Source organism: Equus quagga, chromosome 11 (assembly GCF_021613505.1).
Source record: "Equus quagga isolate Etosha38 chromosome 11, UCLA_HA_Equagga_1.0, whole genome shotgun sequence".
Taxonomy (NCBI): Eukaryota; Metazoa; Chordata; class Mammalia; order Perissodactyla; family Equidae; genus Equus; species Equus quagga.
In genome coordinates this window covers 57,427,427-57,570,775 of record NC_060277.1, presented here as the reverse complement: position 1 = coordinate 57,570,775, position 143,349 = coordinate 57,427,427, and the positions used below count along the sequence as shown (strand labels likewise).

At 48.9% G+C, this 143,349-nt stretch overlaps 3 protein-coding genes across 11 annotated transcripts in view; 1 reads left to right on the top strand and 2 right to left on the bottom strand.

Annotated features, from left to right (window-relative positions):
* The window catches only part of FAM83G (family with sequence similarity 83 member G), a 29,655-nt gene extending 1,731 nt beyond the window's left edge, over positions 1–27,924 (top strand). The window contains exons 3-7 of one of the 2 annotated variants that reach the window (XM_046674830.1): positions 13,027–13,194; positions 21,043–21,167; positions 21,828–23,070; positions 23,292–23,370; positions 27,409–27,597. In XM_046674830.1, the coding sequence (XP_046530786.1) occupies positions 13,027–13,194; positions 21,043–21,167; positions 21,828–23,070; positions 23,292–23,370; positions 27,409–27,458 (1,665 nt within the window). In that variant the 3' untranslated portion in view covers positions 27,459–27,597. Of the gene's footprint in view, positions 1–13,026; positions 13,195–21,042; positions 21,168–21,827; positions 23,071–23,291; positions 23,371–27,408 lie in introns of both variants that reach the window. The other variant, XM_046674829.1, reaches the window with a different exon arrangement.
* SLC5A10 (solute carrier family 5 member 10) overlaps positions 1–56,380 on the bottom strand; it is a 74,127-nt gene extending 17,747 nt beyond the window's left edge. Inside the window, exons 1-9 of one of the 2 annotated variants that reach the window (XM_046674831.1) lie at positions 56,185–56,377; positions 38,701–38,772; positions 38,326–38,430; positions 37,882–37,941; positions 37,068–37,172; positions 30,002–30,107; positions 29,627–29,707; positions 27,965–28,170; positions 23,661–23,796 (exon numbers count right to left, since the gene is read on the bottom strand). In XM_046674831.1, coding sequence (XP_046530787.1) covers positions 23,661–23,796; positions 27,965–28,170; positions 29,627–29,707; positions 30,002–30,107; positions 37,068–37,172; positions 37,882–37,941; positions 38,326–38,430; positions 38,701–38,772; positions 56,185–56,298 — 985 coding nt within the window. In that variant the 5' untranslated portion in view covers positions 56,299–56,377. Of the gene's footprint in view, positions 1–23,660; positions 23,797–27,964; positions 28,171–29,626; positions 29,708–30,001; positions 30,108–37,067; positions 37,173–37,881; positions 37,942–38,325; positions 38,431–38,700; positions 38,773–56,184 lie in introns of both variants that reach the window. The other variant, XM_046674832.1, reaches the window with a different exon arrangement.
* A 22,081-nt stretch (positions 56,381–78,461) lies between these two features.
* PRPSAP2 (phosphoribosyl pyrophosphate synthetase associated protein 2) lies at positions 78,462–130,089 on the bottom strand. 7 transcript variants are annotated; one of them, XM_046676112.1, is made up of 12 exons: positions 130,068–130,089; positions 121,159–121,253; positions 120,762–120,912; positions 119,748–119,800; positions 117,536–117,602; positions 113,435–113,607; positions 110,891–111,006; positions 101,460–101,515; positions 93,359–93,507; positions 86,049–86,119; positions 82,501–82,647; positions 78,462–79,147 (listed from the first exon to the last, which is right to left on the bottom strand). In XM_046676112.1, the coding sequence occupies exons 3-12, from the start codon at positions 120,878–120,880 to the stop codon at positions 78,989–78,991; spliced, it is 1,110 nt and encodes a 369-aa protein (XP_046532068.1). In that variant the 5' UTR covers positions 120,881–120,912; positions 121,159–121,253; positions 130,068–130,089; the 3' UTR covers positions 78,462–78,988. The 7 variants fall into 7 exon arrangements, with proteins under 7 accessions (XP_046532068.1, XP_046532063.1, XP_046532069.1 ...); XM_046676107.1 differs by lacking the exon at positions 130,068–130,089 and adding an exon at positions 125,961–126,083; XM_046676113.1 differs by lacking the exon at positions 130,068–130,089 and adding an exon at positions 125,961–126,083 and having other exon boundaries at positions 113,435–113,505.
* Positions 130,090–143,349: the final 13,260 nt, after the last annotated feature.

Below are 143,349 nucleotides of genomic sequence, written 5' to 3'. Positions count from 1 at the left end.
TTCTTCGTGAGCTTTGCAATGGCAGGACCTTTCCAGGCTGGGGGATGCGGGGGTGGGGATGGCGCGGCCCTCAGGGGCGGAAGCAGAGTGATTCCAGCTGAGAGTTGTCCGCCTGGGTTGAATTCCGCCACTGTAAGGGACCTCAAGCGTTGTCTGGACCTCCCCTTCCCGACCCCTGCCGAGCTGTGCAGTGTCCCCCACGTGGGTGACCATTCTCCGCTGACACACTGACACACATTCTGAGGAGGGGTGCTCGCCACTTGCAGAGACAGCCGAGGCCTTCGCTGGACAGCTGTGACCGCGAGCTGGTGCTTCTTCCTGCAGAGCAAAAGTGCCTTTTCACGGTTTCGGAGCGCGTCCTGATGTGACTGATAAAGCTTGCCCAGTCAGCTGCATTGAGAAGGATTCTGAGGCCCAGTCTGGGCTCCGCAGAGAGCAGTGTGTGATTAGCAATGTCTGTCCTGGCCTTGGGTCGCCGGGCGAGGTATTTCTAGAGGAGTCTGATCCCCTCACTGTTCCAGGCCCAGAACCGGGCAGCAAATTGCACAAGACCCAAACACTGGTTCTGGGGACCATCCTGGCTGACAGACAGGGCCTGGGGGAGCTCTGGGGCAAAGAAACAGAAGTGGGTCAGGAGCTGATGACGTGGCCCCGGCTTAAGTTTGCAGGAAGGTGGAGTCCCGTCCCCCGAGGGGGCGGCGAGTTAGATGGCCTGTGTCAGGGAGCCCGGCTTGGCCCGATCCCATGCAGCTCTGGGGCTTCGGGTCTCTGGTCTGTAAAGCGGAGGTGGGGAGCATAAATCCGCTTCTTTGGCTGTTGTGAAGATGGAGTCGGGTGACAGCCATGAGAAAGAGGTGGAGGAAGAGGCCGTCATAGTTTTCAGGCTGAATAACCCACCCCACGCCTGCCCCGGAGTAGGAAGGGGCTGTGGACAGAGGTGCCTGACTTCAGGGCGTGAACCCAGTTCCCTGGGAGGGCCTGTTGGGATCCCATTACCCAGCCTCCACTCCCTTTTTAAAAATGGGGAAACTGAGGCCCTGCTGGGGGGCTTGACCCACTGTGTCAGGGTTCCCCCTCCTCCGTGCCTCTCCCCCGCCAGGAGTAGCAGGGAGGCAGGCACCAGGGCCCAGCGTGGCCTGGGGAGAGCTACAGAGCCTCCTCTCCCCAGACAGAAAGACGGGCGGCCTGGCCCGGTGATGGGGCCAGAGAGGGGTACCAGGGGCCAGGCTGGACCCCAGGTCATCCTCCTCACGTCTCCATGGCTAGGACTGAGACCCAACCACCCCATCAATCCCATGGGGCCCCATAACTTCATTTGCTCCCCACAAAAGCCCCACAAGGTCACAGCATCCTCTCTTAAGGGGACATAGCCAGGAAGAAGTCTATCTCAGGTTTGATCCCCGTCTGTGTGGCACCCATTGGTTCCTTCCTGCAGCCCCCCAACAGGCAGGCATTGCCCCCTGCTTTCCTCCCTCTCACTGCCCATGTCGCACAGCGAGAGCCTCCGTCGCAGGCCTGACAGGACAGGTGAGGTCTCAGGCGGTGGAGGCCTTGCCTCCCATCTTACAACGGGGCACTGAGGCATGGGAGGGACAGGGGCTTGTTCGTACCCCACAGCACTGGCAAGCCAAGCCCCTGCTGTCCAGCCTGCGTTCCTGCCATGTCCACCCCAGACCTGTGTCCAAAACAGTGTGCGTGTGGCCGGCTGTGATAACAGTGGCTCCTGTTGACAGTTGCATCATGACATGTCGGTCGCCGGCAGAGTGCTTTAATGACGGTGGTCCCGTAAGACGGGTACCACACAGCCTAGGTGTGGAGTAGCCTACACCACTAGGTTGGTGTAAGTGTGCTCCATGATGTTCGCACAGCGACAGAATCACCTAACAACGCACTTCTCACAACGGGTCCCTGCTGTGAAGCGACGCCTGACTTACTGAGTGCGAGGCGCTTTATAATCTCAGGTGGTATTATCTGCCCCATTTTTTGGATGTAGAAACTGAGGCCTGACTGGTTAGTCCCTGCCAAGGTCACCTAGCTAGTTCTTGGGTGGAGGGGTGGGGACCAGGCCCCTGTTGTCCTCAGACTCTAGGACGGGTCCTCTACCCCTCCTGCCCTGGCCTTGGCAGGACACAGTGACAGGCAGGGCAGGGAGGCACAGCTCATCGGAGCAACCTGCAGTCCTGCCTCTTCCCAGGCTCGCAGGGGCCGGCTGTGACGCTGACAGATGCTGACAGGGCGCCTCGCCTGGCCCGCCCACCTGCCCGCCCTCCTGGAGCGCTTCTTACCTTATCTCTGCCCATGACTCACCCCTTTTCCTTCGGCCTTGCATCCTCCTCTCATCCTCTCGGTACCAAAGCAGAGAGAATGCCCACCCCTGCCCCGGGATGGGGGTCCTGTGGTTTGGCTGCCTGGCCCAAACGCCGGCCCCTTTCCTACCGGGGCACCTGGGCTGGGGCTGCTGGCGCTGAGTCAGGGCGGCCCAGCCCGCCACCTCCTCATCCTGGCTTGTCATCAGCGCGGCAGGTAGACCCTGGGGCAGGGAAATGACACAGCACACACTCAGCCCGCCCCAGCTCTGCCGCCAGGGAGTGGCTGTGTTCCCGTCAAGGCTGCCACCGGATACCCCCTTGCCCTGAAGACTAGAATGGAACTAATGGGCCACAGTACCAGAAGCCAAGAGTGCTGGGGTCAGGCCCTTGCTCCACCTCCACCGCTGTGTGACCCAGCAGAAGCCCAGCTCCTCTCTGAGCCCCGGTCATCCCGTCTGTAAAATGGGTACAGGCACTGAAGACTGTTAAGGGTCCCTTCAGCTCTGCCACCCTGCTGCCCTGTGATTCTAGACTCCTCCGGGACAAGAGACTGGTCCAACTCCACTGGCTGTGTGGCCCTGAGCAAGCAGCTGGTGCTCTCTGAGCTGTCTTCTGGCCCCATGGGCTCCAGCTCTCTGAGCTGGAAGGTCATCTGCCTGCCCCTCGCCCAGCCCCTGGGAGCCAGTGATTTATCTGGGGAGAAACCTGCTGTGGGGTTCCAACTGCATACCAGAGGCTGGGCCTGTAGCATCACGCCTAGGAGGGCCGAGCCCCGGCCTTGCTTGGCTGCAGCCTCTGAGGGAGGGGTGAGGCTGGGCTGGGGAGGGACTGCCTCAGCTGTCTACCTCAGGGGCTCCCGCCGTGCTGATGACAGGCCAGGAAAGAGGATAGATGTTCTAGCAAGATGTTCTTCCAGGAGACGCCCACGCCCCCGCCCCCCAAACACGCACATGACATGGGGCAGGGTCCCTTCCCTGCCCCGATAGCCTGGGAGGCCTGGGGTACGGGGGCGAATCATTACAGGTGAGGAAACTGAGGGAGCGGGAGGGAGAACCAGTGGCGAATGCTGGGCTAGAACCCAGCTCTCATGCCGTCCAGGCCAGGGCTTGGAACAGAGACCCAAGTTAGATATCTTGCCTGGGGCCACACAGGAAGGGACTGGAAGCAGGTTTCATGATGCCCGATCAGCCCCACGTCTTTTCTCTCAGGCCCCCACCTTCACATGCTGTAGTCCTGGCTCACGGCGTGGCTCTGGGAGAATAAAAGCAGCTTAATGAGGCATTTATTGAATGCCAGCTGCACCCCAGGTGCTGAGCAGACACTTTACCCACACTGTCATCCTCCCAGCAGCTCCATAAAGAGGGTGTTGTCTCCACTGTGCAGAAGAGGACACTGAGGCTGGGTGGGGCTCAGAGAGGGCGAATAAGTTGCTAAAGGTCACAGAGCTGGTAACCGGAGGAGCTGAGCCCAGAACCCAGGTCTGCAGGCCCTGAGCCTCTTTCCCTGGGCAAGCGGCATCTTGGCTGTTCCCTGGGGAAGCCTGCCTCTCATGGGAGCTTCGAGCCTCCTGCGGGCCCCAGCTGGGCTCAGGACAATCAGAGCATTTTCACAAGGCTCCGTGTCCCCATGAGGGTCCCAAACACTGGGTCCTCCAATAGGAGGCAGAAGTCTGACCACACCAGGACTGCTGAGAGCAGGGCGATGGGGACCCAAGGCACCTGTGGGCCCCTGCAGCCAGGAGGCAGGGCTTTCCCCGTCCCTGAGCTAGGCGGTACCAGGACAGCCTCGACACCTGGAGAGGCTGCAGGAGTTGCCCAGTCGGCTGTCCCAGCTCGTGCACTGGCTCCTGGGAGATGGCTCCTGCCTGTGCCAGCAGTTCCCAGCCCGGCGCCCAGGGCCCTCACCTGCCAGGTGGGGAACCATCTGATAACATAATTCCAGGTGTTGGCTCCCATCTTCTCCTAAGGCTTCCCACCCAACAGCATTGTGTCTTAATTGAGTTTGGGGAGAGTCAGGAGCAGCTCTGCCAGGAAGGAGGGCTGGCACCTCTGGACCAGGTGCACACCCGGCTCCTGGCGCACTCAGACAGGCAGCCTCATACCCGGGGGCACTGCCCTCCCTCCCACGACCCTGCCAAGTAGGTCTCTCCTCATGCTCATGTCACAGATGAGGATACCAAGGCTCAGAGCAGGCCAGGGCCTGCTGAAGGTCACACCAGGGTCTGCAGCCTGTCTGGCCTAGACTGGGCTCCACAGAGCCACAGTTGCCCTGGTTCGGCTGGCTCACCGTGAAGCCAAGCATCCTCCCCCTGGGCCCGCAGAGGGGAGCTCAGAGGCCCCTGGCTCACCTGTCCAGCTCAGCGACCGCCTTGATGCGTGAACTTGGGCCTCAGTTTCTTCATCTGTAAGATGGGGTTTGGGCACTTGTCTCAAGGCAGAAATAGTCATGAGTGTCCACTGGCTGCCCCTCTGCACGGGCACTGCGCCCTGGGTCCTGGTAGGCCCTGGCCGGTGTGGGCTGCACCAGCCTCCTTCATGGGCTCCAAGTGATCCCCAGGCTCAGGGACCTTCCCAGATTAAATGCCACGTGGGGCCGGGGGAAGGTAGTCTTTGGTATCACGTGGACCCAGCCTGAGCCCTGGCTCTCCTGTGGTCTAGCCACGCCACTTGAAGACAGGCGCTTCCTCCTCAGCACCACGTGGTGCCAGCACTTGCCCCAAAGCCATGGCGAGATTTAAATGGGACAAGGGGACGGTGAAAGACTGGCACGGTGCTGGCACTCACTCCGTGCCAGTTCTCTCCCCTCCACCTTCGCCCTCACCCCTCTCCTGACAGCCTCTCTCTGGGATTGGTCTGGATTGAGAAGTGGTGAGCTCCCCAGCCTAGAGGAGTTCAAGCAAGGACTTGGTGGAATGCAGCAGAGAGGACGTGGGCATCAGGCAGCCCATGGGCCTCAGCCCTGCCCTCGCTTGCTGTGTGACCTTGGGCAAGTCCTTTCTTCCTGGAGTCTTTCTCCCAAGTCCCAAGTCTTCCTGGAGGATTTGGACGCTGGACGACTCCACCTCATCTGTCACTCTTGGACCCCAGAGAGGCTAACGTTTTAAAGGCGCTTAAATGTATGATTCCGAGCTTTTCCAGTTTGGGAGTCCTTGGCTCGTGCTGTCCACTGATGACTGTGGGGTGGTCTGGCTGGCTGGATCCTGCGCCTGTAGGCCCGGAAGCTTGGAGAACTGAGGTCCCTTGAGGCTGGCGGGGAGAGGGTGGGATTTGTCCTCTTGTCTCATCCACGGCACAGCCTGGGTCCTCTGACAGCGCTGCCCCGTGCTCTGCCGGCCCCTTGTCTTTGCAGCATTGCTGAGCTGTGCTGAGGAGGCCGATGTCTACTAGGAAAGGCTGGAGACTCAAGGCAGGGCCCACGCTGCCACTGGGCTGCGGCCTGCTCAGAGGGCTCCAGATGTGACCAGTATGCGCTCCTTGACACCATCCTGCTGTGCTTGGTGCTCAGGAGGCCTGAGCCTCCTTTAATTGGCCTTAATGAGGCTTCTGTCTTAATAGTCCAGAGGGAGGGGAAGGTGCTGTCAGAGCTGAGGAATGCTGGAGGGGGCAGCTCAGGTCATCCAATCCAACCCCCCATGTTGCAGAGAAGAGAAACTGAGGCTTTGAATGGGGAGTGCCCTGCCGTAGGCCACCTGGGGAAGGAGTGGCAGAGCCGGCGGGTCCTGGGGCATTTACCGTCTGGGCAGTGTGGATGGTCAGGGAGTGTTGCAGGGCCCAGGGCAGGCTCTAGGAGGCAGGGGGTGGGGTCACAGCTAGAATTTACACAGGACCCGCTGGGAAAGGAGCCGAGGAACAGGAGGCCTCTGCCACCAGCTGACTGTGTGGCCCTGGGACAGTGACTCCCTCTCTGGAAAATGGGGAGTGGTCATTGCTGCCCCTCCTTGGTCTCTGGAAAGGGGACACCCATACGAGTGTCAGCAAGCTGGTCCTGGCTGGGTCAGCATTTGTTACCATATACACAGACTCCCTCCCCATCTGCCCAGGAGGCAGGACCAGGCTGTTACCTGGGCGACAGGCCTTCCGAGCCAGAGGATGGGCAAACTGGTTTGGAGAGTGCCGGGAGTCAGGGGTGGTGCTGCCCACAGTGGGGCCAGGGGCTCCTAGCAGGCTTTCCCAATGCCCAGAGAACCTTCCAGGCCTTTCAGACTGTGTTTCATTAGTCCTGCCAGCACCAAAGGTGGGGAGGGGAGGAGGGCCATGTCAAGAACATGGGAAACTGAGGCACTGCAGCCAGGTCTGCCCCAGCCTTCCTGCTGGAGGAAGAGGTTGGGGCAGGAGAGCAGCTCTTCCTGTCTCTGTTCCTCACCCCCAGTGCGGGAGGGGGAGCCTGTGCCTCCACCATGGAGGCAGCTGCCATCCCTTGCAGCCCCAGTTTCTGCTGGGTGGCTGTAACTGTAGTGCCGGTCTGCTGGGGATGAATTCTCTCAGCATTTGTATGTCTGAAAAAGTCCTTATTTCGCCTTTGGTTTTGAAAGCTATTTTCACCGGGTATGGAATTCTAGGTTAACAGTTTTTCCATTTAGTACCTTAAAGATGTTGCTCCTGTGTCCTCTGGCTTCCACAGATTCTGAGGAGAAGTCTGCTTATCTTTGTTCCTCAGTGTGTAATGGTCTTTTTTCCTCTGGATGCTTTTAAGATTATCATTTTATCACTGATTTTAAGTATGTTGATTATGATGTGCCTTGGTGTAGTTTTCTTCCCATTTCTTCCGCTTGGAATTTATTGAACTTCTTGTACTTGGGGATGTGTAGTTTTCACCAAATGTGGAAATGTTATGGCCATTATTTTTTCAAACGTTTTTCTGTCTTCCCTTCCACTCTCCACTTCTGCACCTTCTGAGACTCCAAGTACACGTATGTTAGACCTTCAGAATTGACCCACAGTTCTGATGCTCTGACCCTGTTTTTTAGTCTCTTTGTCTCTCTCTGTTACTTTGGATCATTTCTATTGGTATGTCTTCCAGTTCACTAATCCTTTATTCTGTAGTGTCTAATTTGCCATTAATCCCGTCCAGTGTATTTTTCATCTTAAATGTTGAATTGATTTACCCCTTGAGGTTCAACTCGGTGTTTTTTTAAAAAAATATCTTCCATGTCTCTAAGCAGCTTTTTGAACATATAGAATAGTTATAACTACTTTCATGTCTTTATCTGCCAATTCTAACATCTGTATCCATTCTTGCGTCTGTTTTGCTGGTTTTTCTTTTTCTCATGTGGGTCATTATTTTCCTGTTTCTTTGTGTGTCTGGTAATTTTTGATTAGCCACCAGACACGGTGACTTTTGTGTTGTGGGGTGCTGGAGTTCTGTTTTGTTTTTTCCTTTAAATATTTCGGAGCTTTGTTGTGGGATGCAGTCAAGTTGCTTGGAAACTATTTAATGTTTTTGAGACTTGCTGTTAAGCTTTATTAGGCAGGACCAGAGCAGATTTGTCCAGGGCTGGAGTTGGCAAACTGTGGGCCAAGACTGTCCTGCTGCCTGCTTTTGTAAGTAGTGGAAGACAGATACCTACCTTTGTTTACGTGCTGTCTATGGCTGTTTTCATGCTATGACAGCAGAGTAGAGTAGTTGTGTCACAGACCATATGGCCTGCAAAGCCTGAAGTATTTACTCTCTGGCCCTCTACAGAAGTTTGCCAACCTCTGGTCCAGGGCTTATGTGCCCACTGTTTAGGCAATATCCTCCGGAGGACTCTCCTGCAGGCCCCGTGTGTTAGAGGGGTCTGCAGTCTGGCTGGGGGAATGGAAACGATCCAGTCCCCTGTGAGCACTGGCAGTTGTTCCAGCTGCTCCTTTCCAGCAGTTGCCCCTTGGCCTCGGCCTTTTCCTCTTGTGCACGTGCTGCTCGGTCACCAGCTGAAGGCTCAAGGGGACACCCTCTGCAGGTTCATTCTGTGCAGCTCTCTCCCCTCCACTGCTCCATCCTGCAAATTCTGGCTGCCATGCTCTGAGCGAACCTTGTCTCCTCGACTCGGGAGACTGCTGGACTGCACTGAGGTGCCCTCCCCATGTTGAGGCCTGGAGGTGGCTGGGGCAATCCTAGGGCTGACCTCGTTTGTTTCTCTTCTCTTAGGGATTACTGCACTGGCTGTGCTACCTGTTGGCCATGGTTTCATAGATTTTGCCTGGTTTTTTATTGCTAAAGTCGGAGGGTAAGTGCAGGCCTTATTGTTCCATTACGGCTGGAAGTGGAAGTTGAATCCAAGGTCTTGATGGTCATTGTCCCAATCTTTAGGACAGTCTGAAGCATTCCCTGTATTGTTCCTGTGAGCTTCTGCCTTCCACCAGCCTTCCGGCTGGCACGGAGGGAAGCAGGAGACGGGTGGCGATGATTCCCAGCCTGTCCGCCCCGGGGGTGCTACAGGTCTGCTGGATCAGGCCTTGGGTGGGTGCGATGCAAAGGCAGCAGCTGGCGTCTGCTAAGCATGGGCTCTCAGGTCCTGCGCTGGCTCTGCACCTGCATTCGTTCACTTCACCCTCTAACAGCCATGCAGGTGGCATTTTTGTCACCCCGTGAGGAAACCAAAGCACTTGTCTGACGTCAGGCAGCTTCCCGGGAGGATAGTCTGGAGCCTGTGCTGCCACCCTCTGTGGAGTGTCAGACCCAGAGATGCGAGAGTGTCCCCGTCTCCTGCACTTTCCAGGCGGTGAAAGTGAGGCCACGAGGGATTTGCCTGCTTGTGCACCATGTCTGGAGCGCTTTTGGGCTCCAGGGTAGGTGGGGTATGTCTGTCTGCCCGTAACTGCCTGAGTGATGGGGGGGCTCATGGTGGAGCATCGGGGGCCTGTGCCAGAGACCCATGTCCACCACCCCACTGGCCAGTCCCCTCCCCTCTCTGGGCCACAGTGTCTACATCTCTCATATGGGGTGTATGTCTGTCCACTCATCCCAAGGATATTTTGGGGATTCTGAAACCGGCAGGAGATTGGCAGGGGGGTGGGGTGGGTGGAGGGGGGAAGGCCAGAGACAGTCTTAGCTGCATGGAGAGAGGCAGGGGATTTGGGACACGGGTAGGAGGCAGGGTGGGGAGGACCTGCAGATCTGTGGGATTGGGGAGGGCATGGCGAGGGAAAGGAGGAGTGGGGAGCTGCTGGAGGAAGAGCACATCCTGGGGGCTTGCACATATGACATACCCCCCGAGAGACATGGGGAGGCATTTAGGTATGAGGCGCATTGAGGCCCCGTGCCGATACCAGTCCCTGCGTGTCCCCTTCCAGCCCGGCCTGACCCGCCTCTGCCTTTTGCCCTTGCTGGCCCCCTCCTGGCATGGCCATCCTCTCACCGCCTACTCCCGGGCGTCACGCAGCACCACCCTGCTGCTCCTTGGCGCCGGGAATCAGGATGGTTGCCGTGGGTATTCAGTCCCTCCTGGTTCTGGGCTGCATCTCAAGAGAAGGCTTTCCCCTCAGTAAGACGTGTGGGGACCGGCGGCCTCCCTCCTTCCCTCGGGAACTGGACTGGGGGGCTGGTGCTGCCAGCGATGCCAAGCCTGGAATATGGGACACGCACATGCCTGCCGTCCCCACCCTGGGAACCACTCACATGGACACGGCTGGTTCCTGTGGTCACGAGGAGCCAGCTTTAGACCCAGGCCACCTGCCTTTTGACCAGTGCCATCTCCTAACACACGGCGGGGTGGGAGCGGTCTCCCTGTTCCAGCCTCCTCTCCCTCTTTTCCACGGGTTTGGCCCAGGACCCGCGCGGGACCTGGCTGGGGCTGCTGCAGGCGGCCTCTGCTTCCTCCAGGCAGGGCCAGCAGCTCTGTGCTCAAGCCGCAGATGTGCGAGCTGGGTAGACCATAGGAGTGAGCCTGGCCGACACCCCCATTTGACAGATAGGGAAACCGAGGGTCGGGGAGTCTGTGGCTTGTCTCAGGTGGCCCTCATTCCCACCATCGCTCTGGGGCCAAGCCATTTGCTCTTGTTCTCAGTTGACAAAAGCACCCCGAGGCCACATTGGGCTTGGACGGGGGCTCTCCCCTTGATGAGCTCCCAGTGTCACTGGCGAGCTGGGCCACCCAAACAGATAATTAGGCAAGGGAGTGAGTCCCTCCATGCCTCAGTTTCCCTCTCTGTGAAATGGGAATAATAACCACTGCCTCACAGCATGTTTGTGAGGCCTGAACGAGGTGCTGTTGTCAGGGCTTGTCATAAAGCGGCACGCAGTGTGAGGGCCAGGACTGGCTCGCACTGTCTGAGCAGGATGTGCTCTGGGTGGGGCGTGTGCGAAATGGGAAGGGCATGCAGGACTCAAGGGCTGCCAAGAAACCTGTGTGGTTCTGACAGTGGACAAGTTGTGGGGGCCTCCCTGGGCAGTGCCAAGCCCTCCTCCCCACCCCCAGCCTCAGGTGGCACCTGTTGCAAGCCCTCCTTTGACCACCCCCAGCACCAAGCCCAATGCCTGGGGAGAGCCAGCACTCAGTCCCGGGACCCCATGGGGATCCACCATCTGGGGCAGGCCCCAACAGATTCCGCCCGACAGCAGACCGTCCCTGGATCAGGCGATGTGGAGATGGACGTACGTGGAGCGGGTGCTGCTGGGACACGCTCCCCAGCCCAGGCCCGGGGCAAGTCCTTGTCTGCCGTGGCGGGCAGGGCCTGGAACCAGACCGGACTGATCCAGTGGTGGGGGCCAGGGGGGCGGTGCTGCACTCTTTCTGCGGTGGCGCGTGCAGCTGTTTGCCTGCAGGAACGGCTTATCCAAGGGGATCCCAGGGCTGTGCGGTCCAGATGAGTAAGTCCTTGCCGCCAGCCCACCCACCTCAGGGTCTTGTAACCCTCGACTGGAGTGACACCCACAGCTGTTGTGAGCCCACCCGGAAGTGACACTGTGTCTCATCCGTCCTCTCAGCCACCCCTTAGCCAAGCAATCTCTGGCCTTTCTTTGAACATCTCCTGGGATGGGGAGCTCACTCCCTCTCAAGACCTCTGCCTAACTTTGGGTCAGAAAGCATTTCCTCTTCTGGTGCTGACCTCCTCCTCGTGGCTTCCCCCTGCTTGTCCCAGCCCCTCATAGACTGGACCTGCTCCCTCTGCCCTGCCTCACACATCCCTTCAGAGATTCAAAGACAGCGAGCTGTTGTGCCCCAGAGGGCAGAGAAGAGCCTGGGCATGAGCCATCAGGGAGCCCTGGCTGGTCCCACAGCTCTGCTGCACCCATTGTACCGATGAGCACGCTGGGCCCAGAGAACCTGGGTGTCTTGCTCGGGGTCACACAGAGATCGTGTCCATGGCAGGGCAGGCAGGGAAGAGCTCTCAGGGGTATGAGCTTTACTGCTGGATGCACAGCTGGCGTCAGCAGGGGCCTGAGGCCTGGGAGGAGCCCAGATGGGCCTGCAGGGGCCAGTGGGGTGAGCCTGCTGGAGTGTGCAGACACATCCCCAGCAGACCCCAGGCCACCTGCCAGGCTACCCTCATTATTGGGGTGAGAGTGAGTTCAGCTCCCTGGCTGGCCTGGGTCGGTTCTAGCCTGACTAGCCCCAGCCTGCTGTGTGGCCCAGAGCACATCCCCAGCCTCTCTGTGTCAGGCTCCTCCAGGAGGTTCTCAGACCCAGGGTGGAGTGGGGGCGCGTGCCTTGGAAGGTGGGAGGGGCTGGACATCTGTCTGGGTCAGGAGCATTGGGCCCAAGTCTCTCGTGCTCCCCACTGCTACCCAGTGGCGCAGGGAGGGGGATGGGAGAGATGAGGACCAGAGCCTGCCAGTCCCTGAGCCCCCCAGGCCCAAGCGCCCCCTGACCACCCCTGAAGCAGGCCAGCGTGTTCATGGCCCTGTCCTTTCCCTACGCCTCTGCCCTCCTTGTGCCTTGACTCAAGTCACTGCTCACACTGGGCTGGGGGTGGGGCAGTGCACCTTGACCTCTGGGACTCACCCTGAGCCACGTCCGGGAGGCTGGAGGTCGGCTGCTGTGGGGACAGATGTTGTCAGATGACAGGAAGTGCTCATGTGCTGGTTTGGGCTCTCTCCAAACCAGACGGAAGAGGTGACAGTGAGGGAGCCTGCCAAAGTCCACACCAGCCCAGGGACACAGGGGTGACCTCAGCAAGCAGTGTGCCAGCTGCTGGCCCTCCTCCCTAGCTGTTGACACATCTGCGTCATCTCGGCATCCTGGGGTAGTGGATGGAGGGCAGTGGCGTGGCCTGTCCTGACTCAAGAATGCAACCCCAGAATGGACTGAAACAGGACCCCTGGGCTGAGCCCTGACACCCGCACGGAGGGGACTGGCCCGCTCCTCATGACACTGACCCTTCCTGACTCTGCGACCTTTGAGAGCCTGCTCCTCCCGGGCTCCTCGGCAGCTCTCCCCTCCCTGCATTCCTCCCCTGCCAGGTGACTGGGCTTTGTGTTCCAGGGTCTTGTGTTATGGAAGCAGCGGGTGTGTTGAACGTGCTTCTCCTGTGCTCCCTGCTGCCCCAGAGTCCAGTCTGCACCACCAATCGAGGATCTTGTATCCCAAGTGTTGAATCCTAAGCCTAGAACTTTGGGGCCAGAGAGGCCCCAGCCCGTCACTTCCCTGTCCCAGTCCTGAGGCTGTGGGGAGCAGGGCTCGAGTGGGCACCCAGAGAGGGCGGCGGGCGAGGGAGGGCCATGCATCCTGCTGAGGCACCTGTCCCCACTGCCATCTGCCATGCTGCCTGACATCCCTGGTCTCTCTTTCCGCTCGCAGGTGATAGCTGTGGTCATGGACATGTTCACCGATGTGGACATCTTCAAAGACCTGCTGGATGCTGGCTTCAAGAGGAAAGTGGCAGTGTACATCATCGTGGATGAGAGTAATGTCAAGTACTTCCTGCACATGTGTGAGCGGGCCTGCATGCACCTGGGGCACCTCAAGGTGAGCCAGCAGGTCATGAATGGCTGACTGGTCACTCAGTCAGTCAACAAACACTTTGAGCACCTGCCTTCCAGGGATGGAGCCTGTGCTGGGCACACAGAATTCAATGATCCTAGAGCCTTCTGCCAGGTGGTCACCTGGCCTCTGCTTGAATGCCCTGAGGGACAGGACACTACCTGCCTCCAACAGTCAGAGATAAGATAACCTTGAGTAAGGTCCGGCTGACCAGGTGCTGGAGCAGGGCGCTACGTCACATGTTATTTCAAAGCCGCCTATGCCCGTTGGTTACCTGTCTTGGCTTGCACACCGTCAGTGACATGGTGCTCACCACCTGGGCTCCAGCAGCTCACCTCCAATCGGGAGACCTCTGACTCCCAGGAAGTCCTTTCTTGAGTTTAGGGCAAAATCTGTCTCTGTAGAATGTCTTCCCACCGGCTTTAGTATCTGGCTCGGACAGGGGAAGCTCCCCTGCGCTGAGATTAGAGAAGGCTTCCTTGAGGCCTGCAGAGTTGAAATGGATTTGAGGAGCAAGAGCAGAGTAGAGGGAGGGCCCAGGGAGCAGAGGTGGGCCGTCTGGTGGGCTGGCTCTCAGTACTGTTTTGCTGTGTGTCTTTGAGCATGTCGCCTCCCCTCTCTGGGCTCTAGGATCTCATTGGTCCAACAGAGGGGTGTGTGGGCTCTTCTGCTTGGACACCCTGGCATTCGGTGCCTTGCTTGGGGGTAGAGGGAGCCCTCTTTCCACCCAGCCATCACTTGGCACATACTGTGTGCATGTTTCCCAGAGAGTAGGGATCAGTATGCACAGTGCCAGCCGATCCTGCCACAGTGTCTGCCGGGTCCCAGGCCCGTCCTCGGCACCCCACCTGGCTGACTCATTTACTCCGCACTGCCGGATGGGACACGGCAGTTGTTCCCATTTTCAGATGAGGAGGTAGAGGCGCCCAGGTGTCACTCACCACTGGTACGTGAACGATAGGGGAGCGGGGGCTCAGAACCCCGGCTGGGCCCCACCCCCAACAGGTCAGAATTCCTTGGGCTTCGGGCCTGTGATCCGAACAGAATCCCGGGAGAAGGGCGACGCCAGCTGGGTAACCAGGGGCTGGGCCCTGTGCCTGTGGTCTGTCGGCATCTGTTGAGTGTGCCCCCCACACCAGTGGGTCCTTTCAAGTGGGCGTGAGCTCTCTGGGCGGCGAGTCTCTGACTGTTGGGACATTTTTATGTGGTGTCCCTGGTGAGTTGACCCCAAGCCCCACGCTCACCCTCTGCACTGCTCGCCTTGTAATTAGCACTGAGAATTGACTCCCTGGGGAGACAGCTCATGCCGAAAGGTCCAGGGTGTGGAAAAGGCATCTTTTGAAAAGTGACTGCAGAGGCCTCAGCCCTGTGGGCAGCAGATCAGACAACCTCAGGGCTCCCTGTGCAGCCTTTTCACAGGCTGGGGAAGAGACCCGACGGGCCTCCCCTGCCATGCCCTGCCACATGCCCAGTGGTGCTTCACACACGTCCCATCACTCAGCCCCTGCCATTCCCCCGGTGGACAGGTGACGAGGCAGGGAGTGGGACCCGGACCTGGGGCTGGCTGCTCTGGAGGCCTCGCCCCCTGTCCAGTGCCCTTGGCCTTTTCTCAGTAGGGAAGTCCCAGATGCGGGTCTCCGCAGTGTTCAGCACTCCCGGGGAGTGGGAGGTGGCTGGGTTGGCTGAGAATGTGGCCCAGAGGGCTCACTGCTCCCTGCGAGGTCAGCTCCTGCCCCTCGCCGCCCACCCATCCCACCCTCTGCTCCCAGTGCGACTGGGGGCCTCAGGACCTCCTGCAGCCCCAGAGCTTTGTGGGAGCCTGGAAAGCCCGAGCCAGAAGGGGCCTTGAGGCCATCTAGACTAGGCTCCCACAGGACAGATGGGGAAACTGAGGCCTGAGGGAGGCTGTGACTTGCCCAGATGCATTCCGCCAAGTCAGGGGCTGGACCTAAAAGCCAGTAATGAGAGGTTGGCACAGACAAGGAGGGCGCAGACCCTTGGTGCCCGGTTTCCCCGGCTGAGCCTGCACCTGCCAACAGGGCCAGCCTGGTGCACACACGGGCTTCTTGGCTGCTGCCTGGTGGGACTTGGGCACATGGCCCCACCTCTCTGGGCCTCCAGCGCCTCACGGCCATAATGATGCCTCATAGGCTGTGTGAGGATGAAATTAGAGGAGATGATGGTTGTAAAAGCACGCTGTGAGCTACGGGGAGTTACTCAGCTGCTGGCAATAACAAGAAATTATAGACCCCAAGCCCTGGGCAGGGGTGGGGGGGATGGGTGCGAGGCCTCCCCCACCCCTTGAGCTTGAAATGAGGCTATAGCCCAGGGTGTGGGAGGGGCAGCAATGGCCCACCTCCCTGCTCTGGGGAAGGTGGCAGGGACTTCAGGGTGACGTGCCCAGGAGCCAGACACCGTGGGAAGGCTGGGTGCTTTCAGGGGAAAGACTATGTTGACCCGGCCTCCTCATTCTCACCCCTGAGCCTGCCCTTTCCACAGCCTGGCGGGTGGCCAGAGGCTCCTGTGGGCCCAGCCCTGGCCAAGTGTCACCCTGTCGAGGGCCTGCCTGCACGGCCCACCTCCCTGCCCGCGGGCCAGCTGGGCCCGGACCTGTCTCCGGAGCACTTCCTTTGCCAGTAATCCCTGGGCCCGCCCTCATGCCCTCATGCCCTCAGCCGCTCGCCGTCCCTGCCCAGCTCTGCAGCCACCTGCCCTCAGATCCTCCAGGCCAGGATACAGGTTGCACCTGGTGGGGTCATACCATGGTGGTGACTATGGCGGTGGGATGTTGGCCACCAGTCTGGGGGAACACCAGGAGCCAGGCCTGAGCCCCAGGCCTGCTACCTGCATTGTCACCTTGGGCAGAGACACCAGATCTTTCTGACCCTCAGTCTTCTATCTGAAAATGGGCACATGATCGTTTATCTGGCGGGGCTGCTGTGAGGAGTGAAGGAGGCGTGGGGCAGGGCATTCAGTAAGGAGCTCCCTTGCTGGCCTGCTTGTGGTTGGAGATGGGCGTGGCCCTCCCATGAGACCCCAGCTCTGGTCTGAGTGCCAAGAGGCTTCCCTTCCCCCTCTGAGCCATGGTCTGGCTGGGGACCACCCTCACACCTCCCTCTCCAGGCAGCCCTCCCTGCCTCCTGAGCTTTGAGCTCTATTGCTTGAGAACCCACCCTCCTCCTGGTTTCTAGCTGAGGTGGGAGGACACGTGCCAGCACCTCCCACGGTGTAAGGTCCCCAAGTGCCCCTGCCTGCTGGCTCAGCTGGCCCCTGAGGGCCATCAGGTGGAGAATGTGGGACTGATGGCCCCATATGACAAAGGGGGAACAGGCCTTGAGAAGAGGACTCAGCCCTCTCACTCCACCCAAGCCCAGGGCCAGGCCACGAGTCCGAGCCACATTTGGGGGTGAGGCTGGGTGCCAAGGGATGGCCTGAGCCAGTGGGAGCTGGGCTGGGCCTCGAGGCTCATAGCGTAGGACAGGACGGGAGCTGTGAGATGCCTGGCTCATCTGAAAAGCCAGTCCGGCTTTCTGCAGCCCAACTGGAAAAACCAGCAGCCACTTGGGCGAAGGCTGGACCTACTTCTGATCAACAAAGAAGCGCCAGCCCGGGTCGCTGTGGGAGGGCGCGTGGTGAGGGCGCGTGGACTCGGCCTGCAGCTCAGGCTCCACACGGGACAGGCCAGCCCCCGCCCCTCTGGTGCCCATGGCTTCCTCCTGCCCATCCTGCCTGCCCTGCCCTGGCCTGGGTCGGTACGGGGTTCAGGGTGTGGGCGGTGCTTCTCAATAGAGGGGTCGCCGGCTTGGGACATGGGCAGGGTCTGGAGATGTTTGTAGTGGTCGCGCCTGGCGGCCGGTGGGTGGAGGCCAGGGTGTTGTTAAACGTTCTGTGAGGCACAGGACAGCCCCACCACAGAGACTCAACCCAGCCCAGAGTCTCCACAGTGCCGAGCTGAGTGACCCCGCCTAGGGGAAGAGCCAGGGGCCCCTCAGTCAAGGCCCTTAGCTGAGCTGGCTCAGCCCTGCCCCAGCCCCCGCCCCCAAAATGCTTCCCCTCCCAGCTTCACGACAGCCCCGGGGGGCCGGGGTGAGTGTTGGCTCCCCTCCCCAGCACAGAGAGTGGAACAGCCCCTTTAGAAGAGAGCAGAGACTGTCCAGGCACCCAGCACACGGGCACATGGGCTCTTGCCTCCCACCTGAGGGCTCTGTCCCCTTGGCCTGATCTCGCTGTCACCAGCAGGCCTGGTCAGGATGCATCTCTGGGTCTCCACTCTCTTGCTCTGGCCCAGAGGATGCCAGCAGGCCCCTGCAGAGGGTGGGGAGTGAAGGAGCTGCCACGGTGCGGCTGGAGGCTGTCCTCACCTGTCCTCAGTCCCAGGGGCTGGACCCCGCCCACCGGGAGACCGTGGGCAAGTTGCTCCCCTTCCTGAGCCCACCTGACCGTCACTATGGCTGACAGCCCTGGCCTTCCTGGGCCTGAGTGCATGCCATTCCAGATGTTTCCTGTTCCTCTGTGTTCAGGCCCTCCTGCTCCCCTGGAGGAAAGAGCCCCACTCACGTGGCGCCGCACGTGCTGTCATAGCTCCCTCTGTCGCCTGTGTTTGCAGAGCGCCCACTGAGTGCTGGTGTGCATCATGGCTTCACTCAGCCCTGGCAGCAGCCCTGAGGCAAGGGGGTGGGTCGACCCATTTCACAGATGAGAAAACCGAGGGGTGCGGAGGCCAAGTTGGCGTCCGTTTGGTGCCAGGCCTGGAGCTGGGTTTGGCTGGAGCTCAAGCATGCCTTGGACCCGCCCTGCTTCAGGGGGCCTGGGCTTGTCCCCTATGCTTCCCACCAGCCCAGGCCTGAGCACTGGGGGCCGTGTGAGCACAGGAGGCCCCAGGGGGAGTGCAGGGCGGGTGCTGTGGGTTTGCCCCAGCCCTAGTGCCCACCCTACCCTGCCCTATACACGCCAGGACACAAGCTGCCCTTGGAGAGGATGAGATGCTGCCCGGCCATCCTCCCATGATGCTCTCAGGGAGCCATCACCGCCTCCTCTTACATATGAGGAAACTGAGGATCTGTAGAGGCCAAGGACTTACCCAGGACACCCCAGTGGGCCAGCCTGGGTGTCCCCGCCCTACCTGCTGCGTGCTCTGCTGGGGGTGTCCAGGGCTCAGAGACAATGCGTCTTTGTGGGTCCTCCACCCCTGTTCCCCCGAGCCTGGCTCCTGAGACGTTACCTCATCCGGACTGGGCCCCATGGGGCGGGGCTCACCAGGAACAAGCAGGCAGGCCACGGGGGAAGGGGCACGCCGCTACAGCTCCACCTGCTGCTGAGCCCTAGGGCCCAAGGGCCTGAGATTTGAGGCCAGCGCCCTAGCGTGCAGACAGGGAGACTAAGGCCCAGAGAGGGCTAGCTTCGAGTCACACGGTGAGTCTGGCACAGCGGGGCCTGCCTCTCACACGGAGTGAGTCACTGAGATGAGGGCGGCGACTTCTGAGCCCATCATTGGGACAAAGTTTAGGATGTGTGGGGCAGATGCTGGCGAGGGGAGCTGAGGCTGGCGGCCATCCTTCCAGGCCACGAGAGGCTGTGGCCCCAGCATGTGGAGTGCTGGGCCAGGAGCCCACAGAAGCCACGGGGCTGGGCTGCGGTCAGGCACAGGTGACAAGGGAAGGCCTCACACCGCCTCCAGGATCTTTGTTCTGACTTCTGGTCCCGAGCATGCTCTGCGTTGGGTACAAAGTCACAAGCACTAATTGTCCTGGACCCGGGCCAGCTTCCCGCTGAGCTGGCTGTGTGCAGACAGGCAGCCTGGGGGCAGGGGTGGGCTGGCCCTGGGAGCAGAGGCTTATCTGCCTTCTGGGCTGGGCCAACAACAAAAGGATTGTTCACTCCATAGCCAGGTGGGCATCCTTGCGGACTCGCCCCTCAATGTCTGTGGACACTGTCCTGAGGCTACCCCGAGCAGAGAGGGGTCCAGGACCTTCACAGAAAGGAGGGATGCAGGTACTCCTGGGGGTAGTGGGCTGGAGTGCAGGGCAGGCCCCAGCTCCCTCAGACCCACACCCATCTCCCTGAGGTCCACTCCTCACCCACAGCAGCCCCTCTGTGTCCTCCACCTCTGGCTCCCCCTTCATTTCACACATCCTCCCACTGCCAGAACTCTTCTTCAGGTGTAGCTCCAACCACATCACTCCCTGCTCTAAATCCTCTCATGGCTCCCTACTGCCCCCAGGGCCAAGCCAGGCCTTTCAGCAGGTGTAGGGTCTTATGTCAGCATCCAGCTGGGCCCGCTTTGCAGGCTCTGTCACCCACCCGCCTCCTCCAAGTCCTTGCATTTCTTAGATGCACTGCCGCTCTCATTGCTGGGCCTCTGTATTCCCACATCTGGAATGCTGTGCCTGGAATGGTAACCCTCACCCCCTCTTCCTCATCTTTCACATGATATCCAAGAAGTCAGCCTGCCCTGGAGCCTGCCCCACCCTCCCACAGCCTCCCCCTCACCTCCAGTGTGGGATCCTTGGCACAGTCATCTCTGTGTTTGCAGCTGGGGGCCCTGGCGGGGGTCAATGAAGAAGTGGGCAGTTAATAAGCTGGGGCCAGTGAGTGGGCGGGGGGGCGTGGGGGGACAGGTGTGGAAGTCACAGAAGGTGTAACAGCCCAGTGCCAGAAGCTGTGTTAAAAATGTAATTCCCAGCCTGACCCCAGTTCTGAGCCGAATCTCTGGGGCCCCCAGAAGCCTCTGTTTCTAACACACCGCACTGGCAATGGTTGCACCAAATGAGCCCAGCCCGAGGTTCTACTTTGGGGTGCCCTCAGCTGTCCCTTCAACTCCTGGGTCTCAGCCGGGCTTGCCCTGCCCTTCCTGGGGTCTGCCATGCCCTACCACTGGCTTTTCACACCTGCCCCTCCCTCAGAGCAAGAGCCTCCTGCCATTGAGGGGAGCCTGCACCGGAGCCCTGCAGCACCAGGCCCACCGACACCCAGACTCCACGGCAGAGAGGGAGGACCCTCCATGGCCGGCGTCCAGAGAAAGGCAGGGGCGACCTGGCCTTGGACCCGCAGGGGTGGTGGGCCTGGCTCTGTCCGGGATGCCTGGGAGAACCCCCTTCTCTCTGGGTCTTAGCCCTCCCTCCTGTGATTTCTCAGGGCCTTCTGGCTTGCTCCTGAGCCAGGCAGTGCCAGCCCAGTAGGGAGTGGGATCTGACCGTTTACTGAACTGCTCCTGGGTACCAGGCAGTGGCTGGCCCGAGAGGAAGTAGGATGGTTTGCTGTGAGCCCTGCCCTCAGTGAGCAAAGCTTAGTGGGAACGATAAACCACCTGTGTGGAGAAGACCCTGGGAGAGGCCCAGCCGGTCACTCATCCTGGGAAGGCCACAGATTTGCCAGAGGGCAAGACCCAGGTCCCTCAGGGCAGCCCCCCATCCCCACCCCACTGCATAGCCCCCAGCCATCAGCGGGACCTTCCTAAAATGTGTCCACACAACCTTTCTGCTTGAGACCCTGCACCAGCCTCCTACCACCTGCAGCAGCCTTTCCCACCCCGGCCTGGCCAGCCGGCTCTTGTCTTGGTGGGGCTGCTCTGTGGACACCCTTCAGGCCACGCCCAGTCCATCCTGCACTGCGCCCTTTGTCACCAGCCCCTACTCTCCTCTCGTTTCATGTCCCACCGCTTCTAGCCTTGGCCCGGACCCTGTGGTCCCACGCACACCAGCCCTTTCTCCAGGCCTCGCCACCTTGTCCCCCATGAGAGCTCCCCCAAAGCCCTCCGTGAGCCCCGGGCAGAGGCTGGCGCCCCTGGTGTGGCCGGTGCCACTGTGTAATTCCGTCTCTCATCGCCCAACACAGAACCTCAGGGTGCGGAGCAGCGGGGGCACAGAGTTCTTCACGAGGTCGGCCACCAAGTTCAAGGGCGCGCTGGCCCAGAAGTTCATGTTCGTGGATGGAGACAGGGCCATCTGTGGTTCTTACAGGTGACTCTTCTGCTTTCTCGGGGCTGAGGGGAGAGGCGGCTCCGGTTCCCAGTGGGTTTCTGCCTGTAATCCTGCCTTATGACACCCTGGTTATTCCGGTTCATTGGTCCCAAAACTGCTGAGGCGTGAGCGAGGCTGGGGCACGCCCGCACGCCACCCGCCCGCCCCGGAAGCAGGCTGAGGACGGCTTTTGTCTGCCGACTGTTGCTCCAGCCTGGAGGTGGGATGTGGCCTAGGCCAAGCTGCATCTTCCCGAGCTCACAGGGCAGTCACTCTGGTCATTGGTCAGAGACATCAGTGATAGCACCAGCCACTGTATGCTGGACGACGCCAGGTGCCGGGCTGCCCTGGGCATTTTGCATGCAGCCGTAAGGGGTGCTGTGGCACCCAAGAGCAGCGCAGCACGGTCTGTTTTACATGGCTGAGAGTGGCTCCAGGTAACTGAGTTGCACGAGGTCTGACCCCAAGGCTGGTGCCCCGTCCTCTGGTCTGCTTGCTTCTCGATCCCGTCCCACTGCCCCACAAGCCACAGGCTGATGAACACCGGCCTGTGGGTGGACAGTGGCTTGCTCAGACGCCCACTGCAGGTGGTCTCAGGGCCCAGGGGAGGAGACAGGTCCCCACGTGCCTGACCTGGCTGCCCCTCCCCCTGTGTTGTAGCTTCACGTGGTCAGCCGCGAGGACGGACCGGAATGTGATCTCCGTGCTGTCCGGCCAGGTGGTAGAGATGTTCGACCGGCAGTTCCAGGAGCTGTACCTCATGTCGCACAGCGTCAGTCTCAAGGGCATCCCCATGGAGAAGGAGCCCGAGCCAGAGCCCATTGTGCTGCCCTCCGTGGTCCCGTTGGTGCCCTCAGGCACCGTGGCCAAGAAGCTTGTCAACCCCAAGTATGCGCTGGTCAAGGCCAAGAGTGCCGACGAGATTGCCAAGAGCTCCTCTGAGAAGCAAGATGTCAAGAGGCCTCCAGGGCCGCAGGGTGCAGCGCTGGCCGAGCGGCCGGGAGACCTCCCCGAGCCGCTCCTGCCCATCCACCCGGGGCTGCTCAACCTGGAGCGGGCCAACATGTTCGAGTACCTGCCCACGTGGGTGGAGCCGGACCCAGAGCCTGGCAGTGACATCCTGGGCTACATCAATATCATCGACCCCAATATCTGGAACCCCCAGCCCAGCCAGATGAACCGCATCAAGATCCGAGACACGTCCCAGGCCAGCGCCCAGTGGAGGCAGAGCCAGGACTGCAGCCCCGCCCCAGCGCCCAGGGCCCCTCAGGACGGGGTCCCAGCTGAGAATGGCCTCCCCCGGGGGGACCCTGAATCACGGCCCCCGGTGCCCAAGCCCCGGACAGTCCCTGTAGCAGACCTGCTTGCCCAGGACAGCAGTGGTGTCGGCTGGGCCCTGGAGACCCCTGCAGAGGGGGTGCCTCAGAATGGGGCAGACCACGGGCTGTCCAGGACGGCCGGCCCGGGCCATGCCCTGCTCCAGCGGCAGCTGTCCACGCCTCAGGATGACCCCGATGGCAGGGGGCCAGCCATCCCCAATGGGCTGGATGGGGAAGAGGAGGAAAATGACGACGACTATGTGACCCTCAGTGACCAGGACAGCCTCTCGGGCAGCTCTGGCCTTGGCTCTGGCCCCCGGCGGCTTTCGGTGGCCTCCTCTTCCGTGTCAGACGAGTATTTTGAGGTGAGGGAGCGCTTGGCCCCTCTCCAGAGGCACCATTCAGAGCAGGTGGCCAACGGGCCAGCCCAGTCCCCCCGCCGACAGCTGAGTGCCCCCCACATGACCCACGGGACCTTTGGTGGACCCCAGGCTGTCTCGTCCTGGGCCCAGGATCAGGAGCGAGAGGAGGTGGACACTCCGAGGAGGATGCAGGCCCCGCGCTCCGTGGACAAGAAAGCACAGGTGGGTCAGGGTCCCTGCACACTGGGGTCCCGGGACCGCTGCCGTCTGCTAGGCTGCTGCATGCCCGGCTCCCACAGCTTTCCTTGTTACAGATGGGGAAACTGATGACCGGGGCGGGGGTGGGGAAGGAAGCACCCAGGGTCACACATGTGGGCAGGTCGTTACCAATTCTGGGGACCTCAGCCCTAGTGTCCCTAAAGGTAACCTAAGCCAACTGCCAGGAGCTGAAAGGAAACGCACCAGAAACACCCAGAGGCTGCAGGTGCCTGGCGTTACAGGAAGTTGACGCTGCCCTTCCACGTGAGTGGTCCACTCCCTAGTTTGCAGATGAGAAAATGGTGGCTACACAGTGATGTTCCTTTACACCCCTAGGTCACACAGCACTAAGTGGTGTCTGGACGTTATGCCAAGCCTCCTCCATGTCGGTCCCTTTGATTGTGGCCCTGGGGACCACTCTCCTCCCTGCTCCCCCAGGCCAGGAGACGGCTCACATCCATCCTTTGCCACCCTTCTGGTGACCTTTGCAGGCCAAGGACCCAGAACCCTGGGTGTCCCGCAGCCCCAGCTCAGCCCCTGGCGCCTGGTCCTACCTGGGAACAGTGCACGGCTGATCATCCCCGGCATGATCATCAGGCCCATGGGCAGCATCTTGAGGTAGCTGGCCAGGATGGAGCCCGCCTTGGCGTGGTTCAGGTCCCGGGCAGACAGTGACCGCTGCACGATGACCTGGGGACACAAGAAATCAGTGAGTCCCAGCCCCCTCAGGGACCCCTGTGGCAGGATTTCTGCCTGATGGGCCTCAGGGCACGGCATGAGACAGACGCTGCCCTGCTAGCCTCAGACCCGCCCGAGACCACCACAGCTCAAGCCTGACAGTTCCACCCAGAGCAGAGCTCACTCCCATTGACCAAGCACCAGGGGCCAAGTTCCAGGGACTCAGTCTCCCCAACTGTCGAGTAGGCTACTCGTGTGGATCCTACCTGGCCTGCCACTCCGATTGTCAGGGCTGGAAGAGACCCTGGGTCGGATGTATCGGGGACTACCCACCCTCTGATCCCCTGTACTCTCCCGAGTGCAGCTGGTGTGCTTACACAATGCAGGTGTAGACACTGGCACCAGCTGTGTTTGTGTCACTGGCAGAGGTCAGGAGCTTTCCAACCTGGGGTTTTGGAAAGCTTGCAGGTCAGTAGTTGAGGGATGCTGGAAACTGCCTCAGGGCAGCTCCTCACGTAGCCTTAGGAGGATCCTAACTAAACCTCAGTTTCCAGATCTGCAGATTGGGGGGGGGGGGGTGGTAATTGGAACTGATGGCATCTGAGATCTGTCTCAACTCTGACATTATGATTCTACTTTAAAAAAAAATCTAACTTTTTAAAAATACTTTTACTGAGATATAATTCACATAGTTTTTAGCCACATGAAGTGTGCAGTTCGGTGGTTTCTAGAGTGTTCACAGAGTTGTGCAATCTATAACTTTTAAACGTAAATATTTTTCCTTATCTGTTCTGCAGTTTAGATCACCACCTGCAATTCAGAAGTAGAAATTACCTGTGGTTTTAACTTATTTTGCAAACATGCTGGTCTAACAGGTCGCTCCCAGCTTTTCCCCCAGCCACGGCTCTCGTGAAGCCTTGATTACAGGGCGCTGGCGCGGCAGCACTGGGTATGCGGGACAAGCTGATTGCAGCCCTGTTTCTCCACCGGCTTCCCATGACTTGGGACAAGTCCTTGCCTCACTTTGGGCCTCAGTTTCCCTGTCTGGACAGTGAGGGGTTAGACTCAGTCCTGGACAGACCGTTCTTCTCTGATGTCCTGTGATGGCAGGAGCCCGGGCAGCGCTCCTCAGAGGAGAGAGCAAGCGTTTCCCTAACCCTGCACATCATGCTCCATTATTCCCACCGTGCTCACAGTGGCCGGCTCGGGGAGGCAGGCGAGACAGCTGCTGTCGCCCCGTTCTACAGGTGCAGAAGCTGAGGTTCGGCGCCTCAGCAGAGCAAGTGGCGGGCAGCAAGGCCGGGACTTCCCCTGTGGGGTGAGCGGGCCCCTGCTTCCCCGCGCCTCTCACACAGGCCCAGCGTGGCCGTGCTGGAGGCCGGCACTCACTGCCATGCTCAGCCTCTAAGCCACAGCTTCACCCCCATGAACTGCTGTGTCGTTGTCTACAAAATGGGAGACTCCCACGGACCCGCAGGGTTGCTGCAAGGACTGAGTGAGGCCGCTCTGTAGACCACCAAGCTGTGCCTGGCTGGTCTCGAGTTCCCCAATTTTAGGCTTCCCTTTGGGTGCAACCTCAGGGCCAGCCATGGCTCGGTGCCAGCCCAGGAGCATTTGGATGCTGGCCCTACCCTTCAGAGAAGTCCTCAGCTGGCCCGGGTGTCCGTCTCCTCAGCTATGAGATGGGGACAGGAGCCTTCCCATGAGTGAAATGAGGTGTGGGTACCACCCAACACTCCTGGCCTGCATCAGGAGCCAGAAGCATTGTGGTCATTGTTATGATTGATGCAGCTGCTGCTGCCTAAAAGGAAGACCCTTCGTCTGAGCTGCAGCAGCAGCAGGCAACAGAAGGTCACTGCCGAGGTGGGCAGGCCCCAGGAGGTCCTTCCTGTTTGTGTGCCTCCCCATTCTATAGACAGGGAAACAGGTCAGGGAAGGGCATGGCAGATCCCAGGCCGGCACTCTCTGCCCTGTAGGCCTTCTATCTCTTGTCTTGTTGGTTTTGTTTGTTTCTGATACGAGAGTGTCACCGACGTATTATGGATGAGCTGGGAGATAGTGAAAAGTCTAACGAAGATGACGGAGAGCACCCGTGGTTCCAGCATGTGGAGCTGCCATCTGGCGCTGACCAGACTGGGTGTCCTGGAGGGCTACCCTGTCCAAGGGACTGAGTGGTCAGCCCTCCAGGCACCCTGCAGAGCCCCTGGGTGCTGGTGAGGGTCACAGCAGAACAGGACCTGGAGGACCAGGCAGGCAGGTGGCCCCAGCCCGCTGGTCCCTGCTTTGCGGGGCTTCTGGACCAAGGCCCTGCTGCCCCCTGGGCAGACCCAGCCTGAGCGGGAGGACAAGGCGGGGTAAGACTGAAGCCAGGCCGTGGCCTTCTGGTGCCAGTGGTACTCTGGACCCCCCTGGGGTCAGTGGTGTCCTTCTCCATCTCCGTGTGACCGACCCTGTCTTATCCAGGCAACAAGGCCTCCAGCCCTGACCTCGAGGCCAGGCCGTGTGCTGGTTCACTTGGCCTTCATGGGAAAATCTCCTGAATGATGTTCTCCCCAGAGACACCAGGGCCATGCCAGACCCGTGCTGAGTGGGGAGGAAACGAGGTGCCCTGGGGTGAAGGGGCCCAGGCTGGCCCAGCAGGCAGTCCAGGCACCGCCAGCACACCCTCCACAGCCCCTCGCCCACCCATCCCTCCCAGGGGAGCTGGGAAGACACCTGCTCTGGGTCCACGCGTTCCCTGAAGGCCCACACGTGAGGTGCAGCCCTCGTGGGAATCTTGGGCACCACGTGACAGATGGGGAAGTTGAGGCGCAACCTCCCAGGGTTTCTGAAGCCTCCCAGCCTGGATCGCTTCCCACTGTCCCAACCCAGGGAGGCTCTTTGGGGGAACACGCTGAGCATTCCCCTTGCGGGCAGGCAGCCCTGGTCCCAGGAGAAGTCACTCTGCCCTGGGCGCACATCCCAGTTCTGCCCACTGGGCCTCAGAGTTCCAGCCCGTGCACGGGTTGGCCGGGCCTACCGCAGAGGGAGACTGCCCTCATTCACCCCCAGGTCTGGCTGCCCCATTCCCGTGGTGAAGCCCTTGGGGGCACGGGTCCAGAGGGGAGGGCGTTGTCAGGCCTGTGGCCGCTGAGGTCTGCTGCTTCCCAGGCTGTTTCCCACCCTCGGTGCTGCCTGTAGCTGCCCGTGGCTTCTGGAGCAGGCGGGGCGGGGGCAGCAGCTGCTTCTGCCCAGAGAGGGGAATTGGCTATCTGAGGTCACCTGGTGGGTTCACAGCTCGGGCAGGACAGGACCGCACTCACCAGGACCCCGGACCGCATCAAGGCACTGCCTCCGACAATCCCATCCAGCCCCTTTACAGATGGAGGAGTCTGGGCAGGGGCATTGAGCAGCAGTGGAATTTGCCTTATCACAACCACGAAAGGCAGGATTATTCCCATGTGACACGTGGGGAGACTGAGACACCCAGTATTTGAAACAAACTTGGCCAGGACCACCAGCTGGTGAGTGGCAGGGCCAGGAGGAAAACCCAGAAGCTGCCGCTGCAGCCTGCCCGGCAAGGATCCCGAGGGAAGGGATGGAGTGGCTCCTGGGATCTCACTTACCCTGCTCTCTCTCTCCCAGGGCCCAAAGTTCCACTATTATGGAGTCCCTGCCTCGGGGACCAGAGATAAGGATGGCTTCCCACGGCTGTCAAGGACCACAGGACCTGCACGGTGCCGCCCCACTGCTGAAGGCGTCCAGAGCTCTACCAGGAAAGCAGGCCCAACCGTGGCAGGCCCCCATCACTGGCAGGCCAAGGGTGGCCCTGGGCCACGCACGCTGCCAGATCCTGGGAGCCCCCTGGCTGATGGCAGGGCCACCGAGGAGCATCCAAGTCCTTTTGGAATCCCATACTCCAAACTGTCCCAGTCGAAACACCTGAAGGCCAGGACGGGCGGCGGCCAGTGGGCCTCATCCGATTCCAAACGGAGGGCCCAGGCCCCCCGGGACCGCAAGGACCCCTAGCATGCTGTCCCCGGGCCTGGAGCCAGGCCGTCCATGGCCTTGGCCCCAGCCCAGACTCACCGTGCAGGTGTTCGAGGGGCCACGCCGAGGATTGGCAGAGGGGCCACCCCGACCCTCCAGAGCCAACCCCGGACGGCAGGAAGGTGGGGCAGGCAGTGATGCTGACACTCACCTGGTCGGTGCACCAGTACCAGGTGGCCATGATGGTCAGACCGAAGGTCATCCCAGTCCACGGGAGGTCCCCTGTGTAGGGGTCTCGGAACATGTGCATGGCATCTGCGCGCGGCAGGTGGCAAGTGGTGTTGGCGATGATCCTGGTTGGGACGGCCTGGGAATAGGCTGCCGCCAGCTGCTCATACCCGCCAATCTGGTCGAAAGCTGGAGGGGTTGGGGGACAGGGACTGGTTTGTTGCTGGTGGCCCTGACTCCCGGCTTCACTGCCCTCATCTCACAAGTAACTTCCTGTTGCATCAAACTTGACTTTTCCCCACTTTACCTTTCCCAATGTCTGGAAAGGCACGGAGGGTAGAGGGTTTTAAAAAAATAGGTGAGTTCAAATGACTATTTTATTTGTATTTAAAATAACACTATTAAATGAGCATTTTGCACGTGGGCACCCCAGTGTCCTGTTGGCCTCTGGATGTTCGTTGGCCTTGGGTACGGGGTTCTCTGCCAGGTTTCAGACTGTCGATTCAAGGAAGCAACAGTATTTTTTCTTGGCATTCCGGGCCTTTCCTGAGGAGTCTAAAGTGTTGAAGCCCTGACCGAGGGGCTCGGAAGGACGTGATTTTGGCGGAGCTGAGAATGGCTGGCAGTGATATGGCACTCAGGCAGAAACTGAGGTCCCAGGAGGGCCAAGGGCCCAGCCAAGGTCATACAGCCAGCCAGCTGGGGCTCGAGCCAGGGGTCCTTCCTCTTGAGCCCAGGCCATATCCGCCTCCTCACTATTCCTGTCTGCCTCAGGGTCAGGGTCCCGTGGGGCCAAGCTCCGGCCCGTCGGTGGCTTTTGCTGTGTCTGCGATCACTCCCGTCCTCTCCAGACTGGGCCTGGCTGCCTGGGTCCCTCTTCGGCAGTGGGTTCTGGGGACATGGGCCCCTGGTCTGAGAGGAGGCAGATACACAGAAGTCTGGACACAGGAAAACCCCTGTCTCAGCCCCAGGCCCACTCCCTGCCTTCGCCAAGCAGGAAGCCTGTTGCTCGGACACTGGGCCTGCAGCATCATTGCCCAGGCTAGGCCGGGGCGGGTGCTCGGAGCAGACAGACGCACACCGTACAAGGGTCAGAACTGCCCAGCCCCGGGAGCCTAGAGTCTGAGGCTGGAAGAGACTTTAAAGGCCCCTGTTTGCCCTCTGTGGGATGCTCCTGGCTCTGCTTGCATACCTCTGGGGACGGGGAGTTCACTTCCTTTCGGAGCAGCCCTCTGAGCTTCCTCGCCTCTCCCAGACCGGTATCAGCGATCTGTCTCAACTCCCTTCTCCCCCAGCAGTCATTGCAGCGCTTCCGGGCATCTTGTACATGATTTGAAACACCTGGAGCAGATGCCCGGGAGTCTTGCGGGCCCCTAATTGTGTGTCTGCACATCTGCCTTGGCCCCACCTCACGGTCAAGCCTGGAGCTGGGCCCTGTGTTCCCGAGGCAGCTCTGTGCCATACGCGGGCTGGCCCAGAGCTAGTGACCAACATGCAGCTGGGCCCTGGGAACAGGAGGAGAGCAGGCAGCCTCTGTCACCCTCATGGCTTGACCAGGGAACCCACCACATCCCCAGCAGTGATGCCTGGGTCCTGCAGGGCAGCAGCCGGATGGCACAGGGCTTGCTGCCGGGACAGCCCTCACCTTTGATGGTCAGGATGACAGCCCCCACCACCATGATGAGCGTTTGCAGGGCATCTGTGTAGATCACAGCAGCCAGGCCTCCTGCAGAGGAAACAAGGGAGCTGGAGGGGCCTGGCCTCGGGAGGAGGGACAGCTGTTCCACATACGTGTCCCCTGCCTTTCACAGGTGAGTGAGCTGTGGGACGAGGCAGCTGGGCCAGCAGAGCCGGGCTTCAAGTCCCCAGCTCTCTGACCTAAACCAACTGCTTCCCAGAGGTGGCCCTCTGCCTCCAGCTCCCGCCCCCGGGCTCCCACCAGCCTCGGATCCACCGATGCCCAGGTCAGTGGTCAGGCCCCTCTGCGGGAGCCCCATCCGAGCCCTGCGGGGCGCCGTACCTGCAATGGTGTACAGGGCGGTGATGACGAGCATGAGGATGGTGGAGAGGTAGAAGTTCCAGCCCAGGCAGATGTGCACGAAGAGAGCCCCCGCGTACAGGTCGATCTGGGGGGAAAGGCCGAGGTGACCGCAGGACCCACAGTGCGAGCCAGCCCCGACTCCACCATTCGCTCGCCCGCCGTGTGGCCTCAGTGCCCCACAGATGAGCAAAGGGAGACCCCTCGCTGCCGGGGCTGTCGTGGGGGTTGGAGGAGGTCCTAGCTGTGGACGAGCCACGTGCAGGGGATGTGCTGTTGTTAGGAAAGTGCTAAGTGGCTGGTGTCCCCAGGAGCAGCGTTGTTGCCTCTGGCCCTGCCCGGGGAGGCAAAGGCAGAGCGATGTCCCCTCAGTTCCCTCTTCCTTGACGAGGAGGCCACGAGGGCTCCTGGGGGCCCCGGATTAGTGGGCCTCAGAAAACGGGTCCGTATGCCTTGGCCTCCAGGCCCACGTCCAGCTGGGTGCGCCCCCTGTTCTCTGCGCCCTGTTAGGCAGGGGTCCCCCGGACAAGAGACCGGACTTGTGCCCGGGGTGGGCTGGGGGACAGAGGGCTGGTCTTGCTTATTGCTCCCCAGTGGGGTTGGAACTAAAGCCGGGACCATGTCTCAGGCTGACCCTGGGGCAGCACGTGGGGCAGGAGCTGCAGCCCGAGGCAAGCCTTACGACCTTCTCGCAGGAACGGGCCCACAGACCGCAATCACCTGCAGGGCAGGAGGGCAGCACCCCGTCCTGCAGGACCTCGGGGCTGGGCAGCGGGCTGCACCCCCTCCAGATTTCCAAACCTGCCGTTCTGTGCTGGCTCGGCAGAGGGGAGACAACCCGGAATACAGCCTCTGGGGCCGAGAGACTCCTGAGAAGGCTGGGCAAGGCTGTGGGGCAGCTGAGCTTGCCAGTGCGTGGACCAGTCCACACGAGGCTCAGGGGTGCCGGCCCCTTCCGGCTGCCCCTGCGGCTGGCCCAACTGGGAGCCAACCAGCACTGCCCAGAGCCAGGCTCCTGGAGCCCCTGCTCCCGCAGGCCCCAGGCCCACATGAAGCGGCATCTCCCTCAGAGCCCACGTCCCCTGCACCTCTCCCTGCAGGCTCCTCCTCTCCCCTCTCCTGGAGAGGAGGAGGGGCTCAGAACGGCCTCTCTCACTGGGCCCCTGGCTTTGGCAGCGTGTGGGGGAGTTTGTGTGTGCGCATGAGAGAATGAGTGTGTGCTGGGGGAGGGAGGGGTCTCCCCCCCAGGCCCAGCAGAGAAGCTCAGAGCCGATGAATGTCGAGGCAGGAAGGACTCTTCAAGCTCCTTGCCCCATGAGACCACAGGAGAAACTGAGGCACAGGGAGGGCAAGGGCTTTCGTAAGGTCAGGCCCAGGCAGATATCAGAGACGAGCTGTCAGGCAAGAGAAGGCCAGGAAGCAGCAGCACCCCCTCCACCTGGTCATCCTCCAGCCACTGCTCAGGACCCCTCCCTGGACCCCAGCCGCCCTTAGAGTGGAGGCCTGGTCTGGGCGCCCGACCTTCACAAGCACAGTTGACGCTGGTCACACCAGCTGCCGCCGGTCCGCACCCAGCACTTCGCGGCTCACCAGGTCCCTCAGTCTGGAACTTTCCACTCTCTGCATCTCATCTTTCAGAACTCAGTCTTCGCAGACGCCCTGCTCCCCTGACCCCTCTGCTCCTCAGGGACAGTTATGACCAGCCCTCCATGTCTGCAGTCCTGAATCTGCAGGTTCAACCAACTGTGCATCCACAGGCCTAGGATGGCTGTGTCTGTACTGAACATGTACAGACTTTTTTTTCTTGTCATGACTCTAAGCAATACAGCATAACAACTACACAGCATTTACGTTGTATTAGGTCTTGTAAGAAATCTACAGACGACGAAGTATACAGGAGGGTGAGCGTAGGTTACATGTATGCAAATACTGCGCCATTTTACTTAACGGACTCAGATTGTGTATCCGCAGGGGTCCTGGAACCCATCCCCCACGGATACTGAGGGACAACTGTATCCCTTCCTGCCGTGGCAGTAGGCCCTGAAGAGTGACGAGGTGTGTGACAGGCGGCAGGAACAGCACAAAGGGGCTGTGGTGGGACTTTGCTGTCTTCCCTCCAGGGCTCTACGCAGCGTTTGGTAAACATGCTGCTGCTGCTGGAGCCACAGCAACCACTGTGCGTTCGCCTGCAGGCTCCGAGGAGTCCCCAGAGGAGGCCCTCTAGACGTCCGCGGTCCCATCTGACCTCTCCTTTTGCAGACCTGGCTCTCTTTCCTGTGGGCCCAGGCAGGCTGCAGCCTGGTAGAAGCTAAGAGCCCTGAACCCAGAGCCACACGGAACTGGGTCAGTGTCCCTGGTCCACTGTGTCCCGGTCACCTGGCTTTGAGCAGGTCACTTCACCTCCTGAGCTTCAGTGGCCCTTATCTGTAAAATGGGGGAGCGGATGTGAAGAGGGGCAGGCACCTGTGCCCGCACGCAGGCAGGGGTGCCCAGCGCCCTCCATCACTGCTGGACCCTTCTGCAGACCCCTGCAGGCTGGGGAGGCTGGGGGAAGGGCAGGCAAGACCTCCAAGGGAGCCGACTCCCCTCTGTGGCTCCCTCCCTGGGCGGCCGGGGAGCAGATGCAGAATTGGATCTAACTCCCCGTGGGCACAGATGGGGAGGCCAAGCCGGAGGAACTTGCCCACAGTGGCAAAACTCTGGCAACAAGATCGAAACAACAACACCAGGGAGCTGAATCTCAAAGGAGGGGCTGCTCTCAAGGGCCTTGTGCCTCCTCCGGCCGCTGCTCCACCCTCACTCAGAAACCTGCCATGGCTCCCCGCTGCTGCAGGCCATTGCCCGGGGTCATCTGCTTTCTCCTGTGATCTGACTCCAAACTCATGTGCCACCAACTGCACTCACCACCTCCCGTCCCTTCTTCCCCAAGCATGATGCCCAGGCCGCACCCACACCACACCTTCTACCTGCAGCGGCTGCTCCCCCTCGTCTCGTGCCCAGACACCCAGCCACCCTCCGAGGCCTGCTCCCCCGGGAAGTGCTGGCTGGGGCTCGGTAAGCCGTGTGCCGCAAGCTGCCCAAGCACCTTCTTCCCAGCGTCTCCTGCGGCTCTGAGAGGTAGATGTGACGGCCCGCTCCACTCCGTGGAAGAGGGCGCGGCACGGAGAAGACCGCACGAAGCCCGTGGTCATGGCCATGAGGCAGGGCCCGAGGCCGCTGGGCCGACCCTGGGGACTGAGAGCTCCTGGTCTGGACAGAGGGGGCCCTCTCCTGCACCGTCTCCTCGGACGTGCAGGGACCTGAGCCCAGGCCACTGGGGGAGCGAGGCTGAGGGGGCGCGCGGGGCTGCCCGCTGAGCTGACTGGAGGCTGGGGCTCATCTGCAGGCCGCCCTCGGGGGGGCCCCTGCCCTGCCCCGCGCCGGCCACCCCCACACGGAATCCCTCCTCTCCCCGCTTCAGAGGGTTGCAGAGAAGCTGAGGTGGTTCTCACTGACATTTACCACAAGTTTACTGTGCATTTTCCCCAAAGTCATCCTGACATCCCCTGCCCCCAAAGCTTGCCCATCCCCATTGAGGCCTCCACCCTTGGAAGCCCCGACGCCAGCGCCCACTGGGCTGGTTGGGAGGAAGATCAGGACATCTCTGCGTTTCCCCCGACGCAGAACCAGATCCACCGCCCGCCCGGCCCCAGCCCTGCGCCACCAGCGCCCTCCCGCCCCTGGTCCTCGCCCGGCCATGGCTCCACAGGCTCCGGGCCCACCCGCTTCCTGTAGCTGCCGGCCTGGGATGCTGCTTCAAGGCCAGCATTTTCGTCCCAGGCCGCTCTCCCCAACTCCAGCCTGACGGCTCCCCTGCTCTCTCCCTTCTCGAGTTCAGCCCTGCCTTTGCTGCTTCTGTCACACTTTCACCATTTCATACAATTGTACTGGTCAGTTCATTTATCTCACTGTCTAGAACACAAGCTCCCTGAGAGCGAAAAGCGTGTTCACCATCCTGGGCTCACTCAACGCCTGGCGCACAGTAGGTGCTCAGTAAATAGGCACGTTCACCAATAACAGGGCTTGGCGCGCTAGCGCCCACAGAGCGGATCCAGTCGCGCCCAAGGGCATTGTCTTCCGCCCTCCAGCGGCGTAGGCAAATAGTTTGCACATAGTCCACAAAACCAGAAATATTTACTCTCTAGCCCTTCCCAGAAAAAATGAGCTGACTGACCCCTGGCATGTGTCTTCCACTCAGTCATGTGAGGTGTGCCGGGTGCATAGTGGCACTAGGATACATCAGTGAACAGAGGAGAAAATGAAGGAGACAGACGTAAATCATTCGGCCTGCCAGAAGACAGTATGTGTATGAAAAAGGGCGAGCAGGTAAGGACGCATGGACCTGCGGGGGCAGGGGTAGGCCTTGTTGAGGAGGAGGGATCTGAAAGGCTTGAGAGAGGAGGGGGATATGGATGGAATCCCCACGGAGATATCTAGGGTATTCTAGACAGAGGCCACAGCAAGTGCAAAGGCCCTGAGGCAGTATTGTGCCTGGCATGTTCACAGAAGTTCAAGGCCAGTGTGGCTGGAGTGACATGTGCAACAGAAGAGGGAGAGGTGAGGGCAGCAACATAGCAGGGGCCAAACCTTGGAGGGCCTTGTAGGCCACAGTTGGCCTTTACTCTAACTGGCCTGGGGTGTCATGCCAGATTTCTCTATTTTTCAGAGGTTAAATGACTGACCCAGGGCCACACAGTGATAGAGCTCAGTTCCCCCCAGCCCCGTCTGAGGATCAGGGTGGGGATCTCTGCACTCTGCCATCACATGTTGTCTCTGAGACCAGTGTCCCCGCCTGGGGGATGGCAGCAGACAGGCTGCAGCTGAGATGGCTTCCGGATGTGCAAACACATGGGGCATTCCCTGGGCTCAGCCCAGTGAGGTCACAGGCTCTGGGGGCCGGCTGGACACTTCAAACAGCCTTAGCCCAAAGCCATCAGCCAGGACAGCCCCATCCCTCCCAAGCCAAGCCCAGCAGAGGTGCTCCTCTCATTTCCCTCTGCTTCATCCGGACAGACCCGCTTGGCGCTGAAGCCCCAGGCTTGACGTCAGCTGCTCCCCATTTTATCGGTGGGTAAACTGAGTCATTCCCCACCACAAAGTGGAGTTTGAAGTGTCACTTCCTGGCTGTGTCAGTGCAGTGGGGCAGCGGTCGGGCCCCTGGGCTGGGGGACTGAGGCTGGTGTTCTAATGCTGATCTCTGCCTGATCCACCTTGACCTTGAGTGGGTGACGGCCTCTCTCTAGGTCTCAGCGGGCTCATCAGTGAATTGGGGCTGCAGGACAAGATGGTCTCTGAGGACCCTCCCACTTACCCCTCCGCCATTTCTGGAAGTCCCACCCAAGCCACCCACTGTAAGCTTGCTCTGAGAGTGAGACAGAAACTCTTTTGCGGAGATATCAAGAGGATGAGACTGGGGGTGAAAGAACCCCTGTGCCCACAGCTCGGCCTCGCCAGACCCCCACCTCGCCGCAGGCCCTCCCGGCCTGTCACCTCTGTCTCCTCCAGTCCATCCTCTGGGAGGCGCCAGAGGGACAAACGGACCTGACCGTGTCACTCCCCTGCTTAAAGGCCTGATGCCCTTTGGCTACTTTGACCCCTTACAATCAGAACCCCCAACCCCATCTCTGCCTGCAGCCCTCGAGGCGGGGGGTGGGGAACCGGCAGCCTGAGACCAGATGCAGCGCCAGATCTGTGTGCTGTGAACGCTGGAGCACGCTCTCCGGGTCGCCTCGGTCTCCATCGCTCCCGATTACCTCACTCCCAGCTCCTCCTCACAGTTTCCTACCTCGTCCCCGAAAGCGTCTGCCTTAGAGACCCCCAGAGTCTAGACTCCTGACTCGACCACCCCCCAGACACATCCTACAGTGCCCCATTCTCCTTGGCATTTGTCCCCCTGCCCCAGCTGTATCCCTTCCTCCATCAGAGCCCAGCTCAAAGGCCGCCCCCAGCAGGCTCGCCGCCGCCCCTCCCCGTGGACACACGGGCCCCTCCGCTCCTGCGGGACACGGCCCGGCTCTCACTTATTTCCGTGTCCCTGGCTTCCGGGCCGGCTGCTCCGCACCCAGGGCCGAGGGGCGGGTCAGCTGCAGGTCAGCCCCCGTCGGGGCCCAGAGAGGGCTCAGGGTGGACCAGGCCCCCGAGGAGCCGTCGCCTCCAAGGGCCTCGTTCCGGGGCGCCCTGCCCGCGGCCCGGCCCACCAGCGACCCTCAGCCCCTCGGCCGCGCTCCCCGCACATCAGCGGCTCGCCCGGGCTGTCCCCGTCCCGCGCCCAGCTGACGGGACCCGGAGGCGACTTCCCCGCCGAGGAGAGAGCGCTCCAGCCCCACGCCTACGCCCCGGCGCCCCGAGCAGGCGCGGGAACCACGGCGACGTCGCCGGAGGCCTGGGACAAGTTCTGTCCCTTCCCTGGGCCTCGGTTTCCCTATCCGTAAAATCAGGGCCCGGGAAAGCCAAGCCCCAGCGAGTGCCGACTGACAGCCGAGGTGTGCTTTCTCCTCCGGCCCTGCCCGCGGCCCGGGGCCAGGCCCAGGAGAAGGGGCCGGGGGCGCCCACCGGGAGGGCCGCCCGCGGTCGGCAGGTGCGGCCGCCTGGACTCGGCCGGGATGCTGCCGCCCCAGGCGGAAGCCTCGGCTCCGCGCAGCCTCGGAACCGGCCCGACGCGCGGGCTTTCGGCGCCCCCTGGTGGGCGGTCCCGGCTCCCCGGGAGGACGCCCAGGCCAAGCCCGGACCCCACCAAGCTCTCAGACTGAGAGTCCACCTGACGTGCCAGCATCTAGAGCCTGGGGCCTCCGCGTTGCCCCCAGCTGTGCAGGCTGCCGAGCCTACACTCCAGGGCCCCTGGACCAGCGTCACAGACTCACTGTGTGACCCTGGGCAAGTCATTGTCCCTCTCTGGGCCTCAGTTTCCCCTACTGTCAAATAGGGCAGAGATGGATGAGAGGATGTCAGGTCCGTTGGAGGGGCCCTCAGAGGCTATGCCGGGTGGAAGCTGGGGTGGGGAGCAGCTCACCGATATCTTGGTGAAGACGGACAGAAGCAGGGACAGAACTGACAGGTACATGCGTATCCGCTGGCCTCCGAAGCGCTTTTGAAGGTACTCAGGCATGGTGACGATCTGGGGAGGCACGGGGCGTGGGGTAAGCACTGCCCGAGACCACGCCCGGCGTTCAGGGCCAGGGGCTTCTCAGGGCAGGGCCCGGCCTCCCGACTGGCGCCGGGCCCTGAATTGCAGGCTAAGGGTTCTGACCATGTCCTCAGGGTGCTCGGCAGGGGAGTTGCAGCCTGACGTTGGCTCTCCAGGGCTGATAAGAGGAGCGGATTGGAGGGGCTGTGGCTGGGGACAGCGGGACAAGTCTGGAGGCTGTTGTGACACATCCACATGGGCTATGATGGGCTGGATGGGGAAGGTGGCAGTGAGGAGCAGAGTAGGGGGCACACTGAGAGAGATGCAGGAAATGGGATCCACTGGACTTAGTGACTGCCCAGCTGGGGCTAAAGGAGAGGGCAGAGTCGAGTGTTGCCCAGGCGCGCCATCCAGGTGTGTGCCTAGGTGTGCAGCCTGTTTGCCCGGGCAGGTGGAGCATCATCCCCAAGATGCAGCACGCAGGGCCAGTGGAAACCATCAGACAAGGCGCCCGGGCTGAGGTCCTGGGGACCTGCCTTGGTGGGTTGGTAAGAATGTTAGTTGAACTAATTACAAACCCAGCGCTGAGAGATCCCCAACTTGTGAGTGAAGCCAGGGGCTCCTGCCCATAACCACCACCAACTCACACCAGGGCCCAGACCCAGGAGAGGCTGTCCTGAGGTCCCAGGAGCAGACTCACCTCTGAGGAGATGTAGATAGGCACGAACACCCACGCCAGGGCCAGCAGCACGTACGTGGCCTGAGGGGTACAAAGGCAGGGTGAGGACAACAGGCACAGCTCCCACAAGACATGCTCCAGAGACGCAGTTGGACCAGTGGTCTGGAGGCCTGACCTGCATGACAACCTGGGGTGACTCCTTCCCCTCCCTGTGCCTCTGTAAACAGATGGCCTGGACCAAGGCCAAGAGCTCCCTTTCCACTGGCCTATCCAGTGTGCTGGCATTCGGAAGACCAGACGTCCCCAAGGACACCGCAACACAGAGCCCATCTGGACATTGGCTGACTCGAGCTGCTGGGAGGTGCCCTTGCGCCATTGGGGGTGGACTCCCACGGAGCCCCCCGTCCAAGGCCTTTCGAGGCTGCCACGCCCTCCGGCAGCCTGCATGCCCCTCCAGGAGCTCACATTCCATTCGAAGCCCGCCACAGCCAGGCCTCCAGCCGCGCCCGAGCCTGCAAGTCCGATGAAGAGGCCCGCACCCTCACTGCTGGCGAAGAGGGAGGCTCCGATCTGGAGGGGAGAGAGGGGAGGGAATCAGCTGCAGGCCCACCCAGACTGCAAAGCCTCTGCACTTTACACAACTTCCCACACCCCATCCCTACCTCCCAAGTTCGGGGACCCCCTGCCAGCCTCAGCCTAGGCTGCTCAAGCCGGCCTGGGCGGTGACCTTGGGGAGGAAGACACGCAAAGTGGCCGACCCAAGGGCTGTGGATGCTAGCTGATGTAGATGTCAGGTGTGGACGCCCCAAGCGGGGGTGGGAGGAGTCAGGGGCCACTCACCGGCCACCAAGTCATGTCCCGGCCCGCCAGGAAGTAGCCGCTCACTGTGTTCCTGCTGGCCCGACATGAGGACTGCAAGGACAGAGGCAGAAATTGGGACCCTTATGCATTGCTGCAGGGAATGTAAGATGGGGCCACTACTATGGAAAACAGCCTGGCAGTTCCTCAAAGAGTTAAACATGCAATTAGCCTATGACCCAGCAATTCCACTCCTAGGTGTATAACTAAGAGAACTAAAAACAGATACTCAAACAAAACTTGTACTTGAGTATTCATAGCTGCAGTGTTCACAACAGACAAAAGGTGGAAACAATCCAAATGTCCATCAACTAATAAATGGATAAACAAATTGTGGTCTATCCACTCAGTGGAATATTATTCAACCATGAAAACGAATGAAGTGCTGATGCACGCTACTACACAGTGATCCTGGAAAACATTCTGTTAAGCGAAAGAGGTCAGACGCAAAAGGCCACAGATGTTACGATTCCATTTATATGCATGTCCAGTACAGGTAAATGCATAGAGACAGAAAGTAGCTTAGTGGTGCCAGGGGCTGGGAAGGGGGGGCAGGGGAGAGTGACTGCTAACAGCGTGAAAATAAATAAAGGAAACCTCACTTAAAGAGAAAGGAGGAGAGTGACATCAGCATCATGGCAGAGTGGACTTGCCCAGGAATTTCTCCCCTCTAACATACAATGAAAAGAGGCATCCATCCTCCAACAGAGGACATCCTAACACAACATAAAAACGTAGGCAAGACACGTAGCCACATGACAGAGGGTGGAGAGGCTGGAGGTCTCCTCGGAGGAGCTGGAATGGAGTAGGAGAAATCTTCGCTCCCTCCCCTAAAGACTGTGATCTGCGACCGTGAAAGGATCTGTGAGGGAAGGAACAGGGCATGGGATGTTCGTTCATAGGAACATCAAGGACCACCAAGGCCTGTGCAGCCTAGAGGGAAGACCTCTACTGGGGCGAAAGCTTTCATGGGGGGGTGACATTGAGCCAACACCCCAGGAGAGCAAGATAGTGAGATCAGAGCGAGAAAGCCTGGAGTGCATGCAGGAGAAAGCACCTCTCCCCCCACCTGCCCTGCACCCACTCCACTGCCTGGGATCTTGGCTGAAGGCAGAGGGCTCAGAATACATGGCTCTTGACCCCCACCCAGTGGCGATAGGTGGTAACTGTAACTAAACAATAGCAGAATGCTTAAGATCCAACCCACCTCCTCTAGCAATATCAAACACTACATCAAATCTCCAGACCAGAGAGAAAACAAGTACCCAGAATTGAGTCCTGAGGAAATATGACAGAAATACGTAATCTAAACAACAATGAATTCAAAATAGCTATCATCAAAAAACTCAATGAGGTTAAACAGAATGTAGAGAAACAATTCAACGAGTTCAGGAGCTTCTTCACAAAAGAGATGGAAACTATAAATAAGAATCAGTCAGAAGTATTAGAGATGAAAGACACAATTGATGAGATAAAACAAAATACAGATTCCCTGAACGCCTGAGTGGACAGCATAGAGGAACATATCAGCACAATCAAAGACAGACATATTGAAATGCTCCAGATAGAGGAGGAGAGAGAACTAAGACTAAAAAGAAATGAAGAAAGTCTCTGAGAAATATCCATCTCAATTAAGAAATGCAACATAAGAATTATAGGTATTTGAGAAGGAGAATGGAGCAGAAAGCATGTTCAAAGAAATAATAGCAGAGAACTTCCCAAACCTAGGGAAAGAGAGGGAAGTCTGTGTGGAAGAGGCTTCCAGATATCCTAGATTTGTCAATGTAAAAAGACCTGCTGCAAGGCATATAGTAGTAAAACTGGCAAAAATGAATGACAAAGAAAGAATACTAAGGGCAGCAAGGCAGAGGAAAATAAGCTACAAAGGAACCCCTATCACACTTTCAGTGGATTTCTCTGCAGAAACCTTACAAGCTAGGAGAGAATGGAATGACATATTCAGATCTTCCAAACACAAACATTTTCAGCCAAGAATACTCTATCCAGCAAAAATATCCTTTAGCTATGAGGGAGAAATAAAAACTTTCCCAGACAAACAAAAACTAAGGGACTTTGTAGCCATGAGAACCCCACACAAAAGAAATCCTCAAGAAGGGCCTCATACCTGAAAAAAAAAAACCTGCAGACAGGGGTCACAAAGCACAGAGTAAGGAGATAAATAGGTAGACAGAATAGGAATAGGCTAGCAAATACTCAAGCATAGCATTAAGCTAAAGGGAAGGAAAACACCAAAAACAAAGACAATCCTGTCATTTTAGCCACAGACTCACAACACAAGATGGAATAAGATGTGAGAAAAACAATTTAGGAGGGGAGGAGGAAAGAGTCTGAATCGGTTTAGACTAAGCAAACAAGAGGCCATCAGAATATGGACTATCTTATACACGAGATTCTGAATAGAAACCTCAGGGTAACCACTAAACAAAAAAGCAGAACAGAGACACAAAGAATAAATAAGGAGAAAACAAAGAAACACATCATAAAAAAACTACATAATTCAATGGGTAGACCAAAACAAACAGGATGAGAAACAAAGGAAACGCAGGAAAACTGGAAAATGAGTGATAAAATGGCAGCATTAAGCCCTCATATGTCAATAATCACCCTAAATGTAAATGGAATGAATTCTCCAATAAAAAGACACAGAGTGGAGAGATGGATTAAAGAACAAGACCCAGCAGTATGCTGCCTCCAGGAAACACATCTCAGCTCCAATGACAAACACAGGCTCAGAGTGAAGGGGGGGAAGACGATACTCCAAGCTAATGGCAAACAAAAGAAAGCAGGTGTCGCAACACTTATATCAGACAAAGTAGACTTCAAGATGAGACAGGTAAAGAGAGACAAAGGGGGCAATATATAATGATCAAAGGGACACTCTAGCACGAAGACATAACACTTATAAATATCCATACCCTGAATACAGGAGCACCAAAGTTCATAAAGCAACTATTAACAAACCTAAAAGAAGATATTAATAATAATACAATAAAAGCAGGGGACCTCAACACCCCACTCACAGCAATGGACAGATCATCCAGACAGAAAATCAACAAGGAAACAGTGGAATTAAATGAAAAGCTAAACCAGTTGGACTTAATAGACATATATAGAACACTCCATCCAAAACCAGCAGAAAACACATTCTTCTCAAGTGCACATGGAACATTCTCTAGGATAGACCATATGTTGGGAAACAAGGCAAGCCTCTACAAATTTAAAAAAATTGAAATAATAACAAGCATCTTCTCCGATCATGATTCTATAAAGCTAGAAATTAATTACAAGAAAAAAGCTGAGAAAGGGACAAGGATGTGGAGATTAAACAACACACTACTGAACAAGCAATGGATCATTGAAGAAATTAAAGAAGAAATAAAAAAATACCTAGCGACAAATGAAAATGATAACATGCCATACCAACTCAGTATGGGATACAGCAAAAGCCGCATTAAGAGGGAAATTCATCGCAATTCAGGCACATCTTAACAGACAAGAAAAATCCCAAATCAGCAATCTTAAACTACACCTAACCGAATTAGAGAAAGAAGAACAAACAAAGCCCAAAGTCAGCAGAAGGAGAGAAATAATAAAATCAGAGCAGAAATAAATGCTATTGAAACAAAAAAGGCAGTAGAAAGGATCAATGAAACAAAGAGCTGGTTCCTTGAGAAGATAAATAAAATTGACAACCCCCTAGCCAGACTTACAAGGAAAAAAAAGAGATAGCTCAGATAAACAAAATCAGAAATGAAAAAGGAGAAATAACAGCAGACTCCACAGAAATACAACAGATTATATGAGAATACTATGAAAAACTATATGCCAACAAAATGGATAATTTAGAGGAAATGGATACATTCTTAGAGTCTTACAACCTCCCAAAGCTGAATCAAGAAGTAATACAGGGGCCGGCCCCGTGGCTGAGTGGGTAAGTTCATGCACTCTGCTTCGGTGGCCCAGGGTTTTGCTGGTTCAAATCCTGGGTGCGGACATAGCACTGCTCATCAGGCCATGCTGAGGCGGCATCCTACATGCCACAACTGGAGGGACCCACAACTAAAAATACACAACTCTGTACCAGGGGACTTTGGGGAGAAAAAGGAAAAATAAAATCTTAAAAAAAAGAAGAAGAAATAGATAATTTGAACAGACCAATCACAGGTAAAGAGATTGAAACAGTAATCAAAATCATCCCAAAGACTAAAATCCCAAGACCAGACAGCTTTCCTGGGGAATTCTACCAAACTTTCAGAGAGGATTTAATACCTATCCTTCTCAAGCTATTCCAAAAAATTAGGGAAGATGGAACACTTGCTAACACATTCTATGAGGCCAACATCACACTGATACCAAAGTCTGACAAGGACAACACAAAAAACGAAAACTATGGGCCAATATCGCTGATGAACATAGATGCAAAAATTCTCAGCAAAATATTGGCAACCTGAATACAGAAATATATCAAAAGGATCATACACCATGATCAAGTGAGATTCATACCAGGGACACAGGGATGGTTCAACATCCACAAATCAATCATCGTGATACAGCACACCAACAAATTGAGGAATAAAAACCACATGATCATCTCAATAGATGCAGAGAAAGCATTTGACAAGATCCAACAGCCATCTACGATAAAAACTCGTAACAAAATGGGCATAGAAGGCAATTACCTCAACATAATAAAGGCCATATATGACAAACCCACAGCCAACATCATACTCAATGGGCAAAAACTGAGCGCCATCCCTCTGAGAACAGGAACAACACAAGGATGCCCACTATCACCACTCTTATTCAACACGGTACTGGAGGTTTTGGCCAGAGCAATTAGGCAAGAGGAAGGAATAAAAGGAATCCAAATAGGTAGAGAAGAAATGAAACTCTTGCTGTTTGCAGACGACGTGATCTTATATATAGAAAACCCAAAACAATCCATCGGAAAACTATTAGAAATAATTAATAACTACAGTAAAGTTACAGGGTACAAAATCAACTTACAAAAATCAGTTGCTTTTCTATACTCTAATAACGAACTTACAGAAAGAGAACTCAAGAATACAATTCCATTACAATGGCAACTAAAAGAATAAAGTATCTAGGAATAAATCTAACCAAGAGGTGAAGGACTTATACAATGAAAACTATAAGACATTACTGAAAGTAACTGATAATGACATAAAGAGATGGAAAGAGATTCTATGCACATGGATTGGAAGAATAAACATAGTTAAAATGTCCATACTACCCAAAGCAATCTACAGATTCAATGCAATCCCAATCAGAAATCCAATGACGTTCTTCACAGAAATAGAGCAAAGAATCCTAAAATTCATATGAGGCAACCAAAGACCCTGAATTGCTAAAGCAATCTTGAGAAAAAAGAACAAAGCTGGAGGTATCACAATCCCTGACTTCAAAACGTTCTACAAAGCCATAGTGATCAAAATGGCATGGTACTGGTACAAAAACAGGCACACAGATTGATGAAACAGAACTGAAAGCCCAGAAATAAAACCACATATCTACAGACAGTTAATCTTCGACAAAGGAGCTGAGAACATACAATGGAGAAAGGAAAGTCTCTTCAATAAGTGGTTTTGGGAAAACTGGACAGCCACATGCAAAAGAATGAAGGTAGACCATTATCTCATGCTATACACAAAAATAAACCCAAAATGGATCAAAGACTTGAAGATAAAACTCCTGGAAGATAATACAGGTAGTACACTCTTTGACATTGATCTTAAAAGGATCTTGCTGAATACCATGTCTTCTTGGACAAGGGAAACAAAAGAAAAAATAGGCAAGTGGGACCTCATCAGACTAAAGAGCTTCTGCAAGGCAAAAGAAACTACGATCAAAACCAAAAGACAACCCACCAACTGGGAGAAAATATTTGCAAATCATGTATCTGACATGGGGTTAATCTCCATAATATATAAGGAACTCACACAACCGAGCAATAAAAAAACAAACAGCCTGATCAAAAAATGGGCAGAGGTTTCATAGGAGTGATGTCAGCAACATGGCGGCGTGAGCTCACCCCGGACTCTCTCCCCTCCAAATTACAACCAACAAGAGCCACTGCTTTCCAACCAAAGAAAAAAATCCTAATAACAGAAATCACTGGAGACCCACAGCAGCCAAACAACAGAGGGCGGAGAGGCTGGAGCCGGCCTCGGAGGAGCTGGAATGGGGTAGGAGAGAACTTTGCTACCTCCCCTAGAGGCTGGGATCGCTGCCGCGGGTGCAGGAAGGAGCGGGGGAAGGGGCTGTGCATCCGGGATTATCCAGGACTCCCGCCGCCCATGCAGTAGAAACCCTCTAACGGAGAAAGCTTTTGCGTGGGGGAATCCCATCAAGCCAGGGCCCCAGGAGACCAGAGAGCGAGAGCTGATCCGGGTGCAGGTCAGGGCGCAAGAGAAGGTGCCCCTCCTCCCCCAACCGGCACTGCGTACCCCATCAGGGCTGAAGGCACAGGGCTCAGAACATGCGGCTCTCGACCCCCATCTGGTGGTGACAGCCTGTAACTGCAACCGAATAATAGCATCATGCGCAAAAACCGCTCCTCTACCATCCAGCAATTTGTAAAATCTCTGGTCCAAAAGGAAAACAATAAAAATACAAAAGTAGGTCCTGAGGGCTTGTGAAGAGGAGTTCAAAATAGGTATCCTCAAAATATTCAATGAGGTAAAGGGAAATATAGAGAAACAAGTCAATGAGTTCTGGAGTTACTTCACAAAAGAGAGTGAAACTATAAAGAAGAATCAATCAGAAATACTAGAGATGAAAAATACAATGGATCAGATAAAAGAGAATACGGATTCCCTGAATGCCCATGTAGACACCATGGAGGAGAAAATTAGCATAATCGAAGATAGACAGGCTGAATGGCTCCAGACAGAGGAAGAAAGAGAACTAAGAATTTAAAAAACTGAAGAAAGTCTCAGAGAAATAGCTGGCTCAATGAGAAAATGCAACTTAAGAATAATCGGAATTTCTGAGGACGTGGAAAAGGAAAATGGAGCAGAAAGTGTGCTCAATGAAATAATAGAAGAGAACTTCCCAAATCTAGGGATTGAGAGAGAAATGTGTGTGAAGGAAGCTTTCAGATCTCCTAGATTTGTCAATGTAAAAAGACCTACTGCAAGGCATATAGAGTAAAACTGGCAAAAATGAATGACAAAGAAAGAATACTCAGGGCAGCCAGGCAGAAGAAAATAACCTACAAAGGACCCCCTATCAGGTTTTCAGCAGATTTCTCTACAGAAACCTTAAAAGCTAGGAGAGATTGGAGTGACGTATTCAAAACTTTAAAGGATAAAAATCTTTAGCCAAGAATACTCTATCTAGTAAAACTGTCCTTCAGATATGAGGGAGAAATTAAATCTTTTCCAGACAAACAAAAGCTAAGGGACTTCGTAGTCACAAGACCTCCACTACAAGAAATCCTCAAGAAGGCTCTCATACCCGAAATAAGAAAAAAAGGGAGAAAAGGGCCACAAAACACAGAGTAGGGAGACAAATAGATAGAATCTGAATAGGATAGCAAACATTCAACTATAGCATTAGGATAAAGGGAAGTAAATCATCAAAGCAAAGACAGTCTTATCACTCTAACCACAAACTCACAACACCAGTTGGAATAAGAGATGGAAATAATAATTTAGGAGGGGAGGAGGAAAGGGACTGAAACAGTCTAGGCTAAGGAAGTAACAGACCACCAGAAAATGGACTATGTTATACGCGAGATTCTGAATATAAACTTCAGGGTAGCCACTAAACTAAAAAACAGAACAGAGACACAAAACATAAATAAGGAAAAATCTAAGAAACCCAGCATAAGAAATTGCAGAAGTCAATGGGTAGGCTAAAACACACAGGACGAGAAACAAAGGAAACACAGGAAAACCAGAAAATGAGCAACAGAATGCCAGCATTAATTCCACATGCATCAATACTTACCCTCAATGTAAACAGATTGAGCTCACCAATAAAAAGACACAGAGTGGCAAAATGGATTAAAGAACAAGATCAAACAATTTGTTGCCTCCAGGAAACACACCTCAGCTCCAAGGACAAACACAGGCTCAGAGTGAAGGGGTGGAAGACAATACTGAAAGCTAACAGCAAACAAAAGAAAGCAAACAAAACAGACTTCAAGATAAGGCAGGTAAAGAGAGACATAGAGGGCCAATATAGAATGATCAAAGGCACACTTCATCAAGAAGAAATAATGCTTATAAATATCTATGCACCCAACACAGGAGCACCAAAGTTCATAAAGCAAATATTAACAAACCTAAAAGAAGATATCCAAAATAACACAATAATACTAGGGGACCTCAACACCCCACTCACATCAATGGACAGATCATCCAGACAGAAAATCAACAAAGAAACAGTGGAGATAAATGCAAAGTTAAAACAGTTGGACTTATTAGACATATATAGAACACTCCATCCAAAACCAGCAGAATACACATTCTTCTCAAGTGCGCATGGAACATTCTCAAGGATAGACCATATGTTGGGAAACAAGGCAAGCCTCTACAAATTTAAAAAAATTGAAATAATAACAAGCATCTTCTCCTATCATAATGCTACAAAGCTAGAAATTAATTACAAGAAAAAAGCTGAGAAAGGCACGAGGATGTGGAGATTAAACGATATGCTACTGAACACGCAATGGATCATTGAAGAAATTAAAGAAGAAATAAAAAAATACCTGGAGACAAATGAAAATGATAACATGCCATACCAACTCGTATGGGATACAGCAAAAGCCGCATTAAGAGGAAAATTCATCGCAATACAGGTACATCCTAACAGACAAGAAAAATCCCAAATCAGCAATCTTAAACTACACCTAACTGAATTAGAGAAAGAAGAACAAACAAAGCCCAAAGTCAGCAGGAGAGAAATAATAAAATCAGAGCAGAAATAAATGCTATTGAAACAAAAAAGGCAGTAGAAAGGATCAATGAAACAAAGAGCTGGTTCTTTGAGAAGATAAATAAAATTAACAACCCCTAGCCAGAGTTACAAAGAAAAAAAGAGAGAAAGCTAAAATAAACAAAATCAGAAATAACAGCAGACTGCACAGAAATACAACGGATTATAAGAGAATAATACAAAAAACTATATGCCAACAAAATGGACAACCTAGAGGAAATGGATAAATTCTTGGAGACCTACAATCTCCCAAAGCTTAGTCAAGAAGAAGCAGACAATTTGAACAGACCAATCACAAGGAAAGAGATTGAAAGAGCCATCAAAAGCATCCCAAAGAATAAAACCCCAGGACCAGGTGGCTTTCCTGGGGAATTCTACCAAACTTTCAGAGAGGATTTAATACCTATCCTTTTCATGCTATTCCAAAAAATTAGGGAGGATGAAACACTTCCTAACACATTCTATGAGGCCAAAATCATGCTGATACCAAAGCCTGACAAGGACAGCACGAAAAAAGAGAACTACAGGCCAATATCGCTGATGAACACAGATGCAAAAATTCTAAAGAAAATTTTGGCAATCCGAATTCAGCAATTCCTCAAAAGGCTCATACATCATGATCAAGTGGGATTCATACCAGGGACACAGGGATGGTTCAACATCTGCAAATCAATCAATGTGATACACCACATCAACAAACTGAGGAATAAAAACCACATGATCATCTCAATAGATGCAGAGAAAGCATTTGACAAGATCCAACAGCCATTTGTGATAAAAACTCTGAACAAAATGGGGATAGAAGGGAACCACCTCAATATAATAAAGGCCATATATGACAAACCCACAGCCAACATCATACTCAATGGGCAAAAACTGAGCGCCATCCCCCTGAAAACAGGAACGAGACAAGGATGCCCTCTATCACCACTCTTATTCAACATAGTACTGGAGGTTTTGGCCAGAGCAATTAGGCAAGAAAAAGGAATAAAAGGGATCCAAATAGGGAGAGAAGAAGTGAAACTCTCACTGTTTGCAGATGACATGATCTTAGATATAGAAAACCCCAAAGAATCCATTGGAAAACTTTTAGAAGTAATCAACAACTACAGCAAAGTTTCAGGGTATAAAATCAATTTACATAAATCAGTAGCATTTCTATACTCTAATAATGAACTAACAGAAAAGTAACTCAAGAACACAATACCATTCACAATCTCAACAAAAAGAATAAAATACCTTGGGGTGAATTTAACTAAGGAAGTGAAAGACCTATACAACGAAAATTACAAGGCTTTTCTGAAAGAAATGGATGACAACATAAAGAGATGGAAAGACATTCCATGCACATGGATTGGAAGAATAAACATAGTTAAAATGTCCATTCTACCTAAAGCAATCTGCAGATTCAGTGCTATCCCAATCAGAATCCCAATGACATTCTCTACGGAAATAGAACAAAGAATCCTAAAATTCATATGGGGCAACAAAAGACCCCGAGTTGCTACAGCAATCCTGAGAAAGAAGAACAAAGCTGGAGGCATCACAATCCTTGACTTCAAAACATGCTACAAAGCTACAGTAATCAAAACAGCATGGTACTGGTACAAAAACAGGTGCACAGATCAATGGAACAGAATTGAAAGCCCAGAAATAAAACCACACATCTATGGATAGCTAATCTTCAACAAAGGGGCTGAGGGCATACAATGGAGAAAAGAAAGTCTTTTCAACAAATGGTGCTAGGAAAACTGGAAAGCCACATGTAAAAGAATGAAAATTGACCATTCTTTCTCATCATTCACCAAAATAAATTCAAAATGGATCAAAGACGTAAAGCTGAGACCTGAAACCATAAGCCTTCTAGAAGAAAATGTAGGCAGTACACTCTTTGACATCAGTATTAAAAGGATCTTTCCGGACACCATGTCTTCTCAGACAAGGGAAACAATAGAAAGAATAAACAAATGGGACTTCATCAGACTAAAGAGCTTCTTCAAGGCAAGGGAAAACAGGATTGAAACAAAAAAACGACCCACTAACTGGGAAAAAATATTTGCAAGTCATACATCTGACAAAGGTTTAATATCCATAATATATAAAGAACTCACACAACTCAACAACAAAAAATCAAACAACCCGATCAAAAAATGGGCAGGAGACACAAACAGACATTTCTCCAAAGAAGATATATGGCTAGCAAATAGGCACATGAAAAGATGTTCATCTTCGCTGTGTATCAGGGAAATGCAAATCAAAATTACACTAAGATATCACCTTACACCCATTAGAATGGCAAAAATAACTAAAACAAATAGTAACAAATGTTGGAGAGGTTGTGGAGAAAAAGGAACCCTCAAACACTGCTGGTGGGAATGCAAACTGGTGCAGCCACTATGGAAAACAGTATGGAGATTCCTTAAAAAACTAAAAATAGAACTACCATACGATCCAGCTATCCCACTACTGGGTATCTATCCAAAGAGCTTGAAGTCAGCAATCCCAAAAGTCCCATGCACCCCTATGTTCATCACAGCATTATTTACAATCGCCAAGATGTGGAAGCAACCTAAGTGCCCATCAACAGATGACTGGATAAAGAAGATGTGGTACATAGATACAAGGGAATACTACTCAGCCATAAAAAAGAACAAAATTGTCCCATTTGCAACAACGTGGATGGACCTTGAGGGGATTATGTTAAGTGAAATAAGCCAGATAGAGAAGGACGATCTCTGTATGACTCCACTCATATGAGGAATTTAAAAATGTGGACAAAGAGAACAGATTAGTGGTTACCTGGGGAAAGGTGGGGTGGGGGGTGGGCACAAAGGGTGAAGGGGTGCACCTACAACACGACTGACAGACAATAATGTACAACTGAAATTTCACAAGATTGTAACCTATCATTAACTCAATTAAAAAAAAAATGGACAGAGGGTAGGAACAGACATTTTTCCGAAGAAGATACACGGATGGCTAATAAACACATGAAAAGGTGCTCAGCATCACTAATCATTAGGGAAATGCAAATCAAAACTACACTAAGATATCACCTTATACCTGTTCAAATGGCTATAATCACTAAGACTAAAAATAACAAATGTTGGAGAGGGTGTGGAGAGAAGGGAACCCTCACACACTGCTGGTGGGAATGCAGTCTGGCGCAGACACTATGGAAAACAGTATGGAGATTCCTCAAAAAACTAAAAATAGAGCTACCATATGACCCAGCCATCCCACTACCGGGTATCTACGCAAACAATTTGAAATCAACAACCCAAAGTAACATATGCACCCCCATGTTCACTGCAGCACTATTCACAATAGCGAAGACGTGGAAACAATCCAAGTGCCCGTCAACTGACGATTGGATAAATAAGGTGTGGTCTATATATACAATGGAATAGTACTCAGCCAGAAAAAAAGACAAAAACATCCCATTTGCAACAACGTGGACCTGGAGGGAATTATGCTAAGTGAAATAAGCCAGACTGAGAAACACAAACATCAGATGATTTCACTCCTATGTGGAAGATAAACAAGCACATGGGCAAAGAGAACAGTTCAGTGGTTGCCAGGGGAAGCGGGGGGGGGGGGGGGGGGGAGCACAGGGAGTGAAGGGGAGCACTTATGTGATGACAGTCAAGAAATAACATACAACTGAAACCTCACATTGATGTAAACTATTATGAACTCAGTAAAAAAAACAGTCAGGAAGCCCTGAGAAGGGAGCTCACACAGCACTCGGTGCAGCGGCGTAACCGGCAGGAGGGGAAGCTGAGAATTATTTTGACAAGGGAGGGCATCAGTCACATGGGAATACCATCCCCTGTTTTTAAGAAAAAGAAGGAAGCTTAGTCCCTGCCCCAGCAACGATCCACTAACCATGGCTTGTGGCCAAGGGGAAACCAGCGCAACCTCCAACTCACGCTCTCCAGTGAATTTTCATTCAAAACAACCCTCCCCAATTTCCTCCAAAAACCCAGTAAAACCTGACCTTCCCTCTGTCCCCTGTACCCGCCTGTGTCTCACCATAGCTTTCATGCCCCGAATTGCAGTTGCTCTGTCATTCCTGAATAAACCCCTTTTGCTGGTAAAATAACTGGCTGGGTTTTGCTTGTGTGTTTGTTTGTTTTGCTGAGGAAGATTGGCCCTGAGCTAACATCTGTGCCGGTATTCCTCTATTTCGTATGTGGGACGCCGCCTCACAATAGCTGACGGGTGGTGTAGGTCCACCCCCAGGATCCAAACCCACAAACCAAGGCCTCTGAAGCAGAGTGCACCGAACTTAACCACTAGGCCACAGGGCCAGGCTGGCCCCCAGTTTTATTTTTAAGGTCAACAGTAGGTATGGGTTTTCCTTCTGGGGCGAGGAAAATGTTTTAGAACTAGATAAACGCAATGGTGGCACAACATTGTGAATATCCTAAATGCCACTGAATTGTGTACTTTCAAATGGTTAAAATGGAGAGTTTTGTGTTGTATGAATATGAGTCAATTAAAAAGAAAAAAAACAGAGGCAGGCAGCTTCCCATCCACAGCCCACCACCCCAGGCCCGGGACCCAGCGATCAGCTTCTCCTGGGCTTCGCTCATTTCCAGCTTGTTCTGGACCAGCTTGCTCTGGCCCGAGGTCCCCCGGGAAGAGCTTTTGGCCCAGAGAGGGATGGACACAGACCCAAGAGGGAGCCAGCGACCGTGAAACCACCGACCCCCACCGCTGACTACAGCGCCACACACTGGCGGGGCCAGGCTCCCCCAGCTTCTGGTCGCTGGTCAGAGAAACAGCCTCAGGCGAATTACTGCGGCCTGAAGGTCAAGCCTCAGCCTTGACCCCTGCGAGACCACCCCGCAGCGAGCAGCTGAGCCAAGGTTCCCTTTCTGCCTGCTGATGAGGACTTTGAGCCAACGAGCCTGAAGCCCTTTGGCCTGGGCTTCTTACTTCTAATGTTTATATTTCTGATACAATTTAAAAATTATCACTTGAGTATTCCTGCATGCCTCTTTTGGGGGAAGAGACTATAGAATTTGTTCTCCCTGTGTATGGAATGAAAAATCTGAAGTCAGAGTGTCTGAGAGCAAATCCTGCCTCCTCCTGGCCATGCGACCTTGGGCAAGTTACTTAACTGCCGTGCCTCAGTTTCCTTTTCTGTAACATGGGCCAAATAAAAGTTCTTCCCTTGTAGGGTTGTTACGGGGTTGCATGAGTAACACATGTAACATGCTGACAGCGGTGCCTGGTGTCCAACAAGGGCCAGTGATCAGGTGGGTTTTTCAAGCCCCGTTTAGTGCTATCTGGACAAGAGGCATTGAAAAGAAGTGAAATTGAAAACAGGAGAAACTTGAAAAGAGGGACACAGGAAGTGTATCTAGATACATACTTTGCATTTCTTTTTCACAACACATATATCAATCAATATACGGCCTCTTTCTCCCTGACTTTAGTTGCCCCCCCACCATCCCATATTCAGGGTGATTAAACCAAATTGTCCAGATCTGTCGTTCCAAGCTCACGTTGATGTCGCTCCTGCCTGCCTCTCTCCAGCCCCAGCCCCCTATTGTCTCTCTGTGCACTGTGACCCAGCTGCACGGAATGCAGCACAGTCTGAAGGTTCTCACGGTCTTAGCAAGGATGACCACATCCAGCTGTGCAGGCTGTGCACAGCACAACTCCGGAGTAGCTCAGATCTTAGCCCACCCTTTTTCCTGTGTGTCCTCTCCTCTGTCAAGGAGATGACGGGCATTGCCAATCCCCTCCTTATTTCCCTTTCCCTTGTAAAGGGGCCTTGTCCTTCCCAGCAGTTGGCTTGAGTGCTCTCAACCCGATCTCCAGCTCCAGCGGCCCTGAGACGTCTAAGTCACAGAGCCTCTCACGTTCCTTAGGCATCACGCTGGGCTCAGGGACAGTCACTGACTTAAGGGGGTGCAGTCAGAGTGAAGCTGGGATTGCTCCTGGTGTGCTGAGAGGTGGACGAGGGATCTGGGCTCCAGGGCCTGCTGGCAGCCATGTATACCTAGTTAACATCCACTGAGAGCCTCTGTGGCAGAGTTGGTTCCCAGTGCTTTACCTGTATGAGGTGTTGTCTTCACAACAGCCCCATGAAGTAGGTACCCTGATTGTCTCCATACCACCAATGAGGAAACCAAGGCTTTCAGGGGTGAAAGGATATCCGGCTAGTAAGTGGTGGAGTCAGGATTTGAACCCAAGCTCAACCAGTAGGCTGGGCATCTTGCTTCCATGAGGGAAACGGGCTCAAGACAAAGCCACACACAGATGGAGGTGGAGAGAACCACAGTGAACTGCAGCTGTAGCCTTGATGATACTGGGAACCCCTGGGTCACACTGCACCTGAAGCCTTCTCTATTGCTAGCTTTTCAGTATGGATGTCGTTGCATTTCCTTTGGTGTTTGAGCTCATTTGAAATAGGTTTTCTGTCACTTGTTAACAGATAGCCTAATGGATGCAAAGGCTAAGCTCAAGGTCCTTTCCTCCTGCAACATCTTCTTGAAGGCCCTCTTCTGGCCTTCCTAACCCCCATCAGGCTCCTTCAGAGGGCTGCACCTGCACAGCTTGCTCCATCTGCCTCTGGGCCACGAGCACCTGCATCTGGTCCCTGCGGGGTCCGGCCCCAGAACGCTCCTCATCCGCCCCATTCTTTCCTGCACTTGTTCACGGCTCTCTGCCAGCAGCACCCAGCTGGGCGCACAGCCTGCTTGGAGACATGTCAGAGCTCCCGCAGCCCCACCGCCTGCAACAGCAGCCTGCAAACGGGAAGGCGGAGCTGGGCAAGGGGGTCCTGGGCAGCCAGGGCTGCTGGGCCTGAGCCCCCCTTCCAACTGAAGTCCCGCTTGCGCTGCCGGGAAGGCCTGCTCTCACCTCCCCGTCCCTCTGCAGGTGCTGCTGCCCTCCCGGGCCCAGCTCTCACCTCCCTCACCCGGGGAGCCTCTGTGGCCTGGTCTGCGCCATGCAGCTCCCTGCTATGAATTCCCAGCCAACGACTCTCCCAGGAAAGGGCACGCTTGGTTGTCCATAGGCTTTCCCATCTTATGTCCCCTTGTGCTCCCTGGAACAGCCACCTACGTGGTGTGTTTGAGGAAACTGAGGCCCAGAGAGGTTAAGTGACTTGCTCCAAGTACACAGACGGCGCCAGGACAAGAATCTAGCTTTCCTGATGGCCACCCCTGGGCGACTTGCGATTTACTATTTAATCACATGGGAGTTAACTCCCGTTACTGCTGCTGCTGCTGTCACTTCTACAACCACGACTACAGCCACCACTGCCACCACCATTGCTGCCACTACCACCACCACTACCACTACTACCACCGCCAGTACAACTACCCCTATCACTACTACCATTACCACCAGCACTACTGCTACCACCACCACCTCCGCCAGCCCCAGCACACCCGCACCGCTCCCGCCACTGAACCAGTAGCGACAGCAGGGTCCCCGCGCACAGGCACCTCCAGTAGGAGAGCTCCTCCCACCCCGGCCTGGGACTCGGGAGAGCTGGGTGGTGTGTCCGTCTTATACATCAGGACCCCCAGGCCCGGAAAGCCGAGCAGCCTCCTAGGATGCCAGAGCCGGAGACGAGATGAGTCTTCCACCCTTGGGTTTGGGCTGGGAGCCAGCGAAGATAGGAAGGGGCGTTTATTCTCCCCCAGAAGAGGATGGCTACAGCGTCGCAGGGCTGAGGACCGCTGGCCTGGGGACCTCCGCAGACCCGAAGCTGGCTGGCTCACTGTGGCCACCTCCCTGCCAGGAAGGCCTGCGAGGTCAGCATCACGAATAGACAGGCGCCTCTCCTCCGTGCAGGGGCCTGGGGCTCACCAGGCAAGTCCCAGTCCCTGGGGGCACGAGGGTTCCCCTGCTAAAGGGGCTGGCCTTTTCTCCAGGGCTGTGGGAGGACAGGCCGTCTGTGCGGTGCCCCCACTGGAGTCTGTGAGGGGCTCAGGTCGCTTCTCTTTCCTATCAAGGGCGTGAGGAGCTGGCTTATAAACTGGACTAGGCCGGCAGACGCAGAGGCCCCGGGGAACGTGTTAACCCTAAAGATCCCCAGGCCCCGCAGGCCCCTGCCGCCTCTGGATTCTGACCCAGCAGGTCTGGGTGCAGCTGGGAACCCTGTGATCCTATTGTTCAGGCGGAGTTCACCCCGCGAGCCCACCCGACATGGAAGCGAGGAGGAACAGCCACGCAGGGGCTCCAGCTGGTCAGCCGCCAGCCCAGGGAGCTGCCCACCGGGCCTGTCCGTCAGAGCGGCCTGCCGCTTCCTCACTTTGTGGGCAGAGAAGCTGGTGCCCAAAGAGAGAAAGGGGCTGGTGGAGGTCTCCCACAAATCTACCCCAGGGCTGGGAGGAGGACCCCAGCAGGCCCTGGGCCTCCGGGGGAGACCCTGTGGATGCCGCAGGGACGTGCCACCCCTGTCCCCAGGCCCCAGCGCCCACCCTGGTTGGCCGCCCACCGTGGTCCTCTCACCCATATGCCTACGGCCACGTTCAGGGCAAAATACACGGTGATGACGATGATGTCCGCCACGCTAAGCTGCGGCCCGGACGCGTGGGAGTGGGCAGTGGAGTTGTTTGCTGTCATCCTGCAGCAGCCACCAGCACAGAGTGGAGGGACCGAGGGCCGGAAAGGGCCTCCTGGCAGGCAATAAATTGATCATTAAACCGAGCAGGCCCGTGGCATCCCCAGCCCACTGTATGGCCGCCTGCTGGGAAACTGCTTCAAAGTGCAGCTCCCTCTCCCCCCACCGCCCCCCCCGCCCCACCGTGTGGGGAGCAAATCCAGAGGCAGGAGCTGGGGGAGCTGGGGGAGGGGGACAGGAGCCTCCTGGAGCTCAGAGGAGGTTTGGGGAAAATACAAGGAGTTTAGTGGATCCAAAGGCGATCAGGATGGTCCCAGAAAGAAAGGGCTGAGTCACCTAACAGGTGGCCCAATCTACATTTAATCTGTAGGAGCAGCGTGGGAGGTTGGGGACAGAGGCCTCACCTCTGGGGACACCACTGTGATGGGCAGCAGAGCCCTCCTGCAGCCCTTGGGCTGTGAGCGGACCAAGAGCCACTTGGGATGGTAAGTCCTGCATTATGTGGTTTATTCCAGCCACGACAGTCCTGGCCCCAGAGAGTGCCCCTGTCGGACAATAAAGGCCTGTCATCAACATTTCCGCCCTTTTTTTCTAGACCAGTGAAACAGGCCTGAGCCCCACCACCTGACCATTCATTTGGGTCCCTGTGGGTCTGCCCAGCACCACAGAGAGACTGATATCTGGCGAGAGCCTGTGAGGGGCCGGGGGATGTGCTTGGTTGTTCTACACGCTATCCAGTGTCATGCTCGGAGCAGTCGCTCTGAGGAGGTGGTGTCACATCACTGTCAAGGGACGGAGGCCGGGAGGCTGAGCCCTCTGTCCTTTGACAGCCACTTCAGGGGTGAGGCTGGCATTTAGCCCCAGATCTGACCCCTGTCCTCCCCGTTCCTGGCAGCGATGGCTCTGTTTCCACCGGATTCCGTGGAGTCCTTCCTGCTGGGGTGCTTGCTCACTAATTAAATCAGCGTGTACAGCCATGCGGGCGTTGCAGCGCTGCGGTCCGTGGAGTTGCAAAGCATTTGAAGTTTAACTGACACACCGCCCTTTCAGAAGTGTTAATGAGTGAGCGCCTGCCACTGAGAACACGCTGGCCTGCAAACCCAACCGTGTCTACTGCTCAGTAACCTGAGACGGAGGGTTTAAAGATTAATCCTCTCACACTCAGGACTAGATAGAGGAGAGGAAAGTTAAGTCGCTGCTTGTAGTAAACCCAGGCGAGCTCTGACGGCCCCCCACCCGCCAAATCTCCTCGCCTTCCACCAGTGAGACCTCAGATGGTGTTCACTCTCCAAGCCACCGTGAGACACGTAGCATAAATCAGAGGCTCACTTTGTACCAGACAGGGGGCCCATTGGATAAGGTCCAGATTTACTAATCCTGTCTCCCAAAGACAAAGTATTGGAGAAAATGGTATTTGGTCCTCTCCCTCTGCCTGGGTCTCAGAAGGAAATAAACCCTTGGAGACACACCTGCCCCTGCTGGTCAGAAGTCCTGGGAAAAGAAGCCGCTAGAGGCCGGCCCTGCCCTGACAGACGGGGACGGGCAGAGGATATGAGGGAGAATGCAATTTGCTTTTGTTTTAATTAATAGATTTTATTTTTTCAGCAGTTTAGGTTTTTGGAAAATTAAGCAAAAAGGACAGAGTTCCTCTATACTCCCTCACACCCCCCAACCTGGTTCCCCACTGTCCCCTCCTGCAGCAGTGGGGCGTTTATTGCAATGAGGGACCACACGGACGCATCCCTGTCACCGAGAGGCCGAGGTTCACGTCAGGGCTCGCTCTGCGCGTTGTACCTTCTGTGGGTCTGACACACAGCTGTGCCTCGCTTTGCGCATACATGTTTTTTAGGAACTAAAAGTTTGTGGCAACCCCGCATTGAGCAAGTCTATCAGCACCATTTTTCCAGCAGAATTTGCTCACTTGTGTCTGTGTCACATTTTGGTAACTCTTGCAATATTTCAAACTTTTTTCACTATATTCACTATATTCAACTTTTTTCACATATATTTCACTATATATTCACGATATTTGTTACAGCCATTGTGATCTGTGATCTTTGATGTTACTATTGTAACTATTTGGGGAGCCATGAACCACGCCCACATAAGAGGAGGAACTTAATTAATAAATGCTGTGTGTCTTCTGACTGCTTAACCCCCAGCCGTCCCCTCGTCTCCTCCTCCTCGGGCCGCCCTGTTCCAGAGATACAGCGACACCGAAATCAGGCCAGTCAACGACTCTACAATGTCCCCTAAAGGTTCAAGTGAAAAGAAGAACCGCACGTGTCTCACGCCAAATCAACAGCTAGAAATGATTAAGCATGGGGAGGCGTGGACTCAGTAACAAAATGGAGCGACATGCATCAGGGCTTCTAAAGTGGAGCTGCGAGGCCATCGAGGAAGGGAGGCTTGCGCACGTCCACCACGTCTCTGCCCAGATGGAATGTGACTTTTTGAACTGTGCCTTCCTCTTGTTATCTTGACCTTCCTTTAAGAAGAGAAAAAATCGCTTACTCCTATAGAAAAATGCTTACTCCCATACATAACAACGCTTTTGCCTTGGACAAGGTCTTAGGAACCAATCACGCGTAGCCAGGGGCTAACAGCTGCCCGAGCCAATCACCCGTCTTGCAAAACAACCTGAGGGAGTCCTCTCTTTTGTCTTTATTAACCCTTGCCTTCTTTGTCTTCTCCGGAGCACATTTTGGGTTTTTGAATAAAGTGCGATTCTAATTGCCCAGAGAAATATCTGTTGCTTAAATTGCTGTGATTTTTCCTCGGTCGACAGAAGAAAGCATGTCAAAAGCCGAGACAGGCCGAAAGCTGGGCCTCCTGTGCCAAACAGTTGGCCAAGTTGTGAGTGCGAAGGAAAAGTTCTTGAAGGAAATTAAAAGTGCTACTCCAGTGAACACACGAATGACAAGAAAGCGAGGCAGGCTCATTGCTGACGCAGAGACAGTTTTAGTGACGCGTCTGTGTGGGTCTGTCATTGTAACGAATGCCCCACTCTGCTGCAGGAGGTGACAGTGGGGGCTACAGGACCAACCCAGCCACGACCGTCCCTTAAGCCAAAGCCTGATCCAGAACAAGGCCCTAACTCTTCAACTCTGTGAAGGCTGAGAGAGGGGAGGAAGCTGCAGAAGAGAAGTCTGAAGCCAGCAGAGGTTGGTTTGTGAGGTTTAAGGAAGAAACCATCTCCATAACACAAAGTGCCAGGAGGAGCAGCAAGTCCTGATGTAGAAGCTGCAGCCAGTTCTCCAGAAGATCTGGCTGAGATAAACCATGAAAGTGGCTACACTAAACAAAGGTTTTCACTGTAGACGAAATAGCCTTCTATTGGAAGAGGATGCCATCCAGGACTTCCATAGCTAGAGAGGAGAAGTCAAAGCCCGGCTTCAAAGCTTCAAAAGACAGGCTGACTCTCTTGTTAGGGGCTCATGCAGCTGGTGACTTTAGGTTGAAGTCAATGCTCATTTACCATCCGGAAAATCCTAGGGCCCTTAAGATTTGTGCTAAATCTACTCTGCCTGTGCTCTGTAAATGGAACAACAAAGCTTGGATGACTGCACATCTGTTTGCAACTTGCTTTACTGAATATTTTAAGCCCACTGCTGAGACCTACTGCTCAGAAAAAATGATTCCTTTCAAAATATTACTGCTCGTTGACAATGCACCTGGTCACCCAAGAGCTCTGACAGAGACGCACGATGAGATGGATGTTGTTTTCGTGCTGCTAACACAACATCCACTCTGCAGCCCATGGATCAAAGAGTAATTTCAACTTTCAAGTCTTATTACTTAAGAAATACATTTCGTAAGGCTATAGCTGCCATAGCCATTAATTCCTCTGATGGATCTGGGCAAATAAATCCAAAACCTTCTGGAAAGGATTCACCATTCTAAATGCCCTTAAGAACATTTGTGATTCATGGGAAGAGGTCAAAATATCAACCTTAACAGGAGTTTGGAAGAAGTTGACTCAACCCCTCGTGGATGACTTTGAGGGTTCAAGCCTTCAGAGGAGGAAGTAACTGCAGATGTGGTGGAAACAGCAAGAGAACTAGAATTAGAAGTGGAGCCTGAAGACGTGACTGGATTGCTGCGATCTCACGATAAAACTATAATGGATGAGAAGCTGCTTCTTATGGATGAGCAAAGAAAGTGGTTTCCTGAGATGGCATCTACTCCTGGTGAAGATGCTGTGAAGATAGTTGAGATGACAACAAAGGATTTAGAATACGGTATAAACTTCGTTGATGAAGCAGGGGCAGGGTTTGAGAGGACTGACTCGATTTTGAAAGAAGTTCTACTGTGGGTGAAATGCTATCAAACAGCATCACATGCTACAGAGAAATCGTTCATGAAAGGAGAAGTCAATCGGTGTGGCAGACTTCATTGTTGTCTATTTTAGGAAATTTCCACAGCCACCCCAGCCTTCAGCAGCCACCACCCTGATCAGTCAGCAGCCATCAATATCAAGGCAAGATCTTCCACCAGCAAAAAGATTACGGCTCGCTGAAGGCTAGGATGATGGTTAGTATTTTCTAGCAATAAAGTATTTTTAAATTAAGGTATGTACATTGTTCTTTTAGACACAATTCTATTGCACACTCAATAGACTACAGTATAGTATAAACATAACTTACACTCACTGGGAAATCAAAAAATGTGTGTGACTTGCTTTATCGCTATATTTGCTCTAGTGCCGTGGTCTGGAACCAAATTTGCAATATCTCCAAGACATGCCTGTGTTTTTTCTTCCCCTTCTCTCTCTTCATTTTCTGGGACTCCTGTCATGCATGTTGGTAAACTTGATGTTATTCTACAGGTCTCTTTAGCTGTCTTCATATTTCTTCATTCTTTTATCCCCCATTTTTTTTATTGTAAAATACACATAATTTTTTTACCGTCTTTATTTTTAAGTGTACAGTATAGTGGTATTAATGATGTTAATAATAGGGGCCAGCCCCGTGACCGAGTGGTTAAGTCTGCACGCTCCACGTTGGTGGCCCACGTTTCGCTGGTTCGGATCCTGGGTGCAGACCTAGCCACGCGGAGGCAGCATCCCACACAGAACCAGAATGACCTACAGCGAGAATATGCAACTATGTACTGGGGGCTTTGGGGAGGAAAACAAATTAATGTTAGTAATAATAATAATAATAATAATAACGTTATGCAGCCATCTATCCAACTCCATATGTCTTCTCATCTTGTAAAACAAACTCTGTGCACATTAAACAATAACTCCCTCTTCTCCCCTCTCACCAACCTTTGGCAACTACCGTTACTTTCTATCTATGATTTTGATTAGTCTAAGCACTTCATTTACGTAGAATCAGATGGTATTTCTCTTTTGGAGATTGGCTTATTTCACTTAGCATAATGTCCTCAAGCTTCATCCATGCTGTAGCATATGACAGAATTTCCTTCCTTTATAAGTTGAATAATACCCCATTGTGTATGAACGCCACATTTTGCTTATGCATTGATGGCCATCAGGGTTGCTTCCACATTTTAGCTGTGACGAATAAGGCTGCTATGAACATATTTGTACGAATATCTGCTTGATACACTGCTTTCAGTTCTTTTTGGTATATACTCAGAAGTGGAATTGCTGGGTCATATGGTAATCCTGTTTTTAATTTTTTGAGGAATGTCCACACTATTTTCCACAGCAGCTGTGCCATTTTACATTCCAACCAACGGTGCTCAAGGGGTCCGGTCTCTCCACATGCTTACCAAGACTTGTTATTTTCTGGGCATTTAAAAAAATTTTTTTTTATGGCAGCCATTCTAATGGGTGTGAAGTGGTAGCTCATTGTAGTTTTGATTTACATTTTCCTAATGATTAGTGGTATTGAGCATCTTTTTATGTGCTTATTGGCCGTTTGTATAACTTCTTTGGATAAATGCCTCTTCAAGTCCTTTGCCCATTTCTGAATTGGGTTGTTTGAATTTTTTGTTGTTGAGTTTTCTATATGTTCTGGATATTATCCCTTTATATTTATTTGAAGATATATAATATAATGGATATATATTATATCCACAATATATATATGATTTGCAAATATTTTCTCTCATTCTGTGGGTTGCCTTTTACTCTTGTTGATATTGCCTTTTGATGTGCAGAATTTTTAATTTTCAGTAAGTCCAATTTATCTATTTTTTTGTTGTTGTTACCTGTGCCTTTGGTGTCATATGTAAGAAATCATTGCCATTGTGAAGATTTTGCCCTGTTTTCCTCTAAAACTTTACTAGTTACTATAATTTCTTCTGAAAGTTTTAGGTCTTTCATTCATGATTTTGATCCATTTTGAGTTGATTTTTGTATATGGCGTTAGGTAAGAATCCACCTTTATTCTTTCACATGTGCGTCTCCAGTTTTCCCAGCACCGTTTGTTAAAAAGACTGTTTTCCCTACTGAATGGTCTCGGCACCCTTGCCAAAAATCATTTGACCATGTATACAAGGTCTATTTCTCGGTTCTCTATTCTATTTTTGTGTGTGTGTGAGGAAGATTGGCCGTGAGCTAACATTTCTTGCCAATCTTCCTCTTTTTTTTTCTCCCTGAAGTCCCAGTACATAGCTGTATATCCTAGCTGTAAGTCCTTCTAGTTCTTCTATGTGGGACGCCACCACAGCGTGGCTTGATGAGTGGTGTGTAGGTCTGTGCCCAGGATCCCAACCAGCAAACCCCAGGCCACCAAAGCAGAGTGCGTGAACTTAACCACTTAGTCATGGGGCTGGCCCCTCTCTATCCTGCTAAATTGATCGATGTCTGTGTTTACGCCAGTACCACACTGTCACTGGAGCTTTGTAGTAAGTTTTGAAATTAGGAGGTGTGTCTTTCAGCTTTGTTCTTTTTCAAGATTGTTTTGTCTAATCAGGGTCCCTTGAGATTCTGTATGAATTTTAGGATGGGTTTTCCTATTTCTGCAAAAAATCTCCTTGGGATTTTGGTGGAGATTGCATTGAATCTGTAGATCTCTTTGAGTAGTATTGATACTTTAACAATATTAATTCTTCCAATCCATGAACAAGGGATGTGTTCTCATTTATTCATGTCTTCTCTATTTTCTTTCAGTAACGTTTTGTAGTATTCATCGTACGTCTTTCACCTCCTGAGTTAAAGTTAATTCCTAAGTATTTTATTATTTTTCATGCTATTGTAAATGGAATGTTTTTCCTAATTTCCTTTTCAGATTGTTTACTGTTAGTGTATAGAAATGCAGCTGATTTTTGTGTGTTGACTTTGTATCCTATTTTCCTAAATTCGTTTAATAGTTCTAAAGTTTTTTTTAATCTTTAGGGTTTTCTACATAGAATATCATATCACCTGCAAACAGAGAGACTTTTACTTCTTTCCTTTTCAGTGTGGGTGCCTTTTCTTTCCTTCCTTCCTTTCCCTCCCTCTCTCTCTCTCTCTTTTTTTTCTTAACCTAACTTCTCTGGCTAGTTCTCCCAGTACTGTTTTTTTTGTGTTTTTTTTCTGTTGAGGTAACATTGGTTTACAACATTATATAAATTTCAGGTGTACGTTATTATATTTCAGTTTCTGTGTAGATTATACAATTTTCACCACCCTAAGACTAATGACCACCCACCACCACACACATGTGCATAATCCCCCCTTCGCCCTCCTCCCTCCCCCCCTCCCCTCGGGTAACCACCAATCCTATCTCTGTCTCTGTGTGTTTGTTTGTCATTGTTTTTATCTTCTATTTATGAGTGAGACCATACGGTGTTTGACTTTCTCCCTCTGATTTATTTCGCTTAGCATAATACCCTCAAGGTCTATCCATGTTGTCACAATGGCCAGATTTCGTCATTTCTTATGGCTGAGTAGTATTCCATTGTATATAAATACCACATCTTCTTTACCCCTTGATGGGCACCTAGGTTGCTTCCAAGTCTTGGATATTGTGAATAATGCTGCAATGAACATAGGGGTGCATATATCTTTATGCATTCATGTTTTCATGTTCTTTGGATAAATACCCAGCAGTGGAATAGCTGGATCATATGGTGTTCTATTTTTAATTTCTTGAGGAATCTCCATACTGTTTTCCATAGTGGCTGCATCAGTTTGCACTCCCACCAGCAGTGTATGAGGGTTCCCTTCTCTCCACATCTTCTCAAACACTTCTTATTTCTTGTCTTATTAATTATAGCCATTCTGACGGGCATGAGGTGATATCTCATTGTAGTTTTGATTTGCATTTCCCTAATAGTTAGTGATGTTGAACATTTTTTCATGTACCTGTTGGCCATCTGTATATCTTCTTTGGAAAAACATCTGTTCAGATCTTTTGCCCTTTTTTTTTATTTTGTAGCTTTCCTTTATTAAACTGTTTAAAATTGAGGTCATAATAGTTTATAACATTGTGAAATTTCAGTTGTACGTTATTATTTGTCAGACACCATATAGATGTGCCCCTTTACCCCTTATGCCCACCCCCCAAACCCCTTCCCATCTGGTAACCACTAATCTGTTCTCTTTGTCCATGTGTTTATCTTCCACATATGAATGAAATCACGTCGTGTTTGTCTTTCTCTGTCTGGCTTATTTTGCTTAACATGATACTCTCGAGGTCCATCCATGTTGTTGCAAATGGAATGATTTCATCTTTTTTATGGCTGAGTAGTATTCCATTGTATGTATATACTACATCTTCTTTATCCAATCATCAGTCAATGGGCACTTGGGTTGCGTCCAAGTCTTGGCTATTGCGACTAATGCTGCAGTGAACATAGGGGTCCCTAAGTCTCTTTGAATTGTTGATTTCAAGTTCTTTGGATACATACCCAGTAGTGGGATAGCTGGGTCATTTGGTATTTCTATTTTCAGTTTTTTGGGAAATCTCCATACTGTTTTCATAGTGGCTGCACCAGTTTGCATTCCCACCAGCAGTGTATGAGGGTTCCATTTTCTCCACATCCTCCCCAAAATTTGTTATTTTTTGTCTTGGTAATTATAGCCATTCTAACAAGTGTAAGGTGATATCTCATTGTAGTTTTGATTTGCATTTCCCTGATGATTAGTGATATTGAACATCTTTTCATGTACCTGTTGGCCATCTGTATACCTTCTTTGGAAAAATGTTCATATCCTCTGCCCATTTTTTGATCGGGTTGCTTGTTTTTTTTGTTGTTGAGTGATATGAGTTCTTTATATATTTTGGTGATTAACTCCTTGTTGGATATATGATTTGCAAATATTTTCTCCCAGCTGGAGTATTGTCTTTCGGTTTTGTTCCTGGTTTCCTTCGCCTTGCAGAAGCTCTTTAGTTTAATGAAGTCCCATTTATTTTTTCTTTTGTTTCCCTTGTCCAAGTAGACATAGTATTTGAAAAGATGCTTCTAAGACCAGTGTCAAAGAGTGGATAGCCTATATTTTCTTCCAGGAGTTTTATGATTTCACATCTTACCTTCAAGTCTTTAATTCATTTTGAGTTAATTTTTGTGTATGGTGGAAGATAATGGTCTACTTTCATTCTTTTGCATGTGGCTGTCCAGTTTTCCCAACACCATTTATTGAAGAGACTTTCCTTTCTCCATTGTATGTTCTTGGCTCCTTTGTTGAAGATTAGCTGTCCATAGATGTATGGTTTAATTTCCGGGCTTTCAATTCTGTTCCAGCAATCTGTGTGTCTGTTTTTCTACCAGTACCATGCTGTTTTGATTACTACAGCTTTGTGGTATATTTTGAAGTCAAGGACAGGAGTGCCTCCAGCTTTGTTCTTTTTTCTCAGGATTGCTTTAGCTGTTTGGGGTCTTTGGTTGCCCCACATGAATTTTAGGATTCTTTGTTGTATTTCCATGGAGAATGTCATGGGGATTCTGAGTGAGATTGCACTGAATCTGTAGATTGCTTTAGGTAGTATGGACATTTTAACTACTATTTTCCAATCCATGTGCACAGAATATCTTTACATCATCGTCAATTTCTTTCAATAATGTCTTATAGTTTTCATTGTATGTGGTTGTATGAGTCTTTCGCCTTCTTGGTTTAATTTATTCCTAGATATTTTATTCTTTTTGTTATGATTGTAAATGGGACTGTATTCTTGAGTTCTCTTTCTGTTAGTTTGTTGTTAGAGTATAGAAATGCAACTGATTTTTGTAAGTCGATTTTGTACTCTGCAGCTTGTGGTTGTTGACTATTTCTAAAAGTTTTCCGATGGATTCTTTAGGGTTTTCTATATATAGAATCATGTCATCTGTAAACAGCAAGAGTTTCACCTCTCCCCTGCCAATTTAGATACCTTTTATTTCTTTTTTTTTTTGCCTAATTGCTCTGGCCAAAACCTCCAGTACTATTGAATAGGAGTGGCAAGAGTGGGCACCCTTGTCTTTCTCCTGTTCTCAGAGTGATGACCAGTTTTTCCCCCTTAAGTATGATGTTGGCTGTGGGTTTGCCATATATGGCCTTTACTATGTTGAAGTACTTTCCTTCTATACCCATTTTATTGAGAGTTTTTATCATAAATCGCTGTTGGATCTTGTCAAATGCTTTCTCTGCATCTATTGAGATGATCATGTGATTTTTATTCCTCATTTTGTTAATGTGGTGTATCACATTGATTGATTTGTGGATGTTGAACCATCACTGTGTCCCTGGTATAAATCCCACTTGATCATGGTGTATGATCCTTTTAATGCATTACTGTATTTGGTTTGCCAATATTTTGTTGAGTATTTTTGCGTCTATGTTCATCAGTGATATTGGTCTGTAATTTTCCTTCTTTGTATTGTCCTTATCTGGTTTTGGTATCAAGGTGATACTGGCCTCATAGAATGAGTTAGGAAGTGCTCCGTCTTCTTCAATTTTTTGGAATAGCTTGAAAGGATAGGTATTAAATCTTCTTTCAATGTTTGGTTGAATTCTCCAGAGAAGCTGTCTTGTCCTGACGTGTTTTTTTGGGAAGTTTTTGATTACTGTTTCAATCTCTTTACTTGTGATTGGTCTTTTCAGATTCTCCATTTCTTCTTGATTCAGTTATGGGAGGTTGTATGAGTCTAAGAATTTATCCATTTCTTGTGGATTGTCCAATTTGTTGGCATATAGTTTTTCATAGTATTCTCTTATAATCCTTTGTATTTTTGTGATATCCATTGCAATTTCTCCTCTTTCATTTCCAGTTTTATTTATTTGAGCCTTGTCTCTTTTTTTGTTAGTGAGTCTGGCTAAGAGTTTGTCAGTTTTGTTTATCTTTCAAAGAAATAGCTCTTGGTTTCATTAATCTTTTCTACTGTTTTTTCTTTGTTTCTATTTCATTTATTTCTGCTCTAATTTTTATTATTTCCCTCCATCTGCTGACTTTGTGCTTGTTTGTTCTTCTCTTTCTAGTTCTGTAAGGTGTAACTTAAGATTATTTATTCGAGATTTTATTGTTTGTTGAGGTGGGCCTGTATTGCTATGAATTTCCCTCTTAGGACTGCTTTTGCTGCATCCCATATGAGTTGGTATGGTGTATTTTCATTTTCATTTTTCTCCAAATATTTTTTAATTTCTCCTTTGATTTCTTCATTGATCCATTGATTGTTCAGTAGCATGTTGTTTAGTCTCCACATATTTGTCACTTTCCAAGCTGTTTTTGTGTGGTTCATTTCTAGTTTCATAGCATTATGGTTGGAAAAAGATGCTTGATATGATTTCAATCTTCTTACATTTATTAAGGCTTGCCTTGTTTCCAAACATATGGTCTATCCTTGAGAATGTTCCATGTGCACTTGAGAAGAACATGTATTCTGCTGTTTTTGGATGGAGTGTTCTATATATATCTACTAAGTCCATCTCATCTAGTTTTTCACTTATTTCCACTATTTCCTTGTTGACTTTCTGTCTGGATGATCTATCCATTGATGTTAGTGGGGTGTTGAGGTCCCCTACTATTATCGTGTTGCTGTTAATTTCTCCTTTTAGGCCTGTTAATAGTTGCTTTATGTACTTTGGTGCTCCTGTGTTAGGTGCATATATATTTATAAGTGTTATGTCCTCTTTGTGGAGTGTCCCTTTTATCATTATATACTGCCCCTCTATGTCTCTCATTGCCTTTTTTATCTTGAATTCTTCTTTGATATAAATATGATATAAGTATGGCAACATTTGCTTTCTTTTGTTTGCCACTAGCCTGGAGTATTGTCTTCCATCCTTTCACTCTGAGCCTGTGTTTGTCTTTAGAGCTGAGATGTGCTTCCTTGAGGCAGCATACTTTTGTGTCTTGTTTTTAATTCATCTTGTCACTCTTTGTGTTTTGATGGGACAATCCATTTACATTTAGAGTGATTATTGATATATGAGGACTTACTACTGTCACTTTATCACTTGTTTTCCAGTTGTTCTGTATTTCCCTTGTTTCTTGTCCCATGTATTTCCAACTGCCAATTCAGTTTGGTGATTATGATGGTTTTCTCATTATTTATCATTTGTGTTTCTGTTCTGATTTTTTGTTTATTGGTTACTGTAAGGTTTGTATAAAAGATCTCAGATTAAATAGTCCATTTTCTGATAGCCTCTTTTTTTCTAAAATTTTATTTTTCCTTTTTCTCCCCAGAGACCCCCCGGGACATAGTTGTATTTTAGTTGTAGGTGCTTCTAGTTGTGGTATGCAGGATGCTGCCTCAGCATGGCTTGATGAGCAGTGCCATGTCCATGCCCACTATCTGAACCGGTGAAACCCCAGGCTGTTGAAGTGGAGCACGTGAACCTAACCACTTGGCCACGGGGTCAGCCCCTCTGATAGCCTGTTATTTCCTTAGTCTAAGAAGGTTCTGTCCCCTTCCTCTTCCCCATCTAAGTTATTGTTGTCACAACTTATTCCATTTTGTTGTGAGCTTCTGATTAAAATGAATTGATTATAGTTATTTTTGATGTTTTCCTTCCCTTTATCTTTAATATTTTAATTGTTTGCTAGCCTGTTCTAATAGCTGAAATTTTCTGATTTTGTCTACTTATCTCCTTGCTCAAGGCTTTTGAAACCCTTTTATTTTTTCTCAGGTGTGAGGGCCTTCTTGATCATTTCTTGTGTGTGTCTGGTGCGGGATGGTGGTGATGAACTTCCTCAGCTTTTGTTTATCTGGGAAAGGTTTTATTTCTCCATGGTATCTGAAGGATAGTTTCACCGGGTAGAGTATTCTTGGCTGAAAGTTTTTGTCTTTCAGTATTTTGAATATATCATGTCAGTCTCTCCTAGTCTATAAGGTTTCTGCTGAGAAGTCCACTAAAAGCCTGATTGGCGTTCCTTTGTAGGTTATTTTCTTCTGCCTTGCTGCCCTTAATATTTTTCCTGTGTCATTGACTTTTGCCAGTTTTACCAATATATGCCTTGGAGAAGGTCTCTTTGCACTGACGTAATTAGGAGTTCTGTTAGCTTCATATACTTGTAATTCCAGCTCCATCCTCAGGCTTGGGAAGTTTTCAGCTATTATTTCTTTGAAGAAGCTCTCTGTTCCTTTCTCCCTCTCTTCCACCGCTGGAATATCTATAATCCTGATATTGCATTTCCTAATTGAGCCGGATATTTCTTGGAGGATTTCTTCATTTCTTTTTAATCTTAATTCTCTCTCCTCCATCTGCAGCATGTCTACATTTCTGTCCTCTAAATTACCGATCATGTCTTCCATAATATCAGCTCTGTTTTTTAAGGACTCCCGATTTTTCTTTATTTCATTCATTGTGTTTTTCATCTCCAACATTTCTGATTGGTGTTTTCTTATAGTTTCAATCTCTTTTATGAAGAATTCCCTCTGTTCACTAATTTTATTCCTGAGATCACTGAACCGTCTTTCTGAGTTTTCTTGTAACTCATTGAGTTTTTTAAGATAACTATTTAGAATTCTCTGTCATTTAGATTGCAAATTTCTGTCACTTCAGAATTGATTTCTGGGTCCTTGTCATTTTCCTTCTGGTCTGGAGCATTAATATACCTCTTCATGCTACATGAAGTATGTAGCATACTTTCATGTTGTAAAGGGGTGGACTTTTGCTCTCACATAGTGGTAGAATCTTGTCGCAGATTCCACCTGCCAAGATGGGGGGTGGGCAGGAGCTGTGTTTTCTGAGCCTGCTGTGACCCCTGGCATCTGTGCCTGTCCATTGAAAGTTGTGCTGATAGGGCCTGTCTGCGTTTGCCCTCTAGCCACTGCTGCTTCATGCACATAGGCACAGATTCTTGGGCAGGGATCCCCTGCTCTGGCCAACTGGCCAAACTGGTGCACCAGGCGGGAGGGTGGAGAGGGGTGCTTTCTTTCATGTGTGCAATCCCATGCACTCCCACTCTGCATTCCCTGTCTGCCCACCTGGGCTGCTCAACTTGTCTTGGATGTCCCTGAGATTGCTTAGCCACCTCAGTGTGGAGCGTGAGGAGCATACCCACAGGCTGGGAGGCAACACCAAGAGTGCAAGCATTCCTGCAGAGGGCTGCCTTTCCTACTTCTACTCTCAGAGTTGAGTGCCAGCCGCCATGTGAGGTCCCGCGCCCTAGATCACTGCCACTTAGGGAGGGAGAGGAGATCCCCTTACCTCCTTCTACTGCCTTCTGGGGGGTCCAGCACCCCCACCTTCAGACGTATGGCTGTGTGGATCTCTCAGACATCTATTGTGTTGTGTGAATGTCCTCTGTTGGTTTATGAATGTCCTTTTTGCTGTATTTTATGGGGGAGAGACTAAGGGAAAAGCTCCCTCTGCCATGATGCTGACGTCACTCTCCCCTTTTGCCTATTTTTTAATAGAGTGGTTAGTTTTATTGCTGTTGAGATGTATGAGTTCTTTATATATTGTGGATATCAACACCTGATCAGATATACGGTTTGCAAATATCTTCTTCCAATTGTTAGGTTGTCACTTTGTTTTGTTGATGCTTTCCTTTGCTGTGCAGAAGTTTTTTAGATTGATGTAGTCCCATTTATTTTTCTGTTGTTTTGCCTGTCTGGTCAGACATGGTACTTGAAAGTATGCTGCTAAGACTGATGTTGAAGAGCATACTGCCTATGTGTCCTTCCAAAAGTTTTATGGTTTCAGGTCTTACATTCAAGTCTTTAATTCATTTTGAGTTAATTTTTGTGTATGGTGTAAGATAATGGTCTACTTTCATTCTTTTGCCTGTGGCTGTCCAGTTTTCCCAACATCATTGTTGAAGAGACTTTCCTTTCTGCATTGTATGTTCTTGGCTCCCTTATCAAAAACTAGCTGTCCATAGATGTGTGGGTTTATTTCTGGGCTCTTGATTCTGTTCCATTGATCTGTGTGTCTGTTTTTTATGCCAGTACTATGCTGTTTTGGTTACTATGCTTTTGTAGTATATTTTGAAATCGGGGAGTGTGATACCTCCAGCTTTGTTCCTTTTTCTCAGGATTCCTTTGGCTATTCAGGGCCTTTTTTGTTCCGTATAAATTTTGGGATTCTTTGTTCTATTTTTGTGAAAAAATGTCATTGGCACTTTGATAGAGATTGCATTGAATCTGTAGATTGCTTTAGGAAGTATGGACATTTTAACTATGTTAATTCTTCCAATCTAAGAGCACAGAATATCTTTCCATTTCTTTGTGTCTTCTTCAATGTCTTTCAACAATATTTTAAGTTTTCAGGGTACATCTTTTTGGTTAAATTTATTCCTAGGTATTTTATTCATTTTGTTGCAATTGTAAATGGGATTGTATTCTTAACTTCTCTTTCTGCTACTTCATTGTTAGTGTATAGAAATGAAACTGACTTCTGTATGTTGATTTTTTATCTTGCATCATATTCATTTATTATTCCAAAAGTTTTTTTGTGGATTCTCTAGGGTTTTCCATATATAGAGTCATGTCATCTGCAAATAGTGACAGTTTCACTTCTTCTTTTCCAATTTGGATCCCTTTTATTTCTTTTTCCTGCCTGATTGCTCTGGCTAGGACTTCCGATACTATGCTAAATGAGTGGTGAAAGTGGGCATCCTTGTCTGATTCTTGTTCTTAGAGGGATAGCTTTCAGTTTTTCTCCGTTGAGTATGATATTAGCTGTGGGTTTGTCATATATGGCCTTTATTATGTTAAGGTACTTTCCTTCCACACCCATTTTATGCAGAATTTTTATCATAAGTGGATGTTGTATCTTGTCAAATGCTTTCTCTGCATCTATTGAGAAGATCATGTGGTTTTTATTCTTCACTTTGTTAATGTGGTGTATCATGATGATAGATTTGTAGATGTTGAACCATATGTGGTCCCTGTTATAAATCTTGCCTGATCACAGTGTATGATGTTTTTAATGTATGTTGTATTTGATATGCTAGTATTTAGTTGAGGAATTTTGCATTGATGTTAATCAATGATATTGGCTTGTAATTTTCTTTTTCTGTCTTATCCTTGTCTGGTTTTGCATCAGGGTGATGGTGGCCTTGTAGAACAAGTTAGGAAGCCTCCCCTCCTCTTCAGTTTTTTGGAAGAGTTTGAGAAGGATAGATATTAAGTCTTCTTTGGATGTTTGGTAGAATTCATCAGGGAAGCTGTCTGGTCCTGGACTTTATTTTTTGGGAGGTTTTTGATTCCTGTTTCAATCTCCTTACTGATTTGGTAAGGTGATTCGTTCCAGTACTATGTTGAATAGAAGTGGTGAAAGTGGACATTCTGGCCTCATCCCTAATCTTAGAGGAAAAGCTTTCAGTCTTGCACCATTGAGTATGATGTTCACTGTTCACACTGAGTATGATGTTTCATAAATGGTTTTATTATGTTCAGCTAGTTTCCTTCTATTCCTAGTTTTCTGAGTGTTTTTATTATGAAAGGGCTTTGGATTTGTCTAACACTTTTTCTGCATCAATTGAGATGATAATGTGGTTTTTCTTTCATTCTGTTGATAGGATGTACTACATTGGTCAGTTTTTAACTGATCATGGTGAACCGTCTTGCATTCCTGGCATAAATCTCACTTGATTATAGTGTATAATCCTTTTAATATGCTACTGAATTCGGTTTTCTAGTGTTTTGTTGATGATTTTTGCATCAATATTCACACGGGATATTGATCTGTAGTTTTCTTTTCTTATAGTGTCTTTGTCCGGCTTTGGTATCAGGGTAATAACTGGCCTCACAGAATGAGTTTGGAGTGTTCCTTCCTCTTCCTTTTTTTTGAGAAATTTGAGAAGGAGTGGTGTTAGTTCTTCTTTAAATGTTTGGTAGAATTTGCCAGTGAAGCTAATCAGGTCCAATTCACCAGTGAGCCATCAGGTCCTGGGCTTTTCTTTGTCAGGAGATTTTTGATTATTGATTAAATCTCCTTACTAGTTATAGGTCAGCTCAGATTTTCTATTTCTTCATGATTTACTCGTGGTAGGTTTTGTGTTTCTAGGAATTTGTCCCTTTCATCTAGGTTACCCAATTTGTTGGCATACAATTATTCATAGTACTCTCTTATAATTCTTTTTATTTACTTAGAATCAGTAGTAATGTCCCCACTTTCTTTTATGAGTTTTGTAATTTGAGTCTTCTCTCTTTTTCCCTTAGTCCATTAGCTAAAGTTTTGTCAATTTTGTTGATCTTTTCAAGAACCAACTTTTGGCTTCATTGATTTTCTCTATTGTTTTTCTCTATTTCTGCTCTAATCATTATTTCCTTTCTTCTGCTAGCTTTGGGGTTATTTTGTTCTTCTTTTTCTAGTTCTTTAGGCTGTAAAGTTAAGTGATTGAGTTGAGATTTTTTTTTCCTTGTAAGAGTTTATAGCTATAAATTCCCCATTAGCACTGGTTTCCCTGCGTCCCATAAGTTTTGTTATGTTGTGTTTTCATTTTTTATTCATCTCTAAGTATTGTCCTATTTCCCGTGTGATGTTTTCTTTGATTAATTGGTTAAGAGTGTGTTGGTTAATTTCCACAAGTAGGGTGTTGAAGTCTCCAATTGTTATGGTAGAACTATTTCTCCCTTTAATTCTGTCTGGTTTTACTTCATATATTTTAATGGTCTATTACTAGACATGTAAATGTTCATAATTGTTATGTCTTCTTGTTGTATTGAACTTTTTAACACATAATGTTCTTCACTGTCTCTTATAGCAATTTCTGGGTTTTTGTTTTTTTTTTTTTTGGTGAGGAAGACTTGCCCTGAGCTAACATCTATGCCAATCTTCCTCTACTTTTTAGTATGTAGGCCGCCAGTACAGCATGGCCGCTAACAGAGCAGTGTAGGTCTGCACCTGGAAACTGAACCCAGGCCACTGAAGGGGAGCGTGCTGAGCTAACTACTAGGCCACCAGGGCCGACCTGCAATTTTTGTCTTAAAGCCTATTTTGCCTGATAGTACTTTAGACACCCTGCTCTCTTTTGGTTACTATTTGCATGGAATGTCTTCTTCCATCTTTTCATTGTCAATCTATTTGTGTCTTTGGATCTAAAGTGAGTCTTCTGTAGATGGTGTATAGTTGAATTGTTTTTTTAAAAAATCCATTCTGCCAATCTTTGTCTTGTAATTGGAAAGTTGAATTCATTTATATTTAAAGTAATTATTGATAAGGAAGGACTTTTGTCATTTCGTTGTTTTCTATATGCCTTATAGCTTTTTTGTCCTCATTTCCTGGATTACTGTCTTCTTTTGTGCTTAGTTGATTTTTCACAGTGAAACATTTCAATTCATTTCCTACTTCCTTTGGTATATATTCTATAGCTATTTTTCTTTGTAGTTACCACTGGGCTTATATTTATCATCCTAAGGCTATAACACTCTAATTTGAATTTATGCCAGCTTAACTTCCATGACATACAGAAATTCTGCTTCTTTAACAGCACTGTCTCCACCCCTTTCAGCTGTTGATATCACAAAATTAAACATTTATACATTGTGTTCCCCAAAACATAAACTACTAATTCTTTTAAATCCATTAGGCTCTTAAATTATGCAGAGAACAAAAATGTGGAGTTACAAACCAATGTTACAACAATACTAGCTTTTAGATTAATAACTGTTTCTTAAAATATGTTAGTCTCTTAAATCAAGTAGAAGACAAAAAGTGGTGTTAGAATGCATTGTTACGGTAATAATAGCTTTTATAATTACCAATGTATTTACCTTTATTGAGATCTTTATTTCTTCAGACAGCCTTGAGTTATTATCTAGTATCCCTTGATTTCATCCTGCAAAACCACCCCAAGCATTTCTTCCAGGGTAGGGCTAGTGGGAATGAACTCCCTCAGCTTTTGTTTATATGGGAATGTCTTAATTTCTCCCCGACCTTTGAAGGACAGTGTTGCCAGATATAGGATTCCTGGTTGACATTTTTTTCTTTTACCACTTTGTCTCAGCCCACTGCCTTCTGGCCTCAAAGTTTCTAATGAGAAATCTACTGATAATCTTACTGAGGATCCCTCATATGTGACAAGTCACTTTTCTCTGACAGCTTTCAAGATTCTTTGTCTGGCTTTTGACAGTTTGATTATAATGTGTCTTGGTGTGGGTCTCCTTGAGTTCATCTTCCTTTGAGTTCACTGAGCTTCTTGGATATTTATATTCATGTCTTTCATCAAATTTGTGACGTTTTCAGCCATTATTTATTTCAGATTCTGTCTCTCTCTCTTCTCCTTCTAGAACAACTAATGTTGTTTTCACAGGAGTCAGCCAACCTGAAACTGTCAGGCACAAATGTTACCACCCACAGACTAGGCAGGCACGCTGGCCACTCAACAGTGCTCAGATTCAGATCAAGGCTCACAAATGGGCCAAGCCAAGGCCTTCACAGAATGCTAGACATGCTCCCGGCTCTGCCACACACTCCAGGTCACAGAGGGGGAGCCTTTAGTCAGAACATGCAGGAAATGATTGGAAAGAGCACTAAACTGGGAAGAAGGAAGCTGCATTCTGAATCCTAGCTTGAAGGGTCACCTTGTTTAGTCATCACTTCAAGGTGGAGCCTTGAAGGTAACACAGAAATTATGAGAACCAAATTAGCAGCATTCTGGCACACAGCAAGGGCTGAACTGGTGTTTGTTTATGCTTGCATTCATTCATGCTCCTTGTACTATCATCCTGTGTTCTTGATGCCCTGAGAGCACTGTTCCAACCCATATTTGTCTGTCCAGAGTGATAACATCACAATAACCAAAACTGTTAACTATTAGCCTTTTTTCTGTTACAGAATTTCTAGGTTCAACTCCTTATATTTTTGGCTTAGTGGAAACAGTAGTTTGGAAGGTCAACAAGACTTCTCTGGCTGAGGAAAAGCCTACAATACACAAAAATCTCGTAACCATGGTTTTCTCTGGAAGAGGAAGTGGGTGGTGAGGGTCTTGGGTGGAAGGGAGACTTCCGTTTCTGTGCTCTTTGGCCCTCAGAACCCCACCGTGCTCCCCACCACATGGCAGAGCCCAACCTCCTCCATTTGCCCCTCAAGGGTCTCTATCCTGAGCCCCACCTCTGTCTTCCCTCCTCCTGCTCCAGCCACATCAGGCTACGATGTGACAGCCCAAACACCGGCATCGCCACACCTCACAGCCTTCACTTGTGCTATTCCTTCTCCTTATTCTCTGCCTCCTCTCCTTCCTGATCCTCATATAGCTGCCCCTTCTCCATGCCCCTCAACTCTGCTAACATTTGTGACCAGAGGGTGCCTGGGTCTCAACCCCCAGCAGCTGGTGGATTCTCTCAGGTGTCCATCGTCACCTCCGTCCAGCTAGCGCAGTGACCACAGGCCTCTGTGGGTCTGAAGAGTCCTAGGTTTGCCATACGTTCATCAGCCAGAGGAAAACACTCCTGTTACACTTTTTTTTCACTTACTGCTCTTCTGTAAATTTGGCTTTTCTTCATGAAGGATGACACATTAAGAAAAACCACGCAGGCAAACTTCAGTGAACACAGCCACCAAGAGGAAACTTTCTCCTGAATGAGCTCAGTGATAAGATAGTATCAAAAGGGGCAAAAGATGGGGAAAAACTCACACACAGCAGAGTCCTGAGATGTGAGCCTCGCTCAGATGTTTCTTCAGCCCATTTCGGAGCATTAATGGGCGAGTCCCGAGGGACAAAGCCCGGCTCCCCTCAGGTGATACCTGTCCACCAGGCTCTTCTTCTAAACGTGGCGACCCGTCAGAGGATGGCAACCTGCAGCTGACCAGAGCGGCACTGGCCAAGGCAGCTGTCAGCACAGTATTTCCTAAGCCCGTTGAGGAAGACTGTACATTCCCATCTCTAGGAACAGGTTTGCAATAAGCAAGGACACGTTTCCAAGTGGACAGCGCTGTCATTAACGGGATTAGAAAACCTGGTCGGGGGCACTTTTCTCCCAAACTCGGTCCCCTCATTAGTAAAACGAGGCGGGGTCTGGCGGGGGGCTGGGCACTGCCGGTGCAAGGAGTGCAGAGGGGACATCCAGGAGGACACTAGCACCCGGGGCAGCCACTGGAGTGGGGCCCCCAGTGCTTCTGCACACACAGGGCCCCAGCTGCACCAGGCACAGCTCCCAAGCTGCTCTCTGGGGGGAGCCAACAAACCCTGACACGGCAAACAGCAGGTGATTGATCTTAATTTTGTGCTAAGTCAACAGCTATTTTATTCCAGATTCTTATATACACAGGCAAAAAGTGAAAGTTTAAGGTTTTTGGAAGAAAAGGTAATCTTTTTCTTTCTGAGAAAGTCTTCATTTTATCCTCCATGAATTGGATGGGACTGCCACCACGTGACCTGAGTGGAAGGACACGCTGGCATAACTCACGGGACCCCACTGTTCCACAGTCATAAAGTCTAAGGTGCAAGTTTGGAGTTCTGAACTCTAAACTCTAAGACTATACTTAGATGCCTGACATCGACAAGGGTGACATCACTTGACCTTCGTGACGCCCCTCCAGCATCTCCTCCCCCAGAGCATGCAGTGGTGCCTTTGTTTCAGGAATGGCTGAGCTGTTGAACAGGGAGCAGAACAAAACCGTGCCCAGATGCGGACGGCAGCTCACGCCAGCTCGCTGACCTGTCCCCGGCCGCCCACGGCCTGGGACTCAAGGCCTCCCCATGTCAGTCAAATGACACATCAGGAAGGTGCAGAGAACCGGACAAACAGAACAGGGACCATCACATCCTGAAGAGGCTATCGCACCCTCCCGACAAGCGGCAAAAGAGAAAACAAGCTGATGAACATTTCAATATCCAGAGCACGCATATTCAGCTTTCACTTTACTTTAGTTACAAAACAAATGCCCGAACACAAGTTCAGAAAAAGCACACCAGCACAGTAAGTTTTTATTCCTTCTTCTGTTACAGAAAATAAATAATGGTCACGTACTCCACATGCTCGTCTAGAAAAGCTTTTCTAAACGTCCCTGACTGGATCCCCCGGGAGACTCTCGCTGTTCCACAGCAGCTTTCATATAGACTGTTGGACTCTATTAATTTTTTAAGCACTTGGGCTCCAGCAACTTTGGAAAAAGGCTGTTTGTGAGCTTAAAAATCTTATTCTAAGTTACATTTTAAATAGTTAAACTAAAAACAACCAGGTCTTAACTTATTTTAAGAGGAGAATATAATTTTTCTTTTATAAAAATTGCCCAAAAAACTCATAAACACCCAAACCGACAGAAAAAGTTGGTCTATCTCCATAGGAATTAACAAGAAAAAAGGAACAGAACACACGCAGCCCCTGTAAACAGACCCGCTCAGGCAGGACCCCGCCCCGCACTCATTCCTCATTCTTCCCTTTCCAGTTTGGCCCTCGGGAGTCTTCCGAAAGGGCAGCCGCTCAGTCGTCTAAGCCGATGTTCCTGAAGAGGTAGGACATGGACTCCCCGTTGTGAATCCGACGGATGGCTTCCGAGAGGATCATGCTGATATCCACGGTTTTAATTTTGGGGCACTGCAGCTTCTGGATTTCATGTGGAATTGTATTGGTAACCACCACCTGCAAACCAAGAGAAAAAAACCAAAAGCATCATAAAACCACGGAGCTTCCTGGCTTGATTTGAAAATCTGATATACTCTCAAATCTCTGAGGACAGGGGTGTACCGCACGTGCAACAATGTTCTCAGTCAACATGAACGCTTGCCGTGTTTCTCAGGTCAAAATTGGATAACCCTACACCCATTAGCACAGCTACAGGCAAAAAGACAGGGAACAGTAAGTGTTGGCAAGGATGAGGAGAAAGCGGACCCTCGTACACTGCAGGTGGGGATGTAAAATGGTTCGCCTGCTTTGCAAAACAGGCTGGAGGTTTCTCAAAAGTTTAAACATAGAGTTACCATAAGACCCAGTAATTCTACTCCTAGGATCACACCCAAGAGAACTGAACACATATGTCCAGACCAAAGCTGGTGCACGAATGTTCATAACGGCACCATCACAACAGTCACAACGCAGAACAATCCAGACCTCCATCAACTTAGGAATGGAGAGACGAAACGCGCCATATCCATACAATGAAACATTCAGAATAAAAGGAATGAAGTGGGCCGGCCCCATGGCTGAGTGGTCAAGTTTGCGCCCTGCACTTTGGTGGCCCAGGGTTTCATTGGTTCGGATCCTGGGCACGGACACGGCACCACTCATCAAGCCATGCTGAGGCAGCGTCCCACACGCCACAACTAGAAGGACCCACAAATAAAAATGTGCAGCTATGTACCGGGGGCTTTGGGGAGAAGGAAAAAAAAGAAGATTGGTAACAGATGTTAGCTCAGGTGCCAATCTTTAAAAAAGAAAAGGAGTGAAGTACTGAGACGTGCCGTAAGATGGAGGAACACTGAAAACCTTACGCTAAGTGAAAGAGGCCAGACCTGAAAGACCGCTGCTGTCTGATCCCACTGACGTGAGATGCCCAGATGGGGTAAATCTGCAGAGACAGAGGCAGATGGTGGGGCTGGGGGCTGCGTGGATTGAGAGGGAACAGGCATGACTGCTAAGGGGCATGAGGTTTTTTTTGGGGTGATGAAAATGTAATAAGAGTGATTGTGGTAATGGCTGCACAGCTCTGTGAATATACTAGAAACCACTGAACTATGTATTTTAAACGGGTGAATTGTATAGTATGTGAATTATATCTCAACAAAGCTGTTACTTTAAAAAGTTATTTGATAAAAATCAAAAAAGGAGAAGCACTTTTCAACAGTTACAAATGGGAAAAAATAAAAATTCTCAGCCTTCTTAAAAAAACGAGGAATGGGAGTAATTTTTTATTCTTATTTATAATATATACCCCCTATTTCCAAAATAAGCCTCAAGACAGCTGATAATAAAGAGGCGCACACAATGAGATGCTGAGAGAGACGATGAGGAATCATCAGAACCAGCACCAGGGATGCGAACACCCAGCCTCAGGTGATTACTGGGACTCCCCGTCTGTATTCGATCTTCCTGGTAACGCTACAGCAAATGGAGACATGAAGGGCACACAGGTCTCATGACCCGCAGAGGACAGTTCCCAGAGGAAGAGCGCCTTCCCGCTGGCATCACACAGGCTTTCCGTGTCAGCGCAGTCAGTGCGAGGGCCGACAGGCAGGCCGCAGCGCTCCGTGCACAGCGCCCCCTGGGGGCATCACTGGGGGCGTCACTGCGGCCCTCGGGGTCAGTTTTCCTCACTAAAAAACAGCTCTCACTGAGGAATGACTTTTCCGAATTTATTCTAACCACTTTTTAAGAATAACAGCTTTACTGACATACAATTCACATACCACACAACTCTCCTCAAGTGTACAATTCGGTGGTTTTTACAACATCAGAGCTGTGTCCAATATCTTCCCGAAAAGAAACCCCACACCCACCAGCTGTGGCTCCTTATGCCTCATGCCCCAAAGCCCCAGGGACCAAGAATTCCTGTCTCTATGGCGCCTGTTCCGGACATTTCACTCAACTAGCTTTAGCTTCATCAAAAGGAACCAAGGAAAACACTCCAACCCTGGATTTCCCAACCCCAAGCGCTCTGGACTGGCCCCTGCTCTGACGGGGAACCGGCCTCTCCACTTCTCCCCCGCCAGCTCCTCACACGTGGACTCTGCCAGGACTCGTGCATCAATCGCACCTTTCTCATCTGTTGGGCGACCACACTTGCCTGTAAGTTCCTAGGGAAATCCTTAGCTTCCTAACCAGAGTGAACACAGGACCCCTGTTTAGCCCTTAGTTACTGACCTGACTCCCCACGAAGAGCATCAGTGACAGGGCTCCCAGGGGCGCAAAGCACCGACCCCAGGGAAGAGCTCCACTGCCAGACCGCGCGGGCCCTGCTGGTTCCGCGCCCCCCGTCCGAGCCCGCTCCGCTCTCGGGGGCCTGGCTCCAGCAGCACCGTCCACCTTCCTCTGGTTTGCTCATGCTGATCCACCCACACAGCACCTGTGAGAAGCCCGCCTAGTGCCACATGGACAGACCTGAGAGCCACGCTGGGCCTGAAGTCTCCTGGCTTTACTTAGTATACGCGTTCTGTATGGCTGATTTCGCCTCCTTGAACGCTTTTAACATCATTCCTGCTTCTCAGTACATTTTGACCAACTCAGTGAGGAGGCTGCGCTGACGTGAGCACGCAGGTCCAGCCTTCCGTCTGCGCTAAGGCATCTGGAACCCATCAAAGCTGATAAACACAGGGCTCGGCTTAGGGATGTCTACCGTTGAAAAGTAAAAACCCAGGACTCGCAGAAGTAAAACGAGTTGGACTAATTCAAGATTCAATACCCAGGAATATGCAGAGGACAGCACTTCTGTTTTTTAAGAGACAATAAAAATGTGATTTATACAGTCAAACCTCCTAGCTGGGCTCCGGAGTGCGGGGCTGGAAAAGCACGGTGAGTAACCCTGGACAGCCTCGCTCAGCCGCACCTTAGGAAAATGCCCTGTTTGCCTTCCTCTGCCAGTTTCCTTCCATGGGCGTCTGTACCAGGGAGAAGGCTGGGCTTTGGCTTCAAGCAAACTAAGGTCTGAACCCAAACACTGAGCCCAGGAGCTGTCTGATCTTAAGAAGTCACTCAACTTCCCTGATGCCCGATCTCTCATCTCTCTAGAAGGAGCACTGACGCGGACCCCGTGGGCTGTGATGGAGCACTGGGCAGTGCCAGCGTAGACAGTGTGCTCCGTTCATGAGAGCTACTAAAGCTACTATTACCAGGGGCTTATAGAGACAGAGGCTTATGGTGAATGAAACACAAACATAACCCATGTTTGCAAACCATTGTTCAGTGCAAAATAGCTCATCCTTCTACCTATCCTCTATAACTGCAGATGAGGAGGTGCCGAGCGGCAGAGTGGCGGCCCGCACTGGGCCTGGCTCCGGTACCTCGTCTATGGCAGATTCTTCGATCAGTCGGGGAGCATCTGAAGACAACAAGCCATGAGTCGCCATCACGAAGATCTTATATGCACCTCTTTCCTTCAGGGTTTCTGCCGCAGCCAGAAAGCTGTCAACATCATCGATAATGTCATCCTGTCAAATTACAGATGGAGCAAAAGGTACATGAACACCTTCACAAAGGTTTAGATGACTAGGAAAAAGAAAGGGTCGGACTAATTCTACTATGACAAATTTGCTGTTCCATTTTAATGTGTCCAGACAGCTGGTCACGCGGCCCCGTCACTGTGCTCCCTCTGCATTCCCTCCAGGCCTCTCACAGGGGGCTCCTCCTGCACGGCACTGCCTTCCACAGCTGTCTCTCCACCCCAGGGATCCCTGGGGTCTGCGTCTCCTTAGCCCTGCTGTCCAGAACCGTGCCCCACAGTGCAGGCGTTCCACAGAGGCTCGCCAAATGCTTTCTTCTAATTCGCAGTAAAACTGGTGGAAGATGCTTTTGATTCTGAGTGGTTCTTTCCTCTTTTCTTGCTACTTTTCCTTATTTTCCAAATTTTCTCTACTGGACATATGGGAAATATGCTTTTTACATACATATTCATAATGGGAAAACAGTAACATTATTTTTAACAAAATACCCAGTCCAATGGTTTCTAATCTATGGACACAGATTCCCAGTGTGAGATAAAATAAAAATATATATGTTGGTCTCTGCCCCGCTCCTGGCACCGAGCTCCTAACCCTTGTAAATTCCTAAGTGATAAGAGCATCAGGAGCGTCTTTTGTTCTAACCAGGCGACTCTGGGGCGACTCCTGGATGGCTCCTGCATGGGGGTGGGCCCCAGGAAGACCAAGCCATGATGAGCTGAGAACTGTCAGCCCCCACCCCTTCTCCAGAGAGGGGAGAGCGCTGGAAATGCAGTTAATGGTCGACCATGCCCATGTGAGGAAGCCTCCAGAAACCCCAATAGCAGGGGGTTCGGAGAGCTTCCAGGTGGGCGAACACAGCCACACTGGGAGGGTGGCGCACCCCAGCTCCACGGGGACAGAAGCTCCTGCGCTCGGGACCCTCCCAGACCTCCTCCTGTGTGTCTCTTCACCTGCCTGTTCCTCTGTGTCCTTTATAGGAAACTGGTAATAGTAAGTAAAGTGTCTCCCTGAGTTCTGTGAGCCACTCTAGCAAACTGATGGAGCCCGCGGATGGGGTCAGAGAACCCCTGACTTGTATCCAAATTGTAGAGAAGCTGTGGGGACCTGGGGACCTGCTACTTGCAATTGGCACCTGAAGTGGGGGCGGTCTTGTGGGACTGAGCCCTTAACCTGTAGGGTCTGAAGCTGTCTCCAGGTAGAGTGTCAGAACTTAATTAAATTGTAGGACACCAATTGGTGTTGCAGAGAATTGCTTGGTGTGCCAGCTTCCCCCCACATCTGGTGTCAGAAGTGAGGTGTTCTGAGTGAGCAGTAAGGGAGACACACAGGAGGTGGGAAACTGAGTCCTTCCTACCACACCCAGCCCACCAAGGTCATTTTAAGCCCATGAGGGCATAGAGCATTGTCTAGAGTTAAATACATATTCATGTATTTATTTTATAAACATATATGACTCTTTTCAAATGGATACTGACGTTACTATAATCAAAGAAAAACATATACATGTTACTTTAAAAGTGCTACTGGTAAAATGGTACGGCCACTCTGAGAAACAGTTTGACAGGTTCTTACAAAACTAAACTTGCAATTACCATGCAACCCAACAAATGCACTTTTGGTTATTTATCCCAGAAAAATCAAAACTCTGTTCACACAAAAACCCATACAGAAATGCGCATATAGCAATTTTATTTCTAATAGCAGAAAACTGGGAACAACCCAGATGTCCTTCACCAGGTGAGAGGTCAAACAAACCGCGGCGCCTGCGCACATGGAGCCGTGTCCACAATAAACGGGGAGGCGGAGGCCACAGCGCAAGCCAGAGGGCTCTCCAGGGAACTGTGCTAAGTGGAAAGCCAATCTCAAAGGTCACATACTATACTTTCCATTTGCAAGACTTTCTTGAAATCACGATGACAGAGACGGGACAGATTGGTGATTGCCACAGTGAAGGACTGGGCGGTGTGGCTACAAAGGGGCAGCGAGGGAGCTTCGTGGTGATGCACTAGTTCTGTATCTTGACTGCAGTGGTGGCGACACAAAGCCACACATGAGAAAGACTGCACACACCCACACATACCCGTTACACTGCTGCTGTCTGAGGTAGCTCGTGGATCGTAGTGACGTGAAATTCCGGACTGTGTAACCGCACTGCAGTCAAGCAAGGAGGAAGGAAGGTAAAGAGCACACAAGACCTCCTCATACTTTTTAATTTCTTTTGGCTATTTCCTACAAATCTATAATCACTTCAAAATAAAAAGTTTTTTTCTTTAAATGCAGATGCAGTAGAAAGGGAATAAAGTGCTACCTAGCATCTTGTCACTACAGAACTTGCTAATTAAGGAACAAATTAATGGACAGCTATTACCCTGTAGGGTGGCATCAGAAATTTCCCAACTCAAAAAAGGTGCAAGCAAAATTATAAGCACTGGGGAGTTCGTGGGGCTCCCACCACGGAGGCTAGAAAACCAGTGCAGCCACTGTGGGAACAATTTGGCACCACCTAGTAAAGCTGAAAATAGGCATACCTTCAGACCCACAACTCCACTCCCAGGCACCTAGAAAGTCTTGCATGGATGTACCAGAAAACAGGTGCAAGAATGTTCCAAGCAGTATTATTTGGAAATGAAAAAACTCTGTATGATCAATGCCTGAAGAACAGATATATATAAGCTGTGTAATAGTTAAACATGGAACATCATACAGCAGTGAAAAAGAATAACGCACAACTGCACGTTACTACACGGAGAAACCTGAAAACAGTGTTGAACAAAAAGTCAGAAAGTACACAAAGACTTCATTACATAAACATCAAAAACATGTAAAACAAACAACACAGTGTTTAGGGACACACTCACTCACAGCAGACTGTGAAGACGAGCAAGCGCATGAAGGATGACGTTCAGGCTAGCGACAACCTCTGAGGGGAAGAGGAGAGAGAGACCAGGGAGAAGCCCAGAGGCAGCTTCAAGGGGACTTGACAATGTTCTGTTTCCAAGTTGAGTAGTGAGTACCCACATGTTCACTTTACTCTTCTGTAAACTATCCAGGTACTAAATGTACTCCTTCTGTGCAGTGGTTTTGTGAAGTGTGAGAGGATGTGTGTTTTAAACAGTTACGATCAACTTTCAAAGTATCCTACTTTGATCACAAAACAAGTTCCCATGTTATGACAAAGAGTTACACAATATTTAGTTAACTGAGTAGTTAGCAATTTGTTAAACTAACGATAACAATTTTCAATTTTTGGACCAAAGTAAAGATTTAGCAGAAGGCACCAACTTAAATGAGACTTACCTGGCCATACCACTATCCCCACATAATTAACAAATAAGTCAACAGAATAACATGGTAAATACAGCTGATAATAATAAAAGAGATCTACATACCACAATGATGGCGATCCTTCCTCCCACATCGCCAACAACCGTGATTGGGGGCTTTTCTTTAGGAATCAGCACTGGTCGAATAAAACACACACACACAAGTTTCTATATTAAAAAGTAAACCAAAGCCATTAAAAAGCTAACCTCTCATGGGGCCAGCCCGGTGGCACAGTGGTTACATTTGCACACTCTGCTTTGGCAGCCTGGGGTTCGCAGGTTCAGGTCCCTACACACCGCTCATCAAGCCATGCTCAAGCCATGCTATGGAGGTGACCCACATACCAAATAGAGGATGAGTGGCACAGATGTTAGCTCAGGGACAATCTTCATCGCCAAAAAAAAAAAAAGTTAACATCTCATGATAAAAAGACCCAAGAAACCAGGAAGAGAAGGGAACTTCCTCAACCTAATAAAGGGCAACTAGGAAAAACCCACAGCTAACATCATACTTAACAAAAGACTGAAAACTTCCCCTAAGATCAGGAAGCAGACAAGGATGCTCGTTTTCACCACTGCTATTCAATATTGTACTGGATGTGCTAGCCAGGACAAGTAGGCCCAAAAAAGAAAGAAAACACATCCAGAATGGATAGGAATAAGTAAAACTATCTCTATTAGCAAATGACATGATCCTACATATGGAAAATACTAAAGAATCCACAAAGAAACTACTAAAGTTAACGTACAAATTCACCAAAGCTACAAGATCAACACACGAAAATCAGCTGTGCTTCTACACATCAGTAATGAACAATCTGAAGAAGAAATTAAGAAAACAACTCCATTTATGAAAGCATCAAAATGAATAAAATACCTAGGAGTAAATTTAACGAAGAAGGTGAAAGACTTGTACACCAAAAACTACAACACTGCTAAAAGAAACTAAAGAAAACGTAAATAAACGGAAAGACATCCCATGTTCATGGATTGGAAGACTTCTACCCAAAGGGATCTCCAGATTCAATGCAATCTCCATCAGAATCCCAACTGCTTTTTTTGCAGAAATGAACTGATCCTAAAATTCATATGGAAATACAAGGGAGCCCAAATAGCCAAAACAATCTTGAAAGAGAAGAAAGTTGGAAAGGCTCACATTTCCCTATTTCTAAACTTATCACAAAGCTATACTAATCAAAACAGTGTGCGATTGGCATAAAGACAGAGATACAGATCAATGGATTAGAACTGAGATTCCAGAAATAAACCCAAACATTTATGGTCAATTGATTTTTTCCCTTAGCTTTATTGAGATAGAACTGACAGACAACATTGTGTAAGTCTAAGATGTACAATGTGATGACTTGATACACGTATATACTGCAAAATGATTACCACAGTAAGATGAGGTGGAACACCCATCACCTCACAGGATTAGAGTTTTCTTGTGTGGCGAGAACATTTAAGATCTCCTCTCTTAGCAACTCTCCAGTACGTAATCCAGCGCTGTTAATTACAGTCACCATGCTGTGCATGAGGTGGAACACTCATCACCTCACATGATTAGAGTTTTCTTGTGTGGCGAGAACATTTAAGATCTCCTCTCTTAGCAACTCTCCAGTACGTAACACAGCACTGTTAATTACAGTCACCATGCTGTGCATTAGATCCCCAAGGCCACTCTTCCTCTAACTCAAAGTTCGTCCCTTTGACCAACATCTCCCCATTTCTCCACCTCCCCAGCCCCTGGCAACCACCATTCCATTCTCTGTTTCTATGAGTTTGGCTTTTTCTTTTTCTTTTAAGATTCTACATGTAAGTGAGATCATAAGTGCTTGTCTTTCTCTGACTTATCTCACTTAGCATAATGCCCTCAAGGTCCATCCATGTTGTCATAAAAGGCAGGATTTCCTTCTTTTTTATAGCTGAATAACATTCCATTGTATATGTGTATAAAATTGTTTTGTTTTATACATTTTCTTTATTTACTCTTCCATCGATGGACACTTATAATTGATTTTTTACAAGAATGAGCAGATTATTCCATTAAAGTCTTTTTAACAAATCGTGCTGGGAAAACTGATATCCATAGGCAAAAGAATGAAGTCGGACTCCTACCTCAAACCATATACAAAAATTAACTCAAAATTAACCAAAGATCTAAAAATAAGAGCTAAAACTATAAAAGTCTTAAGCAGAAAACACAGGAGGTAAATTTTCATGACCTTGGATTTGGCAAAGCCTTCTTAGACATGACACCAAAAGACAAGCAACAAACAAAAAAACAGATAAATTGGACTTCATCAAAATTAAAACTTTTGTGCATCCAAGGACACTACCAAGGAAGTGAAAAGAAAACCTACAGAATGGGAGAAAATATCTGCATACTATACATCTGATGAGAGTCTAGTGTTTATAATATATAAACAACTTTTACAACTCAACAATAAAACGACAAACAACCTAATTTAAAAATGAACAAAGAATTTGAATAGACGTTTCTCCAAAGAAGACATACAAATGGACAACACACACGTGAAAAGATGCTCAACATCATCAGCCATCAGGGAAACGCAATCAAAACTACAACGAACTACTCCTTGATACCCAACTAGGACAACTACAACCAAAAAGTGAGAGAATAAATGCTAAGGGTGTGGAAAAATTGGAACCTTCGTACATTACTAGTAGAAATGTAAAATGGCGCTGTGGAAAACAGTCTGGTGGTTCCTCAAAAAGTTAAAATTACCATATGATTCAGCAATTCTAATCCTAGGTACAGACCCTGGAGAAACGAAATCATATGCCCCCAAGAAACTTCTACACGAACGCAGAGCATTATAGCCAAAAGGAAGAAATAACTCAAGTGTCCCTCAACGGATGAATGGATAAACAAATTATGGCATATACATACAGCAGAGTATCATTCAGCCATCAAAAAGAATTAAGTACTGGGGCCGGCTCGGTGGCACAGCAGTTAAGTTCGTGCACTCTGCTTCGGCGGCCCAGGGTTCACTGGTTCAGATTCTGGGCCCAGACCCACATGCTGCTTATCAAGCCAAGCTGTGACAGGCGTCCCACATATAAAGTGGAGGAAGATGGGCACAGATGTTAGCTCAGGGCCAGTCTTCCTCAGCAAAAAGAGGAGAATTGGCAGTAGATGTTAGCTCAGGGCTAATTTTCCTCAAAAAAAAAAACACAAAAAAAGAATGAAAGAAGTACTAGTACTTGCAACAACTTGGATGAACTTCAAAGACATTATGCTAAGTGAAAGAAACCAGACACAAAAGATCACGTATTGTATGATTCCATCTATACGAAATGTCCGGCACAAGCAAATTCAAAGGGACATAAAGCAAATTAGTGGTGCCAGGGGCTGGGGGAAGGGATGGGGAGTGACTGCTTAACGGGTAGGGGCGTTCTTCTGAGATGAAAAGTGTGAAACTAGAAAGAAATGGTCGTTGTGTAACATGGTGAGTGTACTAAATGCCAGTGAACTGTGACTTCAAAATGTTTAATCCTATGTTACACAAGTGTCACTTCAAATTATTTAAAAAGGTCAATGACACACAAAGGAAAAAAACAGAAGAAGTGCTCTAGATGAGGGATTCTCAACCTTGGCATAGTGCCATCTGGGGAGAGCATCCCTTGCTTGGGGCTGTGCTGTGTGCTGCAGGATGTTTAGCAGCATCCTTGGCCTCTACTCACTAGAGGCCAGCAGTGCCCCTCAACTGGAACAATCGAAAAAAGTCTCCAGACATTTCCAAAGGTCCTCCAAGGGACAACCCCTCCCGCCCCCACACCTAGTTGAGAGCCACTGCTTCAGATTAAAAGAGACTAAAGACGGATGACAATCAAATGCCAAATGGGAACCTAGGTTGGTGTGGGGGAGGGAACAGAAAAGTAAAACCAAACAAAACAAGACAATGCCAGAACTGAAGAAATTTTTTACATTTGCAACACTCCTTTTCCCAGGCACTTAACCCCCACGCCAATGAGAGTATGATGGCATAGCCCTTTAGGAAATCAATTTGACAAAGAGCCATATAAATAGTCATATCTTTTGACCCACTAATCTCACTTTCAAAAACTTATAACGAAATAAGCCAAAGTATGGAAAGAGTTTTTTACCCACATATGTGCACTGCAACATTATATTGGCAAAGAGCAGGAGAAAACATAAACACCCGGTTAGACCCCAGCTGGGTGGTCTACGCCACATCCATTAAGATGGGATGCTATACGGCCATGCAAAATGCTATTTACAAGTTTTTAATGACTTGGGAAAAGATATATTATAAGGCTGGGCCAAGACAGCAATATGCACAATTACATAATCAGCATGGATCACAGCTCTATGAAAATCAGAAACGACAATGAAAGGAAGCCCACTGACAAAAGTGGTGTGTATGGCTCTCAACAGTGGAATTAAGCACTGATTCTTATTTTCTTCTAAATTTTACACATCATAATGTTCTAAATAATTGTACAACATGTTTATATTCTGAAAAAGTATTTTTATTATTTTCTTTTTTAGGTGGTATTTTTCATCTATAGGAAACCAGAAGATACAAATTAAAAATAATTTTTTAAGTCTAATGCTAAATATCAAAATCTTTTTGATATAATCAAAACCTCAAAATACATATTTGAGATGCAATAGGATGAATGCTTTCTTTTCCCTTCATATATCTATTTGCTATTAAGCATTATACATAGGTTGTCAAGCCATCAAATGTGCAAAAATGTTTAATATTCAGGATCTGTGAAACTAAAATTCTGGTATACTCCCCCAAAAGTCCTCTAGTAAACACCACTTGAGTGAAAATATAAACACAGAAACATTCTAATTAAAAGTGAAACTGTGAGTGACACAGGATGAACCTGAGGCCGAGAAGGGAAGGCGGGCGAGCGCTGGACAGCCGCGCAGCCCCTCCGCGTCCACGGGAAGGCGGCTCCTCCGCGCCGCAGGCCGCGAGGCTGCGGGGCCACCGGGACGCGCCCAAGTTAGGAAGGCGCCCGTGCACCTCCAGGTGGCTGCGCGGTCCCGAGCGAGCACAGCCCACGTGCCTGCAAACCTCTGAGTGGGGACGCGTCTCCTCCGCACTCAGGGAACCAGCTCAACCCCGAGGCTGCCAGAGGCCCCGCCAGAAGGCCCTCAGGGCGCGGCACAGGCTGGAAGGGCAGGGCTGCCAGACGGTGAGCGCCCAGCAGCCTGGCGCACAGGCAGGGAAAGGTCCGCACCGGCACAGGCTCGCAGCTGAGCGGACGCTAAAGTGTCCCCGGCTCCTGCCCGGCTCCCTCGCCTCTTTAAACCCCCATCACCGGGCAGCGCCAAGAAGGGCATGGGGAGAGCACGGGCTTTTGAGCTGCACAAGCCCACCGCCACCCGCAAGAGCAGTGGTGTACACTGAGTCACGAATGTAAGTCACATGCTAACTTCTGATTTTCTAGTAGCCATGGTACAAAAGCACAAACAGGTGAAATTAATTTTAATTATATAGTTTGTTTAATCCAATCTATCAAAACGTCATTTTAACATGTAATCAATAAACAATTGATCAACGAGATCTTCCACATTACGGTTTTCACATCAAGACTGCCTGTCCTTCACACTGCCTGCATGCCTCAACTCCTGTCACCTCATTCCAGTGGGCAGGAGCCACACGCCACTGCGGCCACTGGGTTGGGCCTCGCAGCCCAAGATGAAAGCCCCCACACTGTGCACTTGCTCAGCTTCACCAGCCTGCCACATCTGGCCTTGTTTCTCGCCTCTCTTCCCTGCAGTCTGTCCCAACGCTGACCGAGGCCTGGACTTCTGACCACACCCGCCCCTCCCTAACTGCCCCCAGCTCGAGAGCATTTGACAAGCTTATTAAGGCAAGCTTATTAAGTAGCATTCAAGATCCTCCCAGTTAATATTCCAGCAGAATATTGCTTCCTTATCCCTATCTCGTCCCTCCAAGGACCTTCTGGAAGTCAGGGTGGTGTTGTTCCCGCCGCCAGACACAAACGCCAGCCCTTGCCTCCAGAGCCTGCCCTCCCGCCCTCCAGGCCATCCCGGCAGCCCGCCTCCCCTGCCTGGATGCCTGCCATCCCCACCTCAGCCCAGTGAGACCCACAGGCCCAGCGACAATCTCAGCTCTGTCACGGCCACTTCCCACTCCCCTGAGCTTTCCTCTGTCCATAAAGGAGCCAACTCCTAGGCGAAGCCAGAGCCTGAAAGGGTCCAGAATACGCCACAGTGGCATAAAAATCATTTTGAGCCAAAGGGAGCTGAGTTCCTGAAATCCTTTATTTGCCTAAAAGCAGAGCCTCCGAGAAGAATTCCATCGCCATAAATCCCACCCTAGGAAGCACCAGGGAAGATGGGCTCTCCTCATCCAGACTAGAAGTCAGCACTGCCTCTAAACAGACATTGTCACAAAACTGTCACATCTCCCCCCCCATTCTCCTAGGGGCCCCGTTTATCTTTCCTAAGTCATTTGTTTTCCCACAAGCGCCCTTTCCCTCTTCCCCCCTTCCTCCAGTAAGACGTCTTCTGTTTTCTCTAAGTTCCCTTCTCCCCAGGCCCTTCTCCTAGTAAGACGGTACAGAAGCCCCAAATTCGAAACTCCTAAAATCTGTCTTTCTCTTGCTAATCTGTCTTTCGTCACTTTCATTTGCAGGCCCCCAAGCAAGGAACCTAAAGAGGGTAGAGGAAAAGTTTTTCCTCTCCAACAGACTCAAAGGTGGTATTTTTTTTACTGAAAAGATGTTACTAAAGGACAAGGGAAGTTTCTAAAAACAAAAATCAATGCACACATAACTCTTGCCACCTCATCACGACTATTTTCATCCTTCCTATTTCCTCCCGGTCCTTGCACAAAGGTCTACACTCTCGTATTCTGCCTATTCAGATACATTCACAGATTTTCTCGTTTCCAAATAGTCTTAATTGTTTCAAAGGGCTGAATAATTAGTTGGACTGATGCAGCATAATTTATCAAGCTCTACCCTCTGGTAAACCATTTAGACCTTTCCAATATTTTGCATTAAAAATAACACTACAGTGAATAATCTTGTGCATAAAAAGCTTTTTTGCGTCTGTTAAACTATAGGCTATACTATTGAGGGAATGAATGCAGCTCCCTGAGGTGCCACAGGCTGAACAGTCTGCACATTTTCACAGGTCTTGCTATGATCAGACAGACTGTGTCTAAGAGCTCTGCGATCCACAGGGCCACCAGAAGGGCATGTTGCAGCCAGGCCAGGGAAGGTATTAATCAGTTTGCCAACTTAAAAACAGAGAGAAGAGGTAACTCACATTTGAAAAAAAAAATTAACCCAGCCTTAAAATCAAAGATGAAACGACAAAGGGGGGCCAGCACACTTACTGGGGATCTCCAGGCTGGGGTGGATGGCAGCCACGTTCCTGACCATGGGCGGGGAATGCCGGCCATCCACCAAGTCAGACTCGGCGTCCTGCGCCTCTCCGTGAATCACCGCAATTCCCAGCCGCAGGCGCTCAGCGAACGACTGTGCCCTGAGGGAGAGCATGAGACAGTTCACACACCACGCAGCACCTGTTTCCTGTTAACGGCTATAGGAGAAACATTAGGAGAACACAAATAAAACGTGGCTTCCCAAAGGAATAGTGGAAAAAGAGAAGGAGATAACCTCAGTCTTAGAATCCAGGACAACGCATGGAGACCTCCCGTCCCTCTGGCAGCGACAGTGGCCCTGGTCTGCACTAGTCAGCAGGGTGGGCAGGAGTAAGCTAGTTAACCTCCTCTAAGCCTGTTTCCTCACGTGTAACTGCTCATGCTACCCACTTACCTACTTCAAAGTGAGAACAAGCCACAGGAGACAAAGTGCAGTAAATACTCCCGAAACATTAAGCATCAATTTTCTAATAGCTTTATTGAGATAGTTATACAGTGGTGTAACAGAGACAGAATAAACCGTACACAGGTAACCTGTACGAGTTCATAAGCTCCGATGTATGTATACACCTGTATAACCACTGGCACAACCAAGACAATGAAAATATCTATCACTGCCAATGTTTCCTTGTGCCCCTTTGTAATTTCTCCTTCCAGCACGGGGCAACCACTGATCTGCTTTCTGTCACTATAGTTTCCCTTCTCTAGAATTTCATAAGTGGAATCAGAATATGTAGTCTCTTTTGGCCTGACTTCTTTTTGGAGTTTCATCCACATTATACCGTACATCAAAAAACAGGTCATCCCTTTACATTGCTGAGTACTATTCCATTTCATGGGTCTATCACAGTTTATCCATTTACTTGTTGATGAACTTTTGGGTTGTTTCCAGTTTTAAGCTATTACAAAACTGGCCATGAATATTTACGTACAGATCTCTGTACGAACACGTTTCTTTTCTCTGGGTAAATACCTGGGAGTTGAATGGCTAGGTCACATGGTGGGCATGCATTTAACTCCTGAAAAAATCACAGAACTGTTTCCCAAAGTGGTTACACCTTTTTTACATTTGCATGAGAGTTCTAGTTTCTCCACGTTTTCACCAAAATTTGGTATGGTCAGTCATTTCAGTGTTATCAATTCTAAAAGTGTATAATGATACTTCAGTGTGGTTTCAACTTGACTTTCCCTCATGACAAACGGTGTTGAACATTGTTTCACGTGCTTATTTGCCACCTATATATATTCTTTGGTAAAGAGTCTGTCTATCTTTTGTCAATTTTTTACGGGTTGTTAGATCACAAGTTTCGAGAACTCTTTTTACATATTCTATAAGTCCTTTATCAGATATATGCTTTACAAATATTTTCCCCTAATATGTGCCTTCTGTCATTCTCTTAATAGTGTCTTCTGAAGAGCACTTTTTAATTTTGATGAAGTCCAACTTCACATTTTTTCCTTATGAATTGTGCTTCTGGTGTCATACTTAAGAAATCTTTGCCTATACCAAGGTCACAAAGATTTTCAACTGTTTTTCCTTTGAAATTTTATAATTTGAGGTTTTACATTTAGGTATATGATTCATTTTTAGTTGATTCTCACATATGATATGAGATAGGACTCAAAATTCATTATTATTTGTACATGAACATCCAATTACTCCAAAACCATGTGTTGAAAAGCCTATCCTTTCTCCACTGAATTGCCTTTACACCTTTGTTGGAAATCAGTATTCCAGATATATGTGGGTCTACTTTTTGACTCTATTCTGTTCCACAGATCTGTTTTTCCTTCTTTATCCCAACACCACATCATCAAGAGGGCTTTAGCTTTATAATAAGCCTTGAACTCGCGTAGTGTTAGATCGCCCACTTCATTGTTTGTCAAAGTTATTTTGGCTATTGTAGGTTCTCTACATTTCAATATGAATTTGAGAATCAGCTTGTCAATTTCTGCACAAAAGCCTGCTCGCACTTTGATTGGGACGGTGGCAACTCTACAGACCAATTTGGGAAGAACTGATACCTTAACAATATTGAGTCTTTTGACCTGAACACAGTACCTTTCTTCATTCATTTGGGTCTTCTTCAATTTTTCTCAGCAGTGTTTTATATTTTTCAGAGTAAAAGTCTTGAACATCTTAGATTTATCCCTAAGTTTTCACCTAATTTGACACTATTTGGTTTTATTTTTCAGTTTCCAATTGCTCATTGCTAGAATACAAATACAAGTGATTTTTGTATACTGATCTCGTATCCTGCAACCTTGCTAAACTGTCTATTAGTCCTAATAGGATTCTTGTGGATTCCATCAGTTTTAACATAATCACGCCACTTGCAAATTAGGACTGCTTTCCTTCTTCCTTTCCATATTGCATCCCTCTTCCGTCTTTTTTTTAACTGCGCTATTCAGAACCCCCAGGACAATGCTGAACAGAAGCAGGGAGAGCAGACATCTCGTCGCGTTCCTGATCTTAGGGAATCAGTCTTTCACCATTAAGTGTGATGTTAGCCATGGTTTTTCATCGATATCCTTTATCAGATAAGGAAGCTCTCGTCTTTTCCTAGTTTGCTTAAAGTTTTATCAGGAATAGAAATTGAATCTTGTCAAATGCTTTTTGAGTCTACTGAGATAATCATATGGTTTTTCCTTTTTATTTTATTCCAAAATGGTCACGGTACATTATCCTTTTCATGTATTGTTGGATTCAATTTGCTAAACTGTTGCTTAGAATTTTTCATCTATGTTCATGAGGAATATTGGTCTGTGTTGTTTGTCTTGTAATATCCGTGTCTGGCTTTGCTATCAGGGTAATGACAGCCTCATAAAATGAGCTGGGAAGTACTGTTCTTCTTCAATTTTCTGGAAGAGTTTATGTACAATCAGTATTATTTCTCCCTTGCATGTCTGACAGAATCCACCACTGAAGCCATCTGGGATAAACTCTTTCTTCCATCTTCAGCACCGAACGCACAGTAAATGTTCAAGTGATTAAGGATCCAGTGGGTTCTCCCAATCCTGGTTTTCAAACATCCAAAATTCAAAATAAGTTCACGAGAACAGCTGAAAACACTGGGCTGAGGCCATAACTTAGGGATTAAACGGGATCCCATGTGTACGATCTATACTGACACAGCCAAGGCATTTAATGCCATGAGAAGAGGAAGGCACTTGCAAACGCCAGGCACTGTCCCCTGGTTGAAGAGAAGCCTCGCCCCTGTCCTGGTGTCCTGCAGCTGCTGCACAACTGAGGGAAGCTTTGTGTAATGTTAGTAACTATTTCAAAAAATTTCAATTCATGCTGCAGTCTTCCTATTTCAAGATACTTTCTTATAAACTTACGTTTTGCCCCGCTCAGGAGAAAGTGCTATCATCACATAGCACACAGTTAAGGCTTCTGCGATATTAAAAAAATCTCAAATGCACATAAGGAAACATCTATTGACTTGGCCCTATCCATGATGAATCTAATTCATATTTCCAAGGAAAAGACACTAAGACCATAGGAGCAGAACTATACTGCATAATCTGATACAGAAAAGTGTGTGTGTGTGTTTATGTGTCTGGGTGTGAATATTTTTACTTTGGGAAAAGAGGGAGCGTTATCAAGAGGGAGAATATTTTAATTGCTAAATACCAGGGCCAGCCTGGTAGCATAGTGGTTAAGTTCATGCACTCCACTTCGGTGGCCTGGGGTTCACCAGTTAGGATCCTGGGCACAGACCTACGCACCGCTCATCAAGCCATGCTGTGGCGGCATCCCACATAGAGGAACTAGAATAATCTAACCAGTAAAGAACACACAGCTGCACCACCCCGGATAAGTCTCTTCATCTCCTTGGGTGTGCTTCCTCGACTGTGAGGGATAATAAACGCGGACATTCTAGGTGGAGAAGATCAAATGAGATCATGTGGACATCTTAGTCAGCTCTGGTTGCTGTAACGGAGGACCACAGATGGGGTGGTTTAAACAAGAGAAATGTATTTCTCACAGTTCTGGAGGTCAGAGGTCCAAGATCAAAGCATCAGCAGATCTGGCACCTGGTGAGAGCCAGCTTTCTGGTTGGCCTACGGACATCTCGTTTTATCTTCACACGGGGAGAGGGCAAGTGCCTGTGTCTCTGCTCACAGATGCGCTAATCCCACACCTGAGGGCTCCGCCTTCATGACCTAATTACCTCCCAAAAGCCCCACCTCCCAATATCATCACACTGGGGAAGAGGATTTCACCATAGGAATTTGCCGGGGTGGGGGGGGGGACACAAACATTCAGTCCAAAACAGTAGATAAAACTCCTGACACTAAAACAAGCCCCTTGAAGGCATCTTCCTGGCCTCACCAGACCTAGCAGGACAGCCTCTCAAAAACATCTGAATGGACAAATGACAAACGTCACCATAGTATCAACAATGCCAAAGAGCTGAGCAGAGGGCTACACAGTGATAACTCTACCACTCATTCACCACCTCATCAACACGTGATGTTAGCTACAGGCTGAGGATTAAAGAAGTTACCAGAAGCCTACCCAGATGGGCAAGCCTTCATCAGACAGATGAGAAAATTCACCATATTCTGGTATTTAGTGGGAAAAAAATTATCAAAATACACTGCTGCCGCTTCCGCTTCTGCTCAGATAAAGCACTCCTTCCACTAAGTACAACCCAAAGCCACAACCCAAAGCCTGGATGTCACAGCGACACAAACACAAGCAGGCTCGACAGGTGGAGAGAGAACAGACTGGCTGCGGACCTCAGGGCCGAAGGAAGGACATGCTAGGGAATCCTCGGGGCTTTCTTGTTGCCTCATTATCCCACACTCGCAGCTGGAGAAGCAGGCAACCCAAAAATGCCAAGAGCATGGACGAAAAAGCCCAAACAAAAGCCTGATCTCTCTAGCCAAAGGTCCAGGAAAGGGACTGCCTCGCAAGCCAGAAAACTTAAAGACAATAACTTTTCTCCTCCAGCCAAACACCACAGAAACTGTGGCTGCACCCGTCCCCGACATGAGCAAAGGCCAAGTAAAGGGTCTACACTTCATCCCGTGCCAGGTATAATGATGTGTCCCAAAGCCCTGGGTGCAGTGGTTTAAGCTGAGGCTAAGTAGGGAGCTGGGACTTTTATCCCCACTTGGAGGTAATGAGCCCCCACCCACCAGTGTCAGCAGAGTGTGTCACCTGGACTTGCACCCCAATCCAGCAGTAAAGAGGTGCCTTTCCCCCTCCCCACCGAGGTGGTGTCAGAGGCCTGGTGGAGTCAGGACTTTCACCAACACCCAGTGGTAACAAGGTCACTCCTCCCTGGTGTCAGGGGAGGACAAGTAGGGAGCTAGCACCGCCCCCTCTTTCACCCACTTCTGATTGTTCAGATCTGTTACCACAAAGCTACAGTAACCAACACAGTGTGGTACTGACATATAGACAACAGAATAGAACTGACAGTCCAGAAATAAACCCAAACACCCATGGCCAATTGATTTTTGACAAGGGTTTCAAAGTCATTCAATGGGGAAAGAAAGACCAGACAACTGGAAAAGCACATGGAAGAGAAAAAAGCTGGACTCCTACCTCACTCCATATACAAAAATTAATTCAAAATGGATCAACAACCTAAATATAAGAGCTCAAACTAAGCTATTATGAGAAAGCAAAGGGGTAAAACTCAATGACCTTGGAGTCAGCAATGGATTCTTAGATATGACACCAGAAGCATAAGCAACAAGAAAGCTAAAGTGGACTTCATAAATATTAAAAAATTTTGTGCACAAAAGGGCATTATCAAGAAAAGGAAAAGATAACCTACAGAATGGGTTAAAATATTTACAAGTCATATATCTGATAAGGGTCTAGTATCCAGAACATATAAATAACACTTAGAACTCAACAACAAAGAGACAAGAACCCAATTAAACAATGGGCAGAGGACTTTAGTAGACATTTCTCCAAAAATATACCAATGGCCAACAAGCACAAGAAAAGATGCTCAACATCATTAATTATTAGGGAAATGCAAATCAAAACCACAATAAAATATCACTTCATACCCACTAGGATGGCAATATTCAAAAACCAGAAAATAAATGTCGGTAAGAATGTGGAGAAATTGGAACCCCTGTACACTGCTGGTGAGAATGCAAAGTGGTGTAGCTGCTGGAAAACAGGTTGGTGGTCCCTCAAAAATGTAAACACAGAATTATCATATGAGCCAGCAATTTCAACCCTAGGTAGACATCCACAAGAAATACAGATACGTCCACACAGAAACTTGTTCACAATGTTCACAGCAGTGCTGTTCATTTTAGCCAAAAGGTAGAAACAACCCAAACGTCCATCAATGGATACGCAAATGATAGTACATCCATACAATGGAGTATTTTTCAGCCATCAAAAGGAATGAATTGCTGAGACATACCATAACGTAGATGCACCTTGAAAACATTATGCTAAGGGAAAGAAACTAGACGTGAAAGGCCTCATGTTGTATGATTCCATTTATATGAAATACCAAGAATAGGCAAATCCACAGAGGCAGAAAGCAGATTAGCGGCTGCCAAGAGATGAGGGGAGAAGGCAATGGAGAGTCATTACTTAATGAGTACAAGGTGTTCTCCTGGGATGATGGAAAAGTTTCAAAGTTACAGACAGGTGGTGGTTGCACAACATTGTAAGTGCACTAAACGCCAGCGAATTGTACACTTTAAAATGGTTAATCATACGTCACATGATTGTCACCTTAACAAAAAAAAGTGTGTATCAGAGAAAAATTAATTATTAAATTAAAATTAATTCAGCCTTTGCACAAATGTTTGGAAAAGTTGTTTGAAATGTTTATATTCCAAAACGAGTCATGGTTTACTACGACTTAATCAAACGGACAATATGAGACCCCAAGGACAGAGCTTTCTGAAGGAAGCGTGGGTGGGCACAGTCTGCCCTGCACGGGAGGCTGGCTCTAAGAACATGGCAACTTCATGGTTTTATCATAAATGCCAACTCTATTTATTCAATATAGTAAATATTGTTATTTTATAATAGAAAGCTACTTATATGTAATATCTTTTAAATCAACGGCAAGTCCCCCCCCATCCTTCAATAGTAACAGACTGTGGCTCAGGATGGAGGTCCCCACGCTTGCTTTCACTCCACAGAACTCAACAACGGTCCAGTGAGCAGAGGCATTCAGTTGTGGGAAATAATTTTAAAAGATCTTTTTTAGGAAAAAGCCTTTATTCCCACGTTGGATTTTATCCTTTCCCTCTCCAATGGAGAGTGGCTTTTCTTTTTCGTTTTCCTCCTTCTCCCCAAAGCCCCCCAGTACACAGTTGTATATTTTAGTTGTGAGTCCTTCTAGCTGTGCCATGTGGGCAGCCACCTCAGCGTGGCTCAGTGAGTGGTGCTAGGGTCCGCACCCAGGATCCAAACTGGTGAGACCCTGGGCCGCTGAAGCAGAGCGCGTGAACTTAACCACTCAGCCATGGGGCCGGCCCCTGGAGTGGCTTCTATATGAAACACCCTCAACACAAACACAATTTTAAGTACTATATTACTGACTCATCAGTTACTCCAGGTCACAAGTAACTCTCAACACTGCCCCAACTGTACGCCTCAGGGTGTTTGAGTTTTGTAAAACGTCACTTTCTAACACATGCCAATAAGGGGCCTCTCAGCTGGATACAATTCTGTTAATAAATTACTGAGTGTTTTTGAATAAAAGGCAGTAAACAACTACAAAGTGTATTCGGTGGTATTTTAAATGCCAGATGTGAAGATCAATGACAGGTGGCTGCCCATCTGGGCATGAGGGAAGCACTAGGTCAGGACCCCAGACTCAGATGGCTTTGGTCAAGAAATGCAACTGGCAGTCAGACTGGGGTTGGAAAAAAAGAGGAAAGCAAATTACTTAACACATGGAGCGGGCAATCTTTTAGACTATCAGTCCACAGAATAAAAACAAGGGACACCAGTGGGAACCGCTGAGGAGAATCCAGGATGCCCCGGATCTATGGGGACGTGATCCTCGGCGGCAGATCCAAGCAGCAGTCGGGGGCTCCCACCTACCTCTTGGCCGAGGCTGGGGATTTGGCCACAATCACCGCATTCCTGTAATCCGGGATCTGTGACAGACAAGAGGGGCGTTACTGCCACGTCTCCACAGGGCTCTTCACACCAACAGGCAACAATCAATAAAAAGGAACATTCTAATGGACTCCAAAATGCCATCTGGTCACTTCAAAGTTTTCCAAAAACAGAGAGTTCAAAGTCAAGTTCTCCTTTGGAAAAATGAAGAAATGTCTACCTAAGAAAAACATATTATTAAGGTCCGACCCTCACAGACTCTTCTAAGGAAAAAGCAGGGCTAATGAGTGACTGGCTCAGATCTCCCTGCCAGCCCACACTGATAACATGGGGGAAGGATGCTTTCATAAAGTCAGCAGGAAGGCCTCTCACGGATCCCAGTTACACACAATCGCCATCCAACCTGAATCGGGGGTAACCGTCAAATTCCAAATCAGTGCGCTCCAAACCCATGATTCAGCGCATCTCAGTCAGGGCACACTGAAGAAACCAACTGTCAAAGGCCGGTCGGCAAGGACCCGTCTGCAAAGCTGTTAAGAGCCCTTGAGAAAGTAAGTGAAACATCAGCCTGCTTTGGAGTCTTAGAGTTGAACATTTGAAGTGACCCGTGCTGGCGACGATTTCAACTGAACATAGACCCATCACCAACCTCTGAGAGTTTAGAAGACAGAACTAGTTTAAAGCCGAGCGGTGGTTCGTTGTTTCTGACTTCAGCTCAGCAATATTTTCAAATTGTGTTCTTGAAATTCAATCAATTCAAGTAAAGTGTATTATTTCATTCAAATATATCCCCATTGCTTTTTTCCTCACAATTACGCAGATCAATGAATTTAACATAAGTACTTAATAACATCCAGCACCTTGTACAATGTCTAGCACACAGGAAGCATTAAATAATAAATAGCTAGTAAACGAAGAAAAAACTGATTGATATATCCAGCATAAGCACATGGATCAGGTGTCTCTCCAGGAAAGCTGAATTTATCCCACGCTATCAGAGAATAAGACAGCAGAAACTATTTTCATTTACACACTTTTCCTTATTTTTGCTGCAAGTCCTTCTAAACTGTTTTATGTTCTTCCTTGCCGCATCAAACATCATCAAACATCACCAAATCCGGCCAAGAGACTAAATAAAAACCAAGGAAACAGTTAATAAAGCAAATAAAAGGACACTTTAAAAGAAAGGACTCTTCAATAAAAACAGGTCTACTGTCTCGTCAGGGGTTAAAACAGGAAGTCATATGCATAAAGAGAGAGCAAGCTGTTATGAAAAAAACCAAAAAGAAATCTAGAAGGTGGAAGTTATGATGGTCCAAAGAAGGAACTCAGTAGCTGGCTGCCTGACGGCAGAATCGACACAGCTGGGCAATCAGGCCAAGGGATTTTCCCACAATGCAGTATATGAGAACACAAAACTTGAAAAGGAAAACCAAAAAAGTTAAATAATATAGAGACTAGATGCAAAATTTTCAACATCTAACAGTTCCCAAAGGAAAGAATGAAAAAAAAAGAAGGGATGAAATAAACTTTAGGACAAAAGCTCCCAGAGAAGGAAAGTGGCCCACTGAGTACCTACAAAATGAATGGAAAGTCCCGCCCAGACACAGCATGCTGAAGCTTCAAAACCACAGTAAAAAGAGAAAACGCTATTTTAGACGGGGGAAATTCTGCCCCACCCCAAAAACCACATGCTAAGATGCTCAATCACACTAGGAATCAGGGAACAAAAAAATTCAAATACTACAGTATAGTTTTGCACATTAAACTAGCAAAATTAAGGGCATGGGGAAACATGTACTATCACATGCTCTGCTAGTGGGGTGTAAATCAATGCAGCCCCTTCAGACAACTGCAGTTTTCACAGTATCTATTAAAATACCAAATTTTCAGAAAATTGCAATACTATTAAAATATTAAAAATGTAGATACTTTTCAATTAAGCAATTCCACCTCCTAATATATCTCAGGAAAACACTCATCTAAGTACTCAAAAAGGTTAAGTACAAGAATTTTCAATGCAGCATTACTTAAATATTTTTTGAAAATAAAATATTTTACTTAAAGAGTGAAAATTAAAACAATTTAATATCCAATCACAAGAGGGAAATAGTTGAAAAAACTGTGGTTCGTTGAAATTTGTGCTTTAAACATGCAGCTATTTAAATTCACATTAAACTTAAGTAAAATGAAAGGTTAAGTTCTTCAGTCACACTAGACACATTTCAAGGACTCAATAGCCACATGTGCCTAGTGGCTACCATACCAGACAGCAGACAGAACATTGTCACGATCACAGAAAGTTCCACTGGAGATCGCTGATCTAAACTAGGGAACATTATGTAGCAATTCTAAAGAGGTAAACCTACACATCTTAGCAGGAAAGACCTCCAGACACCAGCAGAGAAAGCAAAGGACAAGCTGCAGAACAAGGTAAACAATATGTCGATGTGGTTTTTAAAAAGCAGCCACAAACCAAAATCTCTAACTGTGCACATAGATAAGGAGGTAAACACAAAGAGAAAGACCTGAGAGGATACAGGACACAAGGCAGGCTGGGAACAAAGGTCACCCTGCAGAGGGGCCCAGGACAGGGGCGGGGTCCAGGGCCGGTGCTTTCTCAGTACCGTCAGCATGACTAAACACAAACACGCATGTCCCTACACTGCCATCATAAAGATAAACATTCATTTTTCACTTTTTAGAAAAAGATTACTCTTATTATCAAGTGGAGGGGGAAACACACTACATGTCATATAAGTCCGACTTCTAGACTCTGCTGTAATTTTCCCCTGAAGCTTTAAGGGAAAACATCCTCAGGGCTCGTGTGGAACCACAAAGAATCAACCGGCCCTACACCCCGCACTGCTCTGCTATACCCCGCCCCCTGGCCCTGGGCTTCCATCTCCTGCCGTATTTCATTTCTGTGATCATGAGAGTGGCTTGATATAAACAGAGTAAGAAGAACATGGGGAAATGCAAAAGCAACTCAAGAATCAGAAACAGGATAGCTCTAAAAGTTCCTATGTAAAAAACTGACGAGATGGGATGGGATCTCTACATACAGCATAAAACTACACTTGTAGCCCTCCTCTTCATAATTTCCTTAAAAAATCCTGATGCAGACCAATGACTACCAGAACTATCACTACAATATTTAGTCATTTTTAAAAAACATGCACTATATTTAACCAACACCCAAACCATATTTTGGGTCATACACTAATGTGTCTACAATTTGGATGTCTTAAACTCGGTAGTGTCTTATAGCCACCACAGGCCCAACAGCTGCGATGTGCTTTTTTACCCCTTCACAGGCACGGAGGAGGCCAAGGCATGCCTAAGGTCCTGACTTCACATGAGTCACAGGCACTGTTGGTTCTATATGGGCTGGGTTTAACTGCCATTTACAACGTCTCCAGAAAGAGTTCACCATGATTCCGCATTAAATGAAAAGTTACCACGCAAGTAGAAAGACACAGGAAGAGGGCAGCACGGAGTAATTTCATATTCATGAATCAAATGGTCACCGCTGGAAGAATGACCACAATTCCACGTTTTCTTGCAAGGCAACAATCAAGTGCTTTACGAGACCTAAGGAGGAGGACTCAACACCAGAAGGCGAAGCTGTGAAAGGACTGAATCTCAAAAGGATGCCTAACACACGCAGGGCAACACAAGAGAAGGCAGGAGAAACCGCCAAACCCTCAGACTAGATGACAAAGTTTCAAGCCAAAGAGCATCCAATTACGACTCTCACAGAAAGTGCTTAAATTCCAGTGACAGCTCAAGAGAAACAGAGTGTGAGCTGTCACATAGGGAAGTGTCAGCATCAAAACTTGCAGAAGAGGATCACTAAGTGACACAATGGTGTTGTGTCATAGTATAATTGGCAGTGTTTTCTTCTTTCTTGATGACACACATAATGTAAACCTTAATTGATGACATCTTAGATTCAGTAAAATACGGTCTGTCTACCCCGCTTGAGACGCTCTAATACATGAAAACAAGTACACTACAGAAAAGAGAACAAAATTCCTTTTCAACAGTGAGCGAGCTCCCTATGGTATTTCATTTTTCATGGTCTGTTTTAATTTACTTTTTAAGAAGGATTTTGAAACAAAAATGTTTGGAGTCATTGCTCTTAGCTCACCATCCAAAACACAGAACCGTTTCCCTAGTTTGCTGAACCACAAACAGCATAAGAGAGTTCCACCCTGACTTCTTTTGCACAATAAAACCTAAACTGGGATTTTCCAAGTGGCAGGCAGCCTCACCCTAAAACCGAAGGGACCTCAGAGGCGCTGGAGGAGCCACACACCCGACCTCACGAGGGTGCTCAGCCTTGATCACAGACTCAAGGGCGTCTCTCAAGAGGCGCTAGGCCACGGATGCCTCGAGATGCCAGCACACAACACACCTGGTACCTTGAGTGGAAACCTCCCCCAAAGCACCAGGTAGAAACATTAGCCTATGAAAGTCTACAGCACCCTCTGTTCCTTCCAAAACTACAGGATTCTTTATCTAGATTATCCTTAACTGCACCATGTTCTCCTGCGCACTCAAGTCTCAGCCCTCACTCCTCTCTGCCTGGACCCCTTTTCCTCCCCCATCAAGACACTGGCCGTTGCTTGCTCACCCTTTCTCTTCCTCTGACCTGAGAATCATATTCAGGTAAACTAATTTTCAGTATAATTTATAATTTACAAACAATATTCTATATTGTTTTCTGAATTTATTAGCATTTGTAGGTTCCTTGTAGATTAACTTTAAAGAAAACAAGCAGAATGTTTTATATTTTCCTCTTTCAAAAATACTTAAATTCATTTTCACTAACAAGTGTCTATGTTAATGGCTGGAGGACCGGGAAGGCCTGTACTCTTGACAGAAAGAAGCTGCTCAGAAATCTATACGTTGCCATCTTTTAAATATGTAAAAAGTTCCCTGGAAAAGTTATTAAAGAGAGAAATAATTCATGTGAGGAAAACAGTTCCTAAAAGAGCAAAATAGCTAAGTGCATTATAAGTTAACATTTTAAAAGGTTTCTTAAATAATAAGTCACACAACTGCTATCATATCAAAGAATAACAAATATAACTATATTAAAATTGTATATAATGTCTGATTTGTCCCAGGAATGCAAGAGTGGTTCAAAATGAGAAAAATCAATCACTATAATACACTACATTAATAGAATGAAGGAAAAAATCCACATGATCATCTCAATTGATGCAGAAAAAGCATCTGACAAATCCCATACCCTTTCTTGATAAAAACACTCAGAAAACTAAGAACAGAAGGAAACTCCTCAACATGATAAAAGGCATTTATGAAAATCCTACAGCTAACACATCAGACTCGATGGTGAAAGACAGAAAGCCCTCCCCCTGGGGTCAGGAACCGACACGGATGCCCACTCTCACCGCTGCTGTTCAACAGTGGACTGGAAGCGATCTAACAGCCAGAGCTGTCAGACAGTAAAAGATAAAAGGTACCCAAGCTGGAAAGGAAGAGGTCAAACTGCCTCCATTCACAGATGATACGATCTTATACACAGAAAACTCTAAAGAATCCACACACAACACAAAAAACTATCAAAGCTAATCAATGAATTCAGCAAAGACACAGGGTACAAGATCAACACACACAGGTCAATCTCATTTCTACGCACCAGCAATGAACAATCCAAAAGGAAATTAAGAAAACAATTCCATTTACAATAGCATCGAAGAATAAAATACCTAGTAATAAATTTAACCAACAAAGTGAAAGACTTGTACGCTGAAAACTACAAAGCAGTACTAAAAGAAACTAAAGAAACCTGAATACACAGAAAGACAACTCATAGTCATGGTTGGAAGACCTGATATGAAGATGGCAAACTACCCAAAGTGGTCTGTAGATTCAATGCAATCCCTACCAAAATTCCAATGCCCTTTTTTTTGCAGAAACAGAAAAGCCAATCCTTAACTTCATATGTAACTGAAAGCCAATTTCAGAACTTACTATAAGGCTATATAGTAATCAAAATTGAGTGTGGTGCTGGCATAAGGATAAACACACAGACCAATGGAATAGAACTGAGAGTCCAGAAATAAGCCCTTCAATGCGGAAAAAACAGTCTTTTCAAGAAATGCTGCTGGAACAACTAGACAGCACATACAAAAGAATGAGGTGAGATGCCTATCTCACACCACATACAAAAATGAACTCAAAATGGATCAAACTAAACATAAGAGCCAGAACTATAAAACTCAGAAGAAAATGTAGAGGTAAATCTTGATGACCTTGGATTTGACAATGTTTTCCTAGAATTAAAAGCAAAAGCATGAGTAACAAAAGAAAAAGATAAATTGGACTTCACCAAAGGTAAAACCTTTTGTGCAACAAAGGACACTATCAAAAAAACAAAAAGACAAACTACAGAATGGGGGGAGATGTTTGCAAATCATATATCTGATAAGAGTTTAGAGTCCAGTATATATAAAGAACCCCTACAACTCAATAAAAAGGCAAACAATCCAATAAAAAATGGGCAAAGGATTTGAACATTCATCCAAAGAAGATATACAAATGGCCAATAAACACACAAAAAGATGCTTAACATCATTCATCATTAGTGAAATACAGATCAATCAAAACCACAATGAGATATCACTTCACAACCACTAGAATGGCTATAATCAAAAGACCAGAAAATAAATGTTGGTAAGGATATGAAGAAACCGGAAATCTTATACACTGCTGGTCAGAGTGTAAAACGGTGCGCCCACTCTGGAGAACAGTTTGATGGCTTCTCAAAAAGTTAAACACAGAATTACCAAGTGACCAAGTAATTCCAAACCTAAGTATACATCCAAGAAATGAAAGATATGTCCACAACGAAAACATATGTCCACTTAGAAACGTGTAAACAAATGTTCACAGCAGCAATATTTACAACAGCCAAAAGGTGGAAACAACCCAAATGTCTATCAACGACTAACAAATAGTGATATCTACATACAATGGAACGTAATTCAGCCATGAAAAAGAATGAAGCCTTTACAGGCTACAACGGTGATGAATCTCAAAAGCATTAAGCTTAGTGAATGAAGCCAAACACACAAGGTCACATATTGTACGATTCTGTTTATATGAAATGTCCAGAACAGGCAAATCCACAGAGACAGAAAGCAGATTAGTGGTTGCCAGCAAATGGTGGGGAGGGAAGGACAAGGCGTGATTACTTAAAGAGCACAGGGTGTCCTTCCGGAGCAATGAAAAAGCTGTGGAGCTAGAGAGAGGGGACAGTTGCACAACACTTGTGAATGCACTAAATACCACTAAATTGTGTTAAAACGGCTGATTTTGTTATGTGAATTTCATCTCAATGAAAAAAAAGTCTGAATATGTCTGCTTATCAAGACTCCAAAAAGAAAACAAAAAGACAAGTTACAAACTGAGAGACACACGTAAAAAAATTCTAACTGGCCAGAATCAAGAATTAAAAAATGGGGCTGGCCCCGTGGCCTAGTGGTTAAGCTTGGCACGCTCTGTTTCGGCGGCCTTGCTTCAGTCCTCAGCACAGACCACATATAAAACAGAGGAAGACTGGCACAGATGTTAACTCAGGGCAAATCTTCCTAAGGAAAAAAAAAAGGATGCCTACAGCTTAGAAAGAAATACACAAAACAAACCATTAGGTAAAAGGCATTAAGCACTTTTTCACAGAATAGGAAACAGATGAAGATGTTCAACTCCCTAAGTCATCAGAGATATACCCACCAAATGACAAGATACCATACCATAGCCTTTCAACTGGCAAAAAGTTTAAATTCTGATAATATAAGTATTCTTTTATTTTTCGCTTATTTTTAGTAACATTTCTCATGCTTTTATTTTTTTAAAAACTGGCACCTGAGCTGACATCTGTGGCCAACCTCCTTTTTCCCCCCCATCTTTTTCTCTCCAAAGCCCCCCAGTACATAGTTGTACATTCTAGCTGTGAGTGCATCTGGTTGTGCTATGTGGGACCCCACCTCAGCATGGCCTGACAAGCGGTGCCATGGCCACACTCAGGATCCAAACCAGTGAAACCCTGGACTGCTAAAGTGGACCATGCGAATCCAACCACTTGGCCACGGGGCCAGCCCTTCTCATGCCTTTTTTTGTGAGGAAGATTGGCCCTGAGCTAACATCTGTTGCCAACCTTCCTCTTTTTTTTTTCCTTCCCAAAGCCCCGTACATAGTTGTATATCTAAGTCCTTCCAGTTCTTCTAAGTGGGAACGCTGCCACAGCACAGCTTGGTAAGCAGTGTGTAGGTCCACACCCAGGACCCAAACTGGAGAACCCTGAACCACCTAAGCAGCACGCACAAATTTAAACACTATGCCACCAGGCCGGCCCCCTGATAATATAAGTATTGAAGCAAGGACGGATCCACAGGATATCTAACTCATTGCTGGCTGGAAAACAAATGGGTATAACTGCCTGGGAAAAATTAAACATTCACACACCATACAACCTAGCAATCCCACCCTTGGTATATAACCAAGATACACTTTCACTTATGAACCACGGAGACACACACAAGGATGCTCACAGGAGCACTATCACAACAGCCAAAACCTCATGAATCAACTGCGATAACAGCTGCATAGTGGGTGTTTTTCAGCAGTCAAAATGGACGAACTGTGACACAGAACAACATGGATGAAGCTTACTAATGTAATACCAAGTGCAAAATTCCCAAAAATTACACAATTTGATTTTTTAATAAAGTTAAAGAATACATATATTTTGTTTTTGTCTTTATACATATTAAAAACATATATTTAAATACGAATATATACGAGATAAAACTATGTAGAAAGGAACTTTTTTATGGTTTATAGTTTTATAAACTATATAAATACTATACATAAAACTATATAAAAAGGAAATTAAGAGAAGATAAAACAAGATTCAGGATGATGGTTCCCTCGGGTGGGAGGAAGCAGGGGATGGGACAAAGAAGGACCACATGAGCTTACGACAATGATTCTGGTTTTCTTTTTGGGTCGTAGGGTCATGGATGCTGACTACTACAGATGGATGGACAGAGAGACAGGCAAACAGACGGATACATAAAAGAGGGCCAGGACCACACCTGGACCAAATGATGAGAGCGAGCTATTTGTCATGATCATAACTAGTCCAATTCTAGGTACCTGAGTTCTAAAAGAAGAAAAAGCAATTTTAAGAACTTAGCAAAAGAAATAAACTGCAGATCAAGAATTTTAAAATAGACTGAATTACATTTATAAAGTAAGGTAGTACTTTAAGCAGGAAACATTGAGTTTTAGTCCTTTATGGGCAGCCCAAGGAAATGGAAATGTATCTTTCAACCTTTAAACAAAATGTTAAAATAAAAAAGTTTGAGCTAGCTCACCTCTTCTTGAATATACTGTAATAAGAAGGGAGATGCTCTTAAATTATCGACAGGAATATTGAAGAAGCCCTGAATCTCCTTCTGGTGTAAATCCATAGTAATAAGATGAGTTAGACCTTTGAAATAAAGAAGATACAAACATATAAATGGTTTAATAACAAGTTTGAAATAAGTACTATATAAAATACTATATGAAATAAGTACTATATGAAATACTATATATAATAAATTACTATTAAAAATTGCTCTCTCATCAAAAAAACTGAGCATCTTTATTTCTCAGATTTTCTAGTGCCATAAGATTGTGAGACAACAGAAAACATATATACTGGTCTCTGCCCCCGGTTCCTGGCAGGCTCCTAAAACCCTGGTCACATCCTAAGTGACCAGAGCACTAGGAGTGTCTTTCGTTCTCTTGAGGTGACTTTGGGGGGACTCCTGGATGGCTCCTAGATGGCGGGTGGTTACCAGAAAGATCAAGACATGATCAGAAGCTTGGAACTGTCAGCCCCACCCCTCATCCTTGAGAGAGGGTAGGGGGCAGAAACGGAGTAACAATCGATCGTGCCCACGTGAGGAAGCCTCCTTACATTCCCAACAGCAGAGGTCTTGGGGAGCTTCCAGGCTGGTGAAGAGGTGGAGGTTCAGGGAGACGGGTGCACCCTGAGAGGGCACGGCAGCTCCACGCCCCTCCCCACACAGCCTGCCCTACGTATCTCTTCCATCTGGATGTTCACCTGTATCCTTAATCATATCCTTCAAAAAAAACTGGTAAACTGTGAGTAAACAGTTCCCCTGAGTTCTGTGAGCTGCTCTAGCAAATTAACTGAACCCAAGGAAGGGGTTGTGGGAACCTCAGATTTACAGCCGATCCGTCAGAGGCACAGGTGACAACCTGGAATTGCGACTGGCATCCGCAGATCGAGGGTAGGCGTAGTCTTATGGGACCGAGCCCTTAACCTGTGGGGTCTGACGCTGTCTCCAGGTGGACAGTGTCAGAATTGGGTTAAATTGTAGGACACCAGCTGGTGTCACAGAGAATTGCTAGGTGTAGGGAAAAACTCCACACATTTGGCATCAGAGCGAAGAGTTCTGTGTGAGTAGTAAAGGAGACACACAGGGGTGGGAACTGGGCTCTTCCCCACACAGAAGGGAAAGGCTGGGTGGTTTTTCTTACACAGAGATGCATGATTTTCACATAAAATAGCAAAGATAAAACTAACAAAGAAATGTCTCTGATAATCCTATTAGAGCAAATCACATTTCCTTGAAGTTTCCTTAACAGGCGTGGCAAAGCCACATTAAAACAAACATTGTCTTAAGATATGAAGACAAACTGCACAGGCCAGTAACTGGAGAAGATGAAGAACCTTTGCCCCCACTGGCTCCTTAAAGGATATTTGAAATGATCACCAGAAAAGTATAAGGAAAATTCAACTGGAAAAATTTTTTAAAGCAAAACTTGCCCCAAAGAGCAGGAAAGTGAGCCTGGTGGCCCACCCAGGAGCAAGGCTAGAAGAAAAGGGCAGACAGTTCTGGAAGGCTCAGTGAGCCAGCCTGCTCCCTTCAGCCAGCTACCTGTCACAGGTTCCTCCAAAGAAGCCAGCAGACAGGCCCGTGTCCCAGCAGGGGAGAGGCAGGCAGGGGCTTCCCAGACTGGGGCGCAGCCTTGCTGCAGGGACACTCCCGTGCTCCGGGTTTTCAATAGCATATACTGTTGAGGTTGCTGGGTTTCTGCTTGTATCAAATTTTGCTTTGTTTCTGCCTTCTTCAGAATGTTACAGTAGAAAATTTATTCTACAGTAAGTGTCTGTGTTAAAATGCAGTGAAAAGGGACTTTTATTCTTTGCTGTCTGTGCAAATGCTCCGCGATATGTGCATAACATTTCGGTCAACAATGGAATGCATGTGTGACGGTGGTCCCGTAAGACTAGTCCCACATAGCCTAGCTGGGGAGTGGGCTACACCATCCAGGTTTGTGTAAGTGCACTCTCGGATGTTTGCACAACGACGAAATCGCCTAACGACAAATTTTTCAGAATGTGTCCCTGTCATTAAGTGACATGATTGTACACACACGCACATGCGCACGCACACACACACAATATCAACTCTGAAGATTATTTAGAAACAAGGGGGGACACAGGATGTTACCTGAAAATGCACAACACAAAATAATACATATGGTTTGCAAAATACACCAACCTGTCCTGGGAAAGGAAAGAGGCTGAAATAAAAACAGTTGCTGCGTGAGAGTAGTCGGTTCCAAATGCCTTTCTCCCCTTTAAAAATGACCTACTTGTGACTGTAACTTGCCATCTCAATGTAATTTTTATTTTCTTATTACCCTTGTGTTTTAGGGGGTTGGGAACAGGAGAATTCTCTGCACTGTTTTCTCATTCTAAATTAGTCGTCTCTAAAAGCCATATCACTGTTTTCACTCTGTTCAGCATTCTAGTTTAGTTAAGACAAGGCTCTACAATTTCTAAGGTAAAAATAAAACTCCCAGGCCCCCAACAAATCATCAATACCTGCCACTCTTACCAGCTTTGCACATCATGGAAGCCAGCAGCTTAGAGACGATGGAGCCTCTTTTCCTCATCTTACACTGTTTGCTGTAAGGAAAGTAGGGGATCACGCCGATGATGCTTTTGGCACAAGAGGTCTTACATGCGTACACCATAATCAGGAGCTCCATGACAGTGGTGTTCACATCCCTGCGACCCAAGACACAGAAAATCCCAGAAGTGTAAGATGCTTGATAACATATCCCTGGGTCCAACAAAGTGTCAGCATATACAACTCATGCCTCTACCAAGACTTAAGGCTCAAGACACAAGAAAGAAACCAACAAACTTCCCTGTCCCAGGGCCTCCATCAGTTCTCCCGACATTCCCTCTCAGCCGATGGCCCCACTTCCTTCTTTACTGACAAAACTACTCAGTCAGAAGAGAGCTTCCACGGGCCCCCACTACCACATGCATCTGTACCCTACAAGTCTGCTGCCCTCAGCCATCAGAGACGAACTTCCACACCAAAGTTACTCTAAAACTAGCCCTCCAAAGCACACACTAATCCCCAGCCCCTCTTGCTCGCTGAAGATACTGCTCCAGAAGTGCTCCCTCTCACTCTGTCATCAACTTGTTACACTCCCCTGGCTGACACCCATCAGCCCATAAACATTCTGTCATTTCCTCCACTAAAAACAACTCGTGACCGCTTTCCCCACTGCCCATGTCTTTGCTCTCCCGTGCAGTACATCTCAAGAGAGTTGTCTACACTGGCCCACTCCACTTCACCTACTCTCATTCTCTCCCAAACACGTTCCAATCCAGGTCATCAGTGACCTCCAGGGGCTAAATCCTGGTCACCTCTCAGTCCTTCTCTCACCTGCGCATCAGCAGCGTCACACGGTTGCTCCCCTTGCTCCCCGACACACTCGATTCACTTGGCTTCCAGGACTCCCCTCACTGTTCTCCTGCTCTACTTTGTTTCTTTTGCTGGCTCCTCTTCTCCCCAACTTCCTGTCCTAACACTCATTCATTTGTCCTCTTCTATCTCCCCCATCCTTTGGGCTTCTCATCCAATTTCACAGCTTTATAAATGATGGAGACTCTCCAACTTAGAGCTCCAGCCAAGCTTCTCTTCTTAGCTCTAGTCTAACAATCTCACCTGCCACTTGACAATTCCACCTGAACGTCTGTTAAGACATCTCAAAACTTAACACATCCCAAACAGAACTGCTCTTTGCCCCCAAAAGCCAGCTTCACCATGAAACTTTTGCCATCTCAGTTGATGAGAATGCTGTTCCCCCAGTTTACTCAAGACAGAAAACTCAGAGGCATCCTTAACTGCTCTCCTATCCAGAAAGTTCCAGCATCTCAGCACTCTGCCGCTGCCCTGGGGCCAAGCCACTCTCCCTCCTCAATGAGGGGACCGTGAGAGCCTGCTCCCACAGGGCTCCCTGCCCCTCCAGCAGTCCCTCTGCAGTCCATTCTCCACACAGCATCCGGTTAGATCTTAAACAGAAAGTCAGACCCTGCACTCCTCTGCTCAGGACCCAGAAATGCTTCCCGTTTTGCCCATGGCAAAGGCCCAAGGCACTTCATGACCTGCCCCTCGCCCCACCTCCCTGCCCTCCACATCTGCTCCACGCTCCTCTCTCAGTTCGGCCACACTTGACACCCTGTCAGTCCTCACTCCCACCTGAGGGCCTCTGCTCTTGGTGCTCCCACCACCTGGAATGCTCTCCTCCCCAGGTGGCCACTGGCCTACTTCCTCACCCTCTTCCAGTTTTCGTCAAATGTCACCTCAATGAAGCCTACCCTGGCTGCCCTCTCTCACACCACCATCACTCCCTATTCCTTGCCACAATGTTTCGTTTTGTTTTTCTATAGCACTCATCACCTTCTGACAAACTAGATTATCTACTTAGCTATTACGTTATCTGCATGTCTTAGAATACAGACTCCATGAGGACAAGGATCTTCATCTGTTCCACTCATAAATGCATCTCACACGCCTGTAACAGTGACAAGCATATAGCCGACATTCAGTAAATATGTGTAAATGAGTGAAAGAGCGAATGGAAACACTGAACATTTGGGTGAATAGGCCCTCCCTTAACGAAGCCTGACATGTGAGGAGCGAAAGCAGACTTTCAGAAAGCATTCTGTGTGAGAGGGCGAGAGCAGACAAACCAGCAGCAAGGGGGAAGTTACACCGGGTGCACCGTTCTTCTGTGAGCTGGTAAAAGGCTTTCCATCACTAAACTCAAATAATGAACTTGTTTGAATTACAGGAAAAGTTAAGTTAACGGAAAGAATTTTCTTAGTTTAAAATTTTTCTTACACTCCTAGTGCCTACCACTAGCCCATACTAACATGAAGTATAAGATGTACCTGACAACACCAAACCTCAACGTCCACCGTTTCATAAAGACCACAATGTCCAGGCTTTCTGTAACCTGGACAAGGCTAGCACAAGCCTACAGCACAGTTCAGAACAGAAATGCAAAATGAGACATGCAGAGAAAATTGAGGGGATGGTTTTGGCTAAGAGATAAGAAACTGACAAAAGGCAGGGGCAGAACGGTAATAAGAGTGTTGAAATAAACAAAAAGAAAGAAAGAAATAGAAGGTCTTGGAAACAGGAAGGATTACAAGAGTCCGCCACGTGAAGGCCTGATTTCCAAGTCCAGGCTACCCTTCAAGGCCTACCTCTCCCCTCAGGGAACACGCACAACCCCTGTGCATCTCCCCAAACGGAATCACGCTCATCTCTGAGGCGATCCAAGTCCTGCAAACACCCAGGAGCCAGAAGCAACATGAATTGTTCTGTGCTCTGCACTCTCCCCGCCCCGATGCTGGAGGGTGGAAGGTAAGGTGTGGGCACACAGGGTCCTCCCCCAGCACCCTGGCCCTGCAGCAGGGGCAGCGCCAAATTGATGCCCGCAGCCCGGCTCTGCTGAGGGTCCTAAGCGGCACGGAGCAATGAAACAAGGGCACCATGGCAAAGGCAAGCCAGCCCTCCTCTCTTCACATTACACGTGCTCTCCGGGACAATGGGACGCAATGACAGGTCCCCTCAACTCCTCTTACCAGAAGAGTCAGGTGGCTTCAAGATTTCATCCCGATGAACAAAGACCAGGATAGACATGTTCAAAATCTAGGTGAAGATACGTGTGTTCCAAGTCTAAATTCCTGAAATTTGGCTCTTCTTCCCCTTTTTTGCTATTTATTATCATACATATAAACATGAATTTAGCAGGCAGCAATTTCTGGAACCTCTAAGCTCAGAAACAGTGCACTACACAAACTGATTTCTAGACATTATTGAAAATCACTGAGTGAAGAACTTTCATACACGGAGGCATTCAGGGACAACTGTGGACAAGGTGGCATTTGACCAAAAAGTGGCAGAGACAACCTTGCGGCACTGAATCTTCCGTACCAGCTTACGAATTTCTGACCTCAACAACTTCCAGAACACACATATGTCAAATGTCATACCAGACAGGAATACACATTCCTTCAATATATTCTTTTATCTTATCAGCTTATTTAATTTATGCAAATAAGTAGAGATCGTTTTTAAATGATCTGCAATAAAGGCTTTAAGAACCCCAAGTAAGCAAACTCCTCTCCTCCTGCCTTTTTTTTGGAACTACAAGAGCTTCTCTGCAAGTTTTATAAAATTCTGGCTACTGAAAGGAAATTTAATGGGTTCTATTAAGGTTATTTCCACCCTTTAAGAATACTGAAAGGGGGCCGGCCTGGTGGCATAGTGGTTAAGTTTGCATGTTCCACCTTGGCGGCCCAGGGTTCATAGGTTTGGACCCTGGATGCAGACCTAGGACCGCTTGTCAAGCCATGCTGTGGTGGCGTCCCACATAAAACAGAGGAAGACTGGCACAGACGTTAGCTCAGCAACAATCTTCCTCAACAAAAAAAGAAGAAGAAGAAGAAGAACACTGAAAGAACACACAAACGTCAGCAGTTATGTCAGAAAAAATAGCAGAGTAAGATATACGAATTTTAAAACTATCTTAATTCTTCCTGTCTGGCCAACTCTTTATTGTTCTCAACACTCATGCCCAAACAGAAACACAGAAAGCAACAACACTTTTATTGGAAAAGTACTCACTTTGAAACAGTTTGGATGATGAAAACATCTTTCCCCCTCACGGATTCTTGAATTTGTACTCTTGTTTCTGGCAGGAAAAGGAAAAAAGAAGGGCGGGGTGAAGAAGGTATATAATTTACATTTTTAAAAAATCTGCATAATTTCCCAATGTTATAAAATATGGAAACTGAAACTATTACAAACTCCTGAGGCTGTAGATGCAATAAAGGACGATGAACACACTGCCATTAATCACATTTTTTAAAACATGTGAAGTTACATGACATGCTTAAGACGGAATTACATTTCTGACCTGAAACAAGTAAATCTACGCCTTTCACTTCTCACAAATAAGCACTAAGTGCTGTAAAACTCTGAGCAGAGTATCTTCAAAGGAAATTATATACTCATTCATTCAACCAGCAACAATTAAGAACTTATTAGGCACAAAATGTTATAATGATGCTGTCAGAGTAAAGACAAATAAGGTCCGATATCCCTACTCTGGAAAGACTCGTGATCAGCCACCAGGAAACAATTAAACAAATCCAGAATGGAACAGTGTACAAGTCAAAACCTTCAAAAAGTCAATATCATGGGAACAAAAGAGAAAAGACGAAGGGACTGCTCTAGATTAGAAGACACTGAAGAGAGAAAAACCACATCACTTGAACCAAGAATCTTGATTTGAAAAAAAAATAACTATAAAAGGCTCTTTAGGACGATCAGGAAAATTTGAATATAGAGTAGATATTAGATGATGAGAGAATTATCCTTAATTTCTATAAATGTGACAACGGTAGAATATTTATGTAGGAGAAAGTCCTCATTCTTAGCAGATGCATCAAGCATTCAGGGGCTAAGGGTCTGGATGTCTGCGACTTACTTTCAAATGGCTCCACACATACATATTCATACAGCAAAATGTTAACTTGCTAGGTGATAGACATACATATGGGTATTTGCTGTACTATTCTTTCAAATTTTTTATAGGTTTGAATATTTTCATTAAAAATGGTGGAAAAAATACAATATGGGTTTACAAAGGAATGTGGTCCCATGGAAAGAAAACGAACTCTGGAGCTGGGGAGATCTGGATTCAGTCCTGACTTGGCTCCTTCCGGGAGCTCGTACCTAACATCATCCCTGACTCAGTTCTCCTGTATCTGGTAACAGGAAGGAATTCACGATGTTAGCTCCCTCTTTCCTTCCCCACAGACACCACACACTTTCTCCCTCATTCGTGAACCTGAAGGGTGGACCAACCTCCTCCTGAGTCTTCCCCCAGTAGCCCTCCTTTAGCTCTCCCTTCCAGACTAGACAAAGGGCATCATCCAATTCCCTTCCCCAAACTCTTCCTGCATATTTTCTTTAATCACACTTTTTTCCTACTGAAGCCATATGGGGGATATTGGGAAATAGGAAAAAGAGGCAGTAATGGAGAAATAAATAGAGGAGGAGCAAACTCTTTTTGCCTTTTCATCAAAGTCTCTTGTAAGTTCTCTAAGATTTAAGAACTTGACAAAATCCTACAGTGCAAAAGGAGAGGGAAGCAGTATTTAGTGAGCACCTACTTACTATGTGCCAGGAACTCTGTTAGGCACACAATTACCCCATTCAATCCTCAAGACAGCCTACCTACCTGCAGTCTAGAAAGGTTAAATGACTCGCCAAGGATAAGCTGTCTGACTCTCCAGCCCGTGCAAACTGTCCATCGCTCCTGCTAGAATAATTGCAGATATCCACCATTTCTACAGAAATTACAAAGATTAAGTAATGGGTTTTTTACAACTTGAGATTTTTATGTAATGACGTAAATCAATTGGCAAAAAGCATTTCCTAACAAGATTTCATGAAGTCTAACCCATGGCAGCTTATGCAGAGGTAAAGAATAACAACCAACTAATGTTGTGGCCACACAGGATTTACTCATCCTGCCTAAGGTGACATCCATTCAACCACCTACAGGCTGACATTTGCATTCAGTTGGCCAGCAGGTTCATGCGTCTCTGCAGTCTTTGTTGGATAAGGTCTAAGTGTGGAGTTCAAGCCCCGCCACAACCCAGAGCAGGCGGGAGCTAAACCGCCATCACCCACCTGCCTGCCTGACTTCCCGCTAACAGAACTCACTCCACACCGAGCCCAGCGGTTTCAACAGTGCAAGATGAAGGACTGAGCCAGCACGTCACACTCCACAAAAACATCAACGTTACGCACGTCCAAGATAGCTCACCTCTGTTAGGTTCCTGGTAAACCTGCACTTTGCCCATCTCCACCCCCAGCCGCCTGGAGAAGAGAAAGGGGGAAAAAGCTGAAAAGGTAACAGAATAGACTCAACTTCTTTACTATTTAAGGATGACTCATAAGTTGATAAAGATAAAATAAAATAGAGGTACTCTTACTATAAAATTTAAAGTAGATATTAAATTGTTCTGTCACTCCATTCCCTAACCCCTCACCCCCACCTCATGCCCACCCAAGACGGCCTACACAGTCCTGCCTGCCTGCCTCACCAACCATGTCCGTGTGCTCTCTGTCCTCCAGCCATGTTGCCGAGACACACCAACACCTCCTTCAACACTGCAGGGCCTTTGAACCTGCTGTCCCCTCTGCCTGGAGGGCTCCACCCCTAGACCCTCACTCGGTGGCTCACTCAGGTTTCTCAATCCACACACCATCTCCTCGGCTTACAGGCACCTGAGTAGCCAAGCTGAAGCAGAGCAACTGGCCATCACTCCTTTCACACTGTTTTCTTCATAGCACTGATCCCCATCTGAAATTATCTTGTTTGCTTTGCTGACCTGCTTCTTGTCTGGCTCCCTTCTAAATTTAAGAAGAAAGGATCTCGACCGGCTTATTCACTGTTAATCCCCAATATCTAGGCCAAGGCCTAGTACACAGTAGGAGTTCAACGTTTATTTAATAAATAACGAAAATTACACTGAACTAGAATCTATAGACTATTTTTATATAGTATACATGTCACGGTTCTTTATACTCATCTAATTCTACAGATATGTAGCACCAAACACAATCTATGGCACTCATGAGGCACTCAATAAAAGTCTGCTGAATAGATGTGCAGGAGTTATGACAGTTTACAAAAAGGTAAGCCCTTAATATATACGCAACATGCAGATTAACTATAAAAGTTCTGCTTCCAAGTGTAACAATCAGTGCTAATCCAATTATCAAATTTAAAACATCACATAAAAAATACAGATTTAATGGTATGACTATAACTCACTCAGCAATCTTCTTGGAAAGCTCCATACACGATGAATTAGAATTTGCTGAAAACAACACCAGACCTCCTTTGGTTATATTCATCTTAGTTTCTAATTCAGGCGGCGCCACACAAAACATCAAAACCTTCTTGGTTTTCCAATTCTCAGAGCCTAGAGGGATGTACAATATATTAAGAACTGCCATATGATATTAAATACACCTGAATGGATCTTTTTAATAGCAAACGACTTCAGTTGAAGGAAATCAGTTTTTACCATAATGGGGTGTTTTATATGAAATACATATATGGACAAATATAAAGTTCATTTGGATTTTAAGGTTCCAAATTCACAGAAATACGTTATCGTAAGATTTAATTAGTTTTCACGACCACTGGGAACAAATGATAAACTTACAAGAAAGGCGGAGCTGAAAGCTCAGTGTTTTCCTCTTTGCTGCTTCAAGTCAATTATGGACAAACTCCTTTTATGCTCTGACAACAAAATTCCTCCTGGATTGACACACAGAAAAATGGCAGCGCCATTAGCAAGGACATGGACTGACTGATCCTTCAACAATGACTCAACAGCCCCTCTCTGCCCAGCTTCCCCTGTAACGTACTCCCAGAAAGCTCCCCGGCCTTGCAGCTGCCTCTGCGATGCCCTGAGTCGCGGCTAAAACTGACCTTGTCATCTGCGTTCTTCTCGACTGGAACAAAGGCTGATCAGATAATAACATTACAGGAAAGTGAAGGAGCACCCGACTGACAGGCAGCAGGGCACAAACAGAGAAGAGCCTGGCCCCTGAGTGCTGAGGGCTGAGGTTCTCTCCGAGGCCGTCAGCGTGCTCATCTGCCCTCCACTCTCTGGGCTGTCCTTACGACCACGGAAGGTGCAGGACCCAATGCAGGAGCAACAACCTAGCGGGCTGCGGGAGACAGGCGCTCCCCGGCAAGCCCACGGCATCTCCCCAGTGGTATGTTTACTCGGGATGGCTCTGGGAAGGCTGGTGGAGGTTATGAAAGGGCTGAAGGCGAGCAGATCTTTTCTGTTATTCTTAAATTTTAATTACACAAGTAATTCACACTTTCATACTTTCTCCTTGTAAAACATTGAAACATGATAGTTTAGGCTAAAGTCACCAGCCCCGATCCCAGGCTCTTCCTCCCCACCTTCCTGGAAGGGGCAGTTCTTACTAGTTTGATACGGACACCATCAGGCCTATACACACTCACACGTGACCCCCATAAAAAACATGTATAAAAATACACTTGTAACATAAAAAAAGATCATCATACAAATCTATCTATAATCTGCTTTCTGTTAAACGATATATTTTGACAACGCAGGGTAGAAAGTATAGACCTATCGTGTCCCTTTTAACCGCTGCCAGTATTCCATGTGCAGAGAAGCCGCATTTAGCAGGTCACCATTCTAAACAGGCCTCCTGTGCAGACGTGCGTGTCTCTGCAGGAGCTGCAGGAAGGGAACCACTAGGTCATAGGGTGGTGCAATTCCTGGTCCCACCAGCGGGCCAGGAGAGTGCATTTCCCCGCAGAGCGCCTCTTCAGGGGCGTTCCACAATGGGAGACGTGGAGCGCTACAATGGAATGTACCTAAGGTCTGTGAAGTACAAATGGAAACGGAGGCAGAACTGGCCAAAGCCCAAGGAGACCAAAGAGGACCACTAGAGTCCACCGTGGAAAGCGGCTTTGGAGCGAGGGCCATGCAAACTACAGCCCACGGGCCAATTCAGGTCCTTCCAAAGGCTATTTCTGTAAATAAAGTTACACTGGAACACAGCCACACTCACTGTTTACAGATTGACTACAATACAACGGCAGAGTTGAGTACAGGCTGCAAAGCCTAAAACATTATCTGGCCCTCTCCACAAAGTCTGCTGACCTCTGCTTTACAGCACAGCAGGGGGCAGAGTGGCTGGTGTGCAGGAAAGAAGTAACGTACTTAATCAACACTCAGAGTTGGAAGAGATCTTAAGTGTCTTCTAACACCTTCTCTCAACCAATATGCGTCTTTATTTAGGAACAGAGAACACAGATTGGAAAAGGAATCAACAACAAAAACAAAACCTTCTCCTGAGTTATAAACACAGGCTTTGGAGTCAAACTCACGCTTGCCCCTTGGCTCGTACTTCTCCTTGACTCACTGCGAGGCCTCGCATCCACTAACCTCCCTCAGCCTCTCTTCCCTCATCCATCCAACCGTGAATACTGACCTCACAGGGCTCCCATCAAATTAATTTCTGTACTTAACACAGTGCCCCACGTCTGGGATATGCTTAGTAAATGGAAGCCACGTACAAATCGACTTGAGTATTTTGTTTATCTACCAAACAAGTACAGTAACAGGCACGGAGCAGCCATCGTTTTACATCCCCCACCCTTCAAATAAGAAGCTTCTTAAAGTACAACGGAGTCCTTGAGAAGACTCGGAACACTGGGAATGAAAGCATCCGAGGAGTAGGAGGAGACCCTGAACATCACTTGGCCCATCTACAGGACTCCTGCCAAGGAGCCACTCCCGACGCCTGCGCAGCCCGAGCTTGAGGCCCACATCCTGAGCGCCACGCATTGCAAACTCCTCCTCAGGACACTCTAGGATTCCTCTCCCTGCAGCCTCCAGCCCCTGGGCCTTGCCCTTCCCTAGAAGACTCACGGGAAACCCCACATTTCTCTTCCACAGGACCGTCCTCAACCTCTCTCAAGACGGCTCTCTTGCCTCTGTCTTCTCTGCTCCAGGATATTTCCTGGAGCCTTTCCTAATTGTCGTGGTCCAAATGCCCTTCATCACCGACTGTGGTCTGAAGCTCCAGTCTTCAGCCATCAGTTTTCTACAACCAAACCGAATCTGAGACCACCCTCCAAACGGCGCAGCGGGGGAGTCCATCAGGAAACGGTTGTCCACACAGTGGTGACGGTTCATTTCACAAGCTGTTCAAACACAAAGGCTGTTGCTAGACTAGTTCTTCTTTTCCCTATGGGAAATCCAAGTGGTGCTCTTCACCACGCTTCAGGAAGCATTTTAAAGATTATCCTCAAAAACATGACGACGGCCATAACGGGGCTGGCAGAAGGCTCACTAGCGTATGCCTTTAGTGTGAAATGGACAATAAAGAGAACACTCCCATTTTTCCCCAGGAAGCAGAGCTGCTTTTACATTCTTCTAAATGTACTCTAGAATGCGTGAGAATTATTTGTAACGTGTGAAAACACACCCTTTACAGAGAACCTCAGCACCTTTCAAAAAGCAAATCACGCTCCTCTATGAATGGGCGCTGACATTCTGTTCAGTCTCACAGAGGAAACCACACTGAAAGGCCACTAGCCCCGGATGTGCTGGTGGTCATTCAAACTGCACATCCACATTTCAGAGGAGGAAGGCTCACAGTCTGGTCTGCCAATTTCCCTCGAAAGTCTGCCGTGTAAACACCTCCCATCCACAGCCAGCCGGAGTGGGAGCGCAAAGACTTGGGTTCGCCTTCCACGTGACCAGCCACCAGGCCTTGGGCAGGTCACTCGCCCTATCCCCTCCCGACAACAGAGATAACCCTTGGTAAAAACAGCTTCCCCCACCAGGATCTAAGGTCCAGGACAGCAGAGATTCTGTTCACTATGATATTGTCTGCTGTACACCCAGTGCCTAGGACAGCACCTGGCAAGCGGTAGAGGCCTAGAGGCTGCAACAGATGTTTGTCAAGTAACAACTGTTGGGTGAACCAAGCCTGACCTCACTGAGTTGCAATCACTTAACAAATGGAATTGAAAGTAGTTTGCAAACTAAACGACATCATAATGTATAAAGAATTATTATTTTTATTAGTGACCTCCCTTACTCAAAGAAAATCTGCTTTCTTTTTAATACCAGTATCAAAGAGAACTTAAGGGCAGACCTAAATTGAAGGAATGTTCCACGCCTCTGTGATCCCAGGCACTTTGCTCCTGCCTCTGTCAGAGTATTTTTTTATGGCTGACACCATTTTCTGAGTGCTCTGAACTCTTACAACCACTCAATCAAGCAGGTACTAGAAGCAGACCCATTTTAGACACGGGGGAAGTGAAGCCTGGAGAGGAAACTTACTCGAGGCTGCATGGCCTCGAAGCGGCGGTTACCTCGGTTTCACTCTGACTTGTAGCACAGACAGTTATATACCCCAGCAGGCTGCACAGCCTGTCCCGAGACCACGCAAAATGTCCGGATACCTAGCTGAATCCGTATCACAGTGAGCAGAATCAGACAAATATCCAGATTTTGAAAACCATCTATAGTAAACACACCTTGTTTGGAAAAGAATTCATATGGAGTGCCAAAGAAAGAACACATAACTTTGATGCACTATTTCCCCTTTCGGGAATTTATTCCAAGGAAAGAAAGAGCTATCTGCTCAATGATGGTCACTGCAAGATTTTTTTAAGAGGAAAAAAACAGGGGACAAATGGAAAGGTTTCATAACGGGGTAATTAAGTAAAACTCTAAACATACATTCAATATAATAAAAACGGTAAATATCTGAGACTACGTAAAAGTGCTTATGTTAAGTGACTAAGAGGACAACTGCGTCTACTCTAATCAAAACTGGGTAATAAGGGTACAGACCAGGTCAGACTAGGAAGACGGACGAGAAGAAGGGTATGTTTTAGGGGGGTTCAATAATAATGTGGGTGAATTATTTTTATTTGTGCATTTAAATTTTTTAAACATTAGAAATTACACTTGCTCACGCCCAAATCCCCATTCCGCATTTCCTTATTCCTAACAAAAGCTAAACGCCCCAACTGCGCCAATATTAAACTAAGGGAAAAGTGCTTATCGTCAACGGCGCATCCTGAGGGCAGACACTGTAAAGCAGAACGAGATGGAACAACCGCATCCCGGTGCTCCGTGCCCTCCGCCGGGCGAGCGCTGAGCGGCCTGGAGCCCGTCCCCGGCGGCCAGCGACACGCGCGCGACCAGCAGGCCCGAGCGAGGCGAGCAGCGCTTCTCTCCGAGCCGCCCCGCCGCAGGCCTCGAGCCGGAGCCGCCGCCTCCGCCGGGAGGGCGGGGAGGGGCGGGGTGGGCGGCGGGCCCGGGGTCTCCCGGAGCCCCCGCCACCGTCCGCGACCGCGACCAGCGCGCCGGGGCTCCCCGCCCCTCGCACCTGCGCCGCAAGTCGGAGCCCGCCGGGCCGCGCCGCCACTCGCCGCCGGCTCCCGCCCGCCTACCTGGCCCCGACCCCAGCCCCGGCCCCGCCGCAGCCTCTGCTGCCGAAGGAAGAAAGCGCCGGGCCTCCAGGCGGCGTCTCTAGCAGCAAGATGGCGGCTCCTTGCGCAAGAACGGCGGCCACGGCTGGGCCCGGGGGCGGGGCCGGGGCGGGGCCGTGGAGGTGCCAGGCGGGGAGGGGGGAGGAGGGCGGGGGCGTGGCCCACCCGAGGGGGCGGAGCGGGGCCTTCCTCCAGGATAGGGAGGCGGAGGCGGGGCCTGGGCGGGCGGGGGCGGGGCCTGGGCGGGCGGGGGCGGGGCCTGGGCGGGCGGGGGCGGGGGCGGGGCCTGGGCGGGGGGGGGGGGGGGGGGGCCTCTGCAGGGCCCAGGATGCTGCTCACCCCCGGCCCGCTGTGAAAGTAAGAGGCAGGTTACCAGGCAACTGAGAGCGGCCCGAGCAAGAGGTTTGGAATTACAGATGTCTGGGTTCCAGTCTTTACTGGCCTGCAACCTTGGGCAAAGTGACTTCACCTCTCTGAGCCTCAATTTTCTCATCTGAAAAATGGAGATCATAGTAGCGCTCGTCTGACAGTGTTGTGAGGATTAAGCGCGAGAACACTGCAGAGCTTTCAGCACCGTTCCTGCCATATAGTAAACGCACAGTTGTTACTATTATTATTATTTGCTTTGTTGCCCCTTCTTTTATTATAAAGGAATTGTGCTTTTCTCCATTGCCTGAATTCTTTATAATTTAAGTGTGCTTTCCCAGTATCATATATGTGACAATAATAACAAACACGTATGTAGCACTTACCACGTGTCAGGCAAGGTGCTCTTAAGTGCTTACCATATGTTACTGTAACTTATTTAATCTTCACAAGAGTATTAGGTAGATATTAGTATCTCCATTTTAATAGTTGTGGGAACTGAGACATTGACATTGAATATCTTGCCAAAGTAGGTAAGAATTTCCACCCAGGCAGCCTGGCACCAACGTCTGCACTAAACCAACCCAACCCCACACCGGCTCTCCAATTCTGCTTTTATTTATCACAAGAGTGAGGCATGCAATGCTTCATCCGAGGCTGCACAGCTGGCTAGAAGCAGCCAGCCCTCATAGTGCAACCTCTCAGTTTACGGTCGGGGCCTACAAGCATCTCCATTTGTAAATTAAGACAGTGAGAGAAGAGAGAGAGAGGAATATAGATGGGCCGGTTGAGTTTAAGCTGAATCTAAAGTCCGTAGGTCCCTGGACTTTTCAATTATGGGGCCAATAAATTCCTCCCCTCCCGCCTCTGAAGCAGTGTGGATTGGGTTTCTACCATTCGCAGGTGCCTGTGTGTTCTTCCCCTCTGTTTACTTCTCTTTGTTCTTTCTCACCAGCCTGGTCCTCCAGCACTAAACTATTGGGCCTTTGCACATGCTGTTCCCGCTCTAGGAATGCACTTCCTCCTGCAGGCCTCACCCCCTTAACTCCTACTTAAACTACATCTCAGCTCAATTGTCATTTTCAAGCCTTTCCTAAACCACTCCTCCCCGAAAAAAACCTATGTCATGTACTTTTCCTTCACTAAGCTTATGATGATTGCTAATTCTTGCTAATTATGTATATTTATTCGGATGATTATTTTATAAATATCCCCACCCCAGGCGCCTGAGTCAGTAAGCTCCCTGCGGGCAGGCTCTTCGTCTCTTTTGCTGATCGCTGTTTTCCAGTCCCCAGCACAGTGCCTGAAACAAGTATGATCCTCAAGAAATGTCTGTAAAATGGGTGGCCTCAGAATTACCCCCCTTGGTGGAAAGGAGGTGGGCAGCAGCACAGAACCGTGTAGCGTTTGCACCACACGGAGACAATTGTCCTGAAATTTTAAAAGTTGGCTCTCCTGAGCCGTGATGAGCTGGCTCCTCCGTATCGCCACTTCCACAGTTTTGCAGCGAAATGACTGCTTTCCCATCAGTTTCCTCTCACTGCAGGCACTAGCTTACAGTTTCCTTTGCTCTGTTATATCAAATACCACTTCTCCATCCGCCTTCCATTCCCCATAGACTCCTTGAAATCCCTTGTAGGCTCATGTCTCGTCTCCCATTCTCTTTATCCTTGGGGTTTGGCCAGCGGAGTGAGCCGTGGTGGACATCCAGCCAAGATGACCCACCGGTGACTGCAGCCCCGGCCACCATCTGACTGAAACTGAATGAAAGACCCCAATTGAGGACCCCTCCAGCTAAGCCCAGGCAAACCACAGGAAGTAGAGAGAGAGAATGAATTTTTGTGTTAAGGCCCTGAGTTTGGAGGGCCAGACCCAGAATTTAAAGCCTGTGGTCCATTCTAACGCAGTTTTTGGTTAGTCTAGTGCTAAACTTGGTGATCCCTTGCCCACCTGGAGGTCCGCAGAGTCTTTGCATGCTATGGAAGTGCTCAGCTTACTGCCCATGTCGCTGACCACATCCGAGGGCCAAACTGCTGCACAGAGAATATGCATCACGACGCCCAGCCTAAGACATTGCCTTTCCACATTTTCTTAAAAGGAAAGAAAAGAATATTTGCTATAGTTTGATGGAAGTTTTTCAGCAGGATGGTAGAACAGAAAGCATGGACTTCTTCAAATGATCGTTGAAATGAAAACGAGGGGACCTGACCGTCAGTCACTGAGACGCGGGTCTGCTTCCTGCCGCCTCGTTGCAGGAATGACCTCGGACAGAGCAGTGAAGGCACCTCTCTGAGCTTCAGTTTCCTCACCGGAAAAATGGATGTATGGGGATTTGGGGTGGGAGATGACCTTTCCGAGGGGTCCATGAGTAAGAGGCCCCCAGACAAAGCTGTTGTGCAGCCTCCCAGCCCTCACATCTCTGGCCATCAGAGATGAATAAACTGGGGCTGGCCCGGTGATGCAGCGGTTAAGTTTGCACGCTCCGCTTCAGCAGCCTGGGGTTCGCCAGTTCAGATCCCGGGAGCAGACATACAGACTGCTAATCAAGTCATGCTGTGGCAGGTGTCCCACATATAAAGTAGAGGAAGATGGGCACGGATATTAGCTCAAGGCCAATCTTCCTCAGCAAAAAAAAAAAAAAAAAAAAGTAGAAGGATTGGGGGTGGATGTTAGCTCAGGGCTAATCTTCCTTCAAAAAAAAAAGGAAAAAAAAGAATGAATAAACAAGGCTTTGGTTTTTCCCCCAGTGGAGGAGGATGGCTGCTTGTCTGGCCGTGGGAAGCTGCAGAGACTAGGGGCCTGGTCACAAGTCATGGGGACCTTGGAGGTTTCCATCATTGAGTCCTTTTCCTTATCCTTCAGATTTTCTCCTTTTTCTATTCCCCCCAGAATGAAAAGAGCTTATTGTCTTTCGTAATTATTAATATTTACATGTTGTAAAAAACATTCAAACAAAGAGAAAAAATAAAGAGATATTTGCCATTATCTCGCCATGGAGAGATAATGACTCGACATTTTTTTAACCTCCCTTTTGCACTTAACAATTTATTGCAGACATAGTTCATATTGATGAACTCAGGTCAACATCGTCGCCATGTGTGCCGTGGACTAAAGACCACAGACCAGGAAACCAGATGGCCTGCGTCCAAACGCCTCCTCTTCTCCCCAGCTCTGCGCCCTCCTTTACCTCTCCACACCTGCTCCCTCACCTGGATCACAGCGCCTACCTCGTAGAGTGGTCACAATGACCAAATGAGTTATCCCCTGGTACACAGTTGCCCACCACTTGCCGTTAGCCACACTTACTATGAACTGTTGTGACGTGGATGGACCATGACGTTTTTAACCAAACTCTAATTCCGGGCACTTTTTACTGATATACACAACCTGTCCTTGTATCTTTGCACGAGTATTTTCTAACATTAAATTTCTAGAGGTAAACTTGTTTGGTCAAAGGATATGCCTTTTTAAAATTTTGTCCCCCAGGAGTTTTATACCAATTTACGTTCTCACCAGAAAGGTGAACAGCACCCTTTTCCCCTCGTTCCCACCAACGCCAGTACTTGGCTGAGTGGATGGTCCATGTTTCCTGGGCTTTCAAAATTACTTGTTTATGTCAAGCTGCCTGTAGTTACCTTGGCCACCTTGCAAGCTGACTTCCTCTCCAGTCACTCACTCAGGAAGTATTGATGGAGCACTTACCACGTGCCAGGCGCTGTTGGAGAGCTGGGCTACGCAGAGAACGACAAAGCCCCCGCCCCATGAGATGAGGAAGGGGCAGCTGGGCCACCGCCTGCTGAGTGGTCAGCGAAGTGCCTGCTCCAGTCCCCAATAAACGATGCTGCGTACGTGACAGCTTTATAGAGAACACAGAGCATGCGTTTGGTAAATATGCAGGTGCTGTCGTTACCCCTCTATGTGACATTCGTTAACACTACAACATGATGACGATACCGCATGTGATCATCATCATTTTTAGCCATGGAGCCTTAGAAGTCACTTCTCATCAGCTGTCAGTTTTCTCCTCTGTCGATGGGCTAACGCTGCCCACCTCCTGACACTGTCAAGGTGGAGATGTACTGGGCCTGGCTAACGGAAGCCCCGGGGGGCGGAGACAGCCCACACCCAGGCCTGCTGCAGCCTCCTCCTGCTGATAGCGCCCAGCCAGGATCTGGGACGTGCGTGAGCCTTTTGCTGACGTTCCACTCTCTGCAGCTGTTCCCCTCGGCACTGCTGGCTGCGGCCGGGCTGAGTCACAGCAGCACCCCATCTGCCAGGACCTTTTTTTTCCTCATTTCCATCATTGGAAAGTATGGAGTTGAGGGCTGCTGATCCTCCCATAAGCCACTGCCCTACTCACCTCTGCTGGGTCCCTTCCAGCCAGAGACAGCCTGGAGTCACAGCAAATCTCCCCAGACCACGTATCTCTGGCTTCGCCATCCAAATCCCTCCCTCCAGCTCAAGGGTGCGGCATCCTGAACTGAAGGCTTCGGGACCCACTGAACCCTTTCCCCACCTGCACTGCCACGGCCCCAGCTGGAGAGCCCGTTTTCCCACGATCTGGCCAACACCTGCCCCTCCCCCTTCACTGGGAGCTCTGCCACGGGCAGGGGAGGGAGGGGGAGGGGCGCCCCAGCTGCCTTGGTGGCCTCACCTTCTGCTGCCTCCAGAGGGTAAGGCTGGCCCCCTCCTCCGCTTCCTTCTGGGGCTCTCGCCACTCAGTCATATTTTGTGTTTGGTTGAGATGGCAGCAAACAGAAAGAAGCCTTTTCCCCATTCCCATTCTACCGTAAGTGTTTATATCAGTCAGGACTCTTGCAACAAAAACCAATTCAAACCAGAGGAAGCAGGGAGGAGGGAGAGAGGGTTGGTCTAATCAACCAAAAAGCACAGGACAGAGCGTCGGGCACGACTGGATCCCGTGCTCAGCTATCCCCAGGGTGTCCTCTGTCTCCATCTCGGAGTTCTCGCTGCTTTCCTCTCCCTCGGTGGTGTTATGCTCAGGCGAGCTCCACCCACGTCATCCTTCATGCCTGTGAGCAGTGGACTTGGTGAGAAAGAGGTCCTGGGGTCCCGGGCCCTCTTCGATCTCTGATGAGAGACTCTGATGTCACACGTACACACAGACATCACACACGTCCTCAGATCTCACACGTACATGCAACATCACACAAACTCACATGTCCCCCAAGTAGACGGCACACACATTCATGCAAGACACACGCAATCATACATCACACTCTTAGCTTACACAGATGTGACAATATTCCCACGGGTGTCTCACACACACTCGGATCTTCCCCACTTAGATATTGTAGTCGTGCGAATGCCCACCCGCAGATGGCCAGCTCATTCAGATTCTATCTACATACCACTGTTTTGAGAAACACACTTACCTCTTTCATAAAGCAGGGCGCTCTAAGTCTGGTGTGTAACAGAATGAAGTCATCTCCTTCTCCTGAAAGAGTGCAGAGTCTTTGTAAGGATTAAATACATTAAATTTCTTTTTAACTGCCTATCATCAAAAGACACAGCCTGGGAACAAATATTCACAATATGTATATCTGACGAATGAATTACGTCCAGAATGTACAAAGCAGTCTTAAAAATTGATAGTAAGCTTCACTTCACACTCACGAGGTTGACCATATTAAAAGTAATTTGAAAAAAACAGAAAATGAATGTTGGTGAGCACGTGGAGAAATTGGAAGTCTCACACATTGCTGGTGGGAATGTAAAATGGTGCAGCCACTCTGAAAAACAGTTTGGCGGTTCCTCTGAAAGTCAAGCATAGAGTTGCCATATGACTCGTCACTTCACTCCTAGGTATCTATCCAAAGAACTCAAAACAGATGTTCAAACAACACATGCACATGTTCATAGCGGCACTATTCACAGTCACCTAAGGTGGACACAGCCCAAACATCCATCAACACACGAATGGATAAACAAAACGTGGTATACACACACCCGGAGTATTATTCATCCATGGATACTATGACACGTGCTGCAACACGGATGGACCTCAGAAACATCATGCTCAGTGAGAGAAGCCAGACACAAAAGGCCGCTTCTTGTAAGATTCCATTTACATTACACATACAGGAGAGTCAACCCGTAGAGACGGGAAGCAGAGGGGTGGTTGCTAGGAGCTGGGAAGGGGGACAGGGAACAAGTGCATAACATTGATGCAGTTTCATTTTGGGGTGGGGAAAATATCCTGAAACTTGACGGAGGTGCTTGGTGCACAATATTGTGAAAATACTCAATGCTACTGAATTGTACACTTTAAACTGGGTAATGACTAAATATACATTATTTGAATTTCACCTAAAAAAATCAGTAGTAAGAAGGCAAATAATCCAATTTTCAAAATAGACAAGTGATTTCAACAGATGCTTGAATAAAAAGATACATGAGTGGCAAAAAAAGCACATGAAAAGACACTCAATATTGTTAGTCTTCGGAGAAAGGTAAATGAAAGCCACAACGATATGCCACTAAACGTGCACAAAAATAGCTAAAATGAAGACTGACCATGGCAGATGTTGATGAGGATGTGGAGGAGCTAGAACATTCTCACACTGCTGGTGGGATCCTAAATCGTGCAACCGCTCTGGAAAACAGCGTGGCTGTTTCATAGAAAGTTGAGCGTACAATCCCACCCCCAGGCTTTTACCCAAGAGAAGTGAAAACAGATGTCCGTCAAAAAGCTTTTCATATGCATATTCATCACAGCTTTATAGTCTCCAAAAACTGGAAACAACCCATCTGTCCTCCGCTGGGGAATGGGTAAAATGGAATTCTGTTCACGGATGAATCTGAAAACATGACGTGAGTGAAAGCGGACAGACAGACACAGTATGATTCCCTTTATATGAGATGCTGGGAAAGATGAAACTAATCTGCAGCGACAGGAAATAGATCAGTGGTCGCCGAGGCCTGCAAGAAACAAGAAGGAACTTTCCACAATAGCGGGAAAGCTGCATCATGTCCTAGAGTGGGATAGTGGTACATGTAAAAGGATTACATTGTATTTTATGTAAATTACGCTTCTGTGAAGCTTAGTTTTAGAAACCCGCCTGGTCCTGAGGGCAGATCCCGCTCACTGCTCCCTGTGCACAAGTCTGTGCTCATCGCCCGCCTGCTTCCCACACTCCCTCCCCGCAGCGGGCGTGTGCATGCCTCCGTGGATTTGCCTATGGTGTTCTTGCCGCCTGGCACGCTCTTCCCTCCTTTCTCTGCTTGCAGAGATCCTGCGCCCCTGAGGCCCAGCTCCGCGCTTCCCCATCCCACCCACTTCCCCGGGATGTGACTTTCACTTCTCTTTTTGGCACTTAGAGGCAGAACCTGCTGGCCAGGCCACCCACGGTGAGGCAGCGAATGGCGGCAGGAGAGGGAGGCCTGGGGAAAACAATTCAAATGAAGTTGGCCTCAGCTGAGGAGAACGTGACGGGGGCACAGAGGCACAGTGCATTATGGCCTCCGCAGCCCACTTCCAGCAGGAGGGCGAGGCAGAGTTTTGAGCTTGGGAGGAGAGCAAGGGAATAAGCATGGCCCCAGGAGGAGAGTGAGGAGGCAGGCACAGTCCAGACTTCAGAGCTGAGAACAGCCAGAACAGGGCTCCTGTTGATTCAGAGAAGGCAACTTCTCTGAGCTAGAGAAGGAACTGGGATGGTATATCAGTTAGGATACAGTTGCGTATAACGGAAAAGAAAATAACAGTGGCTTATGTAAAACATAAGATTATTTCTCTCTCAGAAATGGCAGCTTTACAAAATCTCAGGGATTCAGGCTGTTATTAGCTCACCACTCCACCATCTCTAAAGATTAGGCCTCATCCTTGTGATTCAAAACGGCTGCCAGAGGTCCAGCCATTACAACTGTATTCTGGGCCAGCTGCTGGAGGACAAGTCCGAAGAAGGACTTCTTCCTTTTAAGGAGACTTCCTGGAAGTCCCAAAGCTTCTACTTACATGTTGTCAAAATTTAGCCCCATGGCCACACCTAGCAGCAGAGGAGTTTAGGAAATGATGTCCTTTGCTGAGTTCATTGCTGCCCCTGGAGAGTATTGACAGTGGTTCTTACACTTGAGTGGCTATCATAATCAATAGGAGAGATGGATAAAACACAGAGTGCAGGGCCCAACCCCAGAGTTTCTGACTCAGTAAGGCTGTGGCAGATTCTGAGAATCTATATTTCTAACAATTAGCCACGGGATGCCAATGCTGCTGTCCAGTGGTCACACTTTGAGATCCACTGTGTAGGAGCTCTGTTTCTGAGGATGAAGGAGAGAGGGGATGATGGGGAGCCACCAGCCGCCTCCGTCACTGATGGGGAGGGGCCAAGCCATGTCCCCCGGAGAACAGCTAACAGCATCGAGACCTCCTCTCAAGGCTCGGCCTTGGGACCCTCGTCCCACACCCGCTATGCAACACATTGCAACGTACCCGTGGAGCACAGGAAATAGAACTCTTTGTTGTAAAACAAAGTTTCAAAGGATTTTTATGATTTTGCTTCTGAAATCGTTTGGCCACAAATGATTCACTCAACTTGTGATTGCCCATGGTTTCTAAGCAATCATTTTCACCTTACTTTATGGGGAATTCTTGCAAAGCAAGAAAATCTAAGCCATATGCTTTTCACTGTCCCCCAAATTTTATGAACATTAGACTTAAGAATGAAGAAATCAAGTATAATGTTATATTTTATGAGCATTTAATTAACCATTTATTAATATTGGTTTTGCAGGGTTTTAAAAAATTTTGGATGTAATAAAAAAATTTTAGGTTTCAAATATAAACGAAGGCCATTGAAACAGTCACAAGTCCCAGGCTTGGTACCAAAGAGCTTGCCAACAAGCGGGGGCTCTTCCTGAAAGCCGTGGGAGCAGACTCTGCAGAGGGGCCTCCACCCATGAGTCATTCCTGCCCCACGGGTGGGAGAGCCGGGTCTGCTCCTCTTTGGGGCCGGAGCTGGGGCCAAGGCAGGGGCTGCAGGGAAACGGGTCTCATCTCAGCCTCAGGAAGCTGGTCAGAGCTGCTGGCAGAAGGCCTGTCTCGTGTGGGGAGCCACCACCTTGGACGGCAGTAAAGATTAATCTATCGGTCAGGATAGGCCGGGCTCTGCTGCAGTAACAGATGCGCCTCAACTCACTGTTGGCTTACACTGACAAAGAATTCTTCCTCATGCTGTATCTCCACTGTGGGTCCTCTGGGAGCGCCAGTCCTTGTCACCCACACTCAATGCCCTGGCCTGAAGGAGCAGGCCCCATGTGGGACACCGTCTGTCTCACGGCAGACAGATCAAAGAGAACTCTTGCAAGTCTCGATGCTGTTAGCTGTTCTCCGGGGGACATGGCTTGGCCCCTCCCCATCAGTGACGGAGGCGGCTGGTGGCTCCCCATCATCCCCTCTCTCCTTCATCCTCAGAAACAGAGCTCCTACACAGTGGATCTCAAAGTGTGACCACTGGACAGCAGCATTGGCATCCCGTGGCTAATTGTTAGAAATATAGATTCTCAGAATCCACCACAGCCTTACTGAGTCATGCCTCAACTCTTAAAGCTTGTGCTGGGAAGGAACCTGTGCCACGTTTCCTTGTTGTATTCAGAGCTGAGCCCAACCTCTCTTCCCCACTGCGAGACCCCGTTGCAGTGGCCCCTGCACTTGTCTCGACAGCCCCTCTTGAATAAAGCCTGCCTCACCATTCTTTAACAAGTGTCAGAAAGAATAACGTTTTCTTTAACACATCCATTGGCCGGAGGACACATGGCCAGGCCTGCTGTTAATGGAGCAGGGGCGGAGAATTCTCCAGAAAGTGAATAATAAGGCAGTCCTCCACCATTGTCCTCTGCGAAGGAAACCAGAAAGCAACCGTCTGCAGAGCAGACCCCACCCGAGACAGCTGTCTCGTCTGTCAAGTCTCACACAACCACATATTGGAGAGCGGGGAGGGGAAGTCACTCGCCTGACGTCACGGAGCCAGGAAGTGGCAGAATCAATAGTCCTGTCTCCCTCTCCCACCTCTAATCTCTTCCTCCGTTGGTTCCTGGCGGGAAGCGATCATTTCCGCCTTACATATCTGCTCCTCAAGCCAGTGTGAGGGCCACCTGACTCCGCTGGGGGTGCCACACGGGGTTGGGCCACAAAATCTCTCTGTTGGGGCAGCCTGTTTGTATGTGACAAAGGTAAGCTGCCTCAGATTCCAAAGTCATTTTATGCATGAATCTTGATTAGTTCCTTTTTTAAAAAATCATTTTTACCATGTCATTTATCTGCCAAGGAATCTGCAATGGCTTCCAACTTCCAACCTAAGAGACCTAGTCTGAACTCGTTGTCCCCTCTTCCAGCTGTACTGAAAGGCAGCGTCAACTTCCCCTGGGACACAAATACCAGGATGACGTAGGAGAGGACAGTGGGTACTAGGGAAGTGACTAGCAACAGCCATTAATGTTTGCCACTACGATATGCTCTTCCCGCAGTGACACAACGCCTGGTTCAATAATCTGTGTCCCCGTGGACACGCAGATAGATGACATCGCCCAGTTTCCTGCAGTGGGGCTGAGAGAGTGGCAAGGCAAAGTGAGCAGATGTGAGTTACCCTGCTTTGAGACTTGGCCCATAAAGGTCTCCCAATCTCACACGTCGAAGAAAAACCAGAGCCTTTCAGTAGGTAAAGTGGGAAAAACAGGTTTTACTCAGGAGCTATTGCAAGAGAGGAAAAGAAACCTCAGTGTAGTACTAGGCTCAATTCCGACTATAACGAGGGGATATGGGAATTTATAGCTGAGGAGCAGGCTGGGAGTCAGTGGATGGAAACTTATTAAGCAGAAACATTAGGGGTGAGGAGGAGTCTGGCTGAAGGAGAGCTTTGCTGGAGACAGGCCAAGGCGATCAGACATCGTTGGGGCAGGGGAGTGGGGAGCTTGGTCAGCTATCTCGGGCGATCAGACATCAAGGGTGGGGGATTCTGGCTAAACTGACTTCGCAGGATTCCTGCTCAAACTGGGCTCTTGGAGGACACGTCCAAGCTCAGGGCCAAGTTGGGCTTAGAGGAGCCTGACTCAAATTTGGTCAAGGAGAGAATCTTTGCCAACAATCCTCCATTGGATCCTTATTTTTAAACATCAGCTATAAAGAATATTTTGGGGACAGTTGAGGAAACTTGAAAATGGACTGGATGTTGGACGATATAATAGAATTTTAAATTTTCCTGCATGTGGTAATGTCTTTTTGGTGATGTAGGATAACCTCTCTTTTAGGAGATGCGTGCTTAAGTATTTAGAGGTGAAAGTTACTGCAAGACCACAGGCGTGGGTTTCAGGCTTGGGCCGACAACCAAATTCACAATACTCAAGGCTCAACCAGCACCTAATCTGCTCAGAAAGGATATGGAATAGAAAGCGCAACAGCAGCTTCACGGAGAACTGGGACCCTCACGTGCCCCTTTCCATGACCTTAAGCACTGCATATGGCCCATGTTCTAGTTGCAGGCAACTTCAGCAAACACAAGCCACCGGCTCTGGGGTCCCTGCTGGTCAAGCAGCTCTGTAAAGGTCAGTGGTTATTTCCCACTCTTCAGCAGAGCTACGGTCCACAAACCACGTTATACCAGAAACAACACTGACAGCCGCGCACAGCAGGCCGAGGGGTATTTTTGGGTCAGGTCCTGCAGGAGCCTCATCTAAATTCAGACCAGGGCCAGTCTCGTGGCCTAGGGGTTAAGTTCGGCAGCCAGGGTTCGGTTCCTGGGTGTGGACCTGCACCACAAATTGGCAGCTGTGCTGTGGTGGCACCCCACACACAAAATAGAGGAAGACCGGCAGAGATGTTAGCTCAGGGCCGAGCTTCCCCAGCAAATAAATAGATGCAGACCAAACATCAAACCTTGAGCCTGGAGGAGGGACTCCCAGGTCAGCCGTGGGAGCTTTCCCTGTAGGCATCATGTCTGCAACTTCATTTGAAGTGGTTTAACAAAAAAGTTAAAATAAGATAAAACGCTAACAACTGTTGAATCTAGGAAATGAGAAGTAAATGTTTGTCAAACTATTTTCCCAAAGTTTCAGTGGGTGAAAATTTTCATTGCATGAAATTAAAAAGAAAAATCTAAAATGGAGGAACCCACCTCTCGATTTAATTCGTGTACTTTTCTGGTCAATTTTGCCTGTTTAAACCTCCCTGCTCTCAAGTCATAGCAGGACGCCGGCCTGTTTCATGCCACCCCCTTGATCTCCTGACTGTGGGGTCCACCTCTCCCTCCAGGCCACGTGCTAACTCTTCTGGAAGCACATGCCATCAGACTCTCTCTGTTGGCTTCCTTCGATTGCAGGGCACAGAAAAAAAAACCAACACAAATTGCTTTAAACCAAAGAACGAAAGAAAGAAAAAGAAAACTTTTCCCGTATAACCAAATAGTCCTAGATTCCATTTCAGGCCAGTTTTGGCCCAGAGATCAAAGAACGAGGCCAGGCCCCCATTTCTGTCTCTCGACCACTCAGCTGTTGTCTTCCGCGTTGCTTGCACTTGTAGACAGGTCCGTAGGCGGTGGTCAACAGTTTCCGGAGCTTTCTCCTTCCAGAAAGATACTCAGCAGCCTATGTCCTAGCATTCTTAGCAAAAGTCCCAAGCCTCGCTCTGATTGGCCAGGCGTAGTCACTTGCCCACCCTTGAACCAATCGGTCAAGCCAGGGAATGTCAGCACTGATTGGCCCGCCCTGTGTCACATGGTCCACATAGGGTGGACAGCGTGGACAGAGACCCGGAACAAAGGACTGGGAGTAGGCTGGCTGGACTCTCGAGGGTGAGCTTGGTGGCAGCCCTGAGAGATGAGAGCAGAGAGGGAGGCGACTTGGCTGGTGACCTGGTCCTAACACTTCAGAGGACATTAAGTTCCGAGGGCTTTTTCGTCCCTAAGTCCCCACAGTTAGTTATTTATTCATTTATTTTTATTCTTTGGACCCTGAAAGGACTTTTCTCCGGAAAGCGTTCCTTCGCCTGCTTCCCTCTCCGCCCAGCCCCCGCCAGGAGCCCGCGGGGCAGGATGTTGTAGTTCACAGAGTGACCACGAGGTGGCGATGGAGACGCGAGAAACCAGTCGCCATCCTTTGTTTTTATTTCGAACTTTTTAGGAAAGTGTAATATATGTATATATGGAAAAGCGCGTCTTAAGTGTTCGGTTTAATGAATTTTCACAAACTGAACAAATCTGTATGACCAGCATGCATCTCAAGAGACAGAACATGATCAACACCTTGGGAGAGCCCCCGAGGCCCTTTCCCAGCGGCTCCCGGCTCCCCCTCACCCCTCCCCGCGCAGCCGCTCTCCTGACTTTCAGCACCATAGGCGCCTCTCTCTCCTTTCGTCCTTCACATCCATGGACTCATACAGGGTGTGCTCCTTTGGGTCCGGCTTTGTCACTCAACATGCTTCATCCGTGAGCTCCATCCGTGCTGCCGTGCGCAGCTGTGTGTTTAAGAGCACAAGGTTCCTTCCCACGTCTGCAGTTGCCACACTCATTTGTCCATCCTGCCGTTGATGGGCATTTGGGTAATTTCCGGCTTCGGGCCATTGTGAATAGCGCTTCTATGCGCCTGTTATGTGTCTGTCGGTGGACGTATACATGTGCATTTTTGTTGGATGTGCATCCAGGAGTGGAACTGTGGGCCACGGTTGTGTCCACTTGTTTAACATTAGCGGGTCCTGCCGAGCCCCTTCCAGCACAGCGGGGCCGATTCACACTCTAGACGGCGGCCAGCAGCGGACCAGGGGCACCAGGCAGTGTCTGTCTTTTCCATTTTAGCCATTCGAGTAGGGTAGACTTACACAGCTTTATTGAGATATAGTTTACATACTGTAAAACTCACCTGATTTTGTGTGCACAATTCAATGATTTTTATTATATTTACAGAGTTGTGCAACCACCACCGTGAACTAATTTTAGAACATTTCCATCACTCCAAAAGATCTCTTGTGCCCATTTTAGCTTTGTTTTTAACCTCATTTTTTCCAACACTCTTTAGGCACTTGTTTCTCTGCCAGCCACTTTGCTAAGCAGTATGAGGGAGCAAAACAATAGTAAGACCTGGTCCTTGCAGCCTAAAGGAGGCAGACGGTCACCCAGTCCCTGGGACTCAGGAGAGACACAGAGCGGCGTGGCCTGTGTGGCAGCCCAGAAAGAGCTGAGGGTTTCTGAAGCTTTAACTGTGTGAGGGGGGGGATGACAGGGAAGGAGCCTCCGCTTGGCCATCACCGGGAAAAAACGTCCCTCCACAGAAGAGCTCAGCTTTCCCGGCCTCACCTGGGCATCTCCTCCCCTAGGAGAACTTTCCTGACCACGGGCTGGGGTGGGGGGTCTCTGCCCTTTACCCTCAGAACCTCCTGGACCTGGGTACAGGCCCGCCTCCCCCGCTGGACTGACACTTCTCAGGCCAAGGGTCTTGGCTCTCTTTTTCACCACCACAGTCTCCAGGGCTTGGTGTGGTGTCTAACACCTAGTGCGTAGGTGCTTTTATTAGCTTCCTGGGCTGCTGTGTGGAGTGCCACGACCGGATGTCTGAGAGCAGCAGCAATTTCTCCTCTCGCAGTTCTGGAGGCTCGAGATCAGCGGTCAAGGTGTGGGCAGGGTGCTCCCAGGGAACAGCCTTCCTTGCTCTTCTGGCGTCTGGGGGCGGCTGGCAGTCCTGGGGCTCCCCTGGCTTGTAGCTGCATCACTGCGGTCTCTGCCTTGTCGTCACGGGCACTTTTGTGCTTGTGTCTCTGTGTCTCTCCTCCTCTTCTTTCACGGACGCTAATCGTACTGGATGTGGATACTGGATGTTAGCTAAACATACATGCGAGGACACCATTTCCAAGTAAAGTCACTGTCTGAGGTTCCAGGTGGACGTGAACGGAGCTGGGGCACTACTCAATCCAGTACAGTGCTCGACAAGCGTTTGCTGGGAGCGCCTGCCGTCCCCCACGCTCTGAGCTGGGAGCCTCCTCTGGCTTTGGTGTGATGGCCACTTTGACGAGGGGAGGAGGTTCCAGGAAGTCTGTTTGATCCTGTCTGCTGCTCACAATGGCCTTCTAGGTGTTCAGTCTGAGTTGTCTCCTAGAATGAGCTCCCTGTGGGTGCTTCCAGACCAGGTCCCCAGGGAGGGCCAGGCCCTGGACACAGTAAGTTACTAACGTCCCACCTTCCCGCTCCTTTTCATTTCAAACATTTTTGAAAACACACAAATAATGCATGGTGATTTTTATAAACTTTTTGAAAAACATTTTGTTGTTTTCCTTTTGATTCAAACATTTTATTATGCATTCACAAATAATACATGGTGACATTTTTAAAACACTTTTTTTTTGCTGAGGAAGACTCGCCCTGAGCTAACAGCTGTGCCAGTCTTCCTCTATTTTGTATGTGGGAGGCCACCACAGCATGGCTCACGACTGGTGTAGGTCTGTGCCCAGGATCTGAACCCAGGCTGCCAAAACAGAGCACACCAAACTTAACCATTAGGCCGTGAGGCCAGCCCCTTAAAATCCTTTTTTGAGGGTTTCCCTTTTCATTTCAAACATTTAAAAAATATACAAATAATGCATGGTGATTTTTTTTAAAACATATTTTTAACTTATAAAATGAAGACAAGCACAAGGAAATAGCACCAAGGGATAGCTTGTTGCCGGCGCCAATATCCCCCAACTTAGACCCTCTGATTCCCAGCTGGTCAAGTGGTCACCTGGAATAGAGGCTACATTTCTCCTTCCAGCTTCCCGGTGACCAGAGTGGCCGTGTGACCAAGTGCTGGCCAGTGAGATGAAACACAAGTGTTACATGGCAGTTTCTAGGAAGTTTTCTCAAAAGACAGCTACGGGTGGCCTTTGTCCTTTCCTCCCCGTTGCTTAGAAATGGGATGTGGGGCATGAGGACCTACTTAGAGCAGGAGGACAGGGACGCTCCCCAAGGCTGGGAGAGCAGAAGGCTGACCAGCCTGAGTCGTTGTTGTCTGTGGAGACAGCAGAGCAGCCCTGGGCTGTCAGCACTCGGACTTTTATGTACAAAGGTATTGCCTTCTGTCTTGTTCCAGCCGCTGGCGTTAGTTCCCTGTGGCACTGGAACAAATAACCACAACTGGGTGGCTTCAAGCAATGGGCATTTATTGTCTCACAGCGCTGGAGGCCAGACGGCTGAAATCAGTGTTGCCGGGTCACGCTGCCTCCGGAAGTTTTAAAGGAGAACCTGCTCCTTGCCTCTGCCAGCTGCTGGTGGCCGCCAGCCTTCCTGGGATTGTGGCTGCATCGCTCCAATCTACCTCCATCTTCACAACACCTTCTCCTCCTGTGTGTGTCAGGTCTCCCTCTGCCTCCTGCTTGCAAAGATGTGTGCGATTGCATTTAGGGTCCACGCAGATAACCCGGGAAAATCTCCTCATCTCCAGATCCTTAGTCACCTCTGTGAAGACCATTCTCCAAATAAGGTCATATTTACAGGTTTCAGGGGTTAGGACTTGATATTTGGGGGCCTGTTGTCCAGCCTACCACACCACTGTGGTTCACGTCCTTATTAACCAGTGCTACAACACTAATCCTAGTGAATAGGGAAGGAGACACGTAAAGGAGTGCTCTAGGCAGCATTACTTGTTGCAGCAAAAAAGATGGAAAGGACCTCAATGACCGGTTGGTGTAGGAGAATGGACTAATAAATTACGGTGTGATATCACGGGCTCTTATACAGCAATGAAAATGGATGAGCTATTGCTATGCTTATCAACACGGGTGAATCAATTTCAGAAGCCTAACCGAGCCCTGTGCTGAGGTTGAGGGTCAAGAGATGAATTGGATCCACATCTGTAGGAGCCTCGTCCAGGCCAGTGATGGACACAGACCAAGAACTAATCATAACCGCACAGTGTGTGCAAAACAGCAGGTGACCTGGGACCTCTGATGGTGCTGAGGAAGAAAGAGTCAACCCCACCTGGGAGGTCAGGGAAAGCGTCCCTGAGAAGGATA

Bases quoted from the DNA above. Each gene is read 5' to 3' on its own strand.
- PRPSAP2 (XM_046676112.1), bottom strand. From the start codon at position 120,880: ATGTTTTGTGTGGCGCCGCCTGAATTAGAAACTAAGATGAATATAACC. The intron at 93,508-101,459 runs GTAGGTGGGAGC...GCTCTCCCTCAG, and splicing joins TCCCCAGCCTCGGCCAAGAG to GGCACAGTCGTTCGCTGAGC. The intron at 86,120-93,358 runs GTAAGTGTGCTG...TTATTCGACCAG, and splicing joins CCCCAGCCTGGAGATCCCCA to TGCTGATTCCTAAAGAAAAG.